The 144,179-nt window shown below is 38.2% G+C and overlaps 3 protein-coding genes across 14 annotated transcripts; 1 reads left to right on the forward strand and 2 right to left on the reverse strand.

Moving 5' to 3' along the window:
• Positions 1–10,655: 10,655 nt before the first annotated feature.
• Positions 10,656–50,182, reverse strand: ANAPC10 (anaphase promoting complex subunit 10). Of its 4 annotated transcripts, none has more exons than XM_049815460.1 (5): positions 50,150–50,182; positions 43,031–43,147; positions 41,536–41,626; positions 40,628–40,748; positions 10,656–11,053 (listed from the first exon to the last, which is right to left on the reverse strand). In XM_049815460.1, the coding sequence occupies exons 2-5, from the start codon at positions 43,143–43,145 to the stop codon at positions 10,823–10,825; spliced, it is 558 nt and encodes a 185-aa protein (XP_049671417.1). In that variant the 5' UTR covers positions 43,146–43,147; positions 50,150–50,182; the 3' UTR covers positions 10,656–10,822. The 4 variants fall into 4 exon arrangements, with proteins under 4 accessions (XP_049671417.1, XP_049671416.1, XP_049671415.1 ...); XM_049815459.1 differs by lacking the exon at positions 50,150–50,182 and adding an exon at positions 49,719–49,854; XM_049815458.1 differs by lacking the exon at positions 50,150–50,182 and adding an exon at positions 49,345–49,420.
• Positions 50,176–67,281, forward strand: ABCE1 (ATP binding cassette subfamily E member 1). Of its 3 annotated transcripts, XM_049815457.1 has the most exons (19): positions 50,361–50,499; positions 54,709–54,937; positions 56,233–56,401; positions 56,716–56,801; positions 57,319–57,416; positions 57,811–57,928; positions 59,587–59,724; positions 59,893–59,962; positions 61,121–61,217; positions 62,153–62,242; positions 62,843–62,964; positions 63,652–63,873; positions 64,344–64,403; positions 64,488–64,546; positions 64,714–64,824; positions 64,921–65,063; positions 65,156–65,278; positions 66,418–66,529; positions 66,768–67,281. In XM_049815457.1, exons 3-19 carry the CDS (start codon positions 56,299–56,301, stop codon positions 66,813–66,815), a joined length of 1,800 nt encoding a protein of 599 aa, XP_049671414.1. In that variant the 5' UTR covers positions 50,361–50,499; positions 54,709–54,937; positions 56,233–56,298; the 3' UTR covers positions 66,816–67,281. The 3 variants fall into 3 exon arrangements, with proteins under 3 accessions (XP_049671413.1, XP_049671414.1, XP_049671412.1); XM_049815456.1 differs by lacking the exons at positions 50,361–50,499; positions 54,709–54,937 and adding an exon at positions 50,176–50,306 and having other exon boundaries at positions 56,234–56,401; XM_049815455.1 differs by lacking the exon at positions 54,709–54,937 and having other exon boundaries at positions 56,234–56,401.
• A 2,232-nt stretch (positions 67,282–69,513) lies between these two features.
• Positions 69,514–105,423, reverse strand: OTUD4 (OTU deubiquitinase 4). 7 transcript variants are annotated; one of them, XM_049815449.1, is made up of 22 exons: positions 105,135–105,423; positions 101,953–102,504; positions 100,322–100,405; positions 97,279–97,329; positions 95,266–95,312; positions 91,850–91,922; positions 91,288–91,369; positions 89,807–89,951; positions 87,794–87,851; positions 87,296–87,413; positions 86,999–87,063; positions 84,781–84,881; positions 83,354–83,478; positions 83,060–83,240; positions 81,706–81,871; positions 80,259–80,379; positions 78,191–78,246; positions 77,483–77,641; positions 76,771–76,909; positions 75,443–75,712; positions 74,649–74,689; positions 69,514–72,444 (listed from the first exon to the last, which is right to left on the reverse strand). In XM_049815449.1, exons 2-22 carry the CDS (start codon positions 102,115–102,117, stop codon positions 71,197–71,199), a joined length of 3,495 nt encoding a protein of 1,164 aa, XP_049671406.1. In that variant the 5' UTR covers positions 102,118–102,504; positions 105,135–105,423; the 3' UTR covers positions 69,514–71,196. The 7 variants fall into 7 exon arrangements, with proteins under 7 accessions (XP_049671406.1, XP_049671407.1, XP_049671411.1 ...); XM_049815450.1 differs by lacking the exon at positions 105,135–105,423 and adding an exon at positions 102,616–102,816; XM_049815454.1 differs by lacking the exon at positions 105,135–105,423 and having other exon boundaries at positions 75,443–75,539; positions 75,633–75,712; positions 101,953–102,584.
• Positions 105,424–144,179: the final 38,756 nt, after the last annotated feature.

Here is a 144,179-nt window from a genome sequence, read left to right on the forward strand (position 1 = left end):
TTTTACAAACTGCTTTCTCCTCTGCTGCTTCAGATTACAGATTATATGAAACTCCAGTACAAAAAAAATGGTAAATATTGAAATGAAACAGCTATTAGCTATTTTGTTTGGTCAATTCTGTAAGCCAGATATTGTCCCCCAGGCAACGTTACAGTCTTATAGTCAAGAAACCTAGGTAACTCCTTTTGTTAAATATTCCTTTTAGTTTAGTAGCACCTTCAGTTAGGAGGACATGAGTTTTTCCTTACAAATCTCATTTTCCTTGAATTGATTAATTAGCTAAATTTACATTAGCTTTAATTTTTTTTTACTCAAATTATAAATATTATTTCTTTTGGAAGTTATTTCCCTTAATTATTAAAGAATAAACTGATGAAAACTAGAGAATTTAATTGTTCTTACTAGCTTGGTTTCAGTAACCAAAATCAATTCAAGGAATTGCACGGAATTCCATATAGTTCTCCCAGTGAGCTTTTTACCAATATGTAGTACGAGGCTCTCTGTAGAACCCAAACCCCATGCTTTTCCTTCTCAACTTGCATTAGTTCAACTGCCAAACTTCAGTTCAAACAAGTAGCAGTGAAAAGTTTAAACACTACTAATGCTAAAACCACATCTCCTAGCTCTATACACAGCAAGAGCAAGACTACTGCATCCATGCCCACCCCCAGCTCTAAGTCAAGTCACTCATCACAACCCATCCCACCAGCAGTTACTATCCTTCAGGTATGCCAATTACACAAGTGAATCATCCCATACATTGAAGAGCAAACCCTAACTCAGTCAAAAGCAAGCGATAGTCGATATAAACTGTGTTTGTAAATCAGCTGCGGGCGGGGTGGGGTGGGCAGCATGAGGAAATCACACTGTTAGCTCAGTTGCCGGATCTAAGTCATCTTTGGGCTTTCCTGAAGATGGGGAAGATAACCAGTCAACAGTGTGATGATGGTAGGCATCTTCAGTCAACACTAGAACTGAATCTATAGCCATAAGCCATCTCAAAACTCAAGTGCTGCAGAGCTCTGATGTTCCCATCTTAAACAAGGACTTTTTACCTTCCAGTTTTAAAAGATTTCAACAAATGACATGTTCAATGCTACATTGCATGTGTCTGGAATTTACTCCTAAAGGAGTTTTGTATACTGAAAGAAGCATTCGAGAAAGAAATTTTCAAAACTGCTCCAGGTCAACCTGTTTTTATTTACATGGGAAGTCACTGATCACATTTAATTCACTTGAATTAATGTATTAAATAATGGCTTAACTGTACCCTACTATAATTAACAGTGGTAATTCACTTCAGTGGGATCAGAGTTCAGATATTTAATGCTTTCAGTGATCCCAAACTTACTTTCTCATTTCATATATAATTATGTATGGATTATATCCTCTAGCAGCATCCAGTATTAGCATCATCTTCACTACTTGGGGGTTTTTTTCCCCTCTTCCATTAAACTAAACCATGCTAATACTGTTGACTAGCTGCAAGAAATGTTTATTCTGTGGTGCAAGTGGAGAAACTGTCACAGGTAATTGTTAGGCTGATGTAAAACAGCTTGTTGAAATGTCAGCCTGGAACTACAGCAAATATGTCACGTGAAGGATTACTTAAAATTTACTTCAATGAACAATGTTTAATGATGGTTTATACAGTTTTATAAAAGCACCTTAACACCTTTCTGATCTAAAACAGAACACTTAAGTATTCCAAACCAAGAGCAGACCACCCAATACTTTTGCCTGGAAGCCTCAGCAATCCCATCTTTGGAGGGCAGTGTACATACTCTTAATACTATGAACATTTTAATTGCATTTAGATTATTATCTCATGCTCTGGCAAAAACCTATTGCATTTAATTAAAGAAGTAAAATAATGTGGTAGTTAAATATTAAATAAACAGCTATTTTTGTGTATACATGCAAAGGAATGCAAAGCATTCTTGTAATCAATCGATCAGCATTTAATAACCATTTACATATCATGACAAAATTTAGGAATAAGAGCCCAAAGGTTACCACTGATTAAACAAGTCAGGCTCTTGAAGCGTAGCATTCTACTGCATGTTATAACCATGTACTCTTCAGAGCCCCAAACCTGCACTTCCCCCATGCAGGCAAGTATGCGCTGATGTCAATCTGGGGTCACTCTGATGATCGCAAAGAATTCTGATGCATTCCGCTTAAGCTGCAGAGCTGGATGGTAAATTCAAGAAAAATATCCACTAAAAACAATCTCCATAATTCATTCACATACCAAAACTTAGTAACAGCAATGATGAACAACTATGCTTTCAGTTAGACCTGGCAGAGCAACAAAGTCTTGCTTTTTGTGTTACTAATCCAGATCCATCCTGAAAATAGGAGTTATAGAAACCCCCCGGTCATTTTGAAACAAAGACACATATTTATGGTTGACAATGTGTGAAGTCTTCAGGATTTCCCAAGAAGTTTACTACACTACCTTCTGACTCTCCTTCTTTCTTTATAGGACATAACGTGATTCAGCTGCAATTACTAGGTCCAGGCTTGTCACCCTGACTTACCGCAAGTGGCACTACGCCCTGTAGCTAGCCCAACTTACTTCACAAGGTGGCCATATAAGTTGCCTGAACACCTGTTTCACTTGCAGTTGTTGCCTTAAGACAATTACAATTATAGCTGGCTATTGCTCTGGGAGAGGTGTGGATTTTTCAAGCAATGGCCTGCTGCCTAGAGATGTGGGTCACTGTACTTGGTGAAGCAAGGATTTGCCTTCCCAATAACCAGTAGCTCTCCATGGTCCTTCAGTCTCTTCAATCACTTTATTTATTGCACACGAGTTCATGCGGGTTTGCTAATCAGTACTAGTGATCTGGACATCTGGTGCTCTCTCTAGTGTATAAACAGATTTCAAGCCTAAATCATGTTTCAATCACTTCCCTTAAATTATTATAACACAGATGAAGAAAAACAAGTCCCAAGAGTAAGACTCACTTCAGTTCTTGATCTCTCTTCGTTCATGTCAGATTAAGCCTTTGATTCTCAGAAAACAACCTACATGCCAACTCTTCAGTAAACACCTAGTCTGGTAGTCTTCATGTTGGGTTATCAATAACTTGAGCTTGAATTAGAGCTCGGAGCACTCCACAGCCTAGTAGCATACCTATTTGTGAAGACTAGGGCAACTACAGAATTAGATAGCAAGTGATGCTTTAAGGAGGTCACACATGTCTAAGTAACTGAGGGTCTGGGCGAGAGCCATCTGAAGTCTAAGTAATGTACAGAGTAGCTATAAAAAAAAATATTTTTTTTACATCAATAGAAGTCCAGTATTCTACATTTACACTAAACAAAGCATGGAAAATGGCATGTACACAGATCTTCAAGCCAGACTGCAAGCTACTATCGACACCATGTGAAGCATCCCATATGAAATGTAAGGTAGCTTATCTCTCTTCCACTAAACTGTATACTATGCCTTTTTGGGAAGATGAGAGCAAGCACCAAGGCAGCAACTGAAGAGCTTTAGTTGTGCACCTACAGACACAGTGTTGGCACACATTTCCCCTACAGATTGAAACAGTAAAACCCAAAATATAGTTTAAACTTTAAAATGCTATTACATACAGAAATTGCATTATTGCAAAATTTGTGTTTAAAACAGTACCATTATCCGAAAAATCTGCTTCACGGTGAAAGAAGTTAGACAAAGGAGATATGGCTTCAACTTCCAGCTCTGCCAGAGACTCCCTATGTGAGCTTAAGCAAAACATAAATGTTTTGCTGTTCTCCATTTTGGAAACCAGGAGCAGAAAATACCTCTCTTCTCCCTCTCCTGCCATCTGCCTTTTTTGTTTACAATGCAGTACTGAGAAGACACACAGACATGACTTAGTCAAAACACAGTTACTCTCATTCATTTCAACAGGAGTTTCTCAAGATCCTGGTCACTCAGTTATGTCCCTCTTCTTAGTGTCTACAAAGAGAATTAAGCCAAGGTTTCATTAAAAGAAAGGCTTTTTCACTTATGCTAGGAATCAAATTTCTCTTCTGCGAGGCAGACAGGCCTAGTGTGATATCTTCCAAAAAAAGTTTTTAAAACCTTAAATTACTACTATTTGAAGAGATGATTCAGATCACTGCCAAGTCATGATTTCTTAGAACAAATACATCTTCCATTTTATGTTTCATTTGTTTCAATACTGCCTTAATCTTATACTACTCAATATTTATCAGATGTTTCTCATACAAGAGAAGAGAAAGACTACTTAGCAATAACATCTTAGATGACAACACAAAAGGTATGGAAAATACAATCCAGTAATCAAGGAGTGATATTTGCTATATAACACAGCTAATCATAGCAATTCACACATAATGTACTAGTAGTCTGTTATTTATCCCTTTTTATGGTACTCTAGTTTTCCACTAAGTCCATTTAGGATTATAAACTGCTGCTTGCTTTGACAGAGAGGGACAAAGCTCCAGCTACAGCTTGCGGGGGGAGAGCAGGGAATAAATCCACATTGCACAAGTTAAAACAAGATGATTCCTACCTTTCATTTCTCATCTACCCTATAATTCTGCTTTTGATACTGCAATTAAACATAAAAGTTCAGGATATACTTTTATACCTTGCCTGAAGTTAGAAAACTGCCAACTTTTCAGCCAGGGTGCAACCTGCAATTCTCTTTTTCTCTAATATTAGCAAGTGAAGAAAATGTAAAAAATGCAAAATTTAGAAGATTGAGGTAAAGTCATCATGAGGTAACACTACTAGTCAGACTACCACAAAAATCTGAAAACTTAAGACTTAAAAGTAACTGTAATTCAATATGCAAAAGGACCTAGCCCATTACTCTGTTGAAATTAATGAGCACTATTCCATCAACTGTAACCGAAAACAAGTAAATTAAGTGCTCATCCACTTACCAGAGTGCATCTTCAAAAAAGCAAAGAAGGCTTTAAAGATAGTGTTCTGAGTCTTAACTTGGAATTTTTCTATAATTCATTCTTAAACAAAAGAGAAAGTTCATGCCTTACTAGCTTTTATAAATATCTCTGTAGTTCCCTTCATTTTTCACATTAGTCACAGGGGACTATAAATTTTTAAGTATTTTAAGGTAGGGCCACAATAGGCCATCACAGAATAAAGGTGGTCTCCTGGCTACCTCTCCGTTCCCTGACAGCATTACCCTCAGCATATAGCTCTAAAGAGTTTTATAATGCTTGAGAAACAAACAACTCTGAACTCCCTTGGTTAAGTTTCTTGGATTAGCTGCAATTCGATAAACTAGATGATTTTGATACTGCTACAGTAGTAACACAAAATCATCCACTATAATCTCAGTCTCCAGCTGGAGAAGAGTACCAGTGTAAAGAAGGTATGTGTCTTCATAGACAAGGTTTGTAAAAACAAATTGGGAAATTACTTACGGGTCTGCTGGGAAAGTCTTGTGATTTAGGGTACAGGAAAACAGCCAAAGCCTCTGAAACATCTTTCACACAGGGACATACCTATAGCATACTGCTCGGATCATTGTTTTAGTTAAAAGTTACTCAGGAAGCATTTAACCTTTATTAGCCTAAAGTATTGGCCATTATTGAATACAAATATACACCCTCTTCTCCTAAAACCTTTAGATCCAACACGTCACTGATGTGAATTCAATTCTAAACTTTAAGTATCTTCAGTTAGCAGTCAGCTTGCTAAAAACAATGCTAAGATTGTATGTTTCTATTTGACAAATAGGAAAAAAGTATTTTCTGAGCATACACCTTGTAAAATGATTAGTATTATAAAAGCTCTCTTTTTTCCATGGATCAAAATTATTTAAGATCAGTTGTCTTTGTAACCAGTACACCTTACTCTCAGATTTGGAGAAGCAAGCCAAAATACTGACATAACTACCCTAACATTTAGGCACAGAGATGTAATTCTTAGCAAGCCGCATTTGTGAATATCTGATTATTTTTATCTCATCACTTTGAAGAAGCAGTCTTGTTTGCTCATCATTAAAAAAAAAGCATGCTTTAAGCTGGCAACAAGTTGAGAACTTGTCTCTTCTTAGCACCCCCTGAAGTTAACATTTGTAAAACCACCTTGTAGGGCAAATTGGTCAATTGCTGACTTTATGCTTTTTAGAGATATAGCACAGTATTCGTTTCTACTGAGAAGCTGACAACTGTGACACACTAAAGACTACAGATTCCCAGGACTTGCCTCCTTCCAAACAGCAGCCAAATTGTGCACGTGGGGAAAAATAAAACAAAATAGTTAGTGAACGTAAGATAGTGTTAAAAGATGCAAAGGAAATTTCATTTTCAGACTGAACAGGAGAATATGAGAGATAAGTATATCAAGCTAAAATACTATTCCTGTTTTCACTAAAGCCTGCAAATTCATGATCAATATCAAAACGGCTCTAGTATTCCATCAGCATTATTTATACTAAAAATGTTTGGTTTTGTGAATTTTCACTGCAAACGTAACTCATTCTGGCTTTTCTTTAGGTTTACCATTTTGGATCTCTAGCACACATTAGCAGTTAACTGTAATTCACAGCACTTATTGACACCTTCCAAAGAAGGATGTGGCTAGGCAATATATAAGCTTTAACCAAATTAACATTACAAGAACTTTCAGTTCTCAAACTCAGTCTTTGGAAAAATCTGTACCCTCAACAATTTTGGTGCTTAGTCACATAAAATTGCTCTTTCAAGTGATAAGATCCCAGTCAATTGTGTGTCTGAAAAAAATGAGCAAGGAAAAAAAACGTAGCAGCTAAGTACCACGTATGCGTAGTAACTTCCTGCAATGGTTTGGCAGGCCATTTTGTTTATCCCAATTCAAATACCAAGTACTATATCAATACACAAAGGCAGTAACTTGCTTTATTTTCAGACACAACCCTCTAGAATCTCATTGCTTAACTATCAGAAGCCTTATATGACTAAGCACCAAAAACGTTAAAAAAACCAAACGTTCTTGCACAGATATTAAAATACCAATGCAACATATCTACAACTGTTACAAAACAACATAGAAAAGATTTAAGACGGATTTAGAATGGCCACTGCACTTGTTTTCAAGTTACACTGAATATCAAAGAGCAAGACACAAACTCATTAGTAATGAGTTTGCATTTTTACACTGCCTTTCAGGCATGGTCATATATTATTTTGTCAGCAGCAGTTGAAGGAATTACTAGTTGTACTCTCGCTTTTAATCTATTCCCTTCCTCATCATGACTCACTGTTCATTCCACAGTCTTACCACAGATTGCTTGCTTCCACACAATAATATGAATATACTTATTTTAAAGGACCAAGGAAGGACCAAGGATCTGTTTCACAGATTAATATTTAGTGAACAGCAATGGAAGCATCGAAAGAGGCTCAACCATGGAAATGGTAATTTCTGACAATAAAGTAGAAACAAAATATTGGAATGCACAGCTTCAGACTGGATCTGCTGTTGATAGAAGAATAAACTACAGCCTTAACTATTAAAGAGCCTTGGGCATCTTAACATCTATTAAAAGACTGCATTGAATTTAATTTGTAAATACAGTTTCCCTCCCCAACAGTAAAGCTTAACATCATCCAGTTTAACATAGGTATCATAGATTCTTAAAACCTTGAACACCATCTGTGATTTCAGAGTAGCAGGATAAGTAGTCAAGCTACATTTCAGCCTATTCAATTACACTGTCAAGAATAACAATTCTGAATTTGAAACAAATACTGGCACCTATCTTGTATGGACATAGGAACCCTGAAAAAAAAAAATTATAAAACCAGGAATAGGTCTCTACAGATCCAAAAATTATGCCTGCTGAGGCAGGGGCAGAATAAGCAGAACAAGACTGCGTGGACAAGACTGTTCCTAGTCTACTGATGTGCTGGTTTTGGCTGGGGTAGAGTTACTTTCCTTCATAGTACAAGGCTGTGTTCTAGATTTGTGCTGGAAACAGAGTTGATAACCTAGGGATGTTTTAGTTATTGCTAAGCAGTGTTTACACAAAGCCAAGGGCTTTTCTGCTCCTCACCCCACACCACCAGCGAGCAGGCTGGGGGGGCACAAGGAGCTGGGAGGGGACACAGCCAGGACAGCTGACCCCAACTGACCAAAGGGATATTCCAGACCATACGATGTCATGCTCAGCATATAAAGCTGGGGGAAGAAGGAAGGGAGGGGACGTTCAGGCTGATGGCGTTTGTCTTCCCAAGTAAGCATTACGCATGACGGAGCCCTGCCTTCCTGGAGATGGCTGAACACCTGCCTGCCAGTGGGAAGTGGTGAATGAATTCCTTGTTTTGCTTTGCTTGCATGCATGGCTTTTGCTTTACCTATTCAATTGTCTTTATCTCAGCCCATGAGTTTTCTCACTTTTACCCTTCTGATTCTCTCCCCCAACCCACCAGGGGGGAGTAAGCAAGCAGCTGTGTAGTGCTTAGTTGTCAGCTGGGGTTAAACCACAACAACTGAATAACGTTCTTCATAGAGCAGTATTACTTTGACTTCCTTAGCCTAAAGATAATGGATGCTGCTTTGAAATATGTACCCTTAACTTGGACACATTTAATTGTTTATGTAACCTTCAAACTCCTATCTGAACCATTCTTGGGGATGGTTCATGCAGAATGTATTCATGTCCACAAAAGACCAGTCCTCGAAAAGAACTGATGAGAAAATAAATGCATGTATTATTGAAGCATGCAATAAATAACGTAGCATGACATGGAAGATAAAAGAAAACTTCAAAGTATCTTTGAATCAAAGTATTTTAAGTGTTACTGACCAGAGTTCAGAATTACCACAGAATTATGTATGGTAGAATCATTAAGCAGGGAACAGTGGCTTAACAATACAAAGCTAGGATGGATAACTGCAATCTTACCTTCTTGGAGAAAAACAGGAAAATTACATGCCTAATAAGAACTGGGTAAATCCCAGGAGTTTTGTGGGTTGTTGTTTTGGGTTTGGTTTTTGTTTTTGTTTTTTTTTTTGGGGGGTGGGTGACAGAAGAAAAAAAAAAAAAGGAGTGGTACATCAAAAGTACAAACTGTGCTTCAAATAAGTGAACAGGAACGTACAACTCCTTGACACTATATAATAAAATCCACTGAACTGATGGACTTGGTGAAAAGCATGAGTTCAACCAGCTTCTGCTGGACAGGAATTCTGCTGTTGATACACCCTTTATGTGGAAAGGTAAAGTACCATTAAGGTGCTCCTAAAATGCTTGAATCCACATTTAAATAGAGAACTCTGGCTAGTCATGGACTTCTCTACAAGGTTCATTATCAGGAAATGCCCATTTTAATTACCCTCCTAAAGGCTACAGGATTCAGCCAGAGGACAAAACTGTTCAGTAAACAACAGCTAGCTTCATTAAGTATATAAAGGATTTCCACAGCTGAATCTTTATCCTTCTTTGACAACCTTCTCATCTTCCTCTATTTCACCTTCTTTCTCCTCTGGAGAATGCTGTATCATTGTTTGATGAGCCTCCACTACTATTAGCCTTTCCTTGCTCACTATTAAGAGAGTCAGAAGTTTTCCTTGGCTGAGATTAGTCTGGATTTAACATCAACTTTTACAGTGCTAGGAGGAAGAACGGCTTTGATCAGTACTGAATATTTTTAAAGAAACACCTCACTTCAACAGCCTCTCTTTCTAAAATCTACTTGATTTTTTTAAAAGGTGAAATAACTAGTAATTAGTTTACGAGACATGAGTAGAGGTGTTATATATTCCTACCCATAGCAAGTAGACAAAGCATACATTTTCCTTGCAATGTTCTTTACTTCAAAACACATTAAAGAAACTCCATGCTAGGAGTCTGAGATTACCTTGTGTTACACACTTGGAATTCTCAGTACTTTAGAAGGTGCATTGGACCTTCAGACTCATTCCTACTGTTATTGTAAGATGTTGGAGCATTCCTAACTCTCCTGTTTTGAACGGCTATCACATTTAGATGGCCTAAACTCAGTATATCTGTATTAATGTATATACTATATTGAGTAATTTGGAAAGGTTCAGTTTTCTTCATGCCACTGTCATCTTCGTTGCATTATTGGTCACTGGAACAGGCTCCTGCGGGAAAAGGTCACAGCATCAAGCCTGTCAAGAGTTCATGGAGCATCTGGACAATGCTCTTAGTCATATGGTTAATTTTAGGTAGTCCTGCAAGGACCAAGGATGTGGACTCTATGATCCTCTTGGGTCCCCTCTAACTTGAGATATTCTATGATTCTATGATCTACTTGACAGTTACAAAGAAGGCTAAATCCATGCAGACAGTAATTAAGCAGAGGGAGAAAAAACCTCTACAGAAGAGGGTGCAACACATTAACATAAGCAATGATGAGAAAATACTACTAGTAATGTCTTTAAAACTTGTCTGTTCAAGAAGAACGCTCTTTAAAAAGAGCAACTTTTAGGTAAAAGACTCAACAGTAACACTACAGAACAAACTATTTCAATACATAATCATTAGGGGAAGAAATCACACCCCCCACCCCCCAAGAACTGTATTATATCAAATCAATTATTGATTCTCAGTCACAAATACATTCTTTTAAAGTGCCCAGGTTTTTTTCCTCTCAGACAGTACAAGGGCACTCAAACTCCAAGCAAAAGTAATGCAAAATTACAGACTACAATATACTGTAACACAAGATTATCTTTATTTCAAAATCGTACAAAGTATAAACATAAATATATAATTACACTGAAGTAAACCCTGCTCTTTAAGTATTTAAGTACATTTAAGTACTTAAACAATGATACTGCCATCAAAAAAATGCCTTCATTATTTCTCAGTAGGAAATTTTATCTTATTGAACGATACATCATGAAATCTATTGTTGTACATCTAGGAAATTTACCAATAGAGCTCTCTTCCACTGGGGTGTACACTTTGATTTGTCTCATGTGAGTGTCTCTTCCATTTTGGTGATTAGCCAGAACAGCAATCTGAATCATAAACGTGCGAATAGGCTTCTTATGAGTATCTGTTAAAGGAACATGAATCCAGCCGCTTGGTTCCACTAATTCAAGTTGCTGCCAAAAACAAGACAAAAAAAGTGAAACATTCAGAAACAGTTAACATACTTAATATAAATGATCACATAAACCTGTTTAATAGAGCAGAGTCTGGCAAATCAGATTTTAGTTACTTTTCCAAATGAATCTGAACTAGTACAGTTGCTCATAGCTAATTTACTGCTTGTGTAATTGGATACAAATTAATTTGGTTGACTACAGTTGTGTTTGCTTTTCAGAATCTACCCTTCATTTTGTGCCTTAACCTTCAAATAAAGATCAATATAAAAAAAAATACAGACTTGAGTATAAATCAAAGAAAGTCAAAGCAGTACTATTTGAATCTTGTTACTGAAGCACACTGCTTCAGAAAATATGACAGAAAATATACATCTTACAGTGAAATTGTTTTATCTAGGTACTCTGAACTAAAATATGCTAGAATGACTTATATAGGAAACTAAATCCACACAAAGTCTGGTTTTCAGAAATTCCTTAGATTATTAGGGGGACTGGGGAAGAGGAAAAGGAAGGTGACAGAGGAAAAAAATACAGGATAACTCAAAGACTTCATCTCACCTATGTGGACAGATGCCTGGCCAATTAATAATTGCTGCACAGCCATTTAATCACATTCTAAGGTCCATTTTGACTTGGCTTTTATACAACAAGCCAAGTATAATATGATTTTTTTTCCTTTTTTAATTTTAATCCTACAGAAACCAATGTCAAAGCAAGCAAAGAATTGCATTTCATTAACTCTAAACCACATCACTGACACATCAGCATGCTGAAATCAAGCTAGATGCTATGCAGAAGTGTGGTAACAGCTTTTGTTTAAAGCTAGTTGCCCAACTTCAAAGCACAGCTCAACACACATATGGAAGAGCACACAAGTAAGCGGAAGTCAGGGTGTGGGAGTGGGGAACAAAACCCAAAACAGTTGTCCACAAGCAAGTGAATTTCACACAACTAAACAAATAAGAAAGCTGTTCTTAGAAGCTGAGTTCCTCTAAGGAAGATCTATGCTTTGAGCAGCTTAAAACTCCCGTCTTTCTCCTGAAAATACTGCATGACAAGCATCCTGTCAAATGCCTTGCCTTTGCTGAAGCTTTCAAAAGACCTATCTGAGATCTGCTGTTTTAGAGACAGCAAAACACCCTGAGGGAATGACCCAAGAAACAAGTTTAAAAAAAAAAAAAAAAAGTTGATAACTATAAGTTTAAAGAGACAAAAAAACCTCTCACACCTCCACCTTAAAAAAAGAAAGAAAAAAAAAAACCACAACCCAAAACTCTCCACTGCTGCAGGCTCTCCAACAGATAATTTCCAAAGCATTAAATTCCTTAAACCTTAGCAGCAAATCCTTTCACTCTGGGAGCTAGACACTTCCAAACACACATTCACTTATTTCTTGTAACCCTGTCCCTTTCAAAAAACCTACAAAATCTTTTTTTTGCATAGGAAACTTCAGTTAACAGCTGGCTTTACAAAGTGAAAAAAATTATGTACTGTTGAAGTGGCTTTACAAAGGGGAAATTTATCATGCTGAGGTATTAGTCAACAGTTTGAGCAAGTATACTTTCCACCTCCATAGTGAACAGAAAGGATGAGGATCCCAATAATCTTTACTTCAACTAGTACTAAGGTAAAGTGGCTATGATTTAGAAGAGAATTAAAAGGCTATTGCTAATTAAACTTGCATATACAAAAAATGTACCACTTTCTATAGGTTGACATCACTGGTTTCAGACAGTTCCAACATAATTCTGTTTTGCATGCTCTATTGGGAAAGAAATGGCAAAGACTGAAATGATGACTCCTCCTCCAGAACCAAGAGAGCTACCAAGGGATTGGCAAAATTGGACTATTTGTACAAAAGGAAGTTGTATGCTTATTAAATTCACAGAGAAAAATCACATCATTAAGAGCTTTATTAGGGTCACAAAGGTAAGCATTGGAAAGTTAAGAGTTGCAAAGGTAATTTTACTAATGTAATAATATACTTGCATCTTATTACATAAATAAACTTTTGATTACATATTTATCAATGTTTTGTTTCATCCCTGATCAATGGGACATCGTCATATGCTTTATTTATAGCATGTTATTTTTCAGTCCTGCTACAAAGGCAACCAATTTCTTCACAAGCCTTTCTATAGAAATGGGACAAATAATTTCTACATCTGTAAAACAGGCAACCAAGGCATTAGGTTAATTAGATTAAAATATTCCCTAGTTCCAGATGTCAGATTTCACATACTTTGAACCCGATTTTTATTGTCCTTATTAACATACAGTATTTTACATAAGGTTTAGCTCCCACCAAGTTCACTTGCAACTTTAAGTGTCTGCACTTCTGCAAGTTGATAAGAGTTCTCAAACCAGCCACGAGAACACATAGTATGAGCAGCCACCTACAAACAATTATTTGAGTGCAACATGTAAAACCACCACAACTAAGCATAGATTGCACGCAACTCATCAAGCAACATTCAACTGTCTTAGCCACAAAGCCTTTTTTTATTCCTGAAATGTCTGCTTCACTTACTCCACATGTTCCAACTTCTGTAACAGATGAATACACATCCTTTATTGTACAAAACCTGGACTCATCCTCACAATAGACCTCTTTCCAATCAAATAATTGCTTCTTGGACAAAGCATGCAACACTTGTGATGAAGTTGGAGACTGTACTACAATGTATCAAGTGCAAGAAGTCTGAGTTAGACTTATATGTTTAAAAACACTTGATATTTTCCTTCTAAATAGCATTACTGTACTGTGAGCTTTTTTGAGTAACTTTAAATTGATGCCTACATAGCTCAGTAAAATGATTAAAGCCTTGAGACCCACTCAACTACTGAAGTCTAAATACAACAAAACCTAACAATTATTATCTGAACATCCACTAGAAAAGGAAGTAATATTTTGCCAGTATGACACACATTTTCTGTGACCAAAGGAATGGCACAAACTAGACACACACACATACTCCTAAATTCTTCTCCTCCACATCTGTCATGCTCTTTCAGATGAGTGAGACAGTTTCTTTTTCCAGAGGGCCCACGTCCTTCACCAGGGAGAAGGAATAGGACATGGGAATAGGCAGTGGTGGTATAAGACAAAGTACTGCCCACTCTTAGTTCAATGTCAGCACCCAGATCCAGCCGTTACAATTCCTAGCAGTAGTGGGATGAAATATGCAGCTCTACTCTGCCTGGAGCATTCCCAGTGTGAACAGAATCTAAAGGAAACTTACTGTGAAGTTTTAAGAAATTCCTATTAAGCCCATGCAAATGGCAATCTTTCAAAGCCTTGTAAACCGGTCTGGAAATTTGGGTGGATTTTTACAGGGAGGCAAAAGGCACATCCTCAACACAAAGGCTGAACTATTGCCAAATTTCAAATCCTTGCTTCAGAGCTTGGGGGCACTGGAGCATCAAAGAAGGACACCAGAATATTCTCACACAAGCAAAATAGCATACTTTTCACTAGCCTTATTCTTGGAACAGAACTGCTTTGGCTGAAACTTTCAAAAAAAAAAAATATCAACCCAGAGCAGACATCTGGCATGGAAAAATCTGTCTGAACTGAACTTTGGCAAAAGTTATAAAGTAACTAAGAGTTAAGCCTTAAAATGGAAAGGGTCATGCAACCTTAAGTACAGGTAGCACTAGCAGCTCTACCTATAGCAAATACTATACTTTAAATCCATTCTGCTTTGCATGACTTTGCTGTCAACCCTGTTCTTCAAAAGCACTAGCCACTCTGTATAAATATATATATATACACACACACACACACATTTCACCCCAACTCTACAGTGCAAGTCCACTATGAGAAAACACTAGATTAAGATTCCATCTGTGTTTTTTCTTCCTATGTAGGTCATTAAGAATCAGTCACAATTAACTGGATTTCCAGTACAGTTTTGAAAATCAGCTATATTATTAGTTACCAGAGTGAGCAAAAAGAAACTTCCAACTTTTAATTGATATGTTTTACCAGAAAAGGTTAAAAAAGGGAAACAAAGAAAAGAATCAATGCAAGTTCAATATTAGTAGCTCGGGACAGTTCCTGTGGCTCTAGACTAATCTTACATACAATATACTAAAAGCCTAGGGTTTGTTTGGGGGTTTTGTGGGGGGGTTGGTTTGTTGTTTGTTGTTGTTTTTTGTTAATTTACTTCTAATACTATAAATTTCGTGAAATTAGCAAACAAGAACATAAGAGTCAAAATAAAAGAACAAAGGGATAAAAATTGAAATGGAAAAGTCACTCACTTGTTCTTTGCTGCTGTTATATACTCTTATCTCTCTCTTCTGCTTTCTCTCTGCTGCTTTCTGATTTTTCCTGTCTTCTGCATGCTACAGCTTTACCTTTGAACATATACTCCCACTCCAGTAATCCATGTTATTTTGAAAGCCAAAGCAGAAATAATGTTCTCAATGGAAATCTCCTCCCCAGCCCATTTAATAGCCCTGTTTCTTCACTTTATTGTACAGTCCAGAGGTTCTACACAATTCCATACGCATTTAGCAAGGCTACTATTACACTAATGGGTGTTCTACCATAGAAAATGCAAACCACACAACAAAATAAAAATTTAAAAAAAAAAATAAAAAAATCAAGGCCAAAGTGAGGCTACACTTCAGAAAGATGACTGAACATAAGACCAGAGCTTAAGAGGAAGCTTGTTCTACACTGGTATTGTTTGCCTCCTTATAGGATGGGAAATTATTTATCCAAAGACAGCTTTTCTAGTGTACTTAAATCCTACTTAAATTGAATATTGACCTCTTTTCCACTTTACTCAGTGATAGTCTGCTTAAATTCTGTGGTGTCTTCAAAGTAGCATATAACTCAAACTGCCACTTCTACTAGGCTTACAAACCCAACCCAAGTTGTTTGCTATATTTACAGTAGGCCAACGTCCTTGAAACAATACATGATTTTTGTTGCCCTATAAAGATATCTCTTGTGAAGATACAGAAATTAAAAAAAAAACATTGTAAGTAGTTACATTTTCAGGGTCATTACAAACACATCCCAGAATGTATGCGAGACAGGGCTCCCAGATTTCAGGGGAATAAATTTTTCTGTGCATATATAGGAAGAAAAAGCAGTCTGTTTTCTTCCCCTTGAGAAAAAAAAAAAACCTCTTCTGCACACATGTACTGACAAAAAGCTGAGAATTACTGCTGCCATCATAGCTTCAGGGTGATACAACATGATTCTGAGATGTTGGTACCTCATCACATTTCCATTTAATCATCTGTACTACCACATCCAAACGGCAACATGTATTTCTAGTGGCTGTCTCTAAAACAGGCTGTGAAACCAAACAGCATTTGATTTTTACTCCTTCTACTTTTCTTACAAAACTGTTAAAGCTGCTTCTTTTTATTTTAGTGACTTAGCCACCTTTGAAATTAAAGGTAGTCGCTAGACTCTTCTTCACAAATATAATTTTGCCTTTTTATGTGCTAAACTAGTTCTAACCATAGTTATATAAAAAAAGCTAAGTTTTTCAAAGCAGGTGTTCTCAATAAATAATGTATTCTTCCAAGCAGAAGATGATCATACAACTAAGTTCCAGAGGAAATAAATGCTATTTTCAGAAATTAAGTATTTATCAATACACAGACTTTCTCCAAGTGATCAAATATGGGAAAGGCTTTCCCTTTTTAGCCATTGGTTTTTTACAGCTATCCAAATGTGTTTTCAAAACAACTGGCAAGAATAAAGAAGGCTGGCTAAATTTCCAAAATTCTCTTTCCATAACTGCCATGTCCTACCATATAGCTACCAGGATTCAGAATCGGTAGACCTCTGCATAATTCCAAGTATTGGAACTGTCAACACATGAAGTAGCAGAGCTTGGGCTTCAGCCATCACTTCACTTAGGAAGGAAGAGAACCAGTTAATAGCAGTGATGCACCAGTTCCAGCAGAAAAATGAAGCATGTCCAAAAGAAACTTTGCAAGTTCCAAGTGAGTGAAAGGAGGGACACCACATTAGCAGCTTAACAAGAAACACAGGAACATGCTCAAAGGACCCACTGTGAAAGGCACACTTCTTTGCTCTAACGAGGCAACGGCCACCTAAGGAGGTAGCTCTGTGGTCTTAATCAGTCACCTCCTTAAACGGTAAAGAAATCCAACTTCAGTCCATTAGGCAAGAGAAGTGTTCCATTCTTCCAAATAGCAGTTCCTGAAGGGTCTAGAGGAGGACAGACCTTCCCTCAGGAAGATTCAACTATAGATTTGGGCAGACAGGAGACTAGTTGAGAATAAGTTGTATTAGGCATTGAAACCTGCAAATACAAAAAAATCCTACCATATGTAAGCTTTTTGTTCAAATGAGCTGAAAAAAATAACTTTTGGGAAGACTGGGAAGGTTGAAAAAGAGAAACGTCAAAAAGATCCTTGCAGAAAGTTTTATAGAACATCCTTCTTCAGACTATTCTGCTCCAGATTAAAGCAGTAAAAATTAACCAATGCCCAGGTGTTAGAAAGTTGTATCCAATTAAAATAAAGACAACTAAACACACAAGCCAAGCTAGAAACAGTAAGTAAAGTTTACTGATACAGATTACCAAAATAAATATTTGTCACAGAATATGTATCTGATCCTAAAGTAGCATAGAAGTCAACTAGACCACAGAGACTCTGAAAACATACTAGAGAAGTGCTCAATCAGCGCAACGTAGGAGAGAAACACTATGAAAAATGACAAAATATTAGACCAACTTCTCACGAACACACTAAATTTGATTTCATTTTGCACAGATCAGTTTTCGACATCTTGCCAAGTTTCTCTCAGAATCATTTGTACCATATAAATAATCAAATGCATCAAGTGTGCCAATTCAGTTTATGCAATTAAGCTGTTTGTAAGTGACATTGTATATACGTCCAGAATCACCCACAGCTTGTCTTCATTTCACTCATTTCTGAACTGTTGAATAAAGAGGTAAGAAGTCTTGCAAAAATTAAATATTCTTTAAAAAAATGCTCTGTAAAGCAACACTCCTGCCTGCTTTATTATGTCAAGCAAAAGCAGCTCACCATCATCTTGATGATCTTTCACTGTGAACTCCTGGTAAAAGGCAGACATCTAAAAAACTGGAGTTATAGCCTATGACGGGGAAGGAATCAGCTGAGAATGTTATCCCTCTACAACGATCTTATCCTTTAAAATATGATTGGCCAAGTTTTAAATACACTTAAGTTGTGAAAGAGCAATGGACTGAGGTACAAAAAGGATTCAAACCACAGAAGATTCCTCCTCCTCCCCCTCCCCCCCCCCCCCCCAATACTTGATAAATAGCATAAAATCATTAAATTGGAGGCTAGTGTAATGCTTGGAACTAAAAATGTAATGCTTCTACACAGGTGTCACTGAAAACTTGCAATTAATTTTTACATAAGACATGCAACTGGATGGATGGAGATCTGCAGACAGATCACTGATAGAATGCAAAAGCCTATTGACAAGCCTGTCTGAAGTCTCATTCTAAATTTATTCAAAACATGGCCCCTCTCCCTCCAGCTCATTGCCATCATTACCAACCTGAGCATTAGTATGAGTTTGTCATGGCTATCCAACAGGAACTCTGATACAGAATTGCCAGTGGGCACCCCATTTGGGCATCACCTCAGGGACACAAAAATATGTTTGAAGAACAGGAATTCCTCAAAACAGCATCATGTAGAAGTGCTACGCTGCCTAGTGGTCCCCTATATAAAAACAATCTTGATCCATTCTCATTTCTTTATGATTTAACACCTAAATTCCTACAATTTTTTAGAACAGTGCAGGTTCAATCATGGCAGCTAAACTACACCACCTCCAAGAATCACAGTTACAGTAAGTAAATAGCTACTCTACAAAAATGCATCGATAGGTTCCCAGTGCAGGTAACCAGCAAGCCATATCCACCTTGCATGGTGTGCCAAGGATTAGCATCTATGATGCTCAAATAGAGATTCTTATACCGCCTTTCCAAATTTCATGTTTTGATTACATAAGCAGCACAACACATGTTGGACAATGTCAGTTGGTTATATCACATTGCCTAGGTCGCAAACAGGCATGTTTCTGAAGTAAGCAGATTATGTCAATTGAGCCATGATGTAACCTAAATTTCATTTAGCAGAAGTGATTGACCAGCCAACTTGTGAAATGGTTTCACTGACTGGTCCATTCAGATATTCTTTAGAATGAGGTGTCCTGATCAGAATTTCCCCATACAGTAAAAAAGCGAGGAACCATTGATTTGCTTCTGCTGATAAAACAATGCAGTCTCTTCCCAGATGTACTTCATTGACTCAAACAGAGTTTCAATACTACAACAGGAATAAACTAGGAAGAATACAGCGTTGAAATTTAATCCATGAAGTGTTTTTACAAGGAAAGTCAGGGTTTGCATTATTATTGCCCTCATAGTTTGTCTTTGAAATGTTCTGAAATCAGATGAGGAGCACAAAAAGAGGACAACAGTTAAGTCTTAGACGTGAGGGGAGTCTCTGGTGAGTAAGCACGCACATAAGACTATTGTCAAATGGAAGAAAATGGTGTACAATTGCTGACAGGAATGCTATGGAACACCAAGAATGTTATGACACAGACTCACAGGAAAAACATGTGTTTCAAAAGTATCAAGTGACAAAGGATCATAAGTATGCCTGCAAAAGGGTCAAGGCTGTGCTGAACTGCCCACATGAAAAACTCCTGACAGATTAAGTCACTTTTGTGGAAGTCCCACAGGTTGATACACAGATGGTCGGGACATGCCTGGAGGGGCCCCTGTCCGTGGTACTTAAGCAACCACTACCCTGCCCATCACTCTCACACTACTGTATCTGCTCACAGTACTTGCCAGTAACACTTGTATGATCAGGGACATGCAGCCTGAGAGACAAATAAATAGCCTTCCAAATGCTCAGCTACTGTGGATTTGTCAGCCAAAACTGTCTTAACTGCGATTTCAGAAAATGTTGTCTGCTTAACTCTGGGTGGCAGAAAAAGAGCAACCAAAAGAAAAGAAAAAATAGACAACAGTCTTAGAACAGTTCATCCTCTAGGATGTGGCTGAAAACAACTCTTCATTCTAGAAAATGGATCTGCAGAAACCATTAGGAATTTGTCACAGATTGTTTGCTAGGAAAGTCTCTCTGGAAAGAAAGGAACACTTCTTTCACATTTGTTGTGCCATATACACTTTTTTTTAGTATGTTCTGTGAGGGACAATGCATAGGCAGCTCAAAATTCATTGCAAAAATATATGTCTTGAGATGTACACAATGTTTCAGAGAAGGCCAAAAACATTAAATAGGCTTGGACAGTTTGATCTCAAGTCCCACATCTTTAAAAACCTATTTTTTTATTGAGTGAGGTCACTTGAACTTCTACATAATTGAGTTTATGCTTGACACATCCATAAATTAAATCTTATTAGAGAAGGACTGCCTGTGTATGTTTTAGGTGGCATCCATCCTATCCACTGAAACTTTAGAAAAAATACAAAACCCTTCTCCTTGTCCCTTTGGAGAGCAGTGTGATCAAATCATCAAATACAGAGTGACAACGCAGTCTAGCATGGCGTTTCATATGCGCATGTATGGAAACAAGGCCTAAAACTCCAAAGCAAACCTTCAACCCACAGCAGGAAGTCACCTAAGTTTAGTTTGGTTTCAGCTAAAACAGATTCCATCTTTACAGAAACCTGTTGCTCCAGAAGAAATACTGTCTCCAACTGAAATCAGCCGTAACAGCTGTGAAATTTTGGATCTCTGATTTAATGAAAAATGGTTTTCATAATTCATTTAAGAATCAGTCAAGAGTGGAGGAAGGGAAGGCAAACATATCCTAAGCTCATTAGCGTTCTCCTGCTGGGACCTACGTCTCATTAACCAGCTGTCACAATAGACAGGAATGCCATAGCTTTGCAGGTGCACTGCTATTAAACTTTTAGAAGACTTCTGGTATCAGGGGAAATCCTTCAGACCTACAGGGACTTGGCTCCAACATGAATCTCAGTTACTTCCCTTGAGCTTGGCAGATAGTATGCTGAAGCTGAAAAAGCAACAACAAAAAAAATTCTTGAGCTTATGGTCTAGAGTGGTGGCCTGGCTCACAGTGTCAAAAATAGGTAATGCAGCCCAAAACAAACTTTCTGCTTCAGTTTGCCTACTTCTGACACACTGGAACAGACTGCATCTGGACAGTCTGGTCCTAAAAATGAATGGTAGAAAAGCTATGGTTTGCTGCAAGTCTTTACACTTTCCAGAATTCCAGTATTCTGAAAGAGGGATGGGATCTTTTTTTTTGTTTATTATTATTGTTCTGAGGCTGTGTGGCAGGGTTTTTGGTAGCAGGGGAGGGGCTGTAGGGGTGGCTCCTGTGAGAAGCTGCTAGAAGCTTCCCCAGCTCCAAGTCAGACCTGCCTCTGGCCAAGGCCGACCCCATCAGTGATGGTGGTAGCACCTCTGGGAGAACAGATTTAAGAAGGGGAACCTGCAGTGAGTAGGGGGGTTGGAATGTGAGAGGAACACCTATGCAGACACCAAGCTCAGTGAAGGAGGGGGGGGAGGTGTGCCAGAGGAGGTGATGCCCCTGCAGCCCATAGATGTAAACAGTGGAGCAGATGCCCACTTGCAGCCCATGGAGGACCCCACGCCAGAGCAGGTGGATGCAGGCGGCCAAAGATGGCTGTGACTCAATGGGAAAGCCCATGCTGGAGCAGTTTGTGAAGGACTGCAGCCCATGGGAAGGACCCACATTGGAGAAGTTCATGGAGAACTGTCTTCCGTGGGAGGGACCCCACACTGGAGCAGGGGAAGAGTGAGGAGTCCTCCCCCTGAGGAGGAAGGAGTGGCAGAGACAAGGTGTGATGAACTGACTGCAACCCCCATTCCCGGTCCCCCTGCGCTGCTGTGGAGGGAGGAGGTAGAGAGAACTGGGATTGGAGTTGAGCCAGGAAGAAAGGAGGGGTGGGGTGAAGGTGTTCTAAGGTTTGGGTTTGCTTCTCATTATCCTTGTTTTGATTTGATTTGTAGTAGATTAAATTGATTTTGTTTCTTCCCCAAGTGGAGCCTGTCTTTTGCCCATGACCATAAATGGTGAGTGATCCCTCCCTGTCCTTGTGTCAACCCACAAGTGTTTCTTTATATTTTCTCCTCCTCATCCCACTGGGGCCGGGGAGACAAGTGAGTGAGCAGCTTCATGGTGCTTTGTTACCAACTGGGCTTAAACCACAACAATTATTTTTTTAAAAAACAGGGTACTATCCAACTGAAATTATTAGTAGCTCAGAGTATTAAAGATACAAACAGGAGAAAGGAAACAGTACACTTAAAAACCCACAAAAAACTACTAGAAAATACATAGCCAATACTGCACATTTAGAAAGTGCAAGTTTAATTTAGTGAAATCAAACATTTTGCACCTTTTGGGAAGCAATTCAAATCATAAAACCTTATCTCACTGCAGTGTTTTTTCATTTTACAGACAAATAACTAAGGAGGAAGCCCCATATGCACAAGGTAACAGGTAAAGTATCCTACTAAATAGGAGTCTAGCAGATGATTACCAACTGATACAAGTAATTTGGGGTATGCTGTGTGACAATATAGAATAGAACCAGAAGATTCTCCAACAATAATATGTTTAAAGGATTAACTGTTGTAAAAATGGCGCAAATGATGGCATAAGCATTGCAAATGTGATCCATAGGACCTTCTTTTAAAACCTTTCCAGTAACTTTTACCTGATCAGATGACAGGAAAAAACAGGGAGTCTGCTTTTAAAAAAAAAAAGAGTGTCAAACACAACAAAACAAAGACAACCCTACAATTTCTCAAGTTCATTCCAACAAATTAAAACTTTCTAGTCACAACACAAAATACAAAATAGTGACAGAACTATCAAAAAAGCCATCTGGTTAAGTATGTGGACTAAGATTTTCATAACAAAGACAACAGGGCACAAAGTTGGTAAAAACTGCTTAAGATTACACATTACTAGCCTTTTTATTTAAATTCTTATCTTAGTAATGAATTTGAGATCCCGACGCCCCCAAAGCACTGAAAAGCCTTAAGATTTTCCAATTCCTGTACAAAGATCTAAAAACCTTAGCCCTTCTCCAAAGCAACATCAATCCAAAATAAGGACAAATCTACAATTTCCAGGTGAGTCAGGCTGCTCTCAGGGAAGATAGTAGCACTTCAACCATCTAGTGAAGAGAGGTAGGGAAAACCAGGAAGTAGGAGAGCAGAAAGTAAAAGAGCAGACAGCTATACAAAGAGAAGAGAAAACAGACAGAACAAGAACAGTAGAACATGCTACAGAGCAAAGAAGTCTGAAAATATATTTAAAAAAAAACCTCTGAAGTTCAGAATTTACATTACAAATGGGACTGCTGACCAAAGAATGGAACAAGCTGTTAATATTGGCGGCTGCCTTTTATGAAAAGTAACAGAACACCACAGAATCCTACAAGAAAGGAGAGAATAAGCAGAATTTCCTGTAAGCAATGAAACAAGTGCTTTAAAAGAAAATCCTACAATACTTACTTGTTAAGCAATGGCCTTATACAAGATGACCTTAAGGCAAATAGAATTAAGACATCAGAAACCAGGAGATAGAAGAGCATAATGGAAGAGGGTCCCGTCAATTTTTCTAAACCAGAACTGCTGGGTACAAGCGGAAACAATATAAATGGACTGTATGGATACACTGCACAAATTTATTGCAAATGGAAGCTAAATGACTGAAAACACTACTGGGAAATAACTAATCTTAGAAAGGGTGCAAAGGTTTGCAAAATGGATGAAAACTGTACTTCTGATGTCTGCAGTTCCCATTTGTTCTAACATATATAATGGAATGATATTATGTTTGTGTGAAAGTGCAAAAAAAAATCAGCTCATAATTTACTTTCAAAATTGTTTAGCCATATCCAGGAAATATGTCTAGACATAGCTACAGTTAAATTATACAAAGAAAGTATTTGAAAAAAAAAAATCAGATTATGCAATGAATATTAAAGATTTAAGTGTCTGAAAACTAGCCACACTGAGTTAATCCTATGTCAAATCATCTTGAATAACAGCAGAGATAGCCTAGTGATTACACTTCATAACTTGCACTTTGCATCCCAGAGAATGCTGGAATGCTTCAGAAAATTAATATGAGAAATGAATAAATATAAGAAAATGGGAATATCATGATTTTTATTTTCTTTTTAAAGTCAATAGTAGTAGTAGTAGCAGCCAGCTGCTAGCTTTCAAGCACCCATTATAAGTGAGGAGAAGAAGGTACATCTAGAACAAAAGAAGAACATTCCTCTCACTGAAAAGGGCTCTTATTACACATTGAAGAGAACTAGATTTCTGATCTACCAGACGACAGGCCCAGAAAACCACATGGCTCTAATATTTTATCTGTTACACAAAAATGTAGTTCCTGAGTGACTATAATTGTTAGAAAAAGACTGCAATAAGTTATACCCAAGTGCTACCAAATTAAAAAAATCCTACTTATTCTTTACCAGCAAGAGGACAAGTTGTTGCTTTGTAAAGACACAAAAAACACAAGGGTTAAGCGAAAGCATTTCTCCTGGTTCCACAGGAAGGATTTGTTTCTGAGGAAGCAGAGAATAGAAGAGGGTTGCCTCTCCTAAAACCAAGGAATTTAAAGACCCTAAACCTATGTAAATAATCCCCAAATCCTACAGAAGTATACTACAAACAAGTAAAACATTTTTGCATCTGGATAAGGAGTCTGTGGATGCAGATGCTCAGTAAAGGCAAGTGGGGCAAAACCTGATAAACTGTAACATTACTCAAGTTCGTTATAGCATGCCAGATTTCAATAAGCAAATGCAGAGTAACATTTCACAGGATACAGAGCAGATGTAATGCTCAACTCAAGGAATATTTACTCATTGGAAACAAATGCAAGAGACTGTTGTGAAAACTATTTGTGTAAATTTAAAATGCAATGTCTCATCTGAGAAAGATCCCAAACTCATAAACATGTCTCACTGGAGATATATTTTTGTACAAGTGAACTTTAAAAGAGAAGAAATAAGAGTATATCTGTCAGACGTTCAGCTGGGTAGTTTTATGAGAGCCAGAATACACTTTCATAAACTTGAAAAGCTGGAATCAGGACTGTTGCCCAATGGAAGCATTTAATTTTACATCTACACACAATTTCTTTTTCTTTAACGTACTGGAACAGATGCAGTAGAGTTTTTACCTTTTGCTTGTGCCTTCTTACAAAGCCATATTTAAGTGTGTCCAGAAAAATGCAAGGCTATGCTTCATTGTTTAAAGTGGAGGTCAGACTCTGGACTCTGCTTCTCTCAAGCTACATGAATTCTATTTCTTGACTTCCTTCTAGGAGTCAAAGACTCTTCAAGTGACTATTCACTCAAAGAATGTACAGTTCAAAAAGATATTCAGACGGAGCTATACAGTGTTGGGCTAATGACTACCTTACTGCAACAGCATGTCTACTATAAACAGCAGTCTGGAATAGTCTTAATGCTACATTCAACAGATGTAAGAATATCAGCTCTTCAGCATAAACTGTAAGAAAAATCAAAATAAAATTACATGTACGTTCCTGAAGAATGAGGGAGCAGTGGAAAAAACAAAACACAGGAATGACATAATTGAAAACTTGCTTACCAATAGGCCTACTAAGTCCTAAGTCTAGAGCTACTGTTGAACATCATCTTACCGCTTAGAGATGGGAAGTCAGTACAAGCTGATGGAATTGGATTACAAATGTATGTGACTTACTTTATATCTTTAAGTCCTGTGGGTACATATGCTCCTCTGTTTAATTTAATTCTGCTATGTGAGTAAATCTTTATCTCCTCACGACAGACAGTATAACTAAAAAGAAGTAGTTTAATAATTCCACAATAGAAGTTCTTAACCCAGCAGTGCTGGATTTACCCAAAGCCAATTTATGAAAACCTCTCCATTAAACATGGTGATCATCACAACAAACCTGTTCAAACAGAAGGAAGCCTACTTGAAAGTTTTACTAAATCATCTCTCCTGATATGGAACTGCAACTCTTTTTACAACAACAAAAAAAAACAAAGTATGATTTGATTTAACCTTACTAATTATCCTCAGTAACATCATCTTGCTAAGAAGTAACAAATGAACCTCAACATAAGAGAAACAAATTAGGATTTCCTGCATTTGCTAGTAGAAGTTATCCGAAAAAATCCTTCATACACATAGTTGAATTTGACCTCTGACAGATACGGGGGGGGGGGGGGGGGTGGGGGTGGGAATTTAAAAAAAAAAAAAAAAAAAAAAAGGAACATAGTAAGTATTAGGGGCTAGACTTTCATGGTTCGCTCAAAGACTGAGAGCAGCACTCATAAAAAGCCTCGATAAAAACTGTCTTTGTTAACATTCCTTTAACATGAGACATAAAACACACCAGAACTCATTCTGAAATAAAATAGAAGCATGAGATAAACCTAGTTTAGGAATTGGATGAAGAAGGCTAGAGAGCACAGGCCCTCAAGCCAGACACATAGGCTACATTATTGCTCTCATTTCAGCCTCTCTCACGTTTTCCTGCAGAAAATGGGAAAATCCTGGGAAACATTTTTCTGATTCAACTGCATGATCTCAGTTATCTTATGACAGATTAAGACAGAGAACAGTCCTCACAAAGAAATAAATTACCCTTCAGATCTATAGAAACATTTCCATGCACTACTCGAGATGAGGAACAGGATAAAACCACATTTGATTCTGCCCTGCCCACCCCACCAAAAAAAACCAGCAAAGAATACGATGTAGACACTGTCTAGCAGTGTTCTCATTGAAGCTCCTAGCAGACACATGATCCCCTGACCAAAATAACATTTCAACAATCAAAGGAGCAAGACATAACTCTAGAAAGGACTGTCATGATAGCAGCTCTGAAGCAATTGAATCTCTTGCTCAAGAGCTCTCTATTTGTTCTAGATACCTATCACTTGCCAGGTACCATTTTCTTCCAAACCTCAAGGATTGCTTTAACTTGTCATGTTAACAGCATTCCTTTCCATAACTACTTTCTTAATGGCCCTGTGAATAATTTCAGTTTTCCACTGAAGTGTTAAGCTTCAGGAATAATAATAATTAACAAAAAAAAAAAAAGGATGATTGTAATAAAACCCTCTCATATACCTACATGAAATACATTTGTTCAGCTACCTTTCCCTGAAGAAAAAGCCTGTCTTTTCCTTTTTAGAGATAGAGAATAATATATTCTTACTACTGTTCATGCATGCTAAAATTACTTGTGAATTTATGGATATTTTTGGTTGGTTGTTTTGGTGCTAGTCTGACAAAGCATGGCACATCCAGTGCATTTTATGGATTTGTTGTGGGGTTTTGTTTTGTGGTTTTTTTGAAATCTTACTTAGTAGCAGCACCTGATAACTTTACCACAAGGCAATACCTACTACAAATAGTTAAATCCGATTGAATTTATACTGATGCGAGATATTTACAACATGGAAACCACACATAGGCCAGAAAATAATAAGTGGTGGACCAATTAGCTCCTAATTTCTTCTACATTGGGGCCACTTCCTCTCCCCACTCCATTGCTAAACTGTTAAAGAAGAGCGGTTAATGGGATGCTCCCAGCAGCTATTGCCTACAAGTTAAGTGAAACAGAAAATAAGGTGTGGTGCACCAGTTGACCAGCACCAGCTGAGATGACAGCACAAGACTTTCTTAGTTCTTGGGTATCCCAGAAAGTTCCCATTCCTTTTCCTTTCTTTTCTTATGCTTAAATGTCAACTGCTGGCTTTCCTCTTTGAAGAACTTCAATACGGTGTTAGTAGTAGCACACAGAGGGATCAGAATCAATCTTTGATTTTACCTTTCTGCACGTATTTAGCACTTCTCACCGTCTGAAATTATCTAGTAGTCCCTCTAAGGATTACTTTCCACAATGAAGTCTGTGAAGACAATCGGGTAAATCAAAGCTGACTATTTATAATTCACTGACTTTATCCTCCCAATCCTGATCCACAGTTTATAGAGGGGAAAAAAAAAGAAGCTCAAATGCCACTGCAAGAGATTTTCAACTAGCTAGCAACCTCTCTAGAAAGAGAAAAGCAGGAGTGAATGAGCAACATCTTACTATCACCTTTGACAACAAGGAACTAGGTTTTAAATCTTTCAAGGAAGATGCTGGCATTCAGTATTGGACTCTCACCGTGTTCTTTTACATATAGGATTCAAAAACAGGAGTAGGTAAATTTGGATTTCTCAGGTCTAGGGAATGTCAAGGATGGGAAAGAACAAGGTTGTAGAATGTGGTGGGAAGAGAAAAAGAAGAGGAGATAGGTAAATAGCCCTCTATTTAAAAATTTCCATGTAGTATGCAGGGCCCTTCACCACAGAAAAAACATCATTTCCCTTTCAAATACAGTTCTGCTGATATCAGAAAGCACTTCTCTGAAGTCCCTTGTTCCAGACAGTTTCTTCAATGGTACCTACCTTCTTGCTCTGCTAAATAACTGGTAAAGGCAGGTGTCTGGACTCCTCCCAGAATACTCATCATTCCTCCCCCAACTTCCCCAGAAGCCAATAAACAATACAGTAGGCAAACAAAGAAAGCAAAGATTTTCAGCTTTCCTGTACTCAAACCTTGAAGTCTTATGTGACCAGGAGCCTCTTCAAACATCCAAGAAAAAAGCTAACTGACAATCCACTCAGCAATTTCCCCTTGGGGACACACACAATTAAACTTGTTACCAGAAGCTTCCCTTCAAATCTTTACAAGCAAGGAAAACTAAGAGACATGCATTGATGTTGTTACAGCAATTAAAACTGTATGGAAATTCCCCTTGTCAATGATCAAAAATATCTAATTCTGTGCCCAAACAACCTGTTGACCTAATTTCTGCAATGGATTGTAACACATTTGTTCACAAGAAGTTATAAAAACAGTAATATAAAGTAAGTAATTTGCTATTTAACACAGAAGACCACACCTGGGTGGAAAAAGCATTATGCTTTAATCTGAAAAAGAAGTTAAGATAACCTACACCTAAGAACTAGCCTACTATCATATTGATAACAGTAAAAAGCAAAGGCACACGCTTCTGCAATTACTTCACCGAATGAAAGACGTATATAGTTCTGTGGCCCTACAACATGATCTTAACCACAGTTGAGGAGGGCAGGAACAAAAATAACCCCACAAGTGAAGTCAGTCTGTAATATTTTTTTTAGATAGAAAACCAAAAGCATAATTTCTGTATTGGCAAGCATACACTGACATCATTTGCCACTGGCAATTATACTAGTAGAAGGACTTCAGGAGTGTTTATTCAGTCAGATAAATAGATAATTATCTTGAATATCAAGGTAAACTATCACACTTTACCTAGCTTGAACCTTGTAATCTGGTTTAGAATAATTTCCTTTTCTCTTAACTTTTACAAGTCTAGCAAAAGACTAGAAACCATAATCTTCTATCCCTGTCCCTGCATTAAACAGTTTGCCTGCCAGGGTCTCCAACAATATGTCCAAGTGCAGAGATTAAAAACAAATGAGAAAATAGATGTTGCTACACACTACAGTTTGCAAGTGAACAATATTACACGTTTCATAAACTACAATTAAAATGAATTCTGATCAACTGAGGGAGGTGATCTGATTGAGCACCATGAAGATATTCTAGATGAGCCTGCACACTGAAACCCAGTAGAAGCTGTAATGCTGGATGCACTTGTACTGTTTTGAAATGTCAACTAGACAACACATTTAATTAAAAAGCTAGTGGGAGCAAGGGGAGGGGAAAGGAACAGAAGGGATTAAAATATTGAAGTAGGGAAACTAAGTATTTGAGTCTCTTCTGACATGCTATCACCTCCATCCACCTTATTCCTCACTCCCATGTTCAGTCTTCAAGCAGAATGCTTAAACGAAGGGAAGAGCATTAAGCTCTTTCTTGATACGGTTTTTATGTTGCCAAAACCAAATCTCTGCTTGCTTCTCTTACTTCTGAAGTATTTATGATTATCTGCAAGAAGTATCTAGTGAGTCTACACTGGTAAACTGTAATTAGAAATCCCTACAAACTTTGAAACACCATTGACCAGCAAATGTCCCAGTACACTCTCCAAACACAGAACCTTTATTCCAACAGGAACTTTCAGTAAAAAATGATGTGTGAACAGCAGACACTGATGTTCACACAAGCATACTGCATACAACCCAGCAGGCGATTTTTCTGTTTTTTTTGGATTATGCCCTGGAGGTGCTGGCACAATGGAATTTCAATACCATAATTGCTTATTTCTCTGTGTGCCAGCCTCTGAAATAACAGGTAAAAAAAAATACACATAAACCAAACATTCTCTTTTTTAAATTACAGGAATCACAAAATAAAGTGTTTTTAATTCTCTAGTTCAAACGATGTAATTTATAACCAGGACACAAATAGAGAAGAAGCACAAAAGAAGGGAAAATACAGAAATAACATAACGTTCCCAAGGTTCAGTTTACAAGGACCTCACACAAAGTTTTTTTTTTTTGCAACTCTTACTAGAAACAGTATTATTTGCTAAAAATGCAGTAGCTGCCAAAAGCTATGATCCATCTAAAGCAAACATGTTTAAGATGGAAATAGAGTGTTAATGCTGAAGAAAGACAGAATTGAGTATACAAGTTTTCTTTTAAAAGCATTGAAGCAACTGCAGTACAGTCTTAAGTTTGTTTTTCATCTTTTTGAGCAAAAGTTGATTGCATTTGCAGATAAGCACCTAAATTAGAGAGAAGTACATTAAGACAATAACAGAAGTAATCAAATTTCAAACTTTCTAATTAAACCTCTTTTTCCTGCAGAAGGTTATTGGGAATTCAACACTAGCCTTGGTTCACATGATAGAACAATGGGAAAATTTTCCGAATGGTTGAACGCTAACCCTGACAAGTGTTGAGAGCCAACTACAATACATTATATGGTAGCATAACCTGCCACCCACGTTGCTGAGAGAACAGCTTTCAAACACATGCACCGAGCTGTAAAACCACAAAATCCCTTATTACACATTGTCCCTTACTTAAGGTGAAATACACTATCCTCCCCCCCAGCCCCCCTTTTACAAATCCTGGTGCTTTTTTTTAAACCTTCATCTCTGAAGTTTATTTAGCAGTTAACTAGACTGTTTTTCAGACTTTTCTTTCCCAAATGCCATTTTTCCTGTTTTGTTTTCTAACCAAAATAAAATCATGTTTTTATAGTACACAGTGAAGCCTGTTACGTCTTTCACTGTTGCTTTTTTTTTTAATACTACTTCCACCTGTGTGACATTATCCAACTTTTTAAAAGGAAATGTCTGATACATGACTAATTCATTTGTGAAGACTTATTTCTGGAGTTAAATACTTTCCTTTTTTTAATAAGATGATACATGACTCACCACTGGTAAAGTGAAAAATGATCTGTCATGCTTTTGATTGGAAGACCAGATATTCTGTTATTTACTGTGATTCTTTTCCATTGTTATGCAATTTGATTATATTCAAAAAGATAAACTGCCACAGTATGTGTGGTTATAGACACTGGCATTCATGTAAGTCAACCAGGGCTGTAGAATGACAAACATACTCCACCCTCATTACAACATGCTGTGGTTACTAGCCAAACATCTTTGCCTTTTCTGAAAAGAGTACGTTATAATAAAAGCACACCAGCAAAACAAGTAATACAAGGAGACCTGAGATATGGTAAAAGTAATAACAATTGTGAGAAAACATAACTCTGAATAGGGAAAGTGAACTACTTAATGATTTTAGGAATGCATAAAACCTCATGCTACAAAAAAAGATCACTGAAAGACGCTGGTATATGAAACTTTCTTAGTTAATGATTCCCCCCTTCTACCCCCCTACCACACATATCTGCTGCTTGAATCATTGCATTCCAAGATAGTTAGAGGATATACACAGTTTCTTCAGGGGTTTTCAGTTGCAACTTTGCTGGCAATGGTAATTTTATTTGCAAGTGTTTCTATTCTACTGACAAGGTCAATTAGTCCAACGAACTATTGGTTGTTCTGTCTGATAGCTCAGTGTACTTATTCAAGCAAGCACTTTCATAACCCACAATTGAATGCAGACAGTTACCCTTGTAAACACGACTGTCCACAGGGATTTTCACTACGTTCTGGACATGTAAAAGAAAAACATGCTTTTCTTCGCTCAGCCTGATAGCACATAAGTTTGATTATAACTTGAATTTCAGGGAGCGAAGGGCAGGAGGGGCTACTGGTTTAAATATATGAACTATTGTACCTAAACATACATATTTGGACCACTTCCTAGGAGCTAAAGAACACAGACATTTGATTGATCTCTCTAGGAGCTCCAAAAATTTGGTAATGCTATCAAAGAGAGTCAGATCAGCATCTCTTCTGTACCCAGAAAGAAAAAAAAAGCCATAGTTTAAAAGAAACAAAGAGATGCTATATGTAGCACTAAGGGTTAAAGGCTATATAAAATGCTTTCACAAAAGCCAGAAGCACAGGGGTGGGTGGAAATCAGCTGCAGAAGTTAGTAGTGTTTAAAAAAAAAAAAATTTAAAAAAAAAAAAAAAAAGACTATTCCACAGCTCTAGCTAGAATCTTGTATGTCAACAGCATGGCCATGCCACTGACAAAATGTGCCAAGAGGAAAAGTGACAGACCCTAGTCTCACAGAAATTTTAACACATACGTGTACTCCCTTCAACCTTCATACAAAATCTTGCAAAGAAGAGATTCTTCATTTTTACTTATTAGGAATGGTAAAGGGGCTACTCTATTAGTATATTGCTCTTCATGATTCAAGTCTTCCCTGAACAAATCCTTCAAGAAACTACCATGGAAAACCAGCAATCTTTCATGGCTGTATTCTACAACTTTGGATATTACACAGATACTATCAGAAATTGAAAAGCCTGCTGAAACCATCTGGGAAGTCTGTAGTACAGGAGACAATCACAGAGATAATCAATAAGGAAATACAGATTCCATAAAGCAATAAACTTGGTGAACAACACAGAAGTATACACAGTATATTAAATCTCTAATAGCTATTTAATCAACATTAAAGCACCACTGAAAAGAAACAGCTTTTCTGAAAAATGTTACCAAGAAAAGTTGAGTCAGTATAACAAATTGGTGAACAAATGGGAAAAATAAGTTTTTAAGGACTGGCAGTGCTTTATTTTGGCTTAACTGAAGAAGAAACTTTATACTTAATTGTGTATGGTTGTGGGGTTTTTTTCAGGTAGATGTAAATTATACTAGTGCAAATCAGGCAATTCCAGACAGAATTAATTCATTTGAACAGGTGTCAAGCATTCACAGTCTGGTACCAATGAACATCACAACTACAAGTTTCAGTTGGTCAGGTATAAACTGGACACAACCCGCTCTGGACTTTGACTTAGGATATTGGTTCAATAGCATAGGTCATCTGCATAGACTACAAACAGATCACTTAACCTCCCTACAAGATGACTAATACTATTACCATTCTACAACAGTATTATCATACTTCGTACAAAAAAAAATGTTGGAGAATACGTTCATCTAAATTTGCAGTTGGTTTCCTATACTATTCTATACTTGCTATAAGGCCACAACTCTATCCCTACTTTTTTAAAAAATACTAATATAAAATGTTCAAGTATTTGGCTCTGTCCCTCTCGCCCACAGAGCACTATCTGCAACCTGTTCCTGTCTGCCAGAGAAAGGACTGGATTTGTTTATAGTATTGCAATTAGAATGCACTAGTGCAGGCTTGCCTTAAAGCCTATCAGAAATCCCCCATCATACTGGAGGACAGTTTCCCTGCATTGATAACGTACTGGGGGTTTTTATCTGAAGTTTTAAGCCATCCATACCGGAAAGATTTTTACAGAATTAAAATACATAACAAACAAGCTTTTTAAGAAATCTCTTCAAATCCTCCTACTAGAACTTCATGCACACAAAAGAGATGAAACCGTGTAACCAAACACTCGCTACAAAACAGGTATTACACAGCATAAACAATTAGTGCCAAATTGATTAGTAAGTTATCTTGCCTTTTCTTATTGGCAGTGGAGAGAGAAGCTCTTTCACTTTTACATGAAAAATCATACACATTTTCCAATTCCTTTTCCATGGTGGAACTTGGATTGAATAATCATGAAAAAGGTTATAATTCCAGGCAAGGCTTTCACATATATGCAAAATTTTGTGCTTCTGTCAGTTCCTAGCCTCTATATACTCGAGTTCCCTTGAGGAAAGCTCTGTACTTCATCAAGTTCCTGCCTTCCATGGAGCTGTTGCCACTTTCTTTCACATGGCTTTTCCTCTGCTTCAGAAGGTAAAGTCAGACTGACAGTATTAAAAATACAGGGCCTCTTTAATGTACCCTTGCCTAATTGAGTCCCTCTGTGGCAAGAAAAGGTTCCTTCACAGATTTGTTTTTGAATGCTGTGATACAAAACAAGAAAAACTATCTTTCTACATGCAACACATGCCACGACATAAAAACAATGTTTAGTTTTCCTCTTTTTTCTTTAAGATCCAACAGAAGAGATGTTTATTTCTCTTAAAATACCATTTCAGAGCAAGGTGAGATAAAAACGCTTAAAAATTTTATGATGTATGGACCAAAATAATCTTCCATTCTTCAGAATTTTTCTAGATCTAACATGGATCTCGCTATTTGTACACACATACCTCATATGCACAAAAGGCTATTTCAATAACTGCATTTCTCATGACTAGATAGTAAGCTCCATTCCAATGTATTACCACTCCAGGCTGTAAAAAGCAGGAAAACTGCAATCCTGTTCATAATTTCCACAGTTTGAAGCATATATGAGTTTATTTACATAAGCATAGGAATGATAAGCAGGTCATATAATCTGCAGTGATGGTGACATCGGAGGGAACAGTGATGTTATGTCACTAAATTAGCCTTTCTTTTGTAAAGAGGGGTTCATGTGAACATCCTAATTGGTGACTCACAAAATGCCCTCTCTGCTGGAAGGTGGAAATACAGAGTACCAACCACACCAAATGGAAATAACTCTGCTTCCCAAACTTGACTCCTACCCTTGACATCAATCACAAGGCTTAATAACTAACCAATACCAGTGGATCATTCTACTCCCTCGCTTTGCAGATTTCCAGTACCAGTAAATTTTAGATATTAGGAACAGGTACTGTCTGCATCCTGATGAACTAAATCCCTCCCCAACTAGCATAACAGCAAGATAACAATCAAAAAGAACAAACTGATGTGATGACCTCATCTGCAGCACATCCTAGAGACAGACAAGAAAGACTACAGTTTGAAATTCTATAAAACTAAAGCTTACTAAATTCTTTTCTTAGCATCAAGTGAAGTTTGCAGATAGCAGACTAAATATTTTTAATTGACATTCTGAACCTAAGGAATAATTAGGGGTCAGAAATGCATCTTTTCTTATATGGAAGAAAGAACACAGAGGAATGATATTTGAAGCCTAGTCAGAAATCTAAAAGCAGTAACAACTCAGTACTCCATCTTCAGACAAAACCAGTTTAAAATGCACCTTAAGAGATGTTTGATCAGAAACTCAGAAGCAGTACACTCTGATTCATTAGCTGGCAACAGTCCTATGACAAGTTAGCCTCTTCTTGTACCTCAGTATCTAAGTTTACTCCACATACACAGAGCAGGTCAAGATTGCTAGCTGTTGAATTTCAGAAAATGTCCAGAAGAGTCCAGCCTCTTCACTACAATCACAGGACACTGTAGGACTAAAGAGATGGTAATAAGGTCAGACTTCCTTAACTACCTCTTTGAAAAGCTCCCCAGTTTGGGCACTCCTGTGGTTGAGATTTCCCTGCTCTTGTGCCGAATCTCTTAAAACAGTGAAGCAGTGGCCCTGTCCGTGGTGCTTGGTCACAACAGCACACCACCAGGGAGACTCCTCTGCTCATGATAGCTCTGGAGCACCTGGTTACAAAACACCAAGCAAGACCAAAAGGGCTAGAAAACAAACTGAAAACAGAATTCAACAGAAGACAACAAAAAGCCAAAACAAAGGACTCCCACTGTTGCCAGCAAAGACATATTAAGATAACAAGGCTTTCACCTGAGTCTTCAAAATCATCTTCAGAACTGAGTCTTGTTGAAAATGTTAAGCAGGCTTTTGTTCCAGGAGGAAAGTGTATAGCAACTGTTCCAGGAGGAAAGTGTAAAGCAGGCCTCTTCCAAAGCAAGGTTTAATACTTAGTATCATTCTTTGATGCAAAGTCTGCTACATAGGACCTCCACTGACAAAGTGTCTTTTTTCCTAGGTACCCATGCTGTGCACTGATAGAGCATTGCATACCTACAAATGCTGTTAACCAGGGGAGTTACCCTGTTCCAGTAGCATTGCTTCAGACTGAATGGCTTCCAAAAGAAGCCGAGAGCAAACATCTTGCTTCTCTAGGTTACACAAAGCCATGATGCTATCTGTTTGCAGATTTTCCCTACTGCATAAAGAGAGCACATTCACAGCCAGAGGCTTCCTGTCCCCCCTTCTAATGGGGTACTTCTGATCTTTCCTTTTAGGCCTGGACATTAACACATCTTACCTGCCATGTGGATTATTACTACCCTTAAGCAACTTGAAAAGCAAAGCACACATAGCAATACCATGCACTAGCAATGGTTTGGTCCTATCACAAAGCTTGCCAGTGTCTCTGAACTACACAAAAAACTAAATGAAAAACAAGACATACTCCAAATCAAAAATCATGGGAAAGTCCAAAAAGTATGCTGGAAGAACTAACTCTTACTGGAATAGGAAGGAAATTATACCTGTCTAGTTGCATCTTACCAGTTACAGCCAAGACATGTACACCACATTCTGTTGTTGAGTCCTCTACAGGGCACAGCAGAATAGAAGACTTTGTCTCTTTCAGGAGGGGTTCTGCCTCTTAAAGCAACTTTAATTTTGGGATTAAACACCAGTGGATTCTCAGATGTGAACTAATGCAAGAAGTGAGTAATTATTTTCAGGAAGTCTGACCCACACCCTCCCAGAGTGTCTTTTATATCCAAAGATGTAGAACTGGCTAATACAAGAGTTTACAGGTGTCTTGCCTTGCTGTGTAAAGTCCCTACATTATAGGTTGACAGCAGAAGCCATTGAAACTACTAGGTGAATATAAGCCGAACTTCTGCCTGCACTTAGCATCACAACACTTAGACTTTTTTATGGCAAGATGAACTGCTACCTAAATGTCTTGGAGAGGTACAAAGGCAACAAGCAGGTGAGCGTTATTTGAAGAGACAAAAGATCTCTTGCAGCCAACATTTCACTCACATTCTTTACAATGGATTACTTTTGTATCATGAGAAAGAGTAAGAACTTAAGTCACATATTGAAGAGTCTGGATGCTGTTCCAAAAATACCTCTGTAGGCTATCTTGTCCATCCAGACTGTTTGGATCATTATGTGGGAGAACTCTGAGACTGGAAATGAGAAAACATTTGCTCTCCAAGTTTGACAGCTGTGATAAAAAGGCACTTAAGTCAGAGGAGAAGGCTTACTGCACACATCTTAACTGTAGTTCCTCCAGCTGAGCAAAGGAATAATACTGCCAGATTATGATGACTGTTCTCACCAAGATGGGGTACAAATGACTTGTTTGTCAGATGGAAGAAAAAAAAAAACAACCCACAACTTTTATTCAGAAAATTATTTCATCTTAGGTTCCAAGAAGGCCATGCCTACATAGTAGACCATAAACTAAAGCTAATCTTATATTAGTGATAAAACATAGCCTAACAGCACATTGCATTGTTTTGAAAATTAGACCATTAGGAAGAAAACACATGGAGACATCATAGGACTTCCGTCAGACACTAAGAGCTGGGCAAGAATCCATGGAAAAAATATAAAATGATTGAGCTGGATTTTCCACCCAGTTAATCAGTCCTGAAGCCAATGGAATCATTGTATAATTAAGCAGATTTCTCTAAAGAGCTCATAACAGTTCACACTGCTTTAATAACCCGCCTATGTGTCAGAGAAGCTGAAGAAAAATTTTCCTTCAGTCCTGCAACTTTCTCTTAAGAAACACATTCTGAATATCAAACAGTTTAGGAAATATGAAAATTGATAGCAATATTTAACATTACAGTGGCAACAAAAGTTAGTCACCAGTATTTAACAGCATCAAAGTATTGCATCTCATTAGTAAGCAGCTTGACCATATTGTCTTCTCAGTTTTGAAGTAAAAAAGCATACGAGCTTGTGGTATGCACAAGAATTACTGCTCTCATGCAACATATTACAATCATATTAATATACTATAAAAGATACTAGTAACTTGTTTCATTTAGAAGTGCCTTTTTTAACTAAATACATTATATATAGAATCCTGTGTTTAGCAAGAAAAAGCTGAAGAAATATTGCCTGAGAAACTGCAGAAGACCAATATGCTCAAAGATCCATAGAAAAAATAAAATGTATAATAACAACACATATGCCCTTAAAAGTGGAAAGAAACTCAAGTTGTTGCAGTTATATGTATAATGCTGTACTAAACATTATTATAAAAGAATAATCATTTAGGTATTGGAAGATTAGACTACAAGCACAAAATCAAACTGATAATTAAGGACAACAATGACATCTAGTGGACATTCAGAAAACAGACCCATAGCCTAACAAGGAAAAAGATCCAGCTGCTGTTACTGTTACACAATGTGCAACTCCCAAATTGCAACGATGCAATTCAGAAGATTAAAAGACAGACTTTGTAGCTGATGAAAGTCAAAAGTAATATGGCAATTCATTTTTTTAATTAAATGTTCTTTTGAAAGAACAGAGTCAAGACCCTTCCATTTAAGGTTTAGGATACAAGTATAGGTCAAAACTTGAGGGAATATCACAAACCATTGAAAAGATATAGATAGATACATAGTGCCAACGTAATAAAAGCATACGCATTTACTATACTTTCTACTCCCACTGCATCTACAACCTTCTACTTATAAGTAGCGCTTGCTGGGAATTCAAATGCTGAAAAACAAAGTGAAAACAATAAAAACCACAGAAGTAAAAACTAAGCCACCATTTAGCACCTCCCTTTTCTCATCATTCCAATCCTCCTGTTACTGTAATACCTGCCATATAAGGGAGGTAAGTTAAACCTTCCCAATATATCAGCCAGTTGCTGCTGAGCTCTAGCGAAGAGGAATCTGAAACACGAGGCTACCATAACTCAAAATTAACAAAGATACCTGCTCCTGAGTAACCTGATTAGTTTACAGGGTGGACATCTACAAAGATCATATTTTAAACCTGCTTTTACTGTTTACGAAAAGGCTAGCAAAACCAAGCAGTTAAAGCAAACTCAAATCTGATCTCAGTTGTTCCAAAGAAACTTTTTCTGTCCAGAAGTGTCACCTTGAAAAGACACTGGCTTTGACTATTACACTTTTGTAAATAAAAACATAAACAAAACACTACAAATCCATGTCCCATTTGAAGTCTTAAGCATCAAATGTCATATCTACAGAAATGGAAATTGGATTTTGCATCATACTGTAAAAACAGAAATACTGCATCCCTTCCAAAATTTCTACATCTCGGTGACTCTCCAGTATAAAAAAAAGCATTGCAAAATATTAGAAACTATACTCAAAAGTAAAACACTATTTATGAACACAACTGATTATAATTTACATTGGACTTCCAATTTAAATTGGTATCTTGCTTGCTTTGTATATGATTTTGGAAAAGTTACTGTTGCAATTCTGCTAGCTTTCACCACCAGTACTGGCTGGAGTCAGCTGTTAGCAAATATGAAACAGATTCTCACTTACATTAAGATTATCTAACCAGTAGAATACAAAGAAACCTCTTCATAACTGATTATCAGGCCTTGCGTCCCAATTTCTTTTTGCCAGGGTCTCAAAATGAGCTTTGAATCAGTTGCTACTAGTTAATAAGAGTACATGCAGCCTCAAAAAATGAAATCCAGACTCCAAAGATATTTATGCACCATACACAGCCATAACCAAAACCTGTAGCTTTAAATTGATTCCTAGTGAGACTCAATAGCTGAGTAACCCATTCATGAAAAAAAAAAAAAAAAAAAAAAAAAAGCATGATTTCAAGTTAAGTCTAAAAATGCAAATATTTAAAAGCCAAGTCTCCCTTTTGATGTATGCAGTGCATAGTGTTTGCAGATATTTTAAGTGAGATCAAAGTTTAACCAATTCTCAACAGCCTGTTCTGGAAAACCCCACTCTTTATTCCATTACAGAGTCTATACATTGAGACTGGTTTTAACCATGATGGTACTGGAGCCCGATAAAAACAGAAACCAGCCTAGTAAATTTACAAGATAAAAGTTAAAAGCAAACATCAAAATAAATGCAGCCATTTTCCCCCTCCAAGCAAGCACATTGCCATATTTCACCTCCAAAACCAATTTTACTACATTAGATGTCCTAATGAGAGAGGACTGTTTTAAGATGAAAAGCAAAGCATCATTGACCTACCCGGATTTCCTGGAGATTATGAAAGTTATTTCCTACTCTGACAGAGATTTTGCTCGGAGTATAACTTTCATCAGATTTGTAGTCTGCATAAATACATAACGTCTTCACTGTTGTTTTTCTTCTGCAAGAAGCAACAAAAGTATGTATGCATTGTAAAGAAAAACATTCAGGATGAGTTTGTTGCTTGTTTGTAGTAGCTAAGGATTTAAATGTTCTAAAACTTAATACAAGTGTGTCTACTGATTTATAAGAACCCCGCTGTCAAAGCGACAAGGTGTTTTTCCACATTAAGTTATGCACAGAGTTGATTTGCATTGTTCTCCTTTGTCTGCCTTCTGAAATGCCAGTATACCAAGAAATACAATGAAGGCCAAGATACCAAATAAGCACTTGTATGCAATAAAGCATATGTTTAGCTTACAAAATATGGGCTCTATTACTATACCAAAGAGTTCTCCAGAAAGCAAATTAGAAAAGGTGACAAACATCTAACCTTAAGAGTTTTGTTAACAAAAAAGGACTCAAAGCATTCTACGCAGAATTTAATAGGAAAAGGTTCCTCAAAATAATCAGTTGTTAAGCCGTACAGGACTACTTTAAAAACAGTTATCTACCCCTCAAATTACAAAGACAGAAAGTCAGGACAAAAATGTCACCTTAGGTAGGTAAATGTCAAACTGTTACAAATTACATACTATTAAACATTCCTTCTCGTTGCTTATTTAGGCATTTAGTAACCATAACATTTGAAAATGTCATTTTTATAAATGCTATCTAACTGGTTTCTTACCAGTTGGGTAAGAGGATTAACCCAGGAGTCCTTGCACTTCCAAAATTCCTATCTTGGTGAACAGTAATCAATAAAGTTATACAAAACACCCTAACCCATATAGAGTAATTTTTAATACCTAAATTGGATGTTCACCAAATGAGGCTGTGATCCATCTGACTGCCAGTAAGTTTCTAGATTATCGTCTCGTAACTGATCCACTCCAAATCCTAAGAAAAAGAAAATGTGATAGTCTTGAAAATCCCATTTCCATGATGTAGATATCACAGACATAACTTTTCTTCAGCTGTTACAAACTGAAGTACATGTCCTAAGTTATGACATATATGGCAACATTTCTAGATATCCAAATTGTGCCTATGCTTTTGTGACACAAAACTGAATCACAGGAACCTGTCAATCAAAGACGCTTGAGTGTCTTTACATTCTTATCTCCTATTGAAGCCTGTGGTGTTTGAAACCATTCAACATGTCCTAGAATTCCAAATGGTTAAGTAGTAATTCATACTATTTGCAAGAACAATACTTAATGGTTAGACTTTTCCACCTAGTCTATAATCTTAACTGCTGAACTAAAGGAAAATCATCAGCAGAGACCATTCATTTATTATAAAATTTTAGCCAAATGTAACATTTTCAACTAGTCTCCTGAAATACTTTTACATTTCAAGTTAGTAGCTAGAACAAGCAATAGATGCCAAAAACAGTATTCCTGAAAGTTAATGCTGTCACATTCAACGGAACAACTCCAAATCTTTATTTTTCCATTCACTCATTATCTGCCCTTTTACTAATCACATCCTTTTATTGATTGCACACAATAGCTGCTGTTTTAATTCAGCAGTTAAGTTTGATCTGCAATAAAAAATTATCTTCACTCTGAAGCAACTAAACCATGATATTTTTCTCCAAGTAAGATACCAGGATATCGGACCAAGACATTCAGCCTGAGCACATTATTGTGACATAAAGGGATCATTGACTCTAGGCTGCAGCAAGATACCAGATCAATTCCCCACAGATATTTCTGAAATAGCAACTCAACCACCTCAAATCAAAAGAATACAGATTTTCACATATTTTGAGCAGCTATAAGCTATCATTAACTGCACCTCAGGACCATTTACAATAATGTCATTTTACTTGCACTATTTTAGGGAGCTACACTACAATGGCTGAGTCCACACAAAGTTTGGACAGAACATTCAGGTTTCCCAGCTGCATGAGTTTTCTAAGTTAAAAATCAAAGATACCCAGGCAAAATGCCAAAGCATAGAAACAATTACACAGTGCTGGGTGTGCTTCTAGTCACATGGTTTAGTTTGTTCACTGTTCAAGTAAAAAAACCAATTCAATATAAAATCAGTAAAAGGCACGCTTTGTTAATATGAGATATTTCCTCATTGTAGGATTTCTGATAAGTTATAGCTTTCATATTGCATCAAATATAGACTAGGCCAAAATTATTTGTAGTGGCTACCCATACAGCTTACACTACAGCAGTTTTACTGCTACAGTCTGTATGTATGCCTTCTTGCCAAAACATAAACCACTGTATATTCCAAGAAGAAAAATGTACATTCAGCTTTTTACATCACTTATTGTGATATTACCTGGCTTACAGGATGAAAGAGACCAAACTGCTTGTGAGCCTATTTCTCTAACAGTACCAGTCCTCTCTAACTGCTTTGGATCAGCACCAGGTGGTGTCTTGTTTGGGGTAGTCATTTCTAGTAAAAGAAAACAAGTGAGTTAGTTGATACATTTTTAGCTTGATGGAAAAATTAAAGGGTTGTGTTTGTTCATATAGACACTTTAATTCTTTGGCCTCGCACTTACATAATAGTCTACAGAATATGTGGTTTATACATACACACATATATTCATAGAAGCATACACTTCTGCATGTCTGTAGAACCTTTTATTTATATATAATAAAATAATATATATATATATAAAGTAAAAATAAAATACAACTTTAAATAGGAGGTTTCACATACATGTAAATATTGTGTCTTTAAAAATTCAATACACACTTGGAACATTTATAAGATATTTTGCTTGTATCATTCTAATTCATAAATATAGAGTTAGTCAGGGTTTCGGGATTTGGTTTTTTATGGTTTTCTTTGGTTTTTTAAGAAATTAAAACAGATCCTGTTGATTTAAAGGCTAGCAATATAACTTCATTTTGCCCCCCACATACACTTAAGAGTTTTCTTCATCCACACATTCAGAAGCCTATTCAGAAGCTAGAGCAAGCCTGTCCTCCTGGAGACAACTTCTCTTTAAAAATAGGAAATGAGAGTTTAAACAAATCGCTTAGTCTCTAATTTGGTAGGGATTGGTTATTGCCACACTTATCCATGATCCATTTCCTTAACTTCACAACTTCATCTGGAATCATTAATATGTGACTTGCACTGCTCAAGTAATCACATTCAGTCTCAACACCTAGACTACTGCCATATATACTACAACATAATCATGTTGGGTTTCATATAGTATAGAGCACCTCACACTTCCTAGAAAGTAGCTTACAAGACCTTTAAAAAAAAAAAAAATATTCCAAACAAACATAAGTTCCATGCAAGGAACTACACTAAAGTTTAAATTAAACGTAAAGCACTCAAGAGTCAGGGAATTAAGAGTTGACTTCTAATCCTTTGCTTACATGCATGGCATCGTATTACACTCTGCTAACCTCAGAAGTCTTCCAGTCACTCGCCTAGATAGCAAATGAGGTACTGAACTAGACTGATATCCACAGGATCCAGACCTTACCCACTACAGAAGTGATATAAGGCAGAGACAAGATTTTCTACGTAAGGATAATTCTGCAGCTAAAAACTGTCAGACACAGGAAATCTGAATTCTGTAGTGTACGTTGCTGTCCACACCAATCACTTTCTATTGGCCCTCGGCTAATTTTATTTTTTTTCATTTGGCAAACAGACTTGAGACAGACTTCCAGGGGTTTTTTGCTACTTTCTCATATACAAGACTACTGCACTCCTGACTACCATAAAAAATCTGAAGAAATAATTACATGTGTAGTAAAATCTAAGTATTGACAACAGCAAGTGTCACAAAAGACCACAAACAGAAAGCCTTGCTCAAACATATCCTCTCAGAAAGTGTGGTGAACACTACACAGCTAATCCTACAGATATCACATATATATTCATACAATTCACAGCTGTACTAATCCCAATGCCATTCAATTAAGAAGAAACTCATGCAACAAGATGTTTTAAAGTCCTTGCCCATGCAGCAAAGTTTTGTTCAAACAAAAAAATCGACCTACTAAAAAAATTAAACAGGCAATCCATTTAGCCATTCCTATAACAAGACACTAGCACATAAATCTTCGCTAGTCACTGTATTTAAGTGTTGCATTGTCTGTTTAAAACTTTTATCACGTATTTACAATAGGCTTTTTAAAATGTAGTTGTGCTATATTGAATTGGCTACACCATAAACCTGTGTATCTGAGAATATAGACTAGAATAGAAAATAACTTACTCTAGTTGCTACTTAATACAACTTTAAATTTATTGATAGCAACAATAAAACTCAATGTCACAAGTATTCTAGTCTTCTAAGAATTTAAAACAGTCTTGGAAAAAATTACAAAACACTTAGTTCGCAGCTACCTGAAAACCAAACATTTTTCACAGAATCATGAGATGGTTTGGATTGGTGGAAGGGACCTTCAAAAATCATAGTCCAACATCCATCCTGCAATAAAATTTAAATTATGTTTATTAAGCACTGGGGAGACTATTTTCCTGGACTCATGAATTTTAAAGCTCAAATCACCTACTAGTCCAAACTCTGCGCTATTCTGTTACTTTTGTGACAATGAAGCAACTAAGAAAGGTTGAGTTGCATTCATTTTAATTCTCAGATTCATACAGAAACCAATAATGTTGTTCTTCCTACCTCTAAAAACATACATAGAAAATTCAACTTCAAAGTAAAACCAAATTACTCATTTGATACAAAACATCTTTTGAATATCATCACCAGCAAGTCTTCACACTCCTTCATTATTTTGACTTCAAGAGAAAATTAAAAACTCCAAATCTGATAGTCACATCTTCATTCCTAGAAATAGCTATCGTCAGATTAATGACAAACCCAACCTTAAGACATAAAGAGCATGCAAACATCCCATCAAAACCCACCAAAATAAGGTAAATGACAGAAATAACATTGTACAGTCAGATTATCTCAGAAAGTTGATTACACATGTTTTTTAGAAAAATTACTATAATTTTAAAGTATGCATAATCCCTTAAGACAATGATGTTGAGATTTCTTACAAGCTTCAGCACACACAGGGAAGTTCTAATTAACACCGCCAAGATTTGTATTGCACTGGTTCACAAAAGTTTGAGGCATACATTTCGGGGGTCTGAAACATACTGCAAGAACCACCATCCAAGTTTCCTACTGTCTTACACTGAGCTTGTTTCCTCCTATCTAACAGGCAAAGGTACTCAAGATCCAGATTTCAACTCCAAACCACTGCTGGCAAATAAGAGAGCCACTAACTGTGCACTGGTAATGTCAAAGACTGAAAATCTTTAATGTTTGAACTAATGAGTTGAACTAACCAAGTCAGTTTTTTATGACAGAACTTCTGTTTAACCAGCTTAGTAACAATACGTTCTGGATAGCTTTGCTGAAGCTTCCAAATACTCTTAAGAATTTTAAAAGCAGAAAGCTGATGGAAGTACTAAGGAAAAATAATACAGAGCTCACTCACGTAACACTTTTGGACATATTACTAGCAAAAGTACAAGTACCTCATTTTGGACAGGAGACAAATACTTACCATTAAAAGTAATTTAAGTCACCAAATAAAATAAAAAAAAACTTCTTAGCCCAAGAAGATAATGGAATAAGAATTGTTTTGTCATTTCCCGCCCCCCCCCCCCCTCCCCCCAAGGCTGTGTAAAAACAGGTAATCTGTCTAGAAGCCCTTCTTCTTGACATGTGCTGAAAAATGGAAAGACAGACTGCCTCTATAGAAGCATTGGCTGGCCACATCTCCAATTTTCCCATTCAGCTATTCCAAAAGATCATTAATAGGCTGCTGTTTCCTTATTAACAATGTTAATATATTAATGCCTTGATGACATGATCAATGTCAAACTTTCATTTTGCCACTTTCCACTATAGGGTATGCACATCCTTTGATCAAGACAAGCAGCTAAGCTTTTCTTCCCCCTCCTTGAACTCTTTGTCCCTCGGCATCTTCCTTGGAGAAGTCTGCTCTCTTCCAGAGAACATCCCTGTGAGTAGCAGCCCATAAAGATGTTTTAACAAACATACAGTTTATAAAGAGGGTGGAATGGATTTAAACAGTTCAACAGTTTACCTTTCACAATCAGAACAGACAAGTCATTCTCAGTATACCGGTGGAAGACACTTTTAAAAGGTGCATACCTGAAAGCAAACCCTTCACTAAGCACACACACACTCTTCTGCATTACACTGAAGAGGAGATAGATAAGGATCCATCACAGTCCTTTCCTGCTAAAGCTCCATAAAAATCCAGGCTCAAGGAAACTTTTGCAGATTCCAAAGCAGTTTTCTCAAATTAAAATTTCTAATTCCACCATGTTAGAATGCACAGAACTGTTTAAACGCACACTTGTAAGGACCTTTGAGAGACCAGACGGTCCTCAACAGATGTCTGTCCAGCAATTTACTTCAACAAAAGAGATTTCACAACCTTTGGGGGCAGCCAGCTTCAGTGTTTCATCAACCTAAAATCCAAACGTTTTGCTTTAATATCCAACCCAAGTATTACCTTCTAAAAACAAGCATGACTTCTTCTCTTGCTCTACAGAGAACTCAAAGACTAGTTAATCACTAACCTTTACATAGCAACACTTTTATAGATGTGAGGGCACTCATCAAATTTGCTTAAGTTTCTTCTTTTCTAGTGTGCCCACACCTTTCAACTTTCCCTCACAAACCAAGTTTTATAAACCTAGAATTTTTGCAGAGTCTAGAGATCTACCTATTGTGGTTAAAAAAATAGCCATACTATTTTAGCCAAAGCCCTTATTCAACAGAGTAACCACTTTCCTCATCTTTATATTCAGTCACACCAGTTAACTTGCCAAAATAACATTAGTCTAGTCAAAAGGACATCATATTATCGATTAATATTTAATTTACTATGCACTACAACGCTCAACTGCTTTTTTGGGATACTGTTTGCTGTTCAGTAATACCCTTTGCAGTAATTATGCCTTTGATTTTTCCTCCCTGTGTTCTCTTCCTCCCTCAGTTCTTGTTAACTGAGCTTAATTACACTGATTTCCAATCTGCTATCATTCTTCTCAAGATCATTTTGAATTCTGACCCTGAGCTATACAGTGCTTGCAATCCTTCCAACTTGGCAACGTATCTATTTTGTTTTCACCATTACTGAAAACAATGAACATACATTCAAAACTGAACTCGCCAGGAGGACATGTCGTGACATCTCCATCTCAAAAAGAATTATTTACAAGTCAGCTTCAAATGCAATTTTTCAACCAGCTGTACAAAATCTCACAAAAATTATTTTTAGACCACATTTCAGTAGCTTGTTTAACATCAACCCAGACAATAGCAGAAACCCTTTAAAACTCAAGACAAACCACTTATATTCCCTCCTGACTTCATTGACTACTGTTAAAAAAAAAAACAAAAAACAAAAAAACCCAACAAAACCCAACAACTTAGATCCAGACCGTTCTTAACAAACCAAATGAGTCCAGTTTCTGTTTGCACATTGTTTTTGTCTTCTACTTACTGACAAATTCTCCTCCCAAACCACCTCCTCAGAATCTTTCAGGAGATCAAAGCACAGCTAGCCTTGGTCTTTACTTTTTAAATTATTATTCTGATTGCATTCCCATCATATCATTTTATTCAGTTTTAGCAAGTATCTGACTACAACTTTTCCAGTAAAACCAAACCAAGGCTGCACTGACTAGTCCAGCATTTTTTGCAACATCCAGGATTTCTAAGACTGTTTTTCCTGTTCTTAACAGAAGAGGATTTCATACCTTAGATGCCCTGATTTTCATACTTGCACTACTCATTTTGCCTCACAAGCTCTTTTCCCTGCTCTCGTTTTCTTTGGATGAACCCTTGTTGGATTAAGGCCTTTAAAGATCTCAAGATATATCCAGAAACTAGACTCTTACTATGCTTCCTGCTTTTTAATCAGATGGAAGATTAAACAGTAACATTGAACATTCAAATTACTGATGTTTAATTAGTATCTCAAATTACTAATGTTTAATTAGTATTTAATAATGATAGTAAGCATTCAGTAGTAACCTATCTCAACTAGCTCACCTGTGCATTTGATCTCTCAGATTATTCTCTCAATACAATCTTAAACACCTATTATTTTTACTCTGCCCTCAATATATTGCTTTAAGCCTATTAGTGAAAATTACTTAAGTCTTTCATTGTCACAAACACATTTCATTAAAATTAAGGTAATTAGAGCAACTGCACAAGAGAATTACATTAGCAATTTTTATACAAGTATCCCTAATCAATCTAAAATAAATACTTTTTTAAAAAGTATTCTTGTACAAGCCCAAAATTCCAACGTTACCTAGTAAGGATGCAAGCTGTTCTTTAAAGGATGCAAGCGCTTCTTTAGAAGTGCTTCTATCAAGTGAAAGCACTCTTTAAAAACCACAGTAACCAGAGGATTAAGTCAGTTTGACAAATCAAGCTGCTTTCACTCAGGCTGCTTGGTAGCCCTCCCCCCACGACTTCTTCGTAGGACTTTTAATCACGATTTAGAGCATAATTAAATAGTTTTACAACACTGTATTACGGCCGCGTCCCCCAGGCTTACAAAACACTTAAATATTGGAAATAAATCAGCAACACGTACTCACGAAAGGCATCGGCTGTGCTTAATCACCGGATCACGCTCCCCTCTCCCGGCCGGAGGGGGGGGGGGGGGGGGGTGTTGATGCATGTGTGTCAATGCAAACACACAGCCACACACTGAGGGAGGAACCCGGAGGAGGTACCCGGTTAAGCAGCCCCCGGCCCCACCACCGGGAGCCGGCAGGCGCTCCGGACGAGCAGACCGCACCGGGCGGCGGAGCTTCTGCCCGGCCACGGCCACAGCTCCTGCGGCTGCCGTGACACCTGGAGGCGAGACGCGGGAAAAGCCGTCGTCCCCCCCTCGCCCCCCGGTCCCGGTCTGGGAGATACGCTCCCCCCGCAGCCCCCCGGGTCGGTACGGAGCAGCGTTCCCACCTGATCCTCGAAGCCGCTGCAGCGGGTAACGGGGGTGGGGGTGAGGGGGCGCCGCGCAGTTCCCCTCAGCGCAGTTCCCCTCAGCGCGGGTCCCCTCAGCGCGGGCCCGAAGCCCGCCCGGGGCGCTGCTGGGCCAGCTCCCGCCGCCCGGCCGCGCATGCGCAAGGCCCCGCGCGAGCTCAGTTTGAAAGAGAACGGAGGCGGGGGGGGGAGGGGGAGGAGGGGCGGAGCCCGCCCGCAGGTGCCCGCGTGCAGCCGGTGGGGAGAGGCGGAGTTCGGCGCGCGCTGGGCGGGGCTTGCCTTGCCTTGCCACCCCCGGGGGCTCCCTTCAGTGCCATAGCTGGTGTGGGCCGGTAACGGCCCGGTCCCTCCCTCCCTCCCTTGAGGAGCGCCCCGGGATGAGGGTGGGGGATGCGGGGCAGCGGACACACCTCGCGCGTAACGCGCCTCTCACGACGACGGCGTCACCCGGAGATGGCGTCACCAACTGTCGCGCCCCCAGCGCGCGGGCTGACGCCGCCAGTGCCGGGAGGCGCCGCTCTCTCTCTCTCGCTCGCTCTCTCTCTGAACGGACGCGCTCTCTCTATGGTGAGGCTCCCTTCTTTCCCCTCTTCTCTATGGTGCGCGTCCAGGCCCCTCCCTGCGGGGGCGGCGGCCATCTTGGCCGGGTGGCGGCGGCGGCGGGAGCACGTTGCGTGCCGGCCCGCGGGACGGGGGACGCGGTTCGCCGCTGCGGCCCGGCCGGGGAGCGGGGGCGCCTCGCTCTCTCCCCCATCTCCTGGTAAGCGGTCTCCGAGGGGGCGGATACCGGCGTTCTCGCACGGCGGGGGGGAGGGGAGGGGAGGGAAGGGCCCCCCCTCCCCCTGCCGGGAGCCGCTGCCGGCTTTCCGTGCTGCAGGCTCTGTCCCCGCCGCCGGGCTGGGCCCGGGGGTCGGTTCTCCTCCCGCGGCGCCGGGGCCTGGGGCTTGCCCTCACCCACCGCGGGAGCGGGGCCGGGCGACCGCTCCTCGCCCGGGCCTCGGGGCCGGCGGGGCCCGGCTGCGCCGAGCCGCGCTGAAGTCGTTGTCGTCGTCCCCCCCGGCTCGAAGGGAGCTGGGCCGCACGCTCCCTTCAGTCGGGGACTCGCTCCCGGCGTGGGCACGGCCCCGTCAGAAAGATGGGCCCGTGTGGGGTGGGTGGGAGGCCGTCCCTTCCCTGGCTGGCACTGCCCGCACATGCAGGTCGTCGTCTCTAGCCAGTTGCACGTCATCTTCCAGTGCTTTGCTTTTTTTTTTTTTTTTTTTTTGTTAGCCGTCCTGTGCCGTGCAGCAGCAGCAGGGTGTAAGGAAAACGTTTCCTTCTGCGGCTGGGTTCAGCCACAGGAACGGCTTTGGTGTGGAGACCCTGCGCGGGCTCCTCGCGTTGTGGGGACCGGGGAAGGGAAACCCGGTATTTTACTCCTGTGAAAGCAGGGGACTTCCTCTGCTGGAGGAAAATGCCGTGTTTTGCCTTCTTTGGGGGGAAAGCTAATATCCACGGGCGTGCTTGTGTGGTGAGGAGATCAAGACTTCTTGCAGATTTGAGAAGGTCACAGGATAAGGTTGGTTTTTTACAAGATACGTGTAGAAACCGAACAAAAACTCGGCAGGGCTTTTCTCTAGGACCGTGGTACTGTTTTCTCTTTGGAATGAACATAGTTATTTCACCTGCAAGTTCCTGTGAGAGTTTTCAAGTTCTAATTTAAGCTGCTGCTACAGTTTCTTAAACTCTAGTCCTAAACCAAGTGGTCGTGAAATACTTCGGTAATTTTCATGTGGTAGATTGCTAATTTATGGGCTTATTCCCGTGCATTTTACTTCATGTTAAAAGGAAATATTAAAGATCGAGTGATAATTAATACTGTGCAGCACCAGCTAAACACACCCACTCGTTATGCTGCGTCAGTATATTTGACCATATGCGTTTCATGTTAACATTGTATTTATTTTCATATTCATGTCATGCCTTGTGAGTAATATAATGAGTTAAGTACTGTAGGGAGGTTTGGGGCTTGTTTAAACTTCTTCTTGTATGTTGTCTCAGTTTCTAAAATATAAAAATCTTAAGCATAGACTAGTTCTTAATACTTAGTAGATTTTATTTGTACTTGTAGCATTTACTGTTATATCTGCTTTGACGCTTATAAATGTAGTCATCTCCCATATGCAGTTTGAAAATCTATTCTTTGTCTTTCATTTAAATTTTCTTTGGGTAGTCTAGTTCTTAACTTTCTTGTTCTTGTTATGGAGTGACTGTATGTAGTCCATTAGCAGCGGATTGAGAGGTAATTCTTGAGGTTAATTATTTTCAGAGGAAAGTGCAAATGCTACTCATTTTCAGTTCTTTCCACAATATTTATCTTTTGAGGTCTGATGCAATGTAATGTAGAAAATGTTAACTGCTTTTCTGCAAGGTAACTGAAGTATGGCTCAATTCTGAACACAGATTTTGCCTTCACATCATTTAATTGAATTGTCTCTGGTTATGTTTCAGTCTTCACTTTTTTAATGTTTCTTTATTTAAGTCTGAATAATTTAATGCAATTACAAATCCTTCTTGGTCACAATTGATTTGACTTAGTAAATTCTAATATAACTCTAGTGCCTGTGAAAGAAAGAAATATTGGTATTTCTTAATGCAAGTACATTACATTTGTTCTACAGACTGTACATAGCTGTTACCTTTTGTGACCGGTAGCAAGGGTTGCTTATGTGCCTTTTTTTTTTCCTTAATTTTTTCTGGAGTGTCTAAGATAGCAGCAGCTGTGTCAGCCTAAGAACACTGACTTAAAATGCTTGTGATAACATGTTTTGTCTCTTATTTTTGGACACGTTTAAGTGTCTGTATTAAGTGTCATAATTGGACTTAATGGACAGGTTTTGGCTTCAATAAATGATACCGTTAAGGTCTTTAGAACTTTTAGAATTCCCTAATTGAAAATAATGCTTTACTCTGTAGTTAGTAACAAATAAATATTTTCGCACTTCGTTTTTATTCTCTTCTTCTTGGTTTGGAAAGCAGAAATACAGACATGAACTTAAATGCTTCTGAATACCAGTTTCTCCTGCCCTTAAACTGCTGACTATACTTAACAATTACTGGTATGCTGTACTGTAGTGTATGCATATTGTATGTGTTGCTGACCTGTGTTCAGTGTACTGAGAATTCTGCTGTTTGCACCTTGAAATCAGGTGATCCTATTTCGTATGTTAAGTTAAATGCCACCAAAGTAACGGCATATAAAATACGTAACTTGAGTTCAGTCTGGTTTTGGACAGTGTTGTTTAATTTGCTCTAGACTGTCAGTTCTAAGTAGAAATTAGTATTTTCTCTTGTGGACAGTTATCATCATAGACGTTAGGACAGTCCTGGAGATATTGCAAAAGTGACAGAAGTCACCAATATTTTCTACTGAAAATGGTTTAAGACCACTGCAGGGTTTTGGGTAAACTGACACTTCTATCGTGCCTCCCTGCTCCCATCTACATGAGTGAGTGTATGTCTCCATGCCAGTTCATTAGTTCTATTCCCCCCCACCAAGTACTGTATAAATGCTTGGTGTGCTTACTTCTGTGGCCCCTTCAAAGCTCTTTACCACAAACAGACACTTTCCCCGTATAAGTAAGTTAAAAAAAAAAAAACCAATCTTAGGCTGTTTTATTACTTACCAACCACAGTCTGATTCAGCAGTGGGTAGTAGTGTTAAGTTTAGCCTGATTATCCCACCAAGACTGGGTGGAAAGCTTGCTGAGGTAGGTAGCAATAACTGTTTCAAGCCATATTTGACTCAGTCTTTTAGAGCAAACCCCACCCCTCACTCCCGCTTCAAGCCGAACACCAGACTGGAAGGTTGGATAGCTGAGGGGAGAGTTTGTCTGGTCTGCTATCTGTACTGCTCAGGCAGTAACCTCGACCAGAGGTTTGGGAGGTTGGACAGGGGAGGCAAGCTCCTGAAGTATGGCAGCTTTGTCTTCTAGAGCGTGCTTTTTGTAACCCAAATAAATAGTTTACATGCTAGTTAGAGCTATGATCACTAGCAGGGAGAGCCTTGCCCAGAAGACAGACAGTGCGGTCTGTCTGCTCAGGGTACTCAGTCACACAGGCGTTGTTGGAGAAATGGCTGACCCAGATTAGGCACTTCCCTTGGGAAACCAAAGAGAGAGTGAGTGATTCACCCCCAAATACTCTGTGCACTGCAAACTACTGGACTTCCTTGAAAAGCACTGGGACGTATTCCCAAATAATGTATCTCTATTTGAAGCACTGACAAAAATCCAGTATTTTTGTCTCCTAGAACATTATTACCCTGACTCAAACATCCTTGTAGTTCTTAAGAGTAAGACTTTCAGTTTCTTATTTTCTTATGTAAGAAAAATGTATTAACATGTGATTTGCAAACCCATGATTCCATGTCTGTTGGCCTGGTCTATGGATTCAATTGCAATGTTCAGCCATACTTTGTCAATCTGGTCTGCCGATACAGAACTGTAAAATCACTTCTTAAATTCTTTTAAAATATTCAATCGTTTATTGAAAACATCCAACTATGTTATTAGGACTTTTTGGCTTAGGAAATGTTAAAAGATTAAAGAAAAAAAGTTGAAATATTAAAACTAGAAACTGCTGCAATAAGGTTGGAAGCATGACTAGTAATTACGTTAATTTATATCTGATGAAGAATGTCTTTAGACATGAATTTAAAAATACTTTGGAAATTGAAAAGAGAAATAAGACTACCACTTTTAAAAGGAACCACTTAGAATATTCGTAACTGTAATAATGGCTTTAAAGATAAATGGCATCTTCATTTCTGACCTTTGCTCCCTGTTAGATGCCAGTCTCTTCCTTTCTTCTGTGTTACAGTAGTGTCAGTAGGATTCCTTCCAACTAAAGTTCACAGGTGGGTTTAGGGAAGGATAGAGTATAACATGATAAATGTGCCATACACCTATTTTATTCCTGCTTCTCTCAGGAGATTGAAAGTCAAGACCTTTCTTCATATAATATCCGTATGCAATAAACAGTCTCTAAACCACTGCAGGATACTTTAGTGGAGCAAAGATGAACTGGGCATCCAACAGAAAATACTTTCTTTAATAAGAAATGTTGGAATCCTTTTCTTGGAAGGAAGTGCACATGCGGGCAGTGAGGAAACCTTAAGTATTTCAAGACTTCGTCCCAGCTACATCTTTGAACTACTGATAAGTATTGCATTGAATTGAAATGATTTTGAATTGGCATGATCTGTAGGGCAGCCGTCACTTTATTTAGTGGTGTTGAACTGGAAATGCTTTGTACTTTTTTTATGGTCTTTCTTTAGACCTAAAAAAAAAAAAAATATCTATTTGTCATCTGTAATACCTTGTAAACTTCTGAGAGCCTCGTACTTCAGTTGTCTTTGTTGTTCTGGAGTAGGAGCAAATAGAGGAAGCTGTCCTTACGTGTGTGTTGCTCATAGGAAGATAAAGTCATCATTAGCATTGTTCTCAGTACTATGTGTGAATATGGCAAAGGAAATATAAAAGCACTTAAAAATACATTCCACCTTTTTTTATCTTTCAAGACCTAAATTTAAAATTCTTTGTTCTTCCTTCCCTTCTGCTACAGTTGTTGACATAAATTCCCAGTACAATCCAGTGCTTGTCAATGTGCATTACAAATATGTAAGCAAGGGAAGAGACAGTTATGTAGAGGAACACAAGTAGTAATTTCACTTCTTCGAGTGCCTTGATTTGTGATTTCAAGAGTATTTAATTGTCTAGTACTCCAAGAGCTATTTCTTCTAAAAATAAAGTAATTTTTAAAGAATCTTGTTTATTTTTATTGGAATGTATTATAGACATTGATGCCATATTAGGAAATGCAGAATGTAAGTGTAGTTATTCCAATACTAGTGAAACTCAAGATAGAAGAATCAAACATCATCACGTATGTCTGTTCACATTGCCTGGATTACTTTTTTATATGCAGCTACAAATTTTCACCTTGAAAACTGGTTTAAATTTTACACTATTTTAGTCATTTAATGTAGAATATTGGCATACAGTTTTCAAAGGGAATATTATAGCCAGATTCTTGGAGTAATAGTTGTAGTCATAATTTGACTTTACCAGGCGCTGTAGCATGAACAAGGTTACTTTACACAAAGCAGCTTGTGGAACTGAAATTTGCAGCAGTATAGGTTCTTCTGTTCTTACTACAACATGCTTTTCTTCAAAACAAATACGTTCCCAGATATAATCACAGTTTTTATTTTACAGTGGAGAAATAGTAATGGAATGGAAAGCTGATGTTAAAGATTTGTGCAGTTATTTACACATCAGTACCCTTACTACTTGTATCTCAGACTGCCCTGTTTGCCATCTTGCTTAAAAGGAAAAAAAAATAAATCATTTTGCTTTTTTCATCTCTGAACTCTGCTAATAATAACTTCAGATATGTATGTTCTTCTCTGTGCTGTCAGTAAATATATTATCTTTTGGATTTTTTTTCTTAAGATCTGGAAGACTCCCACTATTCCTCCTCATAATTGGTGTACGTGTTTAACCCTGAATTGTGCATTATGGCAGACAAATTAACAAGAATTGCTATTGTCAACCATGACAAGTGTAAGCCAAAGAAATGCCGTCAAGAATGCAAGAAGAGTTGTCCTGTGGTTCGAATGGGTAAGAGATGTAATTTAACCAAGTATTTAAGCAATTGGAGAAGTTTAAAATAACGTTCTGTGATAAGGAACTAGTTTTTTATAATTGCTAGTTTTTTGTTTTATCATTCATGCTTTCTTTCCTAAAGCCTTTAGAAGTATCACTTGAAAGCATAAACAATTCATAGTAATAATGCCACTTTTCAGGTCTTTGGATGATCTGAAGCTTCACTAAATGTTAATCAGTTACATGTCCCCCTGTGGAATTTAGTAGTGCTGGCAAGAATTCTGATTCATCAGAAACTTTTTTGAGTTAATCTTATTCTTTTTCACCAGGAAAACTTTGCATAGAAGTCACATCACAGAGCAAAATAGCATGGATCTCGGAAACGCTTTGTATTGGTTGTGGTATTTGCATCAAGGTAAAAGTTAGGCTGCTTTATTTAAAGTGATAAAATTCCCTTATTATGCTATTATATTTAGTAATGCATACTGTAACTTCAAAAGGCAATTTTGTTTCCCTGAATAATTAGACCTTGCTAACTGTTATTGTTTATAGAAAGTGAAGTACTGTGTCAGTTTACTGAACTGGTTGGGTTGGAGGGTGTGGGTTGTAACTTCTTGTTTGTGGCTTTGATTTTGTTTGTTTGTGGCTATGAACACCTAGCAGTAGAAGGATGTTTTTGTAAAAGAGCTAGAGAATACACGCAGTGTGCCTTATATCTATTGTAGATGGACGGTCTAAATTGCTAATTATTTAATTTTAAAAACGTGGTATAGAACTTCTTGTTGAAGTTGACTATGTAAATGAAAGTGAAGTAATTTGGTAAAAGTTCTTTTTAAAAGTACTTAAATGCAGAGCTGGGTGCAGTACAGAACATAGCATTTTGTTAAATTGTTTGTGTGCAGTAGTAATCTATAAATTTATTTCCATTACAGAAATGTCCTTTTGGAGCCTTGTCAATTGTTAACTTACCTAGCAACCTGGAGAAAGAAACAACGCATAGATATTGTGCCAATGCCTTCAAACTTCACAGGTATTTTATTTTTCAAATCAATGTAAAAAAAAAATAATTCCAAGTTTTTGATAGTCTAAACATAGTGCACATCAAGGTGTTCTTGGTTATTACCTCAGTAGCTTCCTTTTTGAATGTTAATTACTTTTTTCTTATGAAAACATATTATAATGAAATAAAATTATAGTTCTCATTGTACAGACCTTCTGTTTAAAGAACAGACTGCTCTTAAATCTTCCTTAGGATCTTCTATTTTTAAGGACTATTGATTTAACTTGAATTATATATTGGCAAGTTAACAAAGTAGGCTGAAATAATCAGAAAGTCTGAACGCAGGTTGTAACATTTACTGTACCACCAGATGCTGGTGTCTAATGGCATTAATGTAATCCAGAGTTATCGATGTTGTGTACAGGTTGCCTATCCCTCGTCCAGGTGAAGTACTGGGATTGGTTGGAACCAATGGTATTGGAAAATCAACTGCCTTGAAAATTTTAGCAGGAAAACAGAAGCCAAATCTTGGAAAATATGATGTATGTATCAGCAATAAAATAGAGTTGACATTATAGATAGCTGTGGTTATTTTTTTTTTTTGCTGAATTTTCGTGTCTGTGAACGCAATAGAATTTGCAAGGGCATTGGCACTTTCCCTATTAACAGCCAGTGACCTACTCCACACAGAAACAATAGTATAAGGATGTCGTTAACAAAGGCTTTTTTGCAAATTCTGTCTATCTTTCAAGAAAGATAAGGATACTGATTATAATTGTAACTCACTAAAGATAAGTATCAGGTTTCTGTCTTTAAGTCGCACTTAAGGTTTTGGGTGTTTTTGGTTTTTTTATACCAGTCTTTTAAAATCTCAGCTTTTTTTCTGGCACAATTTACCTGTTCCCCATCAAGGGATTTAGGTAGCTCAAGTTTGGGAGTTTCTTCTCAGTTCAACATTGTTTTTGTCTGAACAGCTCTAGTGTCTATGAGTGCTTACCACGTATCCTTGTGATCTCTTAGGCTTTTTTATCTTTGATTCTTTTGAAGATGATTTCTTAATATGTTGTTATTGTACAGTGGGAAATATCTTCAACAACAACTTACACTTTAATACTGAGTTCTGAAAATCCTTGTTTCTTTATATTGCTAGGTACTTAGAAATTTTGATAGCATTTTTTGAGAACCAGACATAGAACAACTTGTAATCTCTGGCCTTCATGGGAGATCACAATCCATTTTCCTATGTATTTACATGAAGTCAAACTGTACAGCCAGCAAGCAAAATAATTTACAGGGGTTTGTTTACCTAGCAGTACTCCAAAGAGTGAACATTATTAGATAATACATAGATAATAACTATTGTGACTCTTCTTATAGGACAGTATTTCATTTATCACCTTCTCACCTTCAAATCACGTGGTGACACTTGAATTCTGATGCTTACTTTTGTCCTTCGGGAAGGACTTGTAGGAACAAGTGTGTTCAAACTTTCTTCATCAGTTTCTTTACCTGAAAGAGTAATGTTTTAATAAATTTTTCGTTTCATGGGTGCCACTTAAAACTGCAAAGAAACAATCATTTCCCAGCTACGTTTCCCATTCTCTTTCAAGTTTCGTTTATATTATTTTGTGGACTTCTTGTTTCAGGTGGTAGTATTGCAGAAATAGCAAAACTTTTGACTTTCTGAATGTGTACTTAATTGAATTACCATGCTTCCAAAATCAGACTTTCCTGTGAAGAGCCAAATCATTATGACCACAGAAACACGTGGTATGAAATTCAACCCTTTTCCTTTGGATTGGCTGGATCTCAGATAGCTAGTAAGTGCAGTTGCACTAATCCATACTATAATTTTCCCCATGAAGTAGTTTCACTCATAGCTTCTTAACTGTCTGAGGACAGTTTTGGATATCCTAGGTGCAAATTTAAAATGCTTTTTCTGGAAAGGGCTAGTGATAGTGTACCTGGGGGAAAAAAATCTAAACTTCTGCCTTCCATTTTGCAATTTTACAATTTTTTATTTTTTTTTAAATGGAAACTTTGCAGAGGTGACATAACTTTGGTAACTAGCTTTTATCCAGGCTTTTTTAAAATCTTGCAAGCATATTCTATTTGCTGTATTGATTGGAATTTTAAAACTAGGTATTTGGTGATGTTTTTAGAATGGCGTAAGTAAACACAGGCTTTAATTTTGTCACAGGATCCACCTGACTGGCAAGAAATTTTGACTTATTTCCGAGGATCTGAATTACAAAATTATTTTACCAAGATCCTGGAAGATGACCTGAAAGCTATTATTAAACCTCAGTACGTGGACCAGATCCCTAAAGCTGCAAAGGTGAGAAATTTCATGAGCTAATAGAAAGCTGGGAGCTGCTCCTGTAATACTTCTCTTGTGTTTAAAGATTTTATTTAGCAGCATAATTCAATGTCAAAAATCCACTACTGTCTGAAATTTTTCATGTTGAAATAATGTTTTGGGGTTTTTTTATTATTTAACGTCCAGGGAACAGTGGGATCAATTCTGGATAGGAAGGATGAAACTAAGACACAAACTGTTGTATGTCAGCAGCTTGGTAAGTAATTTTGTAAAGTCAAACTTCAAAGCATTTGAGAAATTCCTATTTACTGAAAAAATGAAGTTACTACTAATGTAGTAGTAGATAGTGGATTTTAAATTATACCAATTTAAAAAAAAAAAAGAGAAAAAAAGTAAAGATGCTTTAGTTTAAAGCCTAGGGCTTGCTGTAAACGTATCTGAACCAATGCACTCTAGTGGCAAAGACAACAGAATCTAATGCAGTTTCTATTTCATGGTAGAAAGCGTTTCATTTTTAAATCTGGAAAAATTCCAGCTAACATCTGCTGCTCTTGCTTGCTTACAACTCTGGCAAAATCTTGGCATCCTTTCTTGTGAGAAGCATTGCATGTGGAAAATACTGATCCAAGTACAAAAAAACCTTTTTTTCTTTTTTCTTTTTCTTTTTTTTTTTTTTTACCAAAAAAAATGCTGTATATAGCTAATCATAATGGGAGTAATACTGACTTCTGAGTCAATTCTGACAATAGACTTCTGAGAATGATGCAGTTAAGAAAGAACATCTGCATAGTCCAGCCCTGGTAATTTTTTGTAGGTGTTTAGAATTGAGTTGTTACTAAATATAGGTGTTAATTTAGGTGTCACTAAATTAAGAATAGGATTCTTTTTTGTAGATCTGGGTGGTAAAGGTGGGGCTGCATTATGCCACCAAGTGTGTGGTCTTTGGGTCCCACTTAACTTGCTAGTGAAACTATATTCTTGAAATGTGTATTCTGATGAGAAAATACTGGCTTCGCCCATTTGCTGTAACATTTGGGGGACTTGATTTTTCCTGAAAATGAGAACTCTTCAGCCAGGTCTAACAAGAAACGCTTTTAAAAATGGTAGAGTTTCTTTTTAGGGCCAGAAATCTTTACCAAATACATGATGGAAAAACAAATAGAAATGTAATCCTTCTGCATGATAAGAAGGAGCCATACAAATTAATCAGCTAATGCTGCAGAGAAGCTGTAACTTGTTGTGACTTAGAAATAGTATTACGATACTTCTATATAAACTGAACACTTATTTTACTTCTTTCTGTTTTTTCCTCTGTGTAGGATGTCTGCTGTGATTATACATGTTTCTGTAGGTAATAAAAATATGAATTGTTGTGTTGGCTGTAACATATCTAAAATTAACCACTTATTTGCAGACTTAACCCATCTGAAAGAAAGAAATGTTGAGGACCTTTCAGGAGGAGAACTTCAGAGATTTGCTTGTGCAGTTGTTTGCATTCAGAAGGCTGATATGTATGTTTCATTTACTTCTGTTACACATTGCTTCTATTAATCTCTCTCAGAATATGGTCCTCTAATTTACATTTATTGTTAGAAATACTACTTTTGTTTAAATATTTTTAAAAAAGGATTTTTTTAAAAAATGTTTTTACCAACTCAGCAGCTGAGATCCATATTTGCTCCATATATAATCCCTGGGGTTTTTATGCTTTAATTCATCTGACTGGAACTAGCTAATTTCAGAGGCCAATGATAATTTTCAGCATTACAACTTCATACCCTTTCCCGAATCCTACATAAATGTATCCTGTTTGACAGCGTACCTCACTTAGCCTCTCTGAATAAGAAATGGACAGATCCTTCCCCACCTTTGGGGACTCGTGTCCCTCTTCTGTCTTGCAACCAGGAAATTACTGTCTAGTTTATGCTGTTTCCCGACTCCTTGCGACAAAGAAAGCAAGATCATAGGAGTTATGGGGGTTTGGGTTTTTTTGTTTTGCTTTGATTTTTCTTTAATTGTTTTGTTTGGGTTGCAGAGGTTTTGGTTGGTGCAGTGGGTTTTCTTGTTTGTTGTTTTGTTTTTCTCTTTTGGAAGATGTCCTTCTTCCAGTCTCCTAAAGTATTTTTGCACTTTTCGGTTCATGTTAAATTTAAGCTGAATCGGAACTGAGTGCACAGGATTCCTAACCGATTGCTGATTTCTCGTAACATTTGATAACTTTGTCAGAGCTTTTGGCAAAGTAATACTTAACTCGAACCGTTTAACAATTTCATGTGACAGTTATCAGAGATTCAAGGCAGGTGTCAGTACATAATTCCCGTTTTTGTCTCTCTTAATATAAATAATTTTTTATTTCTGTGTATTTAACGATTGAAATGTTAGTATTAGGTTTGAATATGTAGAAAGCTTGCACTCATTAAGACTTCATTCTTTCTTTTGGGGCTAGCTTCATGTTTGATGAACCTTCTAGCTACCTAGATGTCAAGCAACGCTTGAAGGCTGCCATTACTATTCGATCCCTAATAAACCCTGACAGGTAAATACAAACTTTAAACATTCTGCTAGACTGTAATAACAAGTGACTGTTTCCAGAGGGAAGAAACATCCAGTCCATCTCCCTTGAGTGCTGACTTCTCAGTATGGTACTATTAGATGTTTAAAATATTCTAAGTCAGTAATATTCTATTCCTTTGCATTTTGTAAAATTAGTTCCTATAGTTTCTGTACGATTTAAGCATTGGGGTAAATTTTATAATAAAGTGAAAATATAGTTGGTTATTTTTCACCTGAATATTGCTGTTCCATCCCCTTCTCACAAAGATTTTTTTTTTCTTAAAATGTGCTAAGTATTTTTTGCTCCAGTCAATCAATATCCTTCCATTTACTGTACATAAAGAAGCTGCCAATTTACACTGAAGATGGACTTTCAACTTGTCATTCACAATATCTTTTTATTGGACAGTTTAAAAAAAATGCTTATCAGAGATTTGAACTCATTTTATTTAGTGTAAAGCTAAGAAACCGTACTAAATGAAAATCAGGTTGATAGCTTTTGCTTATGCAAGACTAGACTAAGAAAGAAAGAAAAATGTTTTGTATTGAAGTATAAAAGCATCTCTCTGGCTCTATTTTTCAGGTACATTATTGTTGTAGAGCATGATCTAAGTGTGTTAGATTATCTCTCTGACTTTATCTGCTGCCTGTATGGTGTGCCAAGTGCTTATGGTGTTGTTACTATGCCTTTCAGCGTAAGAGAAGGTAATTCTTGCCATATTTCTCTTTTTAAACATACAAAAAAAACTCTGTGGAAGAAAAAAATTGTGCCAAAAATGCTAGTTGTCTATTATGTGAACACGTCTTCCTCCTGTTACAGTTCAGTAACTAAAAAAATACTGGTTTAGTTTGTGCAGAATTTGTTTTACATGATCATAAATTTGTAACTCAACCCAAAAGTCTTAATTATGAAATGCCCTTTGTCTCTTGCTATGGACATAATTTTGATACTTACAGGTGTTTTGTAAACAGTGTGGAGTTACACAAAAGACCCTATAAATAGTAGAGAAAGGGCAGGAGACAGTTTGCACAGTACAGAGGTACGTAGTGTTCAACTGAATTGACCACACTTGCAGCACTGAGACTCAGTAATAAATGTTTTTGTGAGAATGGGTCCAACAGCAGTAGTTTCTTTAAACCCTACACACATTACTAATACTAGGTTTTCAGGAAGAGCTTCTATGTCCTTCCTGTAATTTCAGTAAGATTTTTCTTCATTCAGTTTGCATAAGGTATACACTTTCAAATAGGAGGTTTTGTTGCCTCTTTTAACATGCCATTTAAAATCCAATGTTTTCCTTATCTGATTGGAATTTATAGCCAAGAATTGAAATTCATCTTGTCTTGCTTTGTTCTAGACCTTTTTTAATCATCTTTTTCCTCCCTTCATAGGCATAAACATTTTCTTAGATGGCTATGTTCCAACAGAAAATCTAAGGTTTCGAGATGCATCTCTGGTATTTAAAGTGGCTGAGACAGCTAATGAAGAAGAAGTTAAAAAGATGTGTATGTACAAATATCCCGGAATGAAAAAAAAGATGGGAGAATTTGAACTATCCATAGTAGCTGGAGAATTCACCGATTCTGAAATTATGGTGATGTTAGGGGAAAATGGTAAGTGCAATTCTTGTTGGAAACAGCTTCTACAGCCCGAAATATGTTCCTGAAGCCCTCTTTCAGTCTGGGAGCCAGGCTTCAAAATTACTGGTTTTGAGTCAGGTTGAACTGCTTGTTTTCTAGTGAAGATGTCACACCATGAGCTTGCTCTCTAAATAGCGGGAACTTGAAGTTATTGAATGTTAATGATGTCTTTGTGTTTGTCTGTTACCCCATTTTAAGAACTTAGATTGGCAGGATGATGATTGACCTGGTGAGCTTAGCCACAAGTCTAGACTATTGTAGCTTTAGATGTCTCTTCCATTTGAAAAAGCAAGTAATAGCAGGTGCTGCTTGCTGGAAGTGAATATAGGAATTCTCAAAGCAGTCTAATTTTTTTTGTGTGTGTCAGTGACTTAATTGTTAATTGTTAGAGGTCTAAGTTATGAAAAAGTCTGAAGCAATATGTAACTTGCATTTTATTTTAGGAACTGGCAAAACTACATTTATCCGAATGCTTGCAGGAAGACTTACACCTGATGAAGGAGGTAGTGCTTAATACCTTAGTTGAAACCTATTTTGAAGATACTGGAAAGGCTCTTGTTTCCATTATAAATTTTATCTTTTTACAGGTGAGGTCCCGGTTCTAAATGTCAGCTACAAACCACAGAAGATCAGTCCTAAATCTACAGTACGTTTAAGCCTTATTTATTAACTATTGTGTTTGCTATAAAAAGCACGTTCTTATTACACAGGTAGAATTTCTTTATGCCTGGAACAAAAAGCTCTATTAATTCTATTCTTGTTTTCTTGTGGTGTGGTGCATAAAACTGAGTGGCAGCATTTTTCTTTTAATAGGGAAGTGTCCGTCAGCTACTGCATGAGAAGATCAGAGATGCCTATACGCACCCCCAGTTTGTAACTGATGTAATGAAACCTCTTCAGATAGAAAATATCATTGACCAAGAGGTACTGATTGCCTTAGACAACATCTTAACTTTTCTTCTTTAATTCTCTACCTGTACCTGAGCTAAATATGGCCTTATTACCTCTCTGCCCCAATAGGTTCAAACACTGTCTGGTGGTGAGTTGCAGCGCGTTGCATTAGCTCTTTGTCTTGGTAAACCTGCGGATGTCTACCTAATTGATGAACCTTCAGCATATTTGGACTCTGAACAACGTCTAATGGCTGCTAGAGTCATTAAACGGTAAGTATACGTGATGGGAAAAATACCTGAAATTTTCAGTAGTTTCACAGTAAGTTTACATTCAGCTCTCATCTTTTTTATTTCTGTTTCAGTTTCATTCTCCATGCTAAAAAAACAGCTTTTGTGGTAGAACATGATTTTATCATGGCTACGTATCTTGCTGATCGTGTGATTGTTTTTGATGGCATTCCTTCCAAGAACACACTTGCGAACAGGTAAGAGACTTGTTTGGATTAATAAGCAAGATAAAAGAGGACAACATAGAAATAAATTGTTTATCAGAAGCATCAACAAAAATAAGGAGGTGAAGCATCCTTGCCTGTGGAAATTTAAGCTACGTTTAAAGTTACCCAGGAGCGTCTTGGGAGTTCTGGCTTTTGTTTTGAAGCAAGCAAAAGAAAATGGGATTGACCCATACTTAGAGGCTGCCTAGACACAGAGTTGGGGTGGAGTTGGAGGATGTAACCAAGCCCTCAAAAAATAGCCCAGCTCCTGGCTTAAACTAGCCTTAAGCAACCACACACCAATTAAATTACAATCAGAGGAGAACAAGTAAGTGGCATCAAGTGTGAGGAATGAAAAAGGGCCAACTATAAACTTAAGTATGCTTATGGAAGTAACTTTCAGCTGTATTAAAAGCAAGCTAAGGGTACATGTATGTAAATATTGAAGTGCAAGGCTTGACAGCAACATAGAATGTACACTATCTGATTTTACTCTTTCAACGCTGTCCCTTTTGGTATGTCTACTTTTGTTCCTTTAAATAATGTTCCTTCATGTAAATTACAGAGACTTTTTGAGGAGCAGCCTTATTAGAAACCAGGCTTTTAGAACAGTGTAATTACCAAGTATTTAATGTGAGCCAGAAGAAGTAAACACACTGGTCTAGCAATGTTGTTTACTGTGTTTACAACACAGTGCTAGCCTAGTTTTGATGGTATTCCTTCTAAGAACACACTTGTTTGAATTAAAAAATCATGATCATGTAACTGTTTCTCAGCATCCATGTATGCTATGGTCTTTGTTGCATCTTGCTAATGGTGCCACTCTTGGGGTTTTTTTCTCTTTGAATGTAAATAACTCGGTGTGCCAGCACACATATGTACAGATACAAAGTAAAACGAACAAGTCTGAAGACTAGCGCCATGCTGAGATGCTGCTCAAAGATGAGAGTAGCAGTTATGACTTTATCTGAGACATAACTGATTGAAAGTATAGCCTATCCTAGTATGTCAAATATAGATCACACTTGTGTTACCAGATTTGAATGAGCTTAGGATGGAGATCAAAGCTGCCTGTAATCTGCATAGTATAGAACTTCTGAAAATTTAGCTGGAATGTTCTCTCTTAACAGTCCACAGACTCTTTTGGCTGGAATGAATAAGTTTTTATCCCAACTTGAAATCACTTTTAGAAGAGACCCCAACAATTACAGACCAAGAATAAACAAACTCAATTCAATCAAGGTAAGAGAGAAGCACTTTTACAGTAAAGAAGCCATGACTGTTTAATGTAAAGCCAGGTTTTAAAACAAGGAACAAAATTAAGACTAACCTGGTAGTTTTGCTGTGCTGGAAAACAGCATGTGAAACAAGTAGTAAGAGTAATAAGGAAACAAGTATAGGCAAGTGTCATTTATTTCAGCTGTGTTCAAGTCTGCCAAAGACTACTTCAGGTAACATTCACCTTTTTTCTCTTCCCAAGGACGTGGAACAAAAGAAGAGCGGAAACTACTTTTTCCTGGATGACTAAATATTGAATCTGAGCATCTTTGTAACTGGCATATAGGAATGCATATTGGAATCTAAATATTTGTGGATGAGAAGGCTCAAATCAGGTTTTAGAACACTTCATCGTTTGGAGCTTAAACTCTTGCTGCGTGTAACATCCAAGACCAGTAGCAGTGTAAATCCTAGTCTGAGTAAAACTGCCACTTTCTATATTTTGGTGACACAGCCCTGTTTTCAGTGTAATAATTTCAAAATAGACCATCTCGAAATTGCACATGAGTCTCCAGATTTTTCAAAATTTGAGAGCTTTTCAATTCAATATATCCTACTCACATACCAAGTACTGACTGCACTTCTTCATTTTAAAAACTTTGAAGCTGTTTTCTGCCTAAGAGGGAGGCTTACCAGGAATGTCAAGCTACAGCAATGACTAAAAAAGGCTGAATCTCTGATAAGGATTTCATAAATAAATATCCTCCTAACTTACAGCTCTTCTGTGACACAGTGCAAAAATTCTTGAATTACTAATTCAAAAGTTGTATATGATGTTGTCATGCACACCTTTTCCCATACTGTAGAAAGGAACACAAAAAAGATGGAGTACATACTACATATAACAATATAAAGGAAGAGTTCTACACCTTTTTCAGTCATCTGTCCCTGTGCATCTTTGCAGACCTAGTTACAGAAGAATAAACATAAATAAAATCTTAAAGTACTAAAATCCTTTCATCTTCTGAAACTTAAGCCTGCATAGAAGGTTAGAAGAAGAAAGGTTAATGGCTGTTTATTCCAGTTGCTTGTTCTACAAACTCAGCAGTATACATAGGAAGTAGGTTTTTGAGTAATAAAAGCCATGTGTTTCACAAAGTACTGACACCTTGTCAGCAAAACCCTTCTGTACTGTGATAGAGCCACATAGAGCTAAAACGACTGCTTACCTAAAGCTTGTAACAAATTGGCATCTAGATAGAGCTTTGTTAAGGATTGACAAGTGTATGGCAGCTCACCTCTCAGCACAGACTATACCTTAGATTTGGGGATTTTCTAAAAAGGTAAACTGAAACCTTATGCTGTTCATATGAACACAGCAAGGCATACTTTGTCTCTAAGGGCTCTAACAGCACCCTAACTAAAAGGGGATTTACAAAACCAAATCAAGGTTTCAAGACAGGTAAGAAGCCCTTGTGTTGTACTGATTAAGGAGAAAACAAGCATGTTCCACTTTGCAGCCAGCTAGTGAGCTTGCTTAATAAGCCATCCTGTTTCTGCATAGAGTTCACTTTAACACATTAATACTGCTTTGTAATATATCATAGTAGTACTCTGTTTCTCTACTTTGTGATCATCTCAGGTTTTAGAAGCAGGTTAAAATTAAACATCCTACAAAACTTAGATTTTCAGGGACACATCTACAGTGCTTCCAGCAACAAAGCTGCAGTTTCTAGAAAGGTAATCAGTTCTTATAGGTAGGGAAACTTGAGACTGAAGTGACCCCTTCAGACTTGCCAGCAGGTGTGAGAATCCTGACCCGCTCCCTCCTCCATCCGTAATTACTGGCACTCACCCTCTTTCCATGGAGAGATTTAAGTTTTTACAAGGCTGAGATGCAAAGTACTTTTGCCTAAGGTGAAAGCTTTGATCCTTACTATAGGCAAAAATGAAGGTAAATAAAAAATAGCTTGTTAAAAACCAACTCCCATACAAAGTGAGGTCCTCTGGGGAGACAGAGGAAAAAGTGCCTATATTTAAGGGTTCCTAAACAAATGTTACACAAGTAAGTTTCACAGACATGTAAAATAACTTTAAGCTACACCTCTTAAAAGTAAGGAACAGCATTTTCCATGCAACAGTTGGCTGTTCTGTCTTCATTGGTGTGCAACAACTGCTACAAGAGATGAAAGAACACATGGCTTTGTTCTTTTATTTATATCTTGGCCTCTGAAGTTACAGAAGACAGCAGTGGTTTGTCTTTTTTTTTTTTTTTTAAAGCCATTATTTGTGTTAGTAATGGGTATTTTATAACCTTGGCAGTATCAGGTGTTACATACACTCTACCTCACTATGTCTAACCAAGAAACAGAAATCCATCCATATTATGCCAACAGAGGTACTCCATGAAGTACTGGTAATGAACACAGCCTTACGCCACCACCACCACTGTGTTTAGAGTAGAAATGCCTTTGGACTCGAGTTCTGCATCATCTGTCCTAATGGGGGCAAGGTAAAGAAGCTGTTTAGCAAGTATCTGAACCTATGTATCTCAGCTCATTATATGCTAAATATTATAGGCCCCTACTAATCCATGGGATCCTGCAACCTGAAACATCTTGCCCCTGGTGAAGGGTTTGGCCAATCAATCTACAAGTCCTTCAAAGTAAATTCTAAAAGCACAGCCCTACCAGTTACTGCCTGGCCTATGTTTTCCATCATTTCCCAATAAGTTTCTGTAGAAAGCACACGGCCTTTGTTCTTGGAACAAAGCTCACAATTAAATGCCTGCTCTAGTACCAAAGGATTATGCCAGTGACTACTGAACAGAATGGGGCTATAACTGGAGCTATAACCCTTCAGAACCTCCCAGGAAAGATGACAAGAAACCCCTTTAAAGTCTTTGTAAGTAGCAGAAGTAAACAGAGGACCAGAATGGTATCAACTGTTAAATCCCACAGTGCTTGCTTAGTTCTCAACCTGAAAAACCGAAGACTGCCTCTTGAAATTCTGAATACACTGCTAAATGGAAAAGTATTTAGATTAAAAAAAAAGAAACCCACAGCACAGCCCCTACCACTACCATTCTGAATAAGAACTAGAAATCCAGTTTATGTCCCCTTGTAGTTTGCAGCTATGCCTGCATATTAATTTTTTATAGTTCTGCTCCTGTCTACAAGTGCTCTATCAGAACAAAACCATACATTTGATGTCATTGCAACAGTTTCAAATATGTAAATATAATTTAGAAAGAAAGTGAAAAGACAAACATTTATTTTAAGTAGGGTTTTATACATGGCATGCATCTGAAAATGAATTCTTTACGACATAACTATCACTCAAGTTTCCTGATCAAGGGTGTACAATCTTGGGCATGAAGTAAAGGGTACCATCACCTACACTAGTATATACAGAAGATATAAAAATATACACAACAGTTAATTTTACAGAGCAACAGAGCTGAGTGAATACTGTGCACACTGCGTTCTCCGAGTTTGGACAGCTGAAGATCCAAACTGCAAAGGTAACAGGAACACTGCAGAGATCATTATCAGGGTCAGAAGAAACAGCATCAGAACTCTGACACAGTGTAAAAATATAAGGCAGAAGCCACTTTCTTCTGAATCGTAGGGAAGAGCAGAGCACACCGCAACTCTCCATCTTGGTTTTAAAAAGTTCCAGCAAGGAGTTGTACATGCAAAACACAAATTTGCATCAACAGTGCAACAACAAAAGAATACTGAACAGTAGCTCAATCATACAAACTTAAAAAAACGTAACATGTACTTTATGCATCTCTCCTCACAAAATATCTAGGATTTGTCAGTGCATTAGTGTTAAAGTGGCATTAAAAAAACTTCTGCTATTACAACAGATGCAGAATTATTTTGGAAATGCATAGCATCTACATTTTTATTGTCTTTGTAATTATTCAGTTGGCATAGGCACCATTCTAGTCACACCAGCATTAAGAATTCCTGGTGGAAACAGCCATTCTTACCAATTCATACACAGCTATTCTTGACTGCTTGTCTTGATTTTGATTTCAACAAATAAATGCTTTTTAAAATTCAAAAATAGACCCTATGAATATGAAAAGAACTATATACAACATACCTAAGACACAGGGTTAGCTGGCTGCCATAGGTGTAACACACTGAAGAGAAACATTCAAGTTTGACAGATATTTTTTTTTTTTTTTTTCTTTGAGATGAAAGGCCTTTGGGTTGGAAGCATATCAAAGACAACAGTGCAGTAGGCTGAGAATTCCTTTAGCTCAGTTCAGAACTAAGGCATTGTATGATAAAATATACATTTATATTTGGTGCAATGTTACTGTCAATTTTAAAATCTAGATCACGTCAAATGCTATAATTCGTCACTCTAGTAAACGTACGTATCCATCTTCTATCACAAACTCAAACCTTTGGGGGGGGGGGGGGGGGAGGGGAAGTTATCAAACACTAAACCTATATTGGTTTTTTTTCTAACTTGACATTAAGGAAAAAATGCTAAGCCAAACTATAATCCCCCCCAAAAAAACAAATGGTAGGAGTTCACATCATCCTAGTCTTTACTTGCCAAAAGTTACAACATACCCTTGAACTTTCCTAAAAAAAGAGATTTAAGATTTTTAAACTGCTACTTCAAATTACTTTTTGCATTTTAAAATTTTCAATTATCCATTCATTCTATGCTTGATGCCCCCTCTGATTATCTCCTAGTGTTGCCCTTCTCCTGTCATTCCTATACGGCCTCCCTCTAAAGTTCCGCTGATACTGGTAGCTGTCATCTCTGCTTCTGCTGGGTGGTCCTTTCCAGGCTTCCTCGTTTCTTTGGAACTGGTATCCTCCCCTACTGGAATAACCCCACTCAAGTCTAGGCCTTCTGCCTCCACCATAAGTCTGGTTATAAAATTGCTTGGATCTACCACTTCTCAGCATATCGGAAACTTCACTCTCATCTTCAGAGCTTTCCTCCCTTGTTCTCTGTGCCCTGCTTTCTGTCTGCAGATTACCAGCACCCTTGGAATCTCTACCTTTATCAGTCTTCTCCTTACGACTGGGAATGCTGGTTTTCAGTTCATTTTTCGGTGGTTCTGCCAACAGTGGTGGAGTGTTGGGCACCGCGGTCTGCCTCTCGGTCCCCTGCATTTGCAGAGAACGATTTTGCTGCCCAGCTGGTTTTTGCTTAGCTGGAGAAGCCGCCAAAGGACAAGTTTGCTCCAGCTGAGGTGCCCTAGCTGACGTTTCTTTCGGCACACTGCAATCACTGCTTGCACCAGCCACAGGGAATGGTACAGTGTTCGAGCTGCTGCTGCTGTTAGTCTTCTGAAGCTGTTCTGCGCAGTTTACTACAGGAACCGGAGGGCTGCACTCTTTAGCCACGTACATGGTCGCAGAGGTGCTAGCTGTTGCCTCTTTGTCCTCAGGTGACATGACAACATTAGGTCTTGCTACTGAATTCTCAATGAAACCCTGAACTGGGTACCCATACCAAAAGTGAGGAAAGAAAGGAGGTGCTATTGGAACAGCTCCTAGAAAGTGATTGTGTCCGAAGGGTGGCTGTGGGAACATATTTTTCCCTCTCAGGGACTCCTCATAGTTTGCATGAAGAGCTTGCACCGGATTCTCCGTTTCTACACAGACCTGTCCTTGACTTTCTGACACCTGAGCTGTAGGTATAATCAGAGGCAGTGATGGAGATCTACTATCAACCTGTGGAATCTGACCATTGGATCTGGCCTCGCTCAGAACAGGAAAGTGCCTGTTTGTTCGTGCAGTTTCGTTTTCATTCTGAGTTGGTGGAGCCTCCTGGAACCAGGGGTTGTGCGGATACACAGGAAGGGACACGTTTGGGTACATTCTACAAGCAGCTAAATAGGCCTGGTGCAGGGGGTACAAGTAAGAATGGGGTGCCCACATGGGACAACTGTATGCCTGCAAGACAGGGTGGGGGAAGAAAAAAAAAAAGTATTTGGTCTTTTGACATAACAGCACACAGGTCATTTACCATTTTGAAACAGTTAATTACAAGAAGTAACAGTTAATTTTATTTACAGTGACTGCCCTCAATTCTAAATATCTAGGACTCCAGGATGATGTTCTCATTTTTTGTTTCCCTTCCAAATGCAGCTGCAATAGGCAACAGCTCTGACCAGTAAGAAAACTTGGTAACAATTTCTATATAATTAATTTAAACACATGATGCTTTAGTCAAGTCAAGCTTTAGCTATGCATCTGAAGACACATTTCAAATTCATTTTCAAGAATCACAATTATTGATCAGCAATTTACCCTACTAGCTCACTTTTTAAAATTCTAAGGGATAACAATCAAAATAACAAGTCGTCACACCACACACATATTTTCACCAAAAAAAAAAAAAAAGACTACACCGACACCTGAGGTTAGACCATTTCCCCAAGGACAATTTGTAAAGATTGAAATCCATATATCCATATATGTGCACACAAGCCACAGATCAGCTTTCTTAGAAGCCGTTTCATAAAGTAGGGGGATAGGTTTCGTTAAAACATACAACACACTTCCCAGCTACTGGTGGGAGTCACACACCAGACACACCATTTTCAGCAGCAACTTTTTCTGTGCTGTTACTGAACACAAGCTACATTCACAATACTGATGTTGTCCACCTCAGGTGGCGACCCCCTTCCCTTCTCTCTACTTCCATGTTAACTGACTAGCACAGAGTAGCTTACATTGCTCAGAGAAGAGTTTATTAACACAGACTTTGTGTTTGTACTATGGTACATAGCAACTGGCCCACGAGCAACATTGTAGGATGTTTTTCTAATACAATGTGCCAAATATGTATATTTCAGGCCATACAGAACACCATGCAAGGCTGCTGGAGAGGCAAGGCTGTCTAAGAAAACATTGGAGCAGGTAGAGGGCAAGGCCCAAAACCTGGCACAGTCTCAGCTGTGCCACCTGTAGAAACAGTCCCCAGAGCAAACCACCCCGAGAAGCCTACCCAGACCTCCTCTCAATGGGAACCAGTCAGTTCACTCTGAACAAGCAACTGGCAGGGTGTGGATAACAGCATGGCAGGATCTGGGACCAAAGCAGTAGGCATGGTAATGCAGAAAGTAGTTCCCAGGTTTACCATACATACTATTTGGTCACCCACTGAGGAACGCTACTAGAACACAGTACTTTGACCAGTAGATGGAGCTGAAGCACCAAAATGACAGACTATATCCTAAAAAATACAAAGGACCAGTAAGGAGAGTCCCAAATATACATAGGCTTAACACTGTTTAAATATATTGCAGTGACACTTGCTAATAACTTATGGATTTTCTATTAAGCAAAGAGACTTGTATTAGGCACACAGTTATCAAATCTGAATTTACTTTGTAAGTTGTGCTGAACATTCCCTCTTTCCATGCACAGACACCAAAGAAAATCATTACTTATGGCCACAGTCCCGTAGAATAAGCCCAAGAGCTCTGAGCACCTTTTCCAAAGAAGTTTGCCTGACAGAAGGAGTAAGTGAAGGTAAAATAGGAACATTTTTATGTGCAGAAGGGAGAAACTAAGCAAACAACTAGTCCTTACCAAGAAATGGAAAATACTGCCTTTTTGGATGAGCCTCTTCCCCAAACACACACACAGATTTGCACCACATATACACATCAAGCGCTATTACAATTACTTAGAAGGTTAAAAGTAAAATACTGTTGTCCTTAACCTGAGCAGAAAGGACAGACATGCAGGTTACTTAAGGGAGTGTCTGTCCACAGGTATACGAGGTATTTGTACTGCAGTGGTTTTACCGGTACACGGACATGGTCAAAGTCAGAGGGCCTTTTCTCTTACTATACACTGCTTCCAAAAGAATGCATCTTTGAAGTACAATCTGTTGACTGTATACCCACAGCTGGAAGCCAATAGTTCTCACTGTCACTGTTGAGTTAAAATTTATTTCTGTTGACTTGACCTGCAATGTGGACCACTGTTGGGATCCCAGTTAATAGAAGACAAAATAAGAAAGTATTTCAAATTTAAAGACAAACTTGAACTGTACAGCTGCAGCAAACTTCTGCACTCTAGGTACTACCAAGTACAGGCAAATTTTATGGTATAACACACACAAAAACATAAGTTTGAAGAGTTACCTTCACACCAAGGTTGAAGAAAAATCTAAGAATATTCTTATCTAGGGGAAAAAAAAAAAAGAGAGAGATCTATTAAGACCTAAAATATTACAATTCATCTGATCAAAAAATTAGTCACTGCATAAAGTTCCATTTCAGTAAAGAAACACTAGTTGCTGCTTGCATGTCTTTGATTGATGGGGGGGGGGGGGGGGGGGGGGGCGCGGGGCGGAGGGGTTGCCACAGTAAGATAGCTAAAACACAACTGCAGTTTAAATTTCATCTTTAACAGTTTGTTGGACTGAACTGCTACTTTTTAAAGAAACAGTTTTGTAAACAAACACCACCGTGCAGTCAGACATGTTATGTTCTTTATGGGCATATTCCCTATTTGTAGTATGCCAAAACCTGTAGTATGCCAAGTTTTCCCAGACCAGTAAGGGAATTCTCAACAACTTCCAAGCTTTTGATTACAAGAGAAAACCTATTACTGTAAAAGGAAGCAGTTCTCCAAAGAAAATCCCATATACGCACAAAACCTAAAGTTATGGTGGGTCAAGCCAAGAACCACAAAATGATTGTATCAGATTTCCAGGTGTAACCACTTAAAATCATCGCAATGTTAGCAAGGCAAGCTAGAGTTACAACTCTATTCAGTATTCCCTCCCACACCTTAAATCATGGAATGACAACAATTAGATCTTTTGACACAGACTAACAACAGAACCAAAGAAGTCATCTTTATCTATATTTTAAGAAAATAAAACCTATTAAGAAAAATGGTATAAAATCCAGACCTTCTTCTAGCTTCTCACCTTTAGGTAAGTCTTCCCCAGTATTGCACAGGGAGTAAGAGGGTGCAACAGCTCTTTCTCCCTTTTCACTAAATGGGAATCCAGGGTATAGCGGATCCTGGTAAGGATTCAGAGTCTGAGGCAAAGGCATTAAAGGCTGGTTAACTGCTTGTAGTGACACAGGAACTCCAGCAACTGGAGCAGATGTTACCTGAGCCTGTGATACAATAGAGTCAGGTCCCGTTGCTGGGGCTGGCATCAATGAAGAAGCAGGTATTTGGGCTGGAATACCTAAGGGGAAAAAATAGTAATAATAAAAAAAATACATATATTGCTCAACTATATATAATCACAAAAGAAAATGACAGTGGGAAAGCAAGTTTCAAAAGACAGAAGAAGGAAAAAAAAAAGGTATTCAGGAAGATATAGGAAGAAATTCTTGAGTCGGGAAGTTACAAACAAAAGATTTGGCTAGACACAGAGAATAGTTTTCAGAAAGAGTGAAACAGTTAAGCTTTCCAGATATAACTAAACCCTTCCCATATTTATTTTTAAAATTATGAATACCAGAAGGAAATAGGAGGGGGGGGGGGGGGAAGGGGGGAACTGAAACTTACATGTTAATCTCTGCAGTTCTCATTCTGACTAGTCATTTACAACCAACTCTGAATCTGAGCTCAGATTAACTGGGCTACGCATCCTCTGTCACAGATGCAGTCAAGTATGACAGGATTATTACCATATCATGTGAACATAGTATGCCAATTTGAAAGCTAGTTCTTGTACAGAAACACAACAGTGGGAGAGAAAATACTGCACCTGATTTAATGAGGAATATTGAATCTAAGCTAATTCCATGTATCAAAAGATACACACAGCACAGAAAAAACATATGCTGGCTTTGCAGCTCAGGTCCAAATGGATCTCACTAGTTCCAGACATACCAGACCCAAGCTGAGTCCTTGGTGAATCAAGGAGCTTATTACATGGGACGCAAAGCACAAACACCTATCAAGCTTCAACAAGCTGACAAGGTGTTCTACCTTAAGCAGATCCTCAGAATAAGCCCCCTCGAAACTCAATGCTATCCCACCCAGGAGAAAAACAGAGAATTGAGTACATATTCCTCTTCAACCTTCAGGCAGAGTAAAGCAAACTATGCATATGGGCAATCAAAGTTCTACTAGAACTCTCACTAGCTTTCAGCAGTGAGGAACTATTAAATGACTGCCTTTGGAAACTGCAGTGATATGAAACAGTGTCTGCTGGAGGCATCTCCAATGTAGCAAGACAGTTAAAGGATTTTTCAGGGTTAGTAGTTTCTGATTTATGTTAAAATTTATTCAAACCTGCTGGTCCATAGGTTGTTGGCTCACTTGGCCAAGCTGGCACAATGGCTGGTACAGAAGGCACTGCTGGAGGTAAATGCACCTCTGAAAAAACTGGTGAGGGTGTTGGAGTTACGCTTGGTAAGCATTCTGTCAGGTTCTATAAAAACAGAGATCACATGAAATTACTCTAAATCACCACTGTTGGTGACCCCTAATGTGTCTGACTTCTACCAAAAAAGGCTTGATGACTCAGTATTATCCAGACTACCACTACAGTGAAATATTAACTAGTAACATATCAGGCTGTATACATAAGAGAGATCTGAGATACATTACATCACTGTGTGAAGAACTCTGCACTGAGCTCTATCCAGAACATGCCTGTACCAGAGACAGCCATCAGTGTTATAACCACCTCCACAAGCATTAAATTTAAGTATCTCCCATCCAAAACAAAATCCACCCTTACAAACGATTACCAATAACCTTGGAGAAACCTGAAAAATCAAAGGTAAAAAATTTAAAGTGAAAAGCATGGTTATCTTAGCAGAAAGATATGAAATAACCCCTCTCTCCGCAAAGAAAGGATATACTTTTACTTTTATATCAAGGGTTGTCATTTTACATTCTTTATGTTGGACATAAAGATTTCCTAACTGTAAATACAGAATTTAAGCATTATCACCATTGAAATGACTACATAATTAAAAGCCAGTATTATAATACATACGTGGCTGTGATGAAGCTCCCCTTTGTCTGAAGTCTCCTGACTGGAAAACTTTGAAATCAAACAAACATTTCTTACTTGCTCAGCAGGAATCGGAGAATCTGTTTTTACTTGTTCCAAAGGAGATGAAGCTTTTGGATAACTCTCATCTTGACTATTCTTCTAAAGCAAAGTTAGAAACAACAGACATAGCTAGTCTAATAATAAGATTTACTTTTCAAAGAGGCATTCAAAGATATTAAACCACACTACATACAAAGTGGGCTAAGCACCCAATCACTATTATACTAGTGTAATATTTTGCTCATTGAAAGGATAGCAAAGATTAAAAGCCAACAAGGGGCCACAAATCTTCACTGAACTTCAGAGATCATGGTCTGTTAGCACAGTAGCTATTAGTAAACATCAAATCTTCTGTGGTCCCATTATACTGAAAGTACAGACTGTACTAAGCAATTACAAATCCAGATTCGTAAGTGCTCTCAATAGCCCAGATTTGAGAACTCAGATTGCAGAGAAAGACTGTCAGTATGGGTTACAGGGGCTGAGGAAAGCTGACAGCAATACAAGCCTCCAACCTTAGAAGTATTCCACTAAAAGCTGTAAAGCAGCAGCAGCAATCACAGCTCTAAAGGCAGCTATGGCTCTGCCAGTCATGTATCAGAGAAGCAATAACATTTAAAAAAAATTTGGTCTTTTCTTTAAGATTACCTCAGATGAATTTGGCTCAAGCTTCTGACTTAAGTGGATCTGCCTGGAATTTGACTCTGTAACACCAAGACATAACCTAGTAAATGAACCATTACACCATTTATGGCTATCACAACTTAAGCCAGTTAAAGTTTGTCTTTCCAAAGTTAAACCTTCAAAACAAAACCTACCTCAGCACATATTATTTCAGAAAACTTAAGCTTCAATTTTTATCAAAGCATCCTAAAATAAACAGTTATTAGGGCAGTAATAGAGCAGCTACTTCAACCTGGGTTTTCAAAGCTCTGCAGGAGTTCTTTACTGATGTTTGTTAACCATCTAGGCAATGCTTGAGGGAAACAGGAAAGAAATGTAGCTGTCTCTTTAAACATGTATCATTCATCCTAAATCCTTCCTAGTGAAAAAGAAATGTTTGTACTATGCTTAAAGTGAAAAGTTTTGATCTGCATTTCCATATACAAGTGTTAAGATAACAGAAGCTTAAAGTCTTGTCTACTTTTGACTGAGTAAAAGACAGATCAGTTTAGAAGGTTTCAGTGAAAGTTTTCAGACTGATGCAGAAAGTTTATGTCTCAAGCACCAGCAAACACTTGGTGGGGTAGATGATGCTGAAAAACAGTCATAGCATATATCTTCATTACACGAAGAGCTGTACAGGTTCTTCACGTGCTAGTTTATGTTCAAATCTGGTTACCACTGCTTGTCAATCAAATTCAGGCATATAAGTTTAATAGTAGCCACTAAATAGATACGTACTTTTTAAAAGCTTAGTATATGTACCATCACAACTAGACAACAATGTAAATTAAAACAATATTGATTATGAGAATTACTGCCAATTCCCCAAGCACCAATAGGAAGCTCTAGATAATGAGAAGAAAGTACAGTTTATTCCCATAGGCTTTTTATCCTAGTTTCAGAAGAGGCAACACAATCCAGAGCATCACAAAAAGCAGGGAAAGCTGTACGTGCCATGCACTTCAGCAAGATCCATCATGACAAGGTAGTAAAGAGCTTTCTCTACTTGAACATTCTTTCTGGCATTGCTGATGAAGCAAGTTTTCAAATGAAGCAAGTTTTCCGATGTTTGGAGAATGAAAAATAGGTAACATCAGTCCTTGTGAGACCACTCAAGAAGGCATTACATGTTGTAAGAGGGACTAAGGAGCACAAGTACCATAAATACACAACAGCAATGTCTCTGCTGTTGTCAGACATAAGGGAACAAAAAAAACATTCAAAAACTGGAGGGAAGGAACAGCTTCTAAGAGGAGGCTAGAGTTTGAATTTTGTTTTAGCTGGGGGTGGGGGAAGGGGGAGCAGGGAAGGCAGAAGAAGCCAAGATCAAATTCAGTGTTTAGTTATGGCAAAGCTGACAGGACAAGAAAAAAAAAATTACAAATCAGTTGCACTTAGCAAAGATTTACTACCTCCTGACAGCTACAGCTTTTATCTAGTACTGCCATGTTCCACTTCCTCACAGAAAAGGAAAAGCTTAAGAATCAATGAAGAGAAGCTAAAGAGTGTCATAACACACTGGGGGGAGGGAGAAAACCCAAACAAATTTTGACCATGTGACAGCTCTTTCTATTGTAAACTGGGGGGGGGGGGGAAGGTGCAACTCTTCTGCACACCATCTTCTCCCCTCTTTCCGTGCCACTGTATGCTAATTCTCAACATGCCACATTCTCTTAACTGACTCCAGTAAGCACTCTTAATACTCCTCCCACTGGCACTTTCTGCCACGCTCACTAGAATTTCAACAGGACATAATTTAGGGTAGCTCTGATAGTCTTTTTGTTTCTCTCATTCCTCTTCCCATTTACTACAGAAGTCCCAGGAAGGAGCCTGCTCTCTCAGCCACATTCACAAAACAGGAAAACATATACCTTCTTCCCAAACCACACCTTTCCTACCTTGAGCCTAGCCTAGCTCAGTTTGGCACTATTATTTACAATAATTTTCCCCTCATTGCCTAAACAGATGCCCCATCTGGAATAAATTCTGAGGCTGGTAATAGAAACAAGCAAACAAAAAAAAGCCTTGATCTAAAAACATTCATTTTTACCTTTATCCTTCTGCTCTTCCACCTCTGCTGTCCACTTGCTGTTTCTTCTCTCATTACTTGAGAACTTTTTCTGGTTTAAATTATCCACAGTCTGTGTAGCAGCCTGACAGACCGACTGATTCTAAAGAAGCAGAAATATGAATTTATATAATAAGTCCAATAACACTTTGTCATCACCTGATACAACTCTATTATGGCACCATGACACATAATATTTATCTCTATGATAGGTAGAAAGGTGGGGGGGAAGCAGTCTTGATCAGTATCATTCAGACTAATCTACTCTTTCATTCATTGCTAAATTTTGCATTCATGTCATTAGTTTACATGACAAAGAAAACCTGCTTCACTCGGACAATATCCACTTTAAAAATCACATCCTCTTTCTGCAGGTGAGCAAATACAGCATACTGTTAACCCCAGCTCAGAGACAGAGAGCAATCTCTGTCCGTCACAGTCTTACTCTGCTCTTTGCAGTGCAGAAGAGCTGTATATTTCTTCTTGATCACACCAATATAAGCAATTACTGCTCAAGAACTGAAAGATACAGAGCAGGAATTCACTTCCACAAAGCAAGAGAGTTAAGGCCCACCTTTCACCTACTCATTCTTCCCACCCTGGTTCTTGTTTCTGTTTGCCCTAGGATTTAAATCCAAGAAGGCCCACATCTCTAGAATAAACCTATGTAAACAGCAGCTGTTTACCCACAGAATCTGCTCGCTCCCTGGATGTACTGAGACTCCAATCCACTTTCTTTTAAAAATTTCATCAGTAGAATAATCTCTCAAAATCTAAAAGCTACATTCTTCCTTCAGACATAGACAAGTCCACTGAAGCCAGCTCAGCTCCACAACGGAAAAAGAGCAAGTCTGACAAAGAATTTGCATTACTTATAACACCAGGCAAGTTCTCACACCAGTAAGTTCTCAGGCAAAAAAGAAAAGTAACTTATAAATAAAACACGTTTTACGTGAACCAAATCAGAAACAATCACCTAGTCACCTCTGATACTAATTCAAGCACTACAGTGCCATTATACTGAGCTATTTCTCAGCTAAATTAGGCTGTACTTTAGAGCAAGTTCTGTCCCCACCTTGAGGTTTGATCCCACCATACAAGAAAAAGACAACATCTGAGTAAATGTAAGGGAGTGCAAAGCCTTTCAAAAGACAGGAGGAGCGTGACGAAAGAAGCCCACAGCTTCAGAAGCTGTGTCTACTGTATTTACATGCCTAACGAACTGTGTATGGTGGACATTAATTATTCCCATACATATGTGTCTTATCTTCAATATATAAAGCACTGTAGATTCACATATTTCTATGTAGAAGGTGAGTGTGAAGAAAATACCCTTAACTTTTGAATTGTATTGTAATGCAAGGACAGCAAAACAATTGCTAATTAAAGGTTCATGGACAAGTATGAAAAATGCACTATGAAAGCATACATTGGAAAGAGCAGGAAAAGCTTGTTCATCCCTCTGCTGGATCTCATAAAGTGAACGAGATTCTTCTATAGCCTGTTTCTCCCTGCGTTCCTCTGGAGACAGGCCAAAGTAGTTACAATCTCTGCTGCCATGGTTCAGATCCTCTGTTCTCTCCCGGTCTGGTTTTCTGTAAAGGAAAAAATGAAATGGGATCAATTTGACAAAGAAATTCACCAGTAACAAACACAATACAAACTCACGGTTTAGAAGGAAGGAAGGAGATAATTACATAGCACTGCTTATGTGATTCCACATATACCAGATCCCTTTCTGCCTATTGCAAGTTACCCATACACATAAAATTTAAAGAAGGGAAAAAATTTATTTTGTCCATGATTTATTCTGTTCAAGACAATTTTGAAAGACTTTGTAACAAATGGTGATTACTACATCATAGTTAAAAAACAAATGCCTGCATCAACTGATCTAATCCATTTCTGTGCCAACTGAGAACTGACCACCCCCATCTCCTACCTATGAACATGCAAGAGAAAGTTGGGGAAGATTTCTGTAAATACAACAACAAAAGGGAAAATGCATTATAATTTTCAATGTCTGAAGCATCACTACACAAAATTAACATCACTATTTCAGGTCTCCAAATTACTTAAACATTTTAGGATACTTATGTATTTAGGTTAAAGGTGAAAGAAAAAAGCCCTTAAAATGTTGCATGTGGCAGACTCCAAAGACACCCTAGCCCCATTTATTTCACAGTTATGATACAGAAGAGTAATGGAATAGACCATGAAGAGTTTGGCTTTGTAGCCAAGTACAGAGCAGTCTTTTAAATAGGACAGAAAAAGAGTAGCAATGATGAAAAACTCAGCTGCAGCAGCACAGTGAATCCAAAAATCACTACCAACAAACGCAGGCAAAATGCTGTTCTTATACTCCTTCAAGTGTTCAGTCGTAACATGAAACAGTCCTCTATGACAGGTTCTGCAGAAGCTGAGGGAAGATCTTAGCCATGCCCAAGAAGCGCTACATACAACAGTACTTCAGCCCAACCAGAAAAAAACAACATCCACTTTCCAAGAAACTGCAGTTTTCTGTACAGTGCTTCCAGGGGAAATGCTGCCATGCAAGAAAAGAAGTGGGAGCTCATAATGGCAGCAATTTTGGAAAAGGTTTAAAAGTTAAAAAAAAAGTTTCTCCTGTGCTTGTGTGTATTCTTCAGGACTTGGAATGCTTCTTAAGAGCTCAATGGCAACATATTTCAAAAGAGCACGTTGGAAGTATCTGAAGCAGGCACCTGGGCTCCAAGAAGCTCAGCTAGCGTTCAAGATAAGAAAGATGTTATTTGCAGTTTTACCTTACAGTTTGGGAAGGATTCCTGCCTGGAGCTTTTTGCTCAGTTGAGGTCTGATGAGGTTGAGGTCCAGAACATAAGAACTGATGCTGCCTGGTTCCCACAGTATGCTGAAGTCGAGGAGGTAGTGCTGACTGGGGTTTTATTGACTTGCTCTGATTCTTTGCCCCTCTGCAATCTGCATCTGTGATAAAGATGTGAAAATGGATATTTTTTTTTCTTTAATCATTTTTTAAGCTCTTTGGGACAAAACATCTGACAATAAAGATTCTGCTACACAGACAGGTACGATCCTACCGGGCTGAGCATTCTGCCCCCATGTTGGGAAAAACTTTTTTATCTTCTTCCCTGGCACAGTGTTCCAGCCCTCCATAGGAGAGGCTTGTGGAAGAGGTTTAAGGCTCTTCAGTGAGACAGCATGCCTACAAAACAAGGAATTACGGAGGGAAAAATATCTTAAAGACCACACTGGGGCTTGCATAAATTAATACCACATGTTAACCAAGACTGATAGATCTTTCCATTTTTGAGAACATTGCATTCAAAGTCCTTTGTTCTTTATGATTACACTCAAGCAATGGGTAGAAGAACAAACTTCCTCCTTTTTTTTTTAAATAAAACTCTCTCCGATAAGTTGATGCAAACTTATCCAGTAAAGAATGAGCAGCCATTCGTGAAGTGAGTATTAACACATGTTCAGGGCAGACAGAAAAGGAGAACAATCAGAAAAAGCAATATACTCAGATAAACTTATCACAAACACTGCAATAGAGGATGCTGTAGGATGTCCAAGCAACTCCTTACATTACTTGAAAGGAAGACATTCAAATCTGTAACAGTTCAAATCAGGTTAAATCTCAATTTAAAAAGGTAACAAATTGCAAGACAATCTTCAGATCTCACAACATTTTCATTTAACAGAAGGAGATCACATGAGATTAATGGGCATCCTTCCCTCATTTACCTTGACTGAAGGTGTTTCCTCTTCCCAAACTATACTCAACTGTGGGTTTTTCTTGCCCCAGTAGAGTTACAGAACTTACAGCAGAGCTCAAGGTGTCTCAAACCACTCTCCCCCCAAAAAACCCAACAAACAAAAAATCCCTCACCACCCCCCCAAACAACCAAAAGCCCCACCCCAGAAAAAAAGCAACAAAACCAACCAACCAACAACACACAAAAAAAACTCAGGACCCCCAACAACAACTTTAAAAACTTAGTTTGTCCCAAGGTAGGACAAAGATGACGCTGATCTGAACAACAACTTGGCAGTCTCTGTGTGAAATCAGGCAGAGCTACTCAACCAACAGAGAAGCTAGGTGCTTTGATGGATCTTTTAATATGAAAAGCTTGTCACAAATCTAGCATCTAATATCTAGCATCTAATTACTAAGCACAACAAGCAACACTTAATCAGGATGGCATTGATCTGCTTAGGATTGAATCTTGTGTAAAAAAAAAAAATTAATACTGATGTAGTTACTGTTTTACTCTGCAAGTAATATCCAGACTACTAAAGAAAAAAAGTCTGAAGAAGTGACAATTAATGCAGAACTCCTTTTTCCTTTTTTATTATGTTGTTTTCTTAACAATTTTGTGGTAGTACCACTTCAGGTAAAACAGTAGATACACTTCAAGGGCTGAAATTAACTCTGAACTGAAGTAATGCTGCCATTATCAAGGTTCATTTTGGCACTCTCTTCCAAAAGAGATTAAACACTTACTTTGCTCCGAGCTCTTCTACAAATACAACAACTGGCCCATTCTCTGAACAAACTTCTTGAATATGGGCATTATAAAATTTCCCATTATGGTCTAAGCGCACCTATAAGGGGGGGGGAGGCGGGGGGGGGAAAGGTGCATTAGCTTCAGAGAAGACAATGAGAGAACGTAACTCTTTAAAGTATCAGCCATGTTAAAAATAGAACTTTTCCTCTGGGCAACAGCAGACCTGAGAAATAAACACCACGTAATTCAGTAAATGTATCAAAAGCATATCTTCAATCGGTATCACTTCTTCAAAAAGAAATAAAAATACTATTTTAAAAAAAACACCACCAACAACAACAAAACCCAGAAAGCTTGCTAGGTAACAGTACTTAGTGAAACATGGCTTTCAAAACTACATGAGAAAGTTAAATGTAATCAGTGTATCAAGGCTTTTCAGCTTTACTGAAAACACTTTCTCTTAGAATAAAACCCAAAGCTTCTCCTTGTTAAAAATCGTAATCAGTTTTTTTCTTCTTAATGTGTAACTTCAGTGAAATCTAGTTGAATTAAGAACACGATGAACACCAATTATTTCTGAAGTTATTCTTCAGAAAGCTTTTTAAAACAGCCAAAAAAAGTTGTTTGACATGATCATAGTGCTACTTGTCTGAATGACATTCCCTGTTCTTTAAATTCTTCTGTTAAATATAAAATAAATTTTGTAACGTTCTGCTACATTTGGCTTTCCAGTTGTATTAATTTGGTCAACCTCACTTTTCACTATTTACTTTATCTTCCCTTCCCATGTTTTTATCCCATGTATTTACTGTCTTGCCACATACATATAAAATTTGACAGAGAGAGTATGTCAATTACCACAGTGTTTCCTACTAATAATATCTGTATCCATTAGTAAATACTACACAAGACAGCCTAAGGGTCTTAAATACAAACTTTAAGCCTGTACTATTAAGCAATAAATAACGAACTCCACGGAGGTTTTGTTGTTTGCTTTGTGTGGGGTTTGGGGGGTTTGTGGTTTTGGGGGGGGGGGGGGGTTGTTTTTTGTGGTCTTTTGTGTTGTTTGTAAAGTTTAGAGATGTGTTTTTGCTGCAATTTATTCACTATGCTTAATTCCATTACACAAATAAAAAAAAAAAGGCACAAACTGAAAGAGCCCCCATGCTGCATGATAAACCTAATTGAATATTTTCACATTAATGATTTTAATAGGTGGTCAAATGTCCTAGAAAGAAGCATATTTAGCCAAGTACCAACCAGGTTTAGTTAACACACCTAAAGAGATTAATCTAAAATTTGAGTACTATAGCATTTAATGGCAAATCTTATTTCTTCTTAAGCAGCAATACATACTAAAAGTTTTAATGGAATTTAAAGAGCAATTGTGTAACACTTCGAATACTTCAAGAGGAAGAATCGCCCAAAACTTCAGGATCTTCAGTAACTAAAGCAAGCTATATTCTGTTACTTGAAAGTAATGTGATAATAACAAAGCCAATTTACGAACAGTAATCATTATCTCCAGAGTTGAACATAAATACATAAAACTGTGATGTCGGTTTTGGTCTCTCCAAAGAAAAGCCTGTATGACAGAAAACACTAAAATTTCATTCTTCATCATCTAACCATATGCACACACACACTTTATCATGCAGCAGTATGATAAAGCAAGTGCTGCCATCAGCAAAAGATGCAGTGGAGATAACGATTACCTTTATAAAAACAGACCTACCCCACACATTTACACATCACAGGATTAACTAGCTTGCTTACGGAGCCCACCAAGAGAAGAACTGAGCTTAGCCTGAACCAAGTAAACTGCCCTAAATGCACCCATTTACGCAGAGGCTAACACTCTGCAACACCAAGCAAGGACTCACCATGGAGGCAAGCCTGCACAAACTTATTTGCATACTTAACATTAAGGTCCACAGTCATCTTATTAAATATACTATTGAAGTTAACCTTGTGACTTTTTAATACAGTAAAATTGCACTGATCAGATGTTCTATTACATGCCTTTTCTACATGTATGCTGTAAGTCATGAACACCACCACCAATTAAATAATGAGCATATGTGCAGTTGAAGACACAAGCAAAGAATAGTTAGAAAGTAGCAATCATGTATCAAAACAGTTAACAAAGGGGGAAAATTGGCATCTTGAGCAAAATATTACTGTTTCTATAAACTATAATTCAACGCTACTTACTTTACATTTATCTCCAACTGAGTATTGCATGCCAGCAGCAATAGAAAAATCTTGTTTTTGCTGATCTGTAAATACATTAGTAGCAATACACTGTTAGTTTAGATACACCGAAAGAGTTACTTTCCTGATACAGTAAAAATGCAAACCAGAAGTTCAGGCCCTAAATCTGCACACTGACTATGTGAGGAAGACCACTGCCTAAACCCAAACTCCCATTTGCATCACTGTTCCTCAAGAGAGCTTCACTTTATACATCAGCTTGCAGAAGTTGGAACTTTTAAGTATTTGGTTACTTACCCCATTTGGATTGGAGCCAAACGTCATATTCAACATTTCTGTAAACTGATGGATTGAGTGATTTAAGAACTTTTTTAGGTAAGACCAACAAGGTAGGATTTCCATTGCTCTTAAGGTGCTGTATGAAACAGAACAAAGTACTAAACGGTCAACTACATAAACATGTACAGTTTTCCATTTTTCAATTACAGTGCTCAAGCTTTAAACTGAAATATAAAGAAGCTGAAAATACATAAAGCATAAAAAGCTTTGAAAAAATAATTCAGTGGTGTTCTTTTAACCATAACAGAACAAAATTAAGAACTAAGCAGCATTGAAAAGGACACTATCCACCTTTTGGCACGTCAAAAGCAAACATTACTTTTCAATGAATTAAGTAGTTTTTAAGATATTACATGTTAGGAAAACGAGAAACTGAAGATTCTCTCATGAACATTAAACACCGAAAAACATAGAGTTCAAGTTATTAGGAAAAAATAATTCTTAACATATAAATACCTTGTTGCCAGAAAGAGATTTCAATCCATTCATATCACTAACTGTTGTAGCTTTACTTCTGCAAAAGGACAGAAACGAGCTGTGGTAATATAGTATTAGTAAGGCCTGGAAATCAAGTAAGAAACATCTTGGAGGTGGATAAAAATACTGAAACTACCACTCTACATATTTTTTCCACAACAAGCATACTACAGAACATCTTCATCTCTTAAAATGAAAAAGCTAAGACTAAAACAAGAACTACATTTCTGTATCAAATAAGACTTTTGTTTTTAAGTACAAGTTTTAGGAAGTCTAACTTATGTGTACTTAACCATCACTTAAAAAAAGGAGCAGAGAGGCAAGCAAGGGAAACAAAAAATTCCTCTAAAATTTTTGCAACTATGCAAGGAAAACATAGCAAATGCAGACATAAAAACAAAACAAAAAAAAACAACCACCCAAACAAAACTCAAAACCAAAATCCACTCCATTAGTTAAGGCACTCTAATTTAGCCTTATTTTGTATACCTGACATTGCTGGAAAATTACCTTCCACAGAGAAAAAAACAAGTATTTTTCCCTACAGCAGTTGTAGGCGACTGTCAGCATTAACTTCTCCCAAAACCAAAATAAACTATTACATTTAATAATAACATAACTGAAAAGTTCACATTTATAAAATGAAAAAGATCTTCTGGAAAACTAGGTAACAAAACAAGCTGAAGTAAACTTTTAAGACAAGCAAAAAATGTAAAGACTTCATAAACACAGCGAGGTGTTTGTAATTTGTGTTAACTAGGTCGAGTCACACACGCTAGCTCTTGCATCATAAGACATATGGTTTAAATCAAAAACATTGAGTTTGATAGTCTTAAGTGAGTTTATGACCTTCATTTACAGAGGTGCTATGGAGGTTAGCAGTATATTTTCTTATGAATCCCAAAGATACAGAGTAATGCTACTGCATATGAAGCCCAGGAAAGCTCTAAGAACAGAAAGGAATAAAGAAGGTTTCCACTCTGACATTTAACTACAATAATTATTCCCTAAGGCAGAAATACTTTGTATTTTAATTGGAAATGTTCCCTAGTACTTTTTTTTTTCCAAGCAAGAAAGGAAGCTAATCCCTTTCCCAGAACTTAGTTTTCTTTCTGTGGCGATTTCCATCATCTTCCTTTCTGTTGTTTTCAGCTTGAGGAAAAAAATCAGCTCCCGACATCTCAAAGAATTTCTTCTGCTACATGCCACACAGATTACAGCAGAGCTCTCAGAAAGGACTTTAATGACGTTCAGCAGGAAAAGGGGACATGATGCACTAATACAGCATAATCTCCATGGCTTCAATGGAGTTTCACACAAGCCAGGGTTTTAACAATATTAAACAGAAGAAAAACTGCCAATATATAAATGCAAAAATGGCACCATGAAAAGACTTACTGTGCAAAAGGAATCAGTAGGTCAAAGTCTCAAAGCTAGCTAGAGCATCCAGGTCCAGCAAAAGGAATACAAACCCACAAATACAATCACTTCATAAAGATCAAGGAATGAAATGGAGCAAGCTACATCTGTATTTCTCCATTAGCTACACCTCAAGGCATTTCAGCCCCCAGATGCGGAAGCAACACGAGTTGGATTAGATTCCTCTAACTCTACTCAGCTGCAAGAGCAAGTCAAGTAATTCTCACGGAGTTTACCATGCCAGACTGGCACATCGACAGTTCTCCCAGGGGATTCTGCTATTTTAAACAGGAAGCGGGACATGTTGCAATGTCAATATTCCATTATGTAAAGAGACCCAAAGCTAGACTGCAGGAAAAAGAGGAACCAGAACCCTGTCCTCAGGTACAGTGAGGATTACACATTTCATTCTTTCATAGTTCTAACTTTACCTCTTTGTGTTTCTTTTCTTCATAATTTCTAAAGGTTTTTCAACCCTAACTGTTAGATTCTACTGCCCACTAGAAATTCAGAAAACTCATTTAATGTGTATTGCACATAGGCATCTTACATTAACTTTTAAATCCCATTTACCTGTAGTTATCATCTTCTGAATCTGAAGCAGACACTTCACTGCTACCATTACTTTCCTCTGTTACACCAACAGCACTAAGTTCTGCTATGATTTTCTTTACATCTGTATCAAATACTTTCTCATAAAGCAACTCATACAGCAGAGCTGGGAAAGAGGAGAAAGTAGAAGGGCAAAATCAATTACAAGGTAAATGAGATTTTGTATCACATTTACAGATGCATTTCAAATTACTTTAATCAAAGCAAGCAAGCATTTTGATGTGTTAACTGAAACAGTGAAGGCATTAGAAGCAAAACCAGCTGCGGCTACTATGGCTTAACGGGTATACACAAAACTACTAGAAGTCAGGTCTCTTCACAGGCAAATTTGGCCTTAGCCTTGTAACTCTGCACATAGGCAGAGATTTCATGAAGAATTAGAATCCTTGTAGGGATTGCCACAGTGACCGATCAAACCTGATTAGGGCCTTCGGGCATTTCTGCAATCTAGTAAAGAAAACAATCATCCAAGACAACAGTTCACATGCATGGATAATTTTAACATAAACAATTAGTTTGCTAACATAGTGTCCTGGTTTCAGCTGGGATAGAGTTAACCGTCTTCCTAGTAGCTGGTACAGTGCTGTGTTTTGAGTTCAGCATGCGAAGAATGTTGATAACACTGATGTTTTCAGTTGTTGCTCAGTATTGTTTAGACTATAGTCAAGGATTGTTCAGCTTCTCATGCCCAGCCAGGGCACAAGAAGTTAGCACAGGACACAACCAGGGCACCTGACCCAAACTGGCCCACATGGTATGGAATACACTGTTATGTCCCATCTAGTTTAGGAACTGGGAAGTGGGGGACAGGGAATCACCGCTCAGGGACTAGCTGGGTGTCGGTCAGCGGGTGGTGAGCTATTGCCCTGCGCATCATTTGGACATTCCAATCCTTTTATTACTACTGTTGTCATTTTATTAGTGTTATCATTATCATTATTAGTTTCTTCTTTCCTGTTCTATTAAACCGTTCTTATCTCAACCCAGGAGTTTTACTTTTTTTTTTCCCTGATTTTCTTCCCCATCCCACTGGATGGGGAGGAGTGAGTGAGCGGCTGCGTGGTGCTTAGTTGCTGGCTGGGGTTAAACCACGACACATAGTTTGAAAGACAAAATTAAAACCAGAATGCTGACCAAAGACAATGCAACAGATTATAAATTAGTACAACAACATTTTCTGTTTACATTAGACCACCCAGATTCAAAGAGGCAGATAAATCTTCTCCTCCTGGCATATAATCTGCTTTGTCAAGAAGGAGGACACAATAAGAACTCATGTTCTCGCAAAATCATACAGTCATTGACAACTCAAATGGAAAACTAAGCTGCTAGGGAATGACTGTAATGAAGTCTCATACAGATCCTTTTCCTGAAACCTGATGTGATCATTTTAAGATTTTTGGTAAAAATACGTGCTTTTAAGTAACCAACATAGTACTTACACTGGCACAGAGCAGCCTTTTCTGAATACTCTATGGGATACACAATATCATAGTGGTTTCCATTTGAGAAGCACAGCAATACCTATTAAAAAAACCACACAGATATTTTACGTTTTGCATCTCACTTGCTTTTTCATATGACCAACCTTTTAAATTCAGTTTAATGTACCAATGCGCTTTGTTATCTCTCGGGATCTCAAAGTATCAATAAAACAATGAAAATCTTTAGTGGATGTCCTTTACACCAAAAAGAATTTGACCCAAAGTCAGGATGAATTAAACACAAGAGGTAGCTATGCGAGTTAGCACTTGTAAATTTATTGTTACAGAATTTTAGATTACTAGGAAGATATACCACACCCCAAATATGGGCCATCTATTTAAAAAGTGCTGCATGTATTAACAGAATAGCTGCCTTAAATATGTACAAAAGAAATTGTTAAAATTGAATTCTCAGAACATTTTTTTGTGTGGAATAATAAAACTCACATGAAAATACTTCCTGCTTATAGTCTTAATTCAGCCCTTCACAATAGCCATATTTTTTATTTTTTTTTTTTACCTTATCAGAAAAGCCATTTTCAGTTACATGTGAAGGAGAAGCATTTGGTTCCCGATATATTATGAAATCTTTCCTGACAAAAAAGAAGCAGTTAAGAATTAATTTAAAAATTAATATGAATAAAAATTGGAATATTCAAGTCAAGTTCAAAGAACATACATAACCACAGAAAACACCTAGTGCAAAAGAATACTGAAGAAGATGAGTACAACTATCACTGGTCAAAAAAAAAAAAGGCTTACTTTTATGAAAGAATACACTAGGATAAGATGTGCTGGCACAACATGCACAGAGCCAATGACAAGTAAAACAAATTTCCAGACGCTACTTTCTGGAGGTGTGCCTAGAAAGATGATGGCTCCCCAGTCCTGGAGAAAAACATTACACTTTGCCATCTGGAAACCAACCAGAACAAAAAAGAGGTTGGTTTTACGAACAGAGACAGGAAAGAGTGATAAGTTTCCAGAAGGTAAGCCACGGCTTAGGCTAAAACCATACTAGCCAAGTGATTACATGCGCATGAGAACCTTTTTGGGCACGGAGGCCAACTACCAGAACGGCCCATGTCTGTGCTCAGAAACTCTTCTTGCCTCCCCAACCAAGTTCTCGTGCTCAGAAGGGTCCATACAACATTTCTGCTCCCAAAGGGTAGCCCAGCTGCCACAGCATGCTAAGGAACATGCCAAAAGCCCAACAGACCATCAGCAGCCATTGCCTGAGGATCAGATATTGTAACCAAGTCTCCAGCACCTCTGAAAATCATGCCCTCCACATGCCCCAGTTTTTTTCACGTGTAGCGAGAAGAATCTTTTCCCGCAGTTTAAAATTGATAATACACTGGGGGAAAAAAACTAAGAGACATTTGGAGGGTTCAGTTTCCCTTTCTCTTTGGATAAAGACTATGAAGTGTGGATTCTAACACCATGGCCTGTTTGCTAGACTTGAATTGCTGGATTTAAGGTGGCAAAGAAACCCCTCTGTTGTCTCTTCAACTGAGAGAATGGAAACAAACTTTTAGGGAAGCTTGGACCAAACCAGCAGAGAGCATGCTGTTGCAGTGTTGGCAGACAGATACTCATCATCAAGGGTATAAGTCTAGTGTAGTTTTTCAAAACAGGTTTAGAAAATTTTTATCACTGCAAACTAAGTTTATATACCTCATTACATTCAAGAAGATTAAAAATACAATAAATGAAGAGTTGAACTACTACAGTTAAGCAAATTTAAAATTTACATTCCACACTTATAATTCTTTTTTTAGCTTGTTAGATTAAAAAGCATAAAAAGTTGAACTGCATATGAAGTGACAAATACAGAAAAGCCCACAACCAATACTGATATGGCATGCCGTTTGATTTTTTTATTTTCTAAAAACTGAAAGACTATCAGTCTTTGCTACTTGTTTTTCTGCTATAATCAATCTCTGTCATGATCTTAAATTTAATTATTTTCTCTCTCTTTTATCCATAATCCTCCCTTTGAATTCTTTGCTCAAAAACCTATCACTTCCTTCAACTTCTTCCTTGCTCACGCAAGCAGTTTTTAGTCTTGCAACATGTTTAAATATATTCACAGGTGCAGGGTTTTTTTTATTAAAAAAACTCAGAAAAAATTCTGATAGGAAAAGAATTTCATAGCTCAGAGACCCACCCACTTCAGAGAGGCAAGGAAAATTTACTAGATAAGTAAATGATACTTGTGACAGATCTGAGGAGTGAAAGTGAAAACAAACCTATTCATACTACACTTATATTCTACGCTTGAAAAAGCCTGAAACTCTCATTTCTCCACTTGGCACAGAACATGAAATTCAAACTTCTGCTTTTCTTCAGTCTGCCAGCACGCTAGAAGGAAAGCAACTCTTTCCCCCTACCTCCACCACCATTACTACTTTACCAGAGCCTCTAAATTGCCTTTTTAATAACAGCCAGTCTTCCCAAAACAAGTATGCCAATAACAATTCTTGCGTGTTCAACTCTGCAGTGAAATAACTGCGTATAGTTGCAACTATGCCACAAGCCTCCTCATGCTTCCAATGGAAATTTAAAAAATACTATTATCAACCAGGATTTGTCTCTCTATTGATTTATCAGCTGTAGTCCTGAATACCAATGTATCATGACTTCAAAATAAACTGCTTCTATTTCATGAGAATACATTTCTCATGGCCAGAAATACAACAAACAGAAGATCACGACCAACCAGTTCCAACGTAATTAAATCAGCAAAATTGCATGCTTGAACTGAGTTATGTCCCTCTACACCCTGGCTCAATCTAACCATCACACCTTCCCTCCAAGCCTCCTGAGCCAAACTTTACTCTGACTTTCAGTTTGGTCCTCATCCACCCATGCAGCACATGCAACTCTAAATTGTCCCAGTAACCACATAAAATGCAAAGATAGAATTTCATGCAGTTTCCTACACTTAGCACTCATTTAAGTACCTGAAAGGAACATTTAATTAGTTTGTTTCTCTCCTCTTATCAAATGTCTCATCAAGAGTCAAAGGACAAAGTCATTAATTTACAGTAAGCACTTTGAAATACTGAATTTAACCAGTTTACAAAGAGCAGAAAGAGATGCTGTACATTGCTCATTCCCTTGCACAGTAATTAAAAAGCAATTATGAATATTCAGAATATTGTTTCATACTATTTTGTGAAGAAAGATTAATATATAGGATTACGTTTAATAAAAACACATCAGCAAAAGCCTTCATCACCAAGAGGAGTGTTTATCTATGCACAGATACTGAAATATTTCTTAAGCATAGCTCAAGCTATGGCCCTCAAAAAACTCGTACTATTTCATCTATACTGATACAATGGAAACAAAGGAAAATTTATACAGAAAAGAGAATAAGCTACAGCAGTACACAAGGTAAGTCTTATATCAGCACATATAACCTCCCACCAGGGAAGATGTGAGAACGGCCTTCTAGCATACAGACTACAATACTCATACCACTAAGCTACATCAGAGCATTTATACGGAGGTAATAAAGAAATGGGTACAGGCCACAGCTTAGCATTAGAGTTAATATTAAAGCCTTAGCAAGAAATAGGAAGAAAAGCAATTTTAACAGAAAAATTAAGATATGAAAATGAACAAAATACAAATGGTATAACTCTACCCACAGTTAGTTGTACAAGTGAGATGCGTGACATTACTGCAAACCTCTATTCAAATCCCAGATTAAACGTCATTTTCAAAGCTCACTTTCCTATTTTTATTTAATACCTTGACAGCTGCAATTTTCAAAGCATATTTGTAATTTTCTGGAGAACTACAGTATAACATACAATGCTATCTTAGCTATTCCAACTAATTCACTAACAAAACAACTGAACTAATCTCAAGTATGTTTTAGATATGTTTAACATGTTTTATTAACATATTTAAAGGTTTTCTTACTTGTACATAAGAGAAAGGGCACTTATTTCTACTTGTCCAACCCATTCCTGTATTGGCAAAAAAAAAAAAAAAAAAAGAAAATTCAGTTCAAACACACAATTATTATACTTCAAGTGTACATCAAGAGAAGCAAGAAATCATTGTCGAAAATAAATATATTAACACCGAGTCTGGAGTTCAGCAGACACACTTTGATGGCATTTAAAGGCTTTTTTGAAATAACAGTAACTATTCCAGTAAGGTGGTTAAGAGGTACAAGCCAGAGGGATTTTTTCCCAAACTAGTTTTCACAAAGATCCATTTCTGAGAGAACTAAAACCAATCACATAAATGCAGATCTATCATTAAAAGACTATGATTTTGAGAGGTGATACAGTGTTTTTATTTTTTTTCTTCTGTTAAATTTAAACCAGCAGTCTAGCTTTTCAAAAGTGTTGTGTTTTTTTTTTTAAAAAGTGAGTATCAGACTTACCAAGTGCTTTTAAAAATGTTACTCTCTACCTTCAAAACTTTCTGGTTTTGTGGGCCTTTAGCTATAGATGAACTGGAAAAAGAATCTTGAGGCTTAACTCTCATGACTAAAACACATATAACTTCCATACAATTATCCTGACAGTCTTGCGAAGTGCTCCAACACAAAGTAGACAGACCACTTCCAAACAGCCAAAATAAACTTGTGACAGTTAGTTGCATTTCTCATGCAAGCAGCTGTATATCAATACCTGAAGACCAAAAATCTGCCCTTTAAAGCTGTTCAACAGTGAAATGTCAGCAACACTGTAACCCAGACTCAAATCGTAGAAAAGTACAAGTTGTTGCTTCCATTACCAGCCTAACTGCTGTACTGTGCTCCAGTATAATGTGACTAGACATTTCTTAGGTGGTTTTTGGTGGTGGTGGTAGTTCTGTGGTTTGTTTTGGTTTGGGTTTTTTTTACTTTTTTTTTTCCTTTTCTAAATCCTTACTAAATTAAAAACAGCTTTTAAGTTTGGTGCAGGAATTTGTAGCAGTCTCGATTTTTTTTTAATCGTTTTTTAAATTCTCATGACAATTTTAAAATCTAGAATAACTTAATATTAATTTCTCTGATCATGTAAAAAAGCTACTGTATTATTTTTCAAAACTTTTTTTTGAAATATTAGCAGACGTATGAAAGACATTTTCTCTGCACACACATTGCTGTGCTGTAAACCATTTACATTGGCATAGTTCAGTGCAGCATAAGTTCTGCTGGAAAACGGCATGATTTACCATTTAGCATAGCATATAACCTCAGGATTTGACTAACAAAGCTTTGCAATTAAGGATCCTGGAATAAACAAAGCAAGACAGAAGCAGAATAGGCTAACACCCATGTTCTTCCCACTTCTACCATTCATTTTGGAAACTGAAATAAAGAACCATCTGGTTAGCTATTCTAACTAGGGATGCTGTAGGCATGGCAGGGGGGAAAAAAATAAAAACCATGCTTTAACTTCTAGGAGGAGAAAATTTAATAAGGTTTATGTACAAATACTTACAAAACATTAACAGATTTTGCAATGTTGCAGTAGAGAGCCCTCTTCCCCTCCCCGCAGCTTACACGAATTTTTAACTCCCTAACAAAAATACTAAAATTAAATGGGGAGGAGGATAATAATTTTACTTCATATCAGTATCTTCCCAAGAGCCTATGGCTACTATTCATAACATCCCTTACATCTATAACTGTCTTTTCCTCACCTAAACTTTTAGGCCTTTATTCAAGGCTGTCTTCAAGAAAACAACAGCCATGCTATGCTTGTTGGCATTTGCAGAGGCTAGAAATGTTTGGATACAATTTTGAGGAATAACAGGTTTAAATCAAGAAACAAAAAATTCTCCAAATAATTTTCAATAGAGAGTACATGCATAAAAGTATAAACATTCACAGAATTCTAAGACCTCTTAAGCTCAAAAACATTTGTGAGAAAAAAAATCCAATTACCCATCAACAAAAGTAGTGCTTTCTATTATAAATCAAGTTTAACATACCTGTGGATTTTCCAAACATTTTAAATACTCTTCAAATGGCCCCTCTATGAACTGTATTTAAAAAAAAAGTAACAATTAGTTATTTTTATTACTGTAGTACACGGAATCCCCAGTCTATGACCCACTGTAGCAATGGGAACATACCATTGGAAATTTAAGACTATCCTGCCCTCGAAGAGCTTACAATCTAAGTATAAAGTGGTGTAGAGATGATGGAATAAATGGTCAAACATATAAGTGTGCATTCCAGAAAATAACCACATAAACAGCTTTTAGAGTTATCACACAACCCGAAACAAAAAAAACCAAACAAAAAAAAACCCCAAAAAGAAATCCAGCAGCCAAACAGGAAATCTGAAAGGAAGCAAAGATGGTGTCAAGTAGATGTTTACAGGTAATTAATCCCAGGCGTGCACAGCATCACTTGAGAACATCCGTGGGCTTATTCAAGTATCCTGTTAAATGAGCAGCAATGGACAATCAGAAATGGGAGTCACATTTCTGTAGCACCCAAGCAGCAGTAAGATATAGTGTAGGCAAATCGCAGAGCACTTTTTCCTCTTTTCTGTATCACTTCAAACTGCTTTTACTTTCAGTGAAAGGGTACAAACAATCAGGCTACACTAAGTGCCAGGTTAAGAAAGTAATCCTTCAGCTGCACTCCTTAACACACATGAAGAGGCCAAATTCACATTTGTCAAGGCCAGAGAAGGATGCTGCAGTAATTGAGACGTGTTAACTTCAAAGTGTTTCAGCCATGCTGGCCAACAGAGGCTGTATTTAAAAAATGCTATTTAGACATAATCTCCTTGATTTAGTTAAGATCCAAACTTCAATTAAGAGGTCCAAACAAAGAATTAATTTCCTTTATGAACTTAAGCTACAAGCTAGGTGGCCTCTTTACCCATAGTGATTAAGAAACAAGGTATAAATGAAAACCAAGTAGAGTAGTAAGATTTAGTCATTTTGAAACTAGCTGGACACCGTTGTTCATGAGAAGAACCAAAAAGTCTGGCCAAAATTTTTAATTTAGACAGAAGCAACCAGGTAAGAAGTTAAAAGGTGGATCAGTAAAACATGATCATAGACAGCAGTTGTTTTGTGTGTCAAAATTAAATGAGCTAAAGATAACGCACAGAGGAAGAAAGGAGAGGCACCAGAAAGTTCTCACAGGAAACTGAAGAGTTGAAAAAGAGGAGGAAAGACAGCAGCAAAGATAACACTTCAAGAAAGGATGAGGATGAAAATGAAGATGGTAGTTACACACAGTCACCTGAAACTTGGGTTATAGCAGTATCAATGGAATGAGAGATACAGAAATCCAAGCTGAAATGGTTACAATAGACAGAGAGAAAAGGAACTTCAATGAGTACCACCAGTACACATCAACAGAGCGTAACTACTAAGGCGGCAGATGAGCAAAGAGTTGAACTAGGAGGCTAGGGAAAAAGGCATTTGTTGTTTGTGTTGTTTTCGGGGTTTTTTAAGAGAGGTAAGTTAACAATCCTATATTCCAGGTGGAAAACAAAGTATACTAAGAGATATGGGGAGCAAAGGAGATCAGCAGAGCTGAAGTGAGGTACCTGAGGAAGCAGGAACACTAGGAAATGAGAACAGATATGAAACACCTCAACATTGTACATGAAACACCTATTCTGAAAAATGGCAAAAAACTTTTTTAATAAAAAAAGACTTTTCAGAAGGACAGCAAAAAAGGAAAAGAAAAAAAAAAAGAAAAAAAGAATAGTGAAACTGTAGGAGAGACCAAGATAGTAAAACCAGCCAGTGTTGACAAAGAAGTTACCCAGCTGAGAGGATGCCAGAACTGGGGAGGGGAAACGACACACATCTAGAGTCAAGAAGGGTCACAGTATTTCCAAAAACTACCCAAGGCAACAAGAAAACAGAAGTAGAGAAGCAGATATTGGAGTGAGTGGGGTAATTCTGGAAAGAAAGGAATTAAAAAGTCAGCAGTGAAAAAATAAAATAAAAAAGAAGGGAGAGAGATCCAAGAGTCCTCAGATGGACTGGAAACAAGCAAACAGTCCCGGCAAAGGGAAATAGTCAATTCAGAGCTGCATTGTCCCACAGAGATTCACTGTATTTTATGTCATTCATTCTTGACAACTTTCACATTAAAAGCTATCAGCAACATTTGAGCATAGGGGACTTTGTCAGAAATTATAGCAAACACACACACTCTTATTCCTGCTTTCCTTCTCTTCCCTATGCCAACGTGCATCTAAAACAGCCTTTTTATTTTGGGTCCAGGTAAATTTAGAACAGAAAGAGAGCTGAGTAATAATCCTCTAGTAACAAATGCTTACACATACTCCCGTTTCGGCTATCCTGGAAATTAGTTAAATAGTATATACACTAGAACATATACATACACAAACAGGAGCACCATTATTCATTATTAGTCTTTAAAAAGGAAGAAAAAAAAAGGATTTTATAATATTAACACTGAAAACATTGGCCAAATATAGATCAATATCAAAATATTTTATGTCTATGGTTGATGGAGAACTTCATTACAGAAGTTTACAAAAAAAAGAAAAAAACCACAACAAAACCACAGCAGCAATGCATAAGAAATTGTAGACCCTGAAACAAATTTCACTAATTCTATCAGTCAAATCCCTATATATTGTAAAAGCAATTAAATAGCACAGTAAGAACATTTTATGACCTTCACTAAAATAGGCATTATACTAAAATAAAATCCAGATTTTGGTAGCTCCGCTACAGACTATTAAAGTTTAAGAAAGTTTGTTTTGGTTTTTAATGAGCATTAAAAAAAAACTCTTCCTACTCCACTAATCCTCCAGTCCAAACAGTATATAGGTCTTTCTCCAGGCTTACAAAAATGAGTTATTACCATACATGTGCCAATTAATTTAAAGAGTACTCAATTTAAAAAGCATTACCTAGTACATAGCTATGATGAATACTGTCACAAACAGCAGCATATACCTTAGAAAAGTGGAAGGATTAAAGTAACATTTTTTCAAATGCTCACAAAGAAAACAAAAATACTTACTGCTTCAAATTTCTCCCTATGTTTCCGAAGGTAGTCTACACAAGCCATCCTAACATCAATATGCCGAGACTGAGAGTGTAACACCTACAAAGGGAGAAAGAGAAGAAAGTGACACTGGTTCTGAGGAGTTTTGATGATGGATTGCAAGTAATTAATGACTGGTGTCTAAATATGGGCTTGGAAATACTCTAGTATTATTTTTAGGAATATTTAAAATGCATATTTGTTCAGTAACAACATCTTTATGCAGGTGAAACCCCCATTACTTAATAAAAAATTAAGTTAACTGCAGAATTCACAGATTTACTAAATTCAAACATTCAATTTTATAGGGATTTACTGAGTGAAACGAGCAGCACTTTTTGTCATTCTTTAACTGACTCGTTTGTAAAGTTCAATTAATGGAAGTAGTAAGGTACTGCAGGAGTGCGTGAGGAAATCAACTGCCAACATGCACTTGTTCAAATGAAATCCAACCAAATCTAACAGAGTGCACATTTACTTTCTCTTGACTTTTGGAGGTGTAGTTCTGTTGCCCAAATACTGATTTGGAAGCCAGGAATTCAGATCCCAGTATGACACCTGCATTCTACCTCCTGTTCAAATCTCTACTGGAAAAACACTACTTTTACCATAGGTTCAGAGTTACCTCTAATGCGACTTTGTCTGCATCCTCACTACTAGGAAGTTCTACTCAATTTAAGTCGCAGCCTCTCTTGCAAACCTTACACACTAGCCTCCATTTAGAACAATTCCAAATTCGGATCAGTTCAGTTTTTCTGCATGAAGAATACAGAGATTAGGCCAAATTTGTGGATAAATACCTACTAACTCTGAATTAAAGAACTTCCCTTCAATAAAATAAGAATGGTATGTTAAAAATGTAATTAATAGTTGGAAAAAAGTTCCATATACACTGGAGTGTGGGAGAAACCTTCTATATATATTAATTAAAAAATCAGAGTATCAACGTATCTTCATTGATTATTCCCTTGATATAAAAACCCCCACTCACATCAGATCAACAGTGTTTGCTTGCTTGAACTTAAAAAGTCAGTGGGGAAAGTAATTTTTTAAAAAAAGTTAACTGTGTATAATTAGCACAGGAATCTGGGCTCCCACAATCAGAAGCACCAGAGCTCCCACTGCTGTTTGTTTGTATTTAAGACAAGATGACGCTGTCACTTTTTTCCTTTATCAGTAACACTGAAATGGGGGAGGGGAATTAAACAGGAAGAACTGAAAATAAATTACTCACTTTCTCTAATTTTATAGTAAACTGATTAACAAAACTAAGAATGCCGTGGCTTTTCAGCTCTTGCCACTAAATTCTGTTTCCTAAACAGTCTCATACAAAGCAGTTGTACCCAAACGTTGAAATCTTACGCTGAAAAAAAGCTTTAGGGAGGCAGTGGAAGGTCAAAACAGGTAACAGTTTCTTGATGACAGAAGGCGGCTTTACACACAGAACTTCTCCCGCCTCACGAGACAGAATTTTTTTTTTCCCCCCGGCACACGACTGCGTAACCTTAACCTATACTTGTCTGCATGTTAACGCTAATTATCATCCACTAACGAGATCGACTTCCCACATTTTCCTGAGAAGTAGCTTTGTTTATGTAAGCAGTTACCTGCTCGGCCACAGCCCTGAAAAGACAAGATCCATCCTTGGCAACTCTCTTTCTGTACAAGCCCTGAGATCGCAAGTAGCAGTCCATAGAAGCGTCCCCAGGGGCGTCCATGCCGCTGCCTTGATGACTCTGCTCCCCGCCGTCGGGTCTGCACGCCGCCTCCATGTTTACCGCTTCACACCGTGGAGAACCCCCGCACCTCTCCTAGCCCCACATGGCAAGGTAAGCCCACCGAGCAGCTCTAGGGCCGGGTAAAGGAAACAGCGGCAGGTGGGGGAGGAGAGCGCTGCCCCCCCCCAGCACTCGAGGTAGCAGCAGCAATAAGAAAAGCAGCCGGTCTCACGTTATCAACTCGCATGTGGGAATCGCGGGGAGAAACGGCAAAGTTTTGCTCCGCAGCCTGGACTTCCAGTTCCACAAAACCGTCGCTTCTAGGCTTCTCTAGAGGGCCGGGCAGCAGCCCCCGGACACGGCTCCGGCGGGGTCCCGATCCCGCTTGTCCCTCGGGGCGGCGATTCCCGGCGGGTTCCGCAGCCCGGGCGCGCAGCCGGCCTGCCAGGCGGAAAACAAAAGAGAAAGGACATGTGCTACCGCCGCCGGGGAGAGGAGGGGAGGGGAAGAGAGGAAGAAAAGAAAAGAAAAAAAAAAAAAAGGCAGCGTAACCTGGCGTTTATTTTCACTTTCAGCCCGGGCGCTTCTGGGAACGGTAGTCCCGGCGGAGGAGGAAGAAGCGGGAGCCGGGAGCCGGCCCCCCCCCCCCGCCTCGGGGTGCTCAGGGCTTGGCGGTTAGCCCCGCACCCCGTCAGGCTCATGCCATTCCCTAACAGCTTTTTTAGTTTTGTAAGTAACACCGGGATGTCTGACACCTAATCCATAGGTATGTGGGGGCTGTGGCTTTGGTTTGAGTTGGTTCGGGTTCTCCCTCCCCAAAAACAGATTAGATTGTAAGATTATTTTTGAAATCCATCCACTTGCAGGAAAGAAGATGGAAATAAAACTGGGATAGTAAAAGGAGGCTTAATTAAAAAGGGATTTTTAAAAAAAAAAAGCCATAGCCATGCAATACTTTTTTTTGTACACCGCTCTTAGTGGCAAGAAGCAGCAAATATATTAAAAATATATTACAATTGCATGACTAAGTTTTGCTTGGCATTATAAACATGCTCCAGAAGATTTTGGTGCACAAAAAGTGACAAGAAAGGAAGCTTTCCAAACTTCCAAGGCTTCTTTTACTGTGGGGGTGTGACTTACCTAGGAGGGAGAGCTACAAAGCTCTCAGTAGCTCTAGCAATAAATAAAATGCTACCAGCTACTCCTTAGCTTAAATGAACAAATTTAGATGCAAGAAAGGGAGGCAAAGACAGAAGGAATGAAAACCCCGATTTTTACTTTCAGCCAACAGTAATAAGACCAGGGAGGGCGGTGACTTGAGCTGAGATCTGAATATAACAACAACTGATTGAATAAGCAGAAGTTACAAGCCAGGCTGAGTCTAGTGCTCCAGCAGCTCTGTACAAGGAGTATCAAACCCCCTTTTCGTAACAGAAGACCAGGTCTGCCAGCAGGGAGTTGATCTACTGGAAAACAAAAGCAAATTCCTGGCAATATCTGTAGACAAGGAGAATAGAAACTGAGAGAAGTGGAAGTAAAGCCCTCATGGCATCTGAACCTCCAAGACACAGAGAGCTGGTTTAGGCAGCATGGGGATGTTTGGGAGAAGGAGCACGAGGTAAAAATACTAGTGAGAGGTTTGAGCTTTCCCTCCAGCCCCTCGCCAGAAGATGGGAAAGGTCATCTAACAAGACTGAACTATAAACTGCCACTGACTCAGCTACCGTATTCACTTAAAGTCAGACTAGCAGAGTCCTGCATGTGCGAGGTGCTGCTTCTGTAGATAAAAGTGATTTGGCAAGATGCTTTTGAGACTTATCAAACTAGTGTCCAGTTACAGAGTTTCTTAGGAACATTCCATTTTTCCTCACCCTATTTGTCACAGTTAGGGACAGAACTATCCTCCAACACATTCACAAATTTGTCTTCCTTCATTTTTCAGCCTTTTGTCATTGTGATTCTAAAGGCCAGTTAAGGGAAGGGCAAATGCCTTTCATCACATCTGTTAGATTCAGGAATGCCTATACACATGAGGTCATCCAGTATGTGACAGAATGTAAATGTAGTTCTGGTAAGTGAATACACTGAGAAAATTAAAGTCATATAGTTGTCAGTTTTCCTAAAAGCTTGCTCTTTTTGCAGCTGACTCCTGAAGACAATCAAGCAATGGTGACCCACTGATTTTTTTTTCCCCAAGTACTGCTGTACAAGAAGCAATCTATTTCTAAAAAGGTGAAGTCCTCACTGAAGAAACCTAGCCTGTACACACACAGTTTCTAAGGAGTAAGGAGAAACGCATCCACCAAGAGATGTCTGAAATACCTCAACATTAAAATAAATGCTCCATCAAGATAAGAATGGCCAAATTACAGGTCATAAGTTATTACAGATGTTCTAATTAGCCAGTAGCTTTATTAACACTTTCAGCCAGCACTTCTACCACAAGCAGCAGCCCCAGCCACTAGTTCCTCCTCTGCACCAACCTCTGTTGCCTACACAAGCGCTTCTGCTGCTCATACACTGAATCAGCTCAGGAAGCTGACTCAAGCTAAACCAAAAAAAAAAAAAAAAATACAAAACAAAACCAACAACACAACCAAAACCCACAGCAACATTTTTTTTTTTTTTTTTAAACCCAGACTAGTTTTTTTGATTCAGTTCATGGCCTGCCTGTGCCAGCAAAGCGGGGGGGGGGGGGGCAGCCTGTACTCATCAACCTTGGAGAGAGCAGACCAGTTTTCGCCCAGCTTCACCGCCCGCCCTTTCCCGCCTCAGACAGCGCCCCTTCACCAGAAGCCTACTCCCGGTCCGCAGCTCTGGCATGGGCGACTGGCCGCAGGCCGAGGGACAAGCACCCGGGCAGGGGCGGCCCCTCGGCCTGCAGCCCGGCGGCTCTCCGGCGCAGCAGCAGCAGCCCCACGAGGGCCCTCTGCCTGCCCGGCGGCCTTCCCTGCGCGGGCACACGACCCGCCGCCGGGGCTGTGGGGCCGGACTCCCCGCCCAGAGGGGCCACGGCGCAGGTCGCGGCCCGCACCCTTCCCCCCCCCCCCCCATCACTGACTGGCACTTACCGGCGAGGGGCGGGCGGGCGGCCCCCGCCTCCTCCTCTCCTCCCCCCAAGCAACGGCTGCAGCGGCGGCGGCGGCGCCGCCCCCTCCCCGCCTCGCCTGGCCTGGCCTCGGCCCCAGCGGCGGCGCAGGCACTTCAATCTCCCGCGGCGGCCGCTCTGCTCGCGTCGCTCCCCGATGATGCGGCCGCTGCCAGCCCCGTCCCGGTCTCGCCCTCCCGCCTCGCCGCCTCTCATCACTCTCCGGAGCGACGCGCGCACCCGCGCCGCTCCCCCTCCGGCGCCAGCTCTTGGTTTGGCCTATCGGCCACACCTGCTGCGGGCTCGTACCATTTGGCGCACAGGGGCGGAAAAGAGGCGGCCGGGGAGAATGCCCCAGGTGCTGGAGGAGGGAGCGGCGTTTCGCGCGGGGCTCTTTCGCTGGGCTTCGTCGCTGGGTGGCCTTAAGGAAACGGATGGTTGCCGAGGCGAGCGGGAGTCGCCTCACGTCCGTCCGTCCCGTCCCGTGTTCCCCCCGCAGGGGGCACGCAGTAGTACAGCCGGGGAACGTCTCCCCCCCCTACCCGGCAGGTCCCGGTGTTGGGTTCTGCCGCACGCGCGCGCGCTGTAATGGCTCCGCTTCCTCCAGCAGTTTAATCTGGTTGTAAACCCCCGACTGTGGGGTGCAAGGGGAAACGTTTTTAAGAATTTTTCTGACAGGTAATTTTTTTTTTAACGAGTTAACACCTCGGAGGAACAGGTGCGGGACAGGAGAGAGGGGAGCCGGCAGTGCCATCGGCCGGCCTCGCTGCCGAAATTGTTAAACTGTGCCTTCGCTATGTGTGTGCCGTTACAGTAATAGTGTGTGCGTACCGCACTGCTTTTCCTCAGAAATGCAGTAACGGACATGAAGAAATAGGTAAAATGTCTGTAAATCAGTAGTGGGAAGGTTGTGAGAAGAGTAAGCAAGCGTGTCGCAAATTCAAATTTGGTTTGGGTTTGGTGGGTTTTTTTTCCAAATAAAGTGCTTATTCAGGCCAGAAAATCACTCAAAACACATGATCAAGACAAACTGTTTAGGGGGAATTAACAAAATAAATAAATAACTTAAAGTATTAATAGTGGTGATAAAGCCTGGTGCTTAAAGGGACACAGTAAAAAAAAAAAAAAAAAAAAAAAAACAGAAGTGTGGTCTGGGTAGAAGAAAGTATTTTTAGGTTCCCTGTTTGCTTAGTAGTCTATTATGAGATTTTTGTCTTTGTCTGAAATGACCATTTTTGGTTGAAATAGAATACAAGGTTATATAAACCATTAGGCTTATCTAGTAAGGTCCAATTCAGTCTACCTTTTCTGTGCACAATAAATAGAAGTCAGCATGTGAACAGTACTTTTGAAGACAGTAGGCTAAAAAACAATCCAGTGCAAGTCATCTATTCCTATCTGGTCTTAGGTTTTTAAAGTTACAGCACGCTACACATTTAAGCTGGTTGTGCTTCCATGTGCTGGCATTTGTGCCGGACAGTGAAGCACACTGAGAAAACTGACCCGGCTGACAGCCAAGCGTTCCCCTGCAATATTTTTAAGTGAGACCAGGTCTTCAAACCATTTTGCTATGCACTTGCTGTGCAAACACCAGCACAAGAGCAGGAGAAGGTGGGAAAGAGAAAATAGATGAAGAGGAGATGGCAGCTTTTGTTTCTGGTGTAGTGCCAGGCCAGATCCTTGTCAAACTTCAACCTGAGAGACCAAGGATGTTAAGAGTTGTCCCAAACCCCTTGAACCAAATCTTAACAGCCTGTTCAAAGTTTTAGTTTAATACTCCATGGTAAAATTGCTTCCCCATCAAATGTATGCATTCTGACAAGTTATCACTACTTGGTTTTGGAGTCTTTTGTGAATGTTTACAATTCCTTATCCATGTTTTGTTCATACTGACATCTAAAAAACAGTTATGCCCCTCATGCAGAAGCTTTAAAAATAGATATATACAAAATAATTGAACAGTAAGTAAGAGATTCTGTTACCCGTTGAAAGGAAAAAAATAAACTTTTCCTGACATCAGAGGTAGCATAAATAGTTCAGTCCAACATTCAACTGAGTCAGTAGGAAGACTTCTATTGCCATTAGTGGGCGATGGATCAGGCTTAAATACAGGGGGGTAAGAGCATCTTCAACATAAACCATTTTATTTATGGATCTCTGTGTGTAGATAAGCTTGTTTTTAATTCTGCTGATGAAGAATAGACCTGGATTTCATGTCCGTCTTGCAGAATAACAGTGCAATCATAGCGGAATACAGTAATGGCTGCATTACTCCTGCATACTATTTATAGCTGACTGCATCTTTGTGCTCTATGCATGAGTCAAAGATCATCACTCCCAGGATCATTCCTTCATTACATCTCGGGGTACTACAGAAATGCAGTCTACTTGAGTTCAAAATTATTATTATTATTCAAAAATGTAGTAATCATGTAACATTTCACCTTCTGGAGAGTTTTGATCAAGGCTAGAACCCCAGCGTGATATTTTAACTGCTTTCCTTCTGTGCAGATTTAATACCGCATCAGATGTGAGGTGCTTAACATTCAGGAGGGCAGTACCTGAAAAATGATGGGCTGATGGCACAGTCAGCAGCTTAATACCTCACCACAATAGAGCAAGCAACAGAAGGGTTGGTTTGAGTTTGTGGAATGAATTCCTGTGAGAGCAACTAATTAGCACTGTCCCCCATAGAATGAAAAAGAAAGGATAAAAGGGCTGCATGTGTCATGGTGGCCTCATTTTTTAATTCTCTACTAGAATTACTTTTGATTCTGCTGTAGGAGGTGTATTCTGAGATTCTGGCCAGAACATCCCATTGCAGTCTCTAATTTGGGGAAGAAAATTTTCCTTGGTTGGATTTTTTGAGACAAATCTTTACCATTCAGTACAACAGAAATGATAAAAAGCACATTGTGGTAAAAGCTGTTCCTTTTACCCTTGAGGAACACTTCTTCATAAAATGTCTTGAAGATGCTGGTCTGAAGTCATAGGTCTGTGTAGTCAAGAAATACTGAGAAGTGAGGCAAGAAAAGTCATAGACAAGGGTTTGGAAGTCATGAGTGGTTGCATTCTAAGCATAGCTCATCTTGGAGCAGCGGAAATACTGAATCCTGGTTTCCCACAGTTTTGTGTCTTCTGTCTTTACATCACCTATACCCCTGTCCTGCCACAACAACAGCACGAGCTTCCTGCCATGTTCCCTTATTTCTAGATGCTCTGGCACCCCATTAGACTTTTAGTTCTCTGACATGCCCTGTAATACGTTCATCTTCCTCTGTGCTCCCAAAGTGCTAGCCAAACGAGGTAGCAGGTGTTGTGCCTGATTCTGAAATACGCTGTGGTTTTGTGCTGAGGGGCTTGGCATGTGCTCATTATCCAGCCAGGAGGCCAAACAGGACAGGTAACTTCAGTGTTCAACAGTGACAACGATCGGGGTCTTTCTCCTTAACTCAAATATTGATTTTCATGATACTTACAGAATCTTATCATCGCAGAGAATTCTGTTCCTCTGTCTTGTTTGTTCACAATTTGTGGATTGATTCCAAACATGTATGAGAGAGAGGAGAAGAAACCAACAGGTAATCAAGCAGACATTATAAATGATCGTTTTTTGCCTTTTTTTTTCTTTTTTTTTCTTTTTTTTTTTTCAAACTAGAGTAAAAGTGGTAGTCTTAATGTTAAAGATGAATGAAGGGTTTGTCTTTATGAATTTAATGCTTTTCACAGTCAGGTTTTGACTCCAAAGTGGGAAGATGTAAGTCTATCTGTAAACCTTCAATTAATACAAAGCCAATTTGTTACCTGAGGTATCGGGTGATCAGAAGAGAACAGAAGACCACAACAGAGAAGTTTGTGAGGTAGTTGGGACATATGTAGAGAAACATTACATGTTAATATAGGATTCTAGTATAGCTGTGGAGTTAGATGAGGGGTCTGGAGTGTTGTGTGATATTGAAGTATACTCTGAGACCCAAGAAAACTGATACAAAGGAAGATGGCAGAGCCATATCCATTTAAAAGAATGGCTTTAGTTGTATAAAGATAAAACATGAGTAATTGGGTTCAAATTGGTGTAGGATATTATTGTAGGTAATGTGAACAGTTACACTGTACCCAAGAAGTGTACTTTTCCCCCAGTTTCTTTATGTTAACAGAGACTTGTGTTGGGTTTGCATGGCAAGATTTTGGTAGCTGGGGGGCTACAGGGGTGGCTTCTGTGAGAAGCAGCTAGAAGCTTCCCCTATGTCTGACAGAGCCAATGCCAGCCAACTCCAAGATGCACCCACCACTGGCCAAGGCCAAGCCCATCAGCGATGGTGGTAGTGCCTCTGGGAGAACAGATTTAAGAAGGGGAAAAAGAAAACTGCACAACTGCAGCTGGGAGAGAGGAGTGAGAACATGTGAGAGAAACAGCCCTGCAGACCCCAGGTCAGTGAAGAAAGAGGGGGAGGAGGTGCTCCAGGCGCCGGAGCAGAGATTCACCCATGGGGAAGACCCTGGTGAGGCAGGCTGTCCCCTTGCAGCCCAGGGAGATCCACAGTGCAGCAGATCTCCACCTGCAGCCCAGGGAGGACCCCATGCCAGAGCAGGGGGATGCCCAAAGGAGGCTGTGACCCTGTGGGAAGCCCATGCTGGAGCAGGCTCCTGGCAGGACCTGCGGACCTGTGGAGAGAGGAGCCCACGCTGGAGCAGGTTTTCTGGCAAAGACTTGTGACCCCACGGGGGACCCACGTTGGGAGCAGTCTGTCCTTGAAGGACTGCAGCCCGTGGAAAGGACCCACACTGGAGCAGTTCATGAAGAACTGGAGCCCATGGGAAGGACTCATGTTGGAGAAGTTCGTGAAGGACTGTCTCCCGTGGGAGGGACCCCACGCTGGAGCAGGGGAAGGGTGAGGAGTCCTCCCACGAGGAGGAAGAGGCGGCAGAGACAATGTGTGATGAACTGACTGCAACCCCTGCGCCACTGGGGCAAAGGAGGTAGGGAATCCGGGAGTGAAGCCATGCATGGGAAGAAGGGAGGGGTGGGGGGAAGGTGTTTTAAGATTTGGTTTTATTTCTTATTATCCTACTCTGATTTGATTGGTAATAAAATTAATTTTTTCCCCAAGTCGAGTCTGTTTTGCCCATGACAGTAGTTGCTGAATGATCTCTCCCTGTCCTTATCTCGACCCACGAGTCTTTTGTTGTATTTTCTCTCCCCTGTCCCGCTGAGGAGGGGAGTGATAGAGCGGCTTTGGTGGGCACCTGGCATCCAGCCAGGGTCAACCCACCACAAGACTGTTATAGAGTCCGACCTTTTCCCCAGGCTTGTTCCAGCTCCCTCCTCTTGTGCCTAGACTGTCCTTCATAAAAAGTAGTTTGCTGTTGTTTTCAACAACTTTGTGACATGTGGATCAGAAAACTGATGCAGCTGACTGCTTGGCTGCAAGTACACTGATGTCAGTAAAAGGTGGACTGGGGGAGGTGCATGATATGGGTTAGGAAGTGAAGGGACATAACCCTGTTTACAGAAGTAAATGTGTGACTGCAGCTAGAAAAAGTGAGGAGTCCAGAAGCAGTATTTTGTTTCAAAAGCAGAAAACAATATTTTCTGTAACTCAGAATGAGTAAATAGCATATATTAGAGGAGTGATTTAAATCAGCCATCATGAAAATGAATCAAATCAGTGAACAGGAAACTTTGATTTGAATTATTGCTTTTAATCTTGAATTACAGTTGTATTTTTTCTTAAAGACTGATTTTTCACTGATTGGTAACCATTAAAATGTGCTGATTATAGTCTTTATGCATAATTCAGCATTTCTTTTTGCTAACAAAGAGGGCACACTATATCTACATACATCTGAGACATTTCAGACTTCAACATAACATTTATACGGATACTTAGCTTTTATGTACATTTTACTATCTTAGGAGATGAGTACTGTTTAATTTCTTTTTTTACTACATAATTATTACTCTTTTACCTGTGGTTTGTATCAAACTCCTAGCGGATAAATATGGGAATTGAAAGAAAATCATGAGAAAAAAAACTTTTTATAGTTGCTTTTAGCTAAATAAGATTACTATAAATGTATTTGAACCTTCTTCTTAAGGAGATTATCTAAGTATGTTTTGCATTGAAAAAGGTTTTATTAAAAAAATTGAAGTATACTTGTAGGAAGAGAATTTAATTGGTTTAATCACTCAGCCTTTCAAGTGTGTAGAACTAGTAGAGATCATCCTGTCCTTTCTATCTGTTTTGTATTTATGGATTAAAATAATGAGAAAAAAAAATCAGCTGAAAACAACTTATTTGAGCTAGGTGAATAAAGAGAAGTTAAGGAAATACTGCCACCTTGCTTGCAGAAAAAAGATGTTTTTCAGAAACTGGTTTAACACTTCAGCAAACCAGGAGTAATTCAGCAGCTTGGCATTCCTTACAGCTTGAACAGAAAGTCCATACTGCTTAATAATACTACTTTTGTAGTATTTGTTTTGCAAAGTAAATGTATTTAAAATTAATTTTTAAATTAACCAACCTGATTGATTTTATTACTATTTTATTTTAGAGACCTGGAGAAGTTACCAGGGAAGAACCATTTTTTAGCCTTACAATTAAATGGAGCACAAAGTCAGGATCTTCTATAAATCAGGTACTTTTTTTCATGTTTAAGAGGGTTGTACATGATTGGAGGAGCCTGTCTTTCAGCAAAGTTAGAAAAAAAAATAATTCAAATATATAAATCTCTAATATTGCTGCAGAATATTAATATTTTGACTTCTGATGTGTTTTGAAATGAACAGCATTCCATACTCCTATCAACTTTGTTCAAAGTAAGTGCAAGTGCAATGAAATAATATTCACAAATAAAATCAGGATAAATAATGTTACTAATAAAGCTCTAGTGATAAATTTTAAAAGTCACATACAAAGAGATGGACTTTGTATGAGACAATATTGCTGAGTAAAAAGAACTTTTTTTTTTGCCATTCCAGCTAAAGCCTTCTGGTGCTTATGCTGTTCTCAGCAACAGAATAAGAGAAAATCTGTAGCAGGCAGATGCAGTGGTTTTCTTTATGGTTGTAAGGCTAGCGGCCGTATGTTGTAGTTCAGCTTATTAGCCTTTAGATGGCGTTAGTTCATTGAACATTTTAGGGTTTCATTTTTCTGACGTGTTCGAGTGCGAGATGAGGGAACACAGCAATAACTTCTGAACTGATGTTTTGTTAGGGGAACACAGTCAGCACACTCAATGCATGCTGCCTCATTCTCCCCCCCCCCCTCCCCCCCCCGAAAAAAAAAAAAAAGAGAGAAAAACATAAAAAGATATTTTTGACTGAAAACATGAAGGATGCAGCCCAGCTCCAGAGCACAGGGCTGAGAAATGTCCAATTCTGAGCTCGGTCTGTTCCCAGGCATTGTACTACAACAACTCTGAGGTGTAAATAAAGCAGCGGGGCATTGTCAGGTTGTTTTTGCATCTATTCTGCCTCTGCCAGCTCTATACAGGCACAGAAATACACTGTTTTGTTGTTTTATTGGCTTGATGCCATGGTAGGCTCTTTGTATGCTGAAGTGATACATTAGCGGCTCCCTGTGCTGTGGCTAGGTCTAGTTCTACTCTTGCTGTGTGAAGTGACAGTATTGCAATACATAGTTATGATTAAGGTTATGAAAAGAAGTATAACTGATAGCACACTGCTTTGTTGAAAATACCATTGTGTTCCTAGGTTTTATAAACCACTGCAAGTAACATTGTTTGAAACTATAGATTCTCCACATACTGTGTTGCATTTCAGTAGGATACAGGGCTTCTGCATGTTTTTAAGTACAAAATTCATGTGCGTTCTGTGTAAGAGATAGTATTAATTCAGCTGATGATGACACATAGGGGCATTTAAACAGTGTATGCCTCTACTGCAGAATGTTTTCAATGATATGCCAAATTAACTGAATGATGCATTAACTGAAAAGGAAAAGGCTTGAGCAAGGCTGCCATAGTTAGCAATGTGCAACCTTTTTTCATCTCAGTCTCAAAGCACTGAACATCTTTAACAAGTGCTGCTAGATCCATTTTGTAGTTGAGGAAACTGGAACATCAAAATTTAACAATATGCACAGGATCATCCAGGAAGTCTCCGACATATCTGGAAATGGAACCTGGGTGGGTTCCTGATCTCTATTCTTCTGTCTGAACTGCCAGATTAATTTTCCATTTGCTATACGTCTTTATATGGTAATAGTGCTGCTGTTTTTCCATGAGATAGTCTGAGCTAGTGTCCAGTTTAGAACAATGGCTATGACAACTGTTTTCTCTTTGATAGAGTACCATAAAAATGCACAGTTCTTTAAAGTAAGTCAATGTGTCAACAAAGAACACAAAGTACCGAATGCTGCCAATGCCTGTTTCCTTGACTTAAAAGTGTCTTCTTTTGTGTGCATGAAGTTTAGACTCCACAGGACGCTACTCCATGGATTTCCACTGTTTTTTCTGAACGCAGAGAGGTTGTAGCTATATAAGTGAAGTCTGAATTTTGCCTTCTGGTCTCAAAGTGAGCATTTAATAATCAAGTGGACATCAGAGTGTATTTCATGCTGGCTTTTAACTCAGTGATATACAACATTGCAGTTGAGTAGGCTTTCATTGCAGCTGCATCTCAAGTTGACATAGTAAGGTTGCTAAAGGAATGTCTTGTTCTCATGCCATATTTGTCTTGCTCTTTTTTGTAATTTATTTATTTTGGAGAACTGAATCAGACTTAAGCAGCTGTTTCTCAATGAGTTTGGGGTGGGGGAGCCTGACCCAGTATTACAGATAGTTTCACTAAAGAACATAACAGTTAAGTAATTAGCCCAAGGTAATTCAGTGAATGGCTCAGCCTTGCTGAAAATGTTAAACTCTTCCGGCTCCTTGTCTTTTAAACTAGTCTAGCCGCTAAATCATATTGGCTCCCAAATGAAATGAAACTTTGAGAACTGGAAGTCACTTTTCATACTGTTTAATTGCCCGTCTTATGTGGGAAAATGTCTGTAAAAATCCTGCCTGGGAATCCTACCAAATTTTTTTTTTATAATGTTAAACAAAGCTTTTTGCATCAAATAGTTTATTATCTGTTGAAATTAATTCACAGGGAGTATACATACGTAAAGTTGAGCACATGTTTTACTGGAACAGAGCAAGAGTGTGCAGCACCTGTGAGGTGAAGTTGTATGTGATCTGCCCAGCAGAAAATAGATGGTGTTTAAGAAAAAGACGACAGTTTCTGCTATAGCCAGTATAAAAAGAAAGGGAAAAATTATCTCAGAAAAGCATCTTTTCTTGTATAGTGATTTTTAAAAGACAAGTGTTTCCAGTCACTCGAAATTTTTCTTTCCAAGTATTATTCCAAGGGTTTTTTCTCTGTACCCTTTTCCCTTTCCCCTTCTTTTTGTTCCAGAGTGGGTAGTATTATAATGACCATGACAATTTGAGGCAGTAACTGAGGAAAAGTTTGTGAGGAGAATCTGTTATTAGACTGATATAGTGATAAAAAATGACCATACTTTAAGGCACAGGTGTGATCTGAGGAAAGGTTTGTTTGTTCAGTACCTTATCTGTATTGTTACTGTGTCATCTGGTTTAATAATAAAAAAACAAACCTTGGCTTTTCTTTTCCATTTGCCTGTCCAATTTCTCTGTCCATCCCTGCTTCAATTATGAAGAAAATTTGTAAAAACAAAGGAGGTCAAAATATGGAGAAAGTTGAATAGAAAAGGAATGCTAAAAGGTCTTTTTTACTTATTCAAAGGGGGGGGGGTTCTTTTGGGAGAGGGAGATGGCTTCTGATGGCAAAAAATTACTTAAAAAGAAATTGGTAAATGCTACAGTATAAATAAATTGTGCATATAAATTAATGTAAGACAAAAATTGTTAACTGAAGATACACAACTTATTATTTTAAAGTTTAACTTGTATCTTTGTATCTTTTAAAAAATACAATTTTATTTTGCATATCAACTTTATAAACAAAATATGTGCATCTTTCAGTTCTGTGGCTTACAATGTAATATTACCTACTGATGCATAGGTATCTTGCCCACATTAAATCCCAATTTCATATTTCTTTTAACATAAATACAAACTGTTTTATGTAAATACCTCTCTAAATAAAAATATTTCCTGATTTTCTAATAAGGTGAAGCTAAAGATATATACACTTAGCTAAAGAATAACTTGAACCAAATTCTAAAAGTTAAAAATACTTCTGATCTGGGAGAAATCAATGTTTGAATACTAAGGTTTTATGCATCTTTAAAGTGGATTGACATAGCTGTTGCATAAGCAGTATTCCAGGATAACAGTTCTTGCATGGATAGGCTCTTCCAGAACAAAAAATGGGTTTATTCCAAAATAATCAATCTTTTTACAAAGTAGAATTACTCTTCAATGATTGCATTATTGTATGCTAAAATAAAATACGCACCTGAGAAGAGTTGGTTCAACCAAATGACCACTGTGTAACAAATATTTTGGTTAGTTTCTCTGGGATAGCTAGGGTAAGATGTTGGCATCCTGAGGTTTTCAAACAAGAGGAAATTAAGTAAGTTTTGACTGAAATAAGTACCTAGCTCATTGTATCACTCCTAACTCATCAAGACCTATAGTATAAAATTTCAGAAGAACAATATTTGGGAGATCTTACTCTAAAACAAAATGTTATGTTTCAGGGGGACATTGCTTGATTTCTTGTTAAGTAACATTCAGTTCTCTTCAACATTGTCATACAAACTCAGCTCATGTTTGGCTGACATTGTTCGCCTCTGCTCTGAGTTTAGGCTACTGGAATTCTTAACATTTCCAACGGGGTTTCTATCGGATGTTATGAATTCAGAGCTCTTCCTGTTGTGATAGCAGACCATCATCTCATCCAGATATTAGTCCAATGATCAGGCAGCAGAGTGGTGACTGAGCGAGACAGATAGCGTCTTCTCCTACTAACGTCTTTTCCTACTAGATTAATCACATAATTGTCTGTCAAATTACTCAACTTTCCCCCATCAGCACTGGAACTAAGACTGTCTCTATTCTTGCCAAAGAGTATTCCCCTATCTTTGGCTATATTTTAAGCTTTTCCAACTAGTGCAGGCTATCTCTGCCTATTATTTTTCTGACATCATACATTTTTCTGTCAGTAATCCAGCAACACACAAATAATTTGTTTTTTATGTCTGTAATTTATGCTCCAGAGCTGAGTAAATTGCTGCACTTCAGACCCAATCCAAAGTCTAATGAAGTCATTGGAAACATTCCAGTTGACTTCACTAGGCTTTACATCAGGCCCATAAGTGGTACTTGCCTGCCACTGAGTCAGAACTTATAAAAGACAAACAAAGCAGAACATTTTTTTGCCATTCTTAGGCAGCCGTGGTAAGGAAAAACAACAAACAAGAATCAGAATACAGTTTAAATTATAACTATATGAGTTGCTAGTCCTAAATAGCGCTTCATTCAAAGACACAGTTTGACAATAAAAAAACTGCTTGAGCATTACTGCATTAAAGGATTTGAGAAGAGATTTCTTTTATTTATTTCTGATTTTTTTCTTGTATTTTAGTTGGCTGTTTAGTGGATTCTACATCATGCTAACATGAGTAAAGCTCTTGTGATTGCTAAATGTTACTTTTATTTTCAAAGTCTCATTTTTACTTGTTGTAGGGAGCAAAGTGCTGCAGCTAACACCAAATATGTGAATCGCTTGATGAAAAAGAAAAATTAAAAAGAGAAGAGAAATAAACGGTATTTATTTTCTCTTCTACATCCAGGTAACACTGTGAGAAATGGGGACTCATTCTCCTCCTAGTAATGCTAAAAATTATGTAAACTGTTAAACTTTTCTTGAAGGAACTGAACTTGAAATGTTTAGAAGAAAAAAACCACCACACTATGACTTCTCCCCAGGGGTGCAGCAGCCTTTGTAAGGTAAACAAGCTGTAGCACTGTGCTGTGGGTGCAGGTGGCTAATTAGTGTTCATCACTATCTTTAATCCCAGGGGAAGGGAGAAAACCTTTCAAATCTCTCTATCAAAAATGGAGGTAGTCAAGCCGCAAAGGAAGCCATGACAAGCTGACTGTGTCGAAGCTGTGTGAACAGTTAATTCAATTAGATCTTTAATGCAAATATATTTGGTATACTGTTGCATTTGCATATCCCTCAGCTAGGACTTAAGTCAACATTTTTATTACCTCTATTGAAATTAAATTTGTGAAATATATATAACTTTGGCACCTAGAAGGCAACAGATTAAAGTACCATTCATTTACTAAATGAAAAAGAAGATTAACTGAGTTTTAGGGTGCCAGAGAGGAATCTGGCAGAATCTGAAGAATCTGACAGAATCTGACAGAATCTGAAGCTCTGGATTCTCATAATTCTAAACAGGTCATGTAAGATCAGATTCACAGATTTAATTAGGTATCTAGTTTCTCTTTTGGCTGTTATGTTATTAAGGATCTGGTCCCTAGCTTCACAGGTCTTGGTTCTATGGCTGTTTCTCTCAACAGCATGTCCTCAAAAATAGGAAAAAAGGGGAGGAGAGGAGGAGTGCTTTTAAAGTTGGATCACCTCTCTGATCTGGTTTATTATTCAGCTCCACAGACAATCACATTAGAACAAACAGAGCACCAGCACAGGCGTGGAAATGATCAGTGATGAGGAAAGGGGGCTGGAAGCACTTAGCTAGCTTTGTCAGTGTGAGAAGTGTCCTTGGAACCAGAGCGCCTCATTTCCTCAGGCCTCATCTACACTACAAAATTTTCTAAGAAAAGTTGGCTTGTGTTACCACACAAGTTTGTAAGCTAGCAAAACATAACCCTTCTTTTGAAAGAAACTGTCTTCCCATACCACACCAGCCCTCAGCCACCAACCACACTGCTAATGACATAACAGCACGGACACCTAGAAGCTTCTGCCCCCACTCATAACAAACTGTTTTTGATGAGTAAAATTTCATATAGACATAGACATGCTGCCCTGGCAAAGGCACCCAGGTGGGCATGTGCTCTGGTGACACAGCAAGGTCGCTAGTTGTAAGCCAGTACAAGTGCTAGCAACAAGGTGTTCTGCTGCAGAAGAATAAAGTCTCTGCTTCCCACGCCTGGGAAGCGATGGGACTGGTACTTGCATATCTTGCAGAGGTCTTTTGAGAGGTGATAGTAAAGCATTCCAGTACAGGGCTCCATATGAGCACTTTGGTTATATGGATAATACCAACTATGAAAACTACCCTTAACTGGTTTCTTGATGACTGGTAAGTTACAGGCTTCGTCTTGAAATCTGTTGATTAAAGTAGCACTATTACTATGAAGAAGGATTGAATTCAACATTTATAAACTATGTGTTTTTGTCCGTGTCACAAAAAGTATTGTTTTATTTTAAAATTGTCAGGAAGAGTTTTACAGTTGTAAGATCTTGTAATGCTTGATGTTTTTCTTATAGGCCCACCTGTAATCAGGAGATTATTTAAAAATACCACTACTCCAAAGAAAAAATGTCTTTCTAGGTCTTTGGGGGAGGGTGGAAATTTTGCAGGTATGAACCTCCAAAAATTTGTACAACAATAGACAAGAAACCTCAAAGTTAACCAAAAAAATCATGGAAACACTGATTAAAGGTGGAAAGAAATAATGTTTTAGTAAAATAGATCTCAGTTGTTTAGTTAGAGCAGGAGGGAAAGAGGGAAAAATAATTTTATCAGTTTCACTAGCATCATTTCATACTCCCGTTGTAAGGAAATGAGGATTTTGGTATTTTCAGACCTTCAACTTCTCCACTATATTTTTGTTCTGTTTTTTCCATGGAAGTGAGCCCTTTACATTCAGACTGTTAGTGCCAGTCCACTGTAATAATCTTTAAACCTATTGGTCAGTCTATTGATGGAGAAGTAGGGGTGTCAAAGGCATCAGGAGACCCAAATCCAGTGCCTCTATGGTGGGAGAAAGCTTTTGCCTACAAGAAGCTGTAGGCAGTTGCCTAATCAATGTGGGTACCAGTGGGGCAAACTGCTCACAGTAACTCGAGCCATAGTACATATTGCCACTTGCTAATCCAACTTAGACAGAACACCTAGAAGAGGTCTGGGAAATAGGGAGAGGGGAAGGAAGGAGCACATTAAAAAAAAATAAAATAGGAAGACAGACAAGTAATGTTAGTTAAAGTAGGATGTCAGCTTGTAGTAAACCAGACTGCCTTTATTGCACTGCTTACAGAATTGTCTTGGTCCCTGCAAACCATTTTCCGAGACCACCGGTCTGCAAGTATATCTACATTCATGAAATATAGACTCAGAGCATTGCCATGCTTTAGATCAGGAAAATCTTACATTTAAAGGCAACTTAATAATCGTAGTTCTCACACATGGTTCTACAGAAATAGCTTAATTTAAAAAAAGAGAAAACATTTTCTATTCCATTCACATCTGAGAATGATAGGAATGAGAGGAAAACAGAATTTTGTATCTCTGAGCAGGTTTCCAGAACTTCATTTAATTGTACTTGGGAGACTTGTCTATTGATGTAGCATTTACACTGCATGGTGACTGAGACTGCACTGCTTGGTAACCGTGCAGGCAGGAAAAGCAATGTAGTACAAAAGTAGAAACACATGTAGTAAACCCACTTGGTGCACACAACAGCAGGAAATCCTTGTGAATGCAACAACTGCATGAGGTAGATACCATAGCAAAGAAGCCAAAACCAGGATAAATGTTTTTTTATTATTTCCTTACACAAAATATTTGGATCAGTGGCACTCTGCTATGATTAAGCCATCAACATGTTTCTTTTCTATTAATACTGACAGTGGCAAGTGGTTATGCAAAGAAGTGTAAGCCAATGAAAGCAGCAGAACTGAATGAAAGGTCTGTTCCTGTTCCCCACTTCAGTATTCAGTCAAATACACTAAATGGAGTGAATGGGTTTATTTTAAAAATTTTATTGTATTAATTGTCTGAAGAATGTCTGCAACACAAATAGGACTACTGTTTACATTTTGAAACTGGTATTTTTTTGCTGAATTCAGTTCTTAAAATGCTACATAAGATTTGCACATAAGCATTCCAAATCCTCACAGCATCCTTATTTAGCGGAAACTTGAAAAACTAGGCCATGATATACAAATGCATATGTCTCTACTAATATAGTCTAGGCTAAGGCTTTTACAAACTGTTGATAATAATTCTCATTCTGATGGCAGGTGCTGAGAACATTGTGGAATGGCAGTCCGATTTGAAAAAATAAGACCAAAATATGCATAATTTCAAAATTATGAATGCCATAGTCGCAAAATCAGAAGAGCTTCTGCTGTTGGTTTACATTATTCCCTCCTTTATGCGGTACTTTTCCCTCCTTTTTATCATTATAAATTCCATCCTAATCATAATGAATGTAGTTTTCTCCTCATCCTTGAATATAGGGATGTAAACCATCATTACCAAAAGCACAGAAAAAACCAAGAATTCTTTTCATATTTCTTCATTGACTCCATCCTCATCAAAACATGTTACTGCTGTAATCTGAACATACATTTCCCTGAGTTTGTAACTTCTGGCCATTTTATTTTGAGTTTAATATTATACCTCTTTTACACTAAACAGATTGATCCTATCGTTCAACAAAAGCCTTCATTCTGTGATTATATAGATTCAAAATACCTTTTCTTCAAAACCTTTACCTAAAAATTAAAATAGCTAGTGTTAATAGATGTGGGATGTAATACTATGGAATAACTATTTTATATGAAGAAAACAGATAGAGATACTGAACAAGTAATTCAACACTGCAGCATTAGCCCTTCTTTGTTATCAAATGAAACTTTGAAAGTACATGTACTTTCAAATACCACTTTTATCTAGACTCTGCAAAATTTGAAAATAATGTAACTTAAAACTGAGAAATGTTTTCCTTGTCAGCTGTAGTGAGAATAATGTACAGGAAAAGGTGATGTAATGATCATATCACTTACATTATTCTCTCCCTGATGAATAATCTTCTACACTAAGGATGAGCTCACTTACTATTATTGGAGTCACATCTGCAGGCCACAGTGCACTGCTGAATGTACTAGAGTTTTGATGCTGTATGATCTGCCTGTAGCTAACACTTTTCATTAGAATTGCAAAACCATTATATGTACTACATATGGAGTAAATTTTCCCCGTGAGGAATCCAACAGAAAAAAAGAAACAAAGCTTTTATTTGCAGCAGTCGTACTTGGGATTCACACCCTTCCTAAGCACAGCTATATCTTTCTTTGAAAACCAGTCCCAGCCTATTATTAGTTTGGAACATCTAAAACATGTGGTGAATGTTTTCTGTTCTCATTTCAGCCAGAGCTCACATGATTGATACAGTAGTTTAAGTTTAATTTCAAACTAAGGATAGAAAATCATCTGTATTTCTATTCCTATTTGTAGCTTCAATGCAGTCAGTGTGCTCAATTGTGAAACTGTGTAACTTATGTAATGTGCTTTCTGTAAATGATGAATCATATTCTTATTTAAACCTGGTAAAATGAGTAAGGCTGGGAGTCAATTTGAAATTCAAGAAATAACATAATTAGAGCCACTGACTAATGTAATTCAGTATTATAAATGTCTTGAATACACAAGCTTTTATTAATATTAATGAAGCCAAGAGTGGACAGAGAAGAAACATAGTGTGTGTAGAAATCTTTAAGAAACAATCTCTCCCTTAGAATAGGCACATTCCCTTATGCCGTTCACTTTCCATGCACCTAACCCAATAATTGTACTGGGTTGGAAGTACTGGGAACATTTAGGCTCTGATTCAGGAAAGGGTTAAGCATATGCTTAAAATTATACTACGTGTTTCTATGTGTTTTGCTGAGCGCAATACTAGGAGCTGGACATAGCAGACCGGATTCCCTTTTTGTGGTGATAGTGTGTGGTGGCAGTAGTGATTCTATGGCTAACTGAAAGCTTCTCATTTAAGTAGGAATTAAGTTTTCTCACTTCAGTGATTTGTCTCCATATTTACAAAACTGCTTTGAGAAATCAATTTTCATAGAATTTTTTTTACTAGAAAGATATCAAGGATTGCAAAGGAAACTTAACAATCACTCCTCCTCCAAATATGGTCCTAATCTTCCCCCTTAGCTAAACAACCTGTCATCACAAATCCAAAACTAGACGTGTATATATACCCCCATGTTCACAGACATACCCTTATATAAGCAGTAGTTACACAGTTTGAGATTCAAGAACTTTTCATATTTTACAGATCATTAGGAAGAAAATTATTTCCTTCTCATTCATCAGTTTTCATGCACATTAAGGGAAGCCGCATGATTTCTATTCTCTCAGACTCTTCCCACCTTTTTTCCCTTCTGTTTCTGCTTCTCATGATTGCCACATATGTTAAACTTGGGTGGGACAGGCTGAGAAGTTGGGAGCTCTGCTGCCCAGGCCTTATACATGTCAGCCATCTACTCCACCTCTGCTTCATCTCAGCTGTGTTTTACGTTTCTTTAGCTAGCCAGTAAGTTAACCTTCAGGCATTTCCTGGATTCCTGCAGAATTCTTGCCCTTGAATTTAGGTTTTTCCTGATTAGTAGACAGTTCATTGTCGCTTTCTCCTGTGAAGCTACTTTTTTTCCTTGGGCAGAATACTGTGATTTTGAAAAGAAATAAATCAATAAAAACATGCAAAAGCAAAGAGGTTAGCATGTGAATGATGCAGATTAAACTTTTGAATACATTAGGTAAAATCTCCATACATCCTGCCTACCAAAGTAAGAATGCTCAGTTGTACGTGTGAGATAATCGATAAGTTTACCTCCCTGAGTAGTATTAACACACTCAGGCTCCCCCAGATTGATGTCCCCGTTCTTATAATAATTGAGCTAGCTCCTAGTCCTCCCTTGACTACTTCAGAGCATTCTGGCTCTCAGTGTCCCACAGCAGGATTAGTCAATGCTGTCTGTATGTATGAACATGAAGTGGGTGAGTTGCTGGGGTGATCTGTGGTCCAGGTACGCTGCTCTGTGGAAAGTTCTTTTCGGGTGACTCTAGCTGTAAGCTGGAGCAGCTTGTCAAATTTGTGCTGAGGTCTGCACCAGTGTCAGGGCTTGCCCAACTGGGCTGTGCTAACAGAAAAGTCCCCAGTTTAGATATAGCCTAAGAGGTGCCATACCTCCTTGAAGACTACAAGTCATCTATCCGTATGGTTATCTGTAGAAATTAGTATCACCAACAGCTGGCATTAGTGGAAGCTTGTCGTGTGTAGAGACTTTCACTTGCTTATTAAAATTTCAACTGGACTCAGTGCAGTGCAGTTACATTTTATCTTCCTCTCTTACATTTAACTGCACATCTTTCTTCCATCACTGTAAGAAGACTTTTTGAACTTTAATTTTTGGGATATGGATGTTTCTTCTAGATTCCTACAGTGCTTGCCTTGACACATTTCATGAACATTTTTTATGTTCTGTTTCTATCAGCTCTTTCTCCTAGCTGTGTACCACACCCTTTCCTTTGAGAGACATCAAGATTGTTCCCCTGCCCCATTTCAAGACCTGAATAATGCTACTAAATTAATGTATGATGTCACCTATGGGTAGAAGTAAGCCATTATGTCCCTCTTCGCTATATCAATCATTGAATTATTCAGCTCACTCTCAACCTTCATACAAATACATCACATTTTATAAGATTTCTGTCAGTTGATATTTTTAGTGAATAAACATCAGACAGCAAAATAAACATTTCCATTCCATAGTATGAGATAGAAAGTAGGAAAATATGTTTGGTTCCTCATATTAATTTCAGTTGTCCAAGTATTTTTTCTCAGGGTTTGTGTCTAGTCTTTGTCTGTGTACCCATATTTCTATGAATACTAGAACAGATCAGTTTTGTTCTGTGCTGTGCAACACCAAGTGAAAGCATCAGTCCCTAAAGTGACAAGCCAGTGAGTAACTTTCCTCTCTCTGACTGCAAAATATTCATAAGTATATATGTATATATGTGTATTTTTTAACTACTAACAGGAAATGTGAAATTTCTATTATAGCAGCAATGGGCACAGGGTACAGAAAAACAAGAGTACAGATGACTACAGTTTGCACAAAGTGAATGGAAGTTTGTTTCCCCATAGTGTAGCAGGTATGGAAAACACATAAAACCTCTTTGTTGAAAAGAGGCGATGTTTGCGCATAAATGCACAGCTTTTACTTTTACAAAAAGCACTTGTTTCATCGATTTTCTTATTTAGCTTCACTTAAAAAAAATCAGGCACAAGAAGAGTGAGTTGAATGGAAAATAGAAATAAAACTTTTCTGTGAAGAAAACAGTGAAGGAGTAGAAGCCTTTCAGAGACACTGACCAGGCTGCCTTTTCACTCTTCACTCCTGCTTCAGCATTTACTACCATGCTTCATTTCATATCTCAAAGCTGAATTGTAGTCTACAGTAATCCTTGAAAAGGATTATTTTTTTTTACTCCTTGATTTGAACATTTTTGAGTCAATGCTTCGTAAAGTGGTGAATACCTTGCAAGAACCATGTGATGAGAACATGCCTCCTTGGTAGAAGTATTTGACATCAAAGTATCTGAATCATAGGATAGAATCATAGAATCATTTAGGTTGGAAAAGACCTTTAACATCATCAAGTCCAACTGTTAACCTAGCACTGCCAAGTCTACCTACCACTAAACTATGTCCCTAAGTGCCACATCTACACATCTTTTAAACACCTCCAGGGACGGTGACTCAACCACTTCCCTGGGCAGCCTATTCCAATGCTTGACAACCCTTTGTGTGAAGAAATTTTTCCTAATATCCAACCTAAACCTCCCCTGGTGCAACTTGAGGCCATTTCCTCTTGCCCTATCGCTCATTACTTGGCAGAAGAGACCAGCACCCACCTCACTACAACCTCCTCTCAGGTAGTTGTAGAGAGTGGTAACGTCTCCCCTCAGCCTCCTTTTCTCCAGGCTAAACAATGCCAGCTCCCTCAGCCGCTCCTCATAAGACTTGTGCTCCAGGCCCCTCACCAACTCGGTTGCCCTTCTCTGGACACGCTCCAGCACCTCAATGTCTTTCCTGTAGCAAGGGGCCCAAAACAGTACTTGAGGTGCGGCCTCACCAGTGCCGAATACAGGGGCACGATCACCTCCCTGCTCCTGCTGGCCACACTATTTCTGATACAGGCCAGGATGCCGTTGGCCTTCTTGGCCACCTGGGCACACTGCTGGCTCATACCCAGCCGTCTGTCCACCAGCACCCCTAGGTCTTTCTCTGCCGGGCAGCTTTCCAGCCACTCTTCCCCAAGCCTGTAGCGCTGCATGGGGTTGCTGTGACGCAAGTGCAGGACCCGGCACTTGGCCTCATTGAACCTCATACAGTTGGCCTCCGCACATTGCTCCAGCCTGTCCAGATCCCTCAGTAGAGCCTTCCTACCCTTGAGCAGATCAACACTCCTACCCAACTTGGTGTTATCTGTAAACTTACTGAGGGTGCATTTGATCCCCTCGTCCAAATCATTGATAAAGATATTAAACAGAACTGGCCCCAATACTGAGCGCTGGGGAACATCACTTGTGACTGGCCACCAACTGGATTTAACTCCATTCACCACAACTCTTTGGGCCCAGCCGTCCAGACAATTTTTTACCCAGTGAAGAATACACTCATCCAAGCCACGAGCAGCCAGTTTCTCCAGGAGAATGCTGTGGGAAACGGTGCCAAAGGCTTCACTAAGTCCAGGTAAACAACATCCACAGCCTGACATACAACCTGGAGTAATATGTCTGTTTAGAAGATTGCTTACTGCCAGTCTTCCCCTTACGGCATATAATAAAAGACAGTCTAAATACAAAGTGAAATCAGTGGAAGTCTGGTATTGCTAAAAAAGAAGTTCTTTCAAGCATAAAGATTATGGGTTCAGTTTTTTCCAGTAAGGATCCAGAAAATTGAATTAGTTTCTGAAGTAAAATCTAAATGCTTTATTTTGAAAATCAGATTGAAAACCTCAACCTCTCCTGTGATCTAAGTGCTTTCTTGTTTCATTTGGGTTTGACATACCACAAAAGTCAGACACTTTTTTGTTCACATTTCAGTGCAGATGGTACTCAGGATAAATCAGTACATACACATGAATTGTCTTCACAGTTAATGTTAAAAGATGGCTACTTCTGGGTTTAATCATAGTTACTGGTTATCAGTGCAGAGCAAAACTATGGGACAATTACAAGATAAGTGAGATTCAGCTCAATGGAATATAGTTACCCAGATCAGTATTTCTCTATTCATCTTTCATTTAATCATATGTACTGGACTCAAGTTTTATATCTTGTTCAAGGAATGCACTTCTAGTAGCACAAATCTTGTGAGTTCATTATTTGTTCAGTAAAAAGAATACTGCCACTCACTACATAACCAACTGTATGAGAGCTTAATTTTTAGAGCTCTTATTCTTGGCACTATGTCATTTCATCAAATTTAAAGTTTTCATTTAACAGGTTAGTTTCTTCCTAATGGTTGCTAATAAAGGCATGAAAACATGACACAGATCCCATGATGTCTGTTTTCAAGATAAGCCCAAACTGCTACAAGATAAACCCAATACCAGTATTCTGGGAGTCATTTCTCTTAAGTAACTTAGCAATACTTTGTGCATAAGGGGGGTGAGAATTTTACCATGAGCTCTGCCTGCAAAGTATGCACATACATACTGCAGCATTTTCACTAAATAGTAAAAAATTATGAAGAATTAACTAGTGCTGTTTCCTCTTGCTTTCTAAGAGGGTCTGTGGTGCCCCATCTCTGCCACTCAAAATAGGAGTAATTCCACACTGGCGAGGAAAACCATGAAAGCCTCATATCGTGATGTACCCAAGACTTTTGACAGATTGAGTCCAACTACGCAGTCACAATTACATAGAGCTACAAGATGTCTCCTTTCCTAGTGTGGGACCAGTTGTATCCTGCCTACATACATGAAATCCACAGTGCCAGAACACAAGGGTTATAGTGTCCAGCTCAATCATGCAATGATATTCACTATAAGAAAATCAAAACTCATCAGTGAGAGAGACACCATTTTCTCAACAATCTAAGGCACCTAAGAATTATTGCAAATCGTACCAACTTCTTTTCTCTGTACAAGATAGACTTCTTGACTTGACTTCACTAATACAAATATACAAGAAGATACATATTAAGAAGCAAAATAGCAAATAGCTAATGATATATTTAGCAAAAACAAAACAACCCACTGCATATAGTTCTACGAGCTAAAAAATTACCACATTTTTCATTTCAAAATATTTTTTAAATTGTGCAATAATACACAAGTAGGTTTAATTTCTAAATGAAGTAGCTTATTAGAACAGCTGCTTTCACACACCAAACCTGTGAGTAATTATCTTTAAGTTCTATTTTTTCAAGTGCTTTGAGATGCATTGTCTCTGATAGATGACATATATAAATTGCAGAGTGTAAACTTTATATTTTTTATTTAGCCTAATATATAAATTTGTGTCTGATTTAAATTCACCATAGGTAAACGTCCATTTGCCAACTCTGAGAACAAATGTTTCAAGTATCAGAAAGTTCACTGTAATTTTAGCTGTATGATACACAGCTAAACCTGATACACCAAAAATAAAAATATTATAACTACTGTTAAAATTCCCTATATTACAGATAAGTAATCTGGTGTGCTTTTGTATTTATATTATACATTCTTATTAAAGGAATTAATGGAATTAAATATTTAGATTTCAGTCATCTTTTTTTCATTTCCTGTTCCCTTTGTTGTAACTCCTGACCTCTGACTGAGAAAGTATTTTTGAAGCCTTCCCCAGCCTTGGCTGGTAGGACAGCACCTAAAATCCATGCAGCTACTGAAAACGTCCTTCCCCTCTAGCTGCTGAAGCTTACCGCCTAATCCCAGAGAATTAATAAATCACATAAAACAGACAGTTAAGGAACTCCTGGACAATTTAGGAAGCATTGTCAGCCTTTCCCTCCACCCATGGGTTCCCTACTGATGTCTGCTCCAGTGGCCTACCTCGAGACTCTCACCAGATGTGATCAGCTGGATTTCACACTCAGGGCAGTGGTGACACAGAGAGCCCATTCATCCTGCTGCAAAGTGCATGGGCAACTCTAACCCCCCAGGTGGAATCTCCAGGCAGCTCAGAGCCCCATCTGGTAGCCATTTGGATGATGTGAACCCAACTAGTATTCGAAACGACTTCCTTCTTCTTTCACTATGCCCCATTGTTGTGATGAGACATCATGACTGATACGAAGCCCAGAGCTTATTTCATGTTACAGCATTAGCAGCAAACAGTTTTAGGAATTTCTTCTAGCCTTCTCAGAAGCTTGAAGGACGCTTGAATGTGGAAGCTGTCAATTTTCATCAGAAGTTTATATAAATGCGTAGATGGATAGGTTTAAGCATCTGTAAGATAATTTATTTCAAAAACATCTAGGAAAGTAACTGGGTAATTATTTACCGCTTTGGTTACCATCATTGATTGTAGCTGGCAGTGAAATGCATCTAAATTATAGTTTCATCCTGGTGTTTGATGGATTATACTAGAATGTGAACAGAAGAAATATTTCCATCACTAGGCAGTAGTATCTTTTAGCTTTCGTATTACAAGTCGATACTGTATTATAGAATACAATAAATGGGAGGAACTCAGAAGATTTTCTTGGTACTTCTCTTACTGTCACTTCCTGTAAGGTATGTTACGTTATGTAGTATTTAAGCTTGCTCATGTAATGCCAAGTTCCCCCAAATTTCAATCAATTTGTCAATCAGATTGCTGTAGAAATACATCTGAAAACAGGAAAAAGTATGACATAAACAGAAATGAGTCATATTTGGTGCCCTAAGATCTGGACTGACCTAGTGCATGCCATTGTATGCTCAAAGAACTTAATTTGCTGGTCAATTGTAAAATGCACCTCTTGGTACATCTGGAGTCTTCCAGCTGTGCTCATGAAAGTATTAGATCAGCCTAAGTTGGTTGTGAAACCAAAAGGTGAGATTTTTAACTAAAGGTTAACTAGAGTGACTTGGATAAAAAATGAGACTTTGTAAATACAGTGAAAATTATAATAGTCCTATGTGATGCTTGAGAAACAAATGCCTTCTTTAAAAAAGTGAAGGGAGGACCCGAAATTAGGTTTTACCAATTCAGAATTTATCTACTTGAGATCTTGCATCTATACACAGGAAAATCTTCAGCGCTATAGGTCTATTATGGGACCCATAGGTAAGAGTAGTCTCCTTACAGACAAAGAGAGCCTTAGTCTACCTGCATAAATGCCAAGAAAAAGTCTTGAAATGTGTACCTTGAAATCAGAGCTGTCACCACCAAATTTCTTCAGGAAAACACCTGACTTTAATTCATGCCCTGAATACAAGCTTCACAAGTATGCTTTTCACCATGAGGCAGATCTTGAGCTAGAAGTAGCCAGTTATCAGATAACAGTTCAGGTATATTTCAATGCAGTAGAAATCCACTAAAGGATGTACAGGGTTTACATAAAAATTAATGCAAAAGCTCTTAGGATGATATTCCAGTATAGACAACTCCTACCTCAATTTTTATGTCAAATTTCATTAATTCAACCCGATCCTAATCCTAAACTGTATACACCTTCCCATGGTGCCTCAGAAGAGTATATATCATATATGAAACACTCTTGCATATTTAAAGGCCTAAGAGCCAGGAATTAGAAGTGGTTGGCTCGTAGGCCTTTAAATATGCAAGAGTGTTTCAGAGCACTCTGCTGAACTGCTGTAAAACTTCGAGTACAACTAAACCCTGTTACACTTCACCACTGCTGGCGCACTTAATAATAGGCCACCAGAATCTTCAAGAGTGATGCCAGGATCATTTACGCCACCCTAAGCTCAGGGGCAGTGCCAAAAGGGGAGCTCCTACTTTGCCCCAAAGTATGCATTTCCACAGCCTCCCTCAGGCTTGACACTGGCATTTAAGCAACCAGGAAATAGGCCAGACAACAAAATTGATCTGGCTGAAAACTACATCACCAGAAGAAAATAATCCATCTCAAAAAAGTGGGGTGGGGTAGAACCCTTTCTTTAAAAATTTAGGTCATTTTAGCACAGTAATGATCCCCTAGGCTGGACCTTCTATACTTAATGGATAATCACATCCTGCCTGCTTTTTAAGCTGAACATCTACATTATTGAACAAGCGTGCTAATTATTGCAGGAATGGAGGGCAACTACAGTGCAGAACATACTATACAATAACTATTTTTAAGCTAGTCATGTGCTGGAAATTTGCATGAGGAAGAGGGTTCTCATGTGAAAGAGGATTTAGGATTTTAACTGAGATGGTTAAAGCTAATTTTTTTTCTCCTAACTGTGTGGAACAATGAGCAATGGCATGTGAGTAGATTCTTATTTTGAGAATGTTGTTGCAACATAAATTTGTTTTATATAAAAGGTACTGCATAGAGAGCTTTTTAACTGTAAATAAAAGAGCATTATGCAGGGGCCTCTAAAAGCATAATTCTCAGGAAAAATATTTCATTTGAACTAATGCAAAAAATAATCTTCTATATTAGGTCATAAATGAAAGTTAATATGTAGAGTCTCTTGTCTCCGACTATTCCCATCACCAGCATATGAGATACTTTGGCAGAGACCTATGCAAAGAATAATGTCTCCTCAAAAAAGCTCAGGATAGTGATAGTGGGAATCTTACAAGCCAACAGTGGGAATTAGACTCATCAGTATTTGTGTGGGCACGCACAAAGTCTGTCTGTGCTAAGCTTGGCTGCAGCCACTGCTATGAGTCACTCACAAATTTAAACAAAAAGCACTGCGGAAGATTAAACAGACTGAATAAGGAGTTTGCAGCCTTCAACATATGTATTTAGGATCCTGTTCATTTTACTACAGATTCACAAAGTGAACAAAACAAGGGAGCATTTAACAAGTGTTGAAGACAAGTGTCTTCAGTGTTCCAGGTTTTTCCTCATTGTCCCTTCTACTCCCTGCAGCAGTTTGAAGTCATCTGAAATAATTTGTTGAAAATGTACTTTAAATAAGTGTTTTCTCATCAAAAACTCTGTTCACATTCCAGTGCAGCTAGCTGAGCTATGTTGGTGTAGTAGAGATCAAAATTCAAGATGAGTTGTTTTGAACACTTATTGACAATTACTTTGAAAACGACAGTCTCTTGTCATATTTCTTTCTGACTGAGGAAAGCAAAGAATTTTGAGAAGGGATATCTTCAGATTTGTGGGTGGAAAGACAGGAAGATGGGGCATTTCTATCAGCTTTATACAAAACAAACAGGGAGAAAGCAGTAACAAGTGATACAATAGCTGTGTTGCTCTGTTACTCTGCCAGTAAGTACTGGTAGTTTCTGACGGGTGTAGAAACAAAGGGATTGATTCTTCACCATACCTATTCTGGTTTTATAGATCTCTGATGTTCAAGGCCTGAATATTCATTTTCAGAAACAAAGCTTTCTAGATACCTTTAAAAAATAAACATAGTTTAAGATACTATGAAAAAGATCCTGTCTTCTTTGCCTTTTAGGTGACTAACTAGTTAAGTTTGTACTGGAAGTAACAAATGCAGGAGATTGTTCCATTATCTTGTAAATGAAATTACATACTAGTTAGCTGAGATGTGACACCGCCAGCATACTGCAGCACATAATTCAATCCAATTTCATTTTTCTCATCTTTGTGTGCCACTCGTAAAATCCAGATGTATTGCCAAGCTCTTCAAACACATTTCCAGCAGCAACATGAGCTGAACAAGAGCCTCTTATTCCTTGACAGACTCCTCAGGCAGCTGCGTGGGTGGCTTTGGAGTTTCTTTGTGGTCTTTCATGTGGCTGAGTTGCTGATGGGCTGTTTTGTCTGCTTTGCCCTCCTGGGTATCAGTTCCCTTTGATTTTCAGGAATTTACACATCTTTATCCATCTGAGAATACAATTCTGTGTAAAACTCTTCCGAATTATGCAAAATGTACTTCTTCATAAGAAAAATGTATCTTCTAAATCCATGACCTGGATTACAGTAGGATTGCATAAAACCTCAAAATGTGACATTGAACGTTTGATTTCAATTATTTATTTATCTGTTTATAATACAGGGCATCCTTAAAAAGCACAACCTGATTATAGTTTATGGAATATCAATAGAGAAACAAAAAAATAGAAGTAGTTAAATGATTTCCTGCAAAATTTCTCAAGCTAAATTTTGTGACTGCTGCATCCAAACAAATTGTATGCATAAGATAGTTGTGTGGAAGCAATGGCACTGAATTGTGTTTTTAAACATACTCCCAAATATTTAAAAAACTGGCAACATTTTAAGAATCTTCTTGTTCTTTCTTCTCTTTGATCAGCTGCAGCTCCTGTCTGTGCTCCCAAGAGGTTAGGGGCACTGTTCTTTTCTACCTGGTTGCAAAATGGTACCATATGTAATCACATTAGCTCTTATATTTGCTTGGAAAAAAATGGTATGCTATTTCCCTATGCATAATAGTAACACAGTGTTAAACTGTGTAGTTAATACACGAATGAAGATTAAAAAAAATAGTTAAGATTAGTCCTAGGCTCCTGAAAATCTTTATTTTGAATTGCTAACATATGACAAACTGTTAGTGGTAAAATCTTTGAGTGTTTGTTACCACCTGATAGCCTGTTACCACTTGTTACCGAGCTGCGGACACTGTTTTTTTCCCTTAGGGTGACTCTTTGTTGAAAAGCAGCTTTATCCCAGTAGGGTTCCTGACATAACAATGTTTACCATATAGCAAGAACAAATAAGTGCTCATAGCATCTGCAGATAAATACAGAGAATGTGAACAGTAATGACAGAAGGAGAGTATGGTATTTATGATAGTTCAGCTAATTAGTATGATTAAATTAGAGACAGGCGGGGTAAACTACAGCATACAGACCAGTAATTTTTTTGACTCTGAGTGATTTTAGTTCAAATGATCATCTGAGGGAAACGGAAGAAGCCTCTAGATTGAACAAATCAAACTGCTATAGTAAGTAGGATGACTTAAAAGAATCTTTTTACCACTGTCTAACTCCTAGGCTACATTGTTTTAAGTCTTTATGATCTAGGGATACAGGGAGCTCCCTGACAATACAAATGGTAGCATTGAGCTTGAGAATATGTTTATTTCTCCCTGATAGACCTGTTCTTGTCTACAAGCAAAACTTTATTTTGGAAGTTTGTTGAAATGATGATCCCATAAAGTGGTTTATATTCTAAGTACAAATTTTCAACATACTGTTTAAAAAAAGACAAACTCACAGTGAATTAAAAAGTCCTAAAGAACTGAATTTGTAAATGCGCACTTAACACAGCTCCATCATAATAATGACACTCTCAGAGCTAGTTCTGCCTATCCATTGACTGTATAAACTGGGATTTGTTGAAAGGGTTGCAGCAAAAAGGTGGGTTGCAGGGCTGCTTTGATATGCCAGTGAAACCAAGGCTTATTCCTCTCCATCTCACACCATTGAAAGGTTTGCCTGGTTAAGATGAGTACAGGTGAGAGCTAGCTAGATATAAGTCTGAGTTAATGCTGATCCACTGGAAGCAGACAAAGGTAAGGCGAGAATTGTATCTGTTTCTTTTGTGGATGGCATATAGCTGCCACTTGTGTTCTCCATCTGAATAGTTTGAGATCCTCCATGGCAGTAAAGCAAGGGCACTCATTTCCAAAAAGGCTTATGTTTTGTCTGTACCTAGTCAGAAAATAGGAGTCAGCGTGGGCCTGTATATCTTTAACATTATCTACTCATGGATAGATTATTGGAATATACAGCGTAGGAGCTTATTCCATATATCAACACAGCAATGAAGAACTGGTGCAGGAATTGCTTACGCTGTGTTTGGTTAGGCTGCCTAAGCCTTTGACTTAGGTCTGAATTAAAGCTGTGACAATCATTAAGTGCTATTTCTCCTCTGGCTCTCAGCAACTAGACAAGCAGAGAGGGGAAATAAAATGAACGCTAGGTCTGCCTTCTGACCAAATCTATCAACCAAATCAATCAGTAAGAACTGTTGAGCTGAGCATGGTTATTATAATTTGCTGCTTGGTAGGCATGGTCTCTTTTCTTTCCATGGAGCAATGAAGCGAACAGGGAGGAAAACTGGGGTCCAGAACTCCTATCTCTGAGTGAAAGTGCCTCTCAGTGCTTCCTCCAATAAATAAATCAGTTTCTACTCTGCCCACCCACCTTGTTAAAGAGAGGTGCCTTGAGCCACTTACTGGACCTAAAATAGGCAAGGGATGGGTGAGAGTAAGAGATGCATCAGTTGCTCCATCAGAAAATGAAAAGGAATTAGTGGAAATGTTATACTATAGTAGTTCTGTCTGTACTGATGATAGCTTCACCATCTGACAGACAGACTGTAAGGAGAACACTGGTTTTCAGTAATGGTCCATGTGCAATTGGATTTGGATCTGTCAAATTATGGCGATATGAGATGTTCAGACACACCATCCAAGTCTGCATTTTTCAATTTGGTTTGGTGTTTTTTTCAGGCAGATGTTGTAAATTAGCTATAAAAATATTAAAGGCAGGCAAAAATCCCTTCTGGTAGTTTCGAGTGTGATGTGGAATCCACATGGACTTGCTCACACAGACACTGAAACTGATATGACTCAGCAAAGATCCTGAAGTGACTTGAAATTATTTTCTGCTGCCATTTGCCCACTTCTTGGCATGCTGCATCAGCCACACATCTTATTAGCTTCCCAGAAATCTGTGAAGTGTGGAGCTCTGATGCTTTCCCTCAGCCACAGAGACGTGAGTACTTTAACCGTTAGTCTCCTTTAGCACAGCCAAATAAATACAGTCTAGTGAATGTAATGTGAAACTTGTCAATATAGAGTTGCAGCATCATGGCAGTTACAGTTTAGAAGTAAGATTCCTATGATGCTTATAAAGTCACGTAAAGGTAGCCAAAATTTTGCTCTGTCTTTTAAATAAACTTGACTAATTTACCTTGTAATTCACCAGTGAGTTACCAAGCATTTCTCATTGAATACATAAAAGATTGTCTCCAGTTATGGTAAAACATGCACACTATCTTAATCAATATTGAAAGTAGTTATCAATTTAACTGTATCTGCTGACAGACAAATGTACATGAATAATGTACACAGATACGCTTTCACTGCTCTGTCAACTTTCTCTTCTGTAAGCATAGATACAGGTAATACCAAGTAGCTGTACAGTAAGCAGGTTTTTGCTCCTATTATCCTGAATTGCTTATGTATACAAGTCTAATAAGCACAGTCCAAATCATGGTCTTCTATTCAGCAGCTACATCAGTGTGGTCATATCATTAAGCAATTGAGTTTGAGCTCTGTGATAAAGTAATACAAATTTGTTTCTAGCCTTATACCTTACAGCACATTGTGTGATAGCTGGTGATAATCTGGTGCGAAGAATTGAATTCCCCTCCCTTCTGTCCTCACAGTAAATTGCTGACAGGCTTTCATGATGGTCTCTTTAAAGTAGAAGAGATGTAAGTATTTTTAAAATACCTATTCTTAAGGGAAAATAGAGTCTGAAAAACAGGGACTCCATAAGCATAAAGCTACTATTTGAAAGCACTTTGACTCACTGTCTGTGTCAGTCCCAGAAGTGTCAGAAGAGGCGGACTGCTATGTGTAAGCAGTTTACCTCACCAGAAACCAAATGCTAGTGGCTATTTATTTGCCTTACTTTCAGAGGAGTGATCAAGACACGAGTCTCGGCACTTTTTATGGTTGTGGGTGGAACAACAGAGCTGCTGCTGTGAGTGAAGCCCAGTAAGTATCTCTGAAATTCTCTCTTATCTCTAGAAAGTGTCTCTCAAAGCTTAAGTTTTAAGAAAGTCGAGACTTTCACATGTGAACACAAGGTAATTTATTTTTTTTTTCTACCATCAGAGGACAGACTATATTAGGATAGAGATGTAACTGGAGCTAGGAGAGTGCTAAGTGCTTTCATCTTTATAATTGAGGCCTATTCCTTAGGAGAAAGGAAATAGTGGTAGTGCTTACTAAATGTGGCACCCTCGAGGATATGAGTCAAATCTTTTTCTTCAAAATTTGCTTGTTTGCTATTGTATTTATGACACTGCTTCCAGATCTCCTTAACAAAACAATTTCCTTGCTTTCTCATTCAAGGGTGATAATTATTGAGATTTGAACATGGCTAGAGATGAAGTTTATTCACATACTTGGAGCAGATTATCCTTTGAGAAGATGACAATATTTGAGCTAATTGGCAAGTATGTTATTGTTGCTTGTAACACACCTGGCTAACGGACAAACTGTAAACTATACCTGTGTGGGCTACTACATTCTTTATTGTATGCTGCTGCTCTTATAAATTACTATTAAAATATGTCTTTAAGGAATTCCATAATAAAAGTAACTATCTTGCAAGAAGTCAGTCTTGACTAGCAGGAAGAAATAAAAAGCTTACTTTAGTGACTGAGACAAATAACTGGAATTCATAACACAAGGAGCACTTCTGTTAAGCCAGCATTTGCTATATATATATATATGTGTCACTCAGAAGAGGTGCATACACAAACTTCCTAGCAGTGTTTCTTTTAATTCATATCAAACAGTCTGTTATATACTAAGGGATGCCTATTTAGCAATGAAGGTCTGGCTTAGCATTTACAACACCTAGAAAGCAGGTTGTTAGCCCATCAGAATGGCTCAGAATACCTGTATTAGGTATCCAGACTCTGGGTAGTGTCAGTGGAGAACCAGAGGTATTTCTGGACCTAATCAGGTTGCACTGGTGACAGTATGAACATAACCTGGGCTTTGGTTATGTGATGGGGAACATTTGCCCAGCCCCCTGCTTAACACCACTGTTGCTGTATCAAGTCCTAAAAAGACCACAAAACCCACACATTTTGGTTAGCAATACCATCTTTTTCCATACAGACTTGCACATTTAACTATGTGGGGCAGCTGCCATGGCCATTACAGGCCATAAACATCTCCTTCTATAAGTTCTTGCTAAACCCCTAATAAAGGCTGTGTTTGTTAAACATCTAATTTAACATCCTACATCCTAAAGGCTGCTATTGTCATGTAGTCCCGGAACTGAAATGTGGTCTTTTTAACTACATTTTTTCTGTCTCTTTTTTTTTATTTTTGGTACTTTGTCTAGATCTCTTAGATACTGATATTTCCACTGAGGTTCTTTATCTTGCAGACGTAATGTCAGCAATTGCAATGACTTTTTAGATGTGTTATAGATATAGGTGTACGTTATGAATGGTTGTAAAACTTACTTTGTCAGCCTAGGTACTTCAGTGTTTTGGGTTGGGTTTTTTTCTTCTGAATAGAGTAGTATATCTTTCTTCAGCTTATCTGCTGTATATATGCCGTGTACATAAGCTCTCACTTTTCTTCAAAGGGACTACCTTTTCCAGTGCTCTGCATGTTAAGAGATATAGGGAGAAGTGGAGGTTGATGAGTTATACAAGATGCAATAACATTTCTTTTTAGGTCTTTTAGTGGCTTCCAATTCTATCCAGATAATCTATGGATAACAAACCTTGTAAAAATACTAACAATGGTAGTGTCATTTTTGAGATTTAGAGCCAATACTCAGCCTAGGATGGCTCGAGGCAGTAGTACATACCATTTCTTAGTTACTCTTCCCAGTTATCAGTATCCTTTATTAATGTTAATTTTTACATAATTGCTTAACAACAATAATATGCTTGCCATAAAATAAAGATCTTAAGTGTTTATTATGTAAAAAGAAATACACTAAGGTTATAGCTACATTGGCAAGTCTGGAAACAACGAAAAATACAGAGGACTGTTTCATATTATGGTGATTTTCTTTATAACCAAAATAGCTAGGAATTTTCTTGAAACAGCATCTAAGTTCTGTAGAGACTGAAATACCACAAGGTGGCTGCAAGAGAGATTTCAGTATAATATATTATTAGCAATTGTTATTATATTTCTGTGGTTGAATGAAACTGGAAACAAAGTCTAGTGGCTTACTTAATTGTTTGGAAACAGAAGTGCCAAGGTATTAACAGGTCTGTCTCTCCTTATCCCGCAAACAGACAGTTTCAAAGAATGTTTATCAGTATGAAAATGGTTATCTATGTACGTATATACGAGTTCTGCATGACAGAGCTAAATGACAGCTATTTCTGTCTCTAGATGTGTGTTTCCGATACCACAGCTCAATTTCAATAAATTCACAAATAAGGTTTGGATTATTCTGTAATTTATTCAATTCAGTGAAAGGTAAGCTGCAGACAGGATTTGCATCCATGAAGATTGTATGAACTGTTTGTTTCTCTCCTTTTTTAAACAAACTCCCTCATTATCAAAGATGCCAGTTCAGAAAACAATATGAATCTGAGTATAAAGTTAAGCATTTTAAATCTCATTAGCTCCAGTAAATCTCATATAGGCTTTTTAAATGATTTGCTGAATAGGAGACAGAGTTCTCGGCTACATTAGGATTAATATGCTTTTCACTCTTAGCCTTTATAAGCGGTTAATCCACCTTCACTCTTCTGATAGCTCTCTCTCTCTTTTTTAGCTTGTTTATAGGAGCTTGTTGAGATTTTTTTAAAATTCATTTGTGCATCTAAAAATATTGGGATATCTGCATGGCTATCACAGGTTTAACCTTACTGCTGAGGTTTGGTTATGTGCCATGGGTAATGGAAAAAATGTAACCATTCTACAGTGTTTTAAAGTCAACTCTTAGTACCTTTGAAGATGTGCCCAACTACAGAGGAGTTTATACCTAGCTGTTGCATTCGCATCTACTACTACTTTTTCTATTTATCTCATTTTTTCAAAACCAGTTAAGGCAAATACAGGTACATATTTGTGAAAGAAATGAAACTTGTTTCTTAGTCAGAGAAGTTCTGGTGTAAATACAGCTGTGGCCTCTGAGAAGAATATAAATATAGAACAGCATGAACGTATAGGTTACTTATGGCAGGTATTTTTGTTTGTTTTATCCCTTCACTCTTGACTTAATCATGTGGCTTTTAAAACTTGTTGCCTACATGGTGTTACAAGTTATAAAGAATAAAGCCCTTAGGTTAAAGTCTAGCATGTTCATTTTCCTGAACAAGCAGTAACACTAAAAAATTTTGTTATGTCCCAACTAAAACTGATAACTGTAGTAGTGACAGGCTCTTTAACAATATTGATATTTTGATTGATACTGACAGGATTCAAGGCTAACACACAACAGTGACTTTGCAAACTTCTCTAGATGTTTCTGTACACGGACTTCATACAGGCACAGATGGCTCCTCTTTAACTGTTGATAACAGTCTAGAACAGCCTCTCTATTTGCAGATTCACAAAACCTTTCTTGTGGCTGTGCAGCTATCTGGCTAGCCAACTTTCATTTGCTGTTTTTTTCTGCGCTTTCTGTGGCCCTCTGGAAGCAGTCCAGAGACATCTTGAATTCCATGAGTTTCTGCAGTTCTGTGGCTCACCAGCTGAAAATTGTTCTAGGGTCTAGGCCTATTCATAGAACTGCTTTATAAAATTGTCAGAAATATTAAGTTATCATTAAACTCCTTACTGTTTCATACATGCATAGACGCAATCACTTTTGTTTTCAGTATAAAATGTTAACTGAAGTTTATCAAAGTTCAGTTAATTCTTTAGGTAGTTAAAATGTGAAGAGGAAAATCTGTAATGTTTTCCAGTTTGTTTTCTCTTGGTTTTAATCAGCATTTAAAACTAATAGGTTTTAAGATGGGGTTTTATGTTTTTAAATAAGCTGAAATAAAATACTGCTAACATAAATAAAAATACTTTATACTGCTCTAGCTACAGACTTGAACTTTTGTGTTGAGATTTGAGAGATTTAAACCATGATCTTCCCACAGATTTTTAAGTCACCCAGACAACAATAAAACTGCATATGGCTCTGAAAATCATGCTCCTCACTTGCCCGCCTAGCGTTGTTGGCCAGAATAGCTATTCAGGGTAATTGTGCATATGTGTACTGTCTTCCAAAATAAATCAATGATTTTGTGGAATAAAAATGTCACAGTGGGGAGCCTCCAGGCTTACACCATCAAAACCATTCCAGAATAGCTGCACTATTCACTTTTCCCGTGCACTCCTGCAGTGGTGTCCATGCTTCGTCCATGTTTTGTTGGGTTGTCTGATTAAAAGCTTCTACTTGCTCGTGTAAACTAGATTTAAGAAAGAAGAGAGACATTAATGGAAACTCCCAATTGCTTTACACTAACAACAAATATTAGCTCAAAGGCTAGGTCATTTAAAAACAGTGACATTCTGAAAAGGTGCTTCTCTCTTAATCTTCACCATTATATACAGTGACACTATTTTTTTTCCTAGCATGTATCAATTATATATCTCAGGTTGCATGTTCAGTAAGCAAAAGGTGACCTTGCACAAACTACACTGACAAGGTGATTTGAGCAAAAGTCTTTGCTTAGAGCTAAAAATACTATCTCACATTATAAAAACTCTAGGTATTTCCACAGTGTATAATTTCAGTATACAAATTATGGTTTTTTTAAAGGGTTAACATAAAAACCAGGAGGATGTCCCAACACAGAAGCTGCAGAAAGCAACAGGTATGGCTTATGACGCAAACTCTGGACAGTGATGCTAAAATTAGAGGCTGATGAAGACCTAGAAAGCAATTTGTAGTTAGGATACCTGAACATAAGGACTACTCACATGAAGACAGACTAATGCATGTAGCCTAACTTCCATTTCGGAGCAATGGTGGCCAGTCACAAGTGCTTAGGGTAAAGACAGTAAGAATAAGCAAACAGATAGTGATATCCGCTTGTTAATCATCTGAGCTAGTCTGCCATCACATTCAAAACAAGCTGGAAATTCAGGTGACCCTTGCAGCAGTGTATTAGAGCATTCTAAATAGTTGACCAATGTTGCCCCATTCAGATGATAAGTCAGGGTATGATGTGCCAGTACAAACAGAGTCATGGCATACTGGATTTGGAAATTAATTCAGAAAGCTTGTGTGCCAAGGCCAAAGGGAACCCAGTAAGATAAACCTGACTATTCAAGGTCAAAACCCAGGAAAATAATGACTATGTTATTCAGGCCAAGTGCTGGAATGAGATGGGCTGGTATGGGTATTTATTTAGCTGAATTCTGGGTTTAGTTTTCCTGTCGGTTTGCATCTTCTTGTTGTTTGACATAGTGTCCAAGAATGTGCAAGATCTGACTGAGGTTTGTTTTTCTCATAGCTGAGGCAAAGTCTCAGGACAATATCCACAATGGAGGACCATGTGGATTCCAAGATGTTTAATAATTTTGTGCTTCAGCCTTTTCCTGATACATACCTGAGAGGCAAACATACACAGTTATTTTCAGGGTCTTTGTGCATTCACTTTCTGCATAAAACTTAGTAGGAATATAATTGCCTTGAGACCTCTATGCTTTCTCAAATCTAGCTGCAATTTCCCCATGGATGCAAAAGGTATTCAGGTTGGGAGAAAGGTATGCACAGAGACACTGTGATCATAATGATTTTGTTTCCATTAGGACAAAGAATAAAGAGAAATTTTGTTAGTAGTTCTTCAGAAGTTCAGGAACTTCTCAGCTTTCCAAAAATCTTAATGTTAAAGGAAAAATCTCTTATGTATTAATGCAACATGCCTATCCTTACCTTCTCTGTAATGGGCCTTGTTGCAAAATAATCACAGCTGACATAAGGACAGTGGTTCAGCCTAAAGCCAGAATTCCACCACTGTGGTAAAAAAAAAAAAAAAAAGAAAAAAAAGAAAAAAAAAAAAAAGCTCTTATTCTCAGACTGTGCCTTTAGATTAGTAACCAGGAGGGGAGAGATATTGTTGAAGTGGGAGGTATCAAAATTCTAGCAAGTAGCTGCTCATTTTGAGTATGCTCACCCCATATGCATCAAATTGATTCCTCTGTTGTACTCAAATCAGAAGCATCACCTAGACAATGGATCTACAGTTAAGAAAGAGGGTACATACATGCTATGAGTGGGATATAGGGGTGCTGGTAATGCCTTTCCAGAAGGCGAGGTGTCACCATCAGTGGCATGTTTACCGTATTTAAGAGAAACAGCTACTTAGCATGATCTTAAACTCTAATTTGGGAAAGAAGAAATACAGCCTGGAACAAATCTCTAGCAAGTTGTCAGTCCTAGTCTTCTTTTAGCTACATAGGTATCTTTTTCATATATTACTGATTAGATTATATTGGTCTGCAATCTGGATGATCTGCTCTGGAAGCTGTTTTGGTCTGACAGCAAAATCATTATAACTATCATCACAGTTATTACTTTTACTAGTAGTCAGAGTAGGAAGATAAAGTATCAGCTGGTAGTAGAGGCTAGCATTTTGTAGCTTACCAAAGCCTGTGGCTCCCTGTCCGCTCCAATTTGTGAGGCCTGGAAGACGAAAGAGATATTAGAAGCTTTCTAGTCTTTCTCCTTACGAAGGGAGCCTTGAAAATATGGCATGATTAAAAATAATACATCGCTGAGGTGGAAGACTGGTCACAGATTTTTCTGAGAGTAACAGGTTATTTGCAGTTCTCTGTCAGAAACTTAGTTCTGGAAAGAAATACATAGCTATATGACACAGGATTGCAGGGAAGGCAATCTGTGACACTATCAACCAGAGCATGAGGCTATGGCAAGCCCCCTAATAGGTAGCAGGAAGGAGCATCTCTGTAACACAAGCTGCAGTTTGACCAGGTGGAGCAGACAGCACTGATAGTAACTACCTGGCTGACCTAAGTAACATAGGCCAAACATTCAAAGGACCTAAAATTGCATTACGTATGGTATTACGGTATTACCGATTACAAGATTTTCTTGTTCCAAACAGCATTACAGGATAAGAAAGCTGGATTTTCTCCTACTATGGAAAAAGAATTAAGGTTTCAGAACTTGTTTTATGCAGCAGTGTTGGCAAGTTTTGTAGGCATTGCACCTTTGGAAGATGCAGGACAACAATGAAAAGTGCTTCTTTCTGGCAATAGGGAAAATACTGACAATACTGAGCTTTTATTTTGAAACCAGGTATAAACAGATATATTAAGAACAGCTCATGGTTTGTGTTGTGCAGGCTCCTTTCTACAGACAGTTATCTTTCTTCTGTGTCAGTACAACTCTTCCCTGTAGGCACTCTGACCAGCTCCACACTGCTGCTCATGCCACTGCAGGCTGCTCACAGCTGAATCTGGGCTGTAGGTTTTGTTCTGAGCTGGCATTATCTGCAGCCGCTAAATGTATATTGACCAGCTAGCCTGCTCTGCGGGTTGCTCTTGCCATCAGTCTCCTTGCTGTCACTGTATCTTTGCTTGCCTGACCGCTTCTACAAAACGTGTTCTTCAATTGTAGTGGCAACTAATTGTTTGGACTTTGATAGCCAAACACTGAGATGCCAAAACAAAATAGGCATGTTTGAAAATTTAGGCTCTCCATCTTAATCCCATGACAATATCTTGGCATCAAGGTAATACTGAAAAGTTGCCGAAAGCCCTAGACCTTTCTTACTGGCCATACTTCGTTGTCTCTTGGATTTCTTTAAAGTGCTGTTCATCGTTTTCTGGTAGTCACTCTTGATGAAGTGTTTTTCCCACTAGCAAGGCAACTGTATGTGTACTCTGCCTGCCTTACAAGTGAGGATACGCAGCAGCGTGGAGCTGAAGCCACTCCACTAGGGACTGCCTGATGTGACTCAGAAGCAAGAGCATGAGCTGAGTGGTACTGCCAGTGTTAAATCAAAACTACATGTAGAGGCAGCACTGAAGACATCTGGGGCCTGTTTCAAAACAGTTGTGGTCAAATGGCAGGGAAAGGGTGTAGCAAAGAAATTAGCTTTCACATCTAAAGCAACAGCTGAAGATAGATACCAGTATATGCTGTGGAACTGGAAGTACTGAAAGTAGAGGAATGCACTTCTGTTGTGGGCAATATCAACTAAAAATCATCATTTTCTGTAGCGTTTA

This window comes from Accipiter gentilis, chromosome 12 (assembly GCF_929443795.1).
Source record: "Accipiter gentilis chromosome 12, bAccGen1.1, whole genome shotgun sequence".
In the NCBI taxonomy this organism is placed as follows: Eukaryota; Metazoa; Chordata; class Aves; order Accipitriformes; family Accipitridae; genus Astur; species Astur gentilis.

Bases quoted from the DNA above. Each gene is read 5' to 3' on its own strand.
- ANAPC10 (XM_049815458.1), bottom strand. The intron at 40,749-41,535 runs GTATTAAAAATT...TGCTTCTTGCAG, and splicing joins TTGGTGAACATCCAATTTAG to AAGAAAAACAACAGTGAAGA. The intron at 11,054-40,627 runs GTAGGTCAATGA...TGTTTTTGGCAG, and splicing joins ATAATCTCCAGGAAATCCGG to CAACTTGAATTAGTGGAACC.
- ABCE1 (XM_049815456.1), top strand. From the start codon at position 56,299: ATGGCAGACAAATTAACAAGAATTGCTATTGTCAACCATGACAAGTGT. The intron at 57,929-59,586 runs GTATGTATCAGC...ATTTTGTCACAG, and splicing joins CAAATCTTGGAAAATATGAT to GATCCACCTGACTGGCAAGA. The intron at 64,404-64,487 runs GTAGTGCTTAAT...ATCTTTTTACAG, and splicing joins ACTTACACCTGATGAAGGAG to GTGAGGTCCCGGTTCTAAAT.
- OTUD4 (XM_049815449.1), bottom strand. From the start codon at position 102,117: ATGGAGGCGGCGTGCAGACCCGACGGCGGGGAGCAGAGTCATCAAGGC. The intron at 97,330-100,321 runs GTAAGTATTTTT...TTTTAAATACAG, and splicing joins ATAGGGAGAAATTTGAAGCA to TTCATAGAGGGGCCATTTGA. The intron at 91,923-95,265 runs GTAAGAAAACCT...CTTTTTTGTCAG, and splicing joins GCCCTTTCTCTTATGTACAA to GAAAGATTTCATAATATATC.